The 106,813-nt window shown below is 51.4% G+C and overlaps 3 protein-coding genes across 7 annotated transcripts; 2 read left to right on the top strand and 1 right to left on the bottom strand.

Annotated features, from left to right (window-relative positions):
* Positions 1-2,476: 2,476 nt before the first annotated feature.
* Cdc6 (cell division cycle 6) lies at positions 2,477-23,538 on the top strand. Its single transcript, XM_045158632.1, has 12 exons — positions 2,477-2,591; positions 3,186-3,382; positions 7,038-7,313; positions 7,452-7,651; positions 8,620-8,795; positions 9,278-9,384; positions 11,124-11,263; positions 14,667-14,767; positions 16,846-16,910; positions 21,030-21,232; positions 21,642-21,782; positions 23,112-23,538. Exons 2-12 carry the CDS (start codon positions 3,199-3,201, stop codon positions 23,199-23,201), a joined length of 1,683 nt encoding a protein of 560 aa, XP_045014567.1. The 5' UTR covers positions 2,477-2,591; positions 3,186-3,198; the 3' UTR covers positions 23,202-23,538.
* A 7,526-nt stretch (positions 23,539-31,064) lies between these two features.
* Rara (retinoic acid receptor alpha) lies at positions 31,065-93,244 on the top strand. 4 transcript variants are annotated; one of them, XM_045158283.1, is made up of 10 exons: positions 31,078-31,191; positions 34,613-34,756; positions 61,734-62,290; positions 81,707-81,855; positions 83,267-83,408; positions 85,370-85,530; positions 85,709-85,885; positions 87,036-87,240; positions 89,247-89,405; positions 91,643-93,244. In XM_045158283.1, exons 3-10 carry the CDS (start codon positions 62,113-62,115, stop codon positions 91,864-91,866), a joined length of 1,395 nt encoding a protein of 464 aa, XP_045014218.1. In that variant the 5' UTR covers positions 31,078-31,191; positions 34,613-34,756; positions 61,734-62,112; the 3' UTR covers positions 91,867-93,244. The 4 variants fall into 4 exon arrangements, with proteins under 4 accessions (XP_004655498.1, XP_045014218.1, XP_004655497.1 ...); XM_004655441.2 differs by lacking the exon at positions 34,613-34,756 and having other exon boundaries at positions 31,065-31,191; XM_004655440.3 differs by lacking the exons at positions 31,078-31,191; positions 34,613-34,756 and adding an exon at positions 43,459-43,612.
* A 3,188-nt stretch (positions 93,245-96,432) lies between these two features.
* Positions 96,433-100,868, bottom strand: Gjd3 (gap junction protein delta 3). Of its 2 annotated transcripts, none has more exons than XM_045158972.1 (2): positions 98,498-100,868; positions 96,433-97,276 (listed from the first exon to the last, which is right to left on the bottom strand). In XM_045158972.1, the coding sequence occupies exon 1, from the start codon at positions 100,866-100,868 to the stop codon at positions 99,963-99,965; it is 906 nt and encodes a 301-aa protein (XP_045014907.1). In that variant the 3' UTR covers positions 96,433-97,276; positions 98,498-99,962. The 2 variants fall into 2 exon arrangements, with proteins under 2 accessions (XP_045014907.1, XP_045014908.1); XM_045158973.1 differs by having other exon boundaries at positions 98,472-100,868.
* Between the last annotated feature and the right edge of the window lie 5,945 nt (positions 100,869-106,813).

The following is a 106,813-nucleotide window of genomic DNA, read 5'->3' on the forward strand; positions in this document are numbered from 1 at the left end:
AATAGAGATACTTAGCATCACGCCTGACATACACACTACCCCTCAAGTAGTAAGTTTTTTTTGTTTTGTTTTGTTTTATTTTGTCATAACTCTGTATTTTTTTTTTTTTAAATCTAACATATTGGGTTGGAGAGATGGCTTAGCAATTAAGGCACTTACCTGCAAAGTATAAGAACCCAGGTTTGATTCTCCATGTTCCATGTAAGCCAGATGCACAAAGTGGAACATGTGTCTGGAGTTTATTTGCAGTGGCTAGAGCCTCTGGCATGCCCATTCTCTCTCTCTCCCTCTCTCTGTCTCAAAATAAAATAAAATCTTAAAAAAAAAAAAAAGATCTAGGGATAGAGAAATGGCTTAGTGATTAAGGCACATGCTTGCGAAGCCTAAGGACCCAGGTTCAGTTCTTCAGGTCCCATGTAAGCCAGATGTACAAGGTGGCACATGTGTCTGGAGTTCATTTGTAGTGGGTAGAGGTCCTGGAGCGCCCATTCTCAATCTCTCTTTTTTTCTCTATGTCTCAAATAAATACATAAAAATAAAATCTAGGGCTGGAGAGATGGCTTAGCGGTTAAGCACTTGCCTGTGAAGCCTAAGGACCCCAGTTCGAGGCTCGGTTCCCCAGGTCCCACGTTAGCCAGATGCACAAGGGGGCGCACGCGTCTGGAGTTCCTTTGCAGAGGCTGGAAGCCCTGGCGTGCCCATTCTCTCTCTCTCCCTCTATCTGTCTTTCTCTCTGTGTGGGTCGCTCTCAAATAAATAAATAAATAATAAAATAAAATCTAAAAAAAAAGAAATCTAGCATGTCATAATAATGAAAATGGGTATGTTTGGCTGGGTGTGGTGGCATATGCCTTTAATTCCAACACTCAGGAGGCAGAGGTAGGAGGACGCCATGAGTTTGAGGACAGCCTGAGACTACATAGCGAATTCCAGGTAAGTCTGGGCTAGAGCGAAACCCTACCTCAAAAAGCCAAAAGGAAAGAAAGAAAGAAAGAGAGAGAGAGAGAGAAGAAGAAGAAGAAGGGGAAAAAAATGAAAAGAAAATGGGTACTTTCGGCAGGCTGGAGATGTCTCAGTGGTTAAAGTACTTGTTTGCAAAGCTTCATGGCCTGAGTTCAATTTTGCAGTACCCACATAAAGCCAGCAGATGCACAAAGTACTATATGTATGTTGAGTTTGTTTGCAGTGGCAAAAGGCCCTGGTGCACCCATTCATTTTTTCTTTCTCTCTCTGCTTGCAAATAAATACAAATATCGAAGCGAAGCGTGGTGGTGCACACCTTCAATCCCAGCACTTGGGAGGCAAAGGTAGAAGGATCACTGTAAGTTCGAGGCCACCCTAAGACTACATAGTTAATTCCAGGTCAGCCTGGACCAGAGTGAGACCTTACCTCGAAAAATCAAAACAAGACAATACTACTACTACTAATAATAATAATAACAACAATAAATAAATACAAATATTGAAAGAAAATGGGTACATAACAAAAAAGAAGAAGCAGCGGGCTGGAGAGATGGCTTAGCGGTCAAGTGCTTGCCTGTGAAGCCTAAGGACCTCGGTTCGTGGCTCAATTCCCCAGGTCCCACGTAAGCCAGATGCCCAAGGGGCGCATGCATCTAGAGTTCGTTTGCAGTGGCTGGAGGCCCCCATGCACCCGTTCTCTATCTGCCTCTTTCTCTGTCTGTGTCGTTCTCAAATAAATCAAAATAAAGAAAAACAAATTAAAAAAAAAATAGCCAGGTATGGTGGTGCACACCACACCTTTAATCCAACACTCCCAGCACTCGGGAGGCAGAGGTAGGAGGATCTCTGAGTTCGAGACCACCTGAAGTTATGTAGTGAATTCCAGATCAGCCTGAGCTACAGTGAAACCCTACCTCGAAAAACCAAAAAAAAAAAGAAAGAAAGAAAAGAGAGAGAGAACGGGTACTTTTGGTACCTTTGACCTTGGGGAGGGGGGAAAAAGGTATCCTGACACTTCCAATAGAAAAAAGAATGCATGAGTGGGGAGAGAGGGGAAAAAAAAACAGCAAAAAGAAGCCAGGCGTAGTAGTGCACGCCTTTAATCCCAGCACTCGGGAGGCAGAGGTGGGAGGATTGCCATGAGTTCAAGGCCACCCTGAGATGACAGAATTAATTCCAGGTCAGCCTGGACCAGAGTGAGACCCTATTTCGAAAAACCAAAAAAAAAAAAAAAAAATAAGTAGAGTTGAGTGCGGCAAAGACTACATCTCCCGTCGGGCTTTGCGGCGCGGTGGGCTTGCCTGACTTAAGAGCCCTGTCGGGCGCTACAGCGCGCCTTTCCCTGGAGGCCCCGGATGAAGATGCCCTTCCTAGCCAGTGGGTGTGGCCTCATGTCGGCCCTGAGACCTGGGGCTGTCTTATTGGCTGTGAGCTCGGGCGGGATTGGACGTGAAGGGAGGGGCTGTGGTGACGACCAATAGAAAGCTTGGCTGGACTTTGGCGCGAGAAGGGAACGCCGGGGCTGTGCAGATTTGGCGCGAGCTGCGGGTCGGGTTTGCTGGTGTGGAGTTTGACGTGGAGTCGTCGCGGTCGTGCGCGGGACGCCAGCCGGAGCCTGTGGCTCTCAGGTGACGCCGCCGGGAAGGGTGGATGGCCGCGGGTCTGAGGTTAGGCAAGGGCATGTGCACTCTGGAAACGGACCGAGCAGTGGTCAGGGTGAAGGAGCTGGGAGCTGTAAGAAGGGACTGTTCCAGGGTGGGTGCTGGAGAGCTGGGTGGGGTGTAGTACGGGGCGGGGGAAGCCCGAGCTGCAGTGTCAGGGCTTGGGGGACACTCTAAACATAAAGCCTGGGGCTGAACCGGTGCTGAAGATGTTCTGAATGTTTGGGGTGAAGGAATTAGAACTTCTATAGAAATCAATGAAGATCAACTTAGGGCATCACCCAAGTGGTTAGGAGCTTGGACTCTGTCGCCAGGATGTCTGGGGTGGTTAAGATAAGGGTGAGACTTAAATGAGTTAATGTGTATAACAGCATCTTACACATACTAAGTAAACAAAAAATGAAACCTACTAACTGTGTAGATATGGATGGTAAGCAGAACTAAAGATCAAAAATATTATTATTAATCAACTAATTTATGAGATAAGGATTGAATATCAGTGTAAATAGATTTCTTATATTTTCACTGGCTGCCCCCCTTTTTTTTTTTTTTTGTATACAGCTGTACTGGCATCATGCCTCGAACTAAATCCCAAGCACAGGCAACAATCAGTTTTCGAAAAAAGAAGCTATCCCAGACATCAACAAAAACGAAGAATTCCAGTAACACTAAAGTAGAACTGACAAATGTCCAGGCTGTGCCCTCTTCTCCATGTATAAACACAAAAGTTCTGCCTCTCAGCCCCAGAAAACGTTTGGGTAAGCTTTCCACTATAGGACTACAACTTTAAAATGAATAATTAACTTATTTTTGGTGTTTTACAAGACAGGGCCACACTCTAGCCCAGGCTGATCTATAACTCATTCTATACCCCAGGCTTGAACCCACAGTGATCCTCCTACTTCAGCCTCCCAAGTGCTGGGACTAAAGATGGACATCATCATTACAACTTTTTCAATAGTAGTTCTTGACATTTTTTTAAAAAGAAGGATTTTTTAAAAATATACTTTATTTATTTATTTGAGAGCTTGTTTGGAGGTTCTGGCAGAGGAATGCAGCTGCTCGTATACCCTTGACCAAAGACCAGTCCTCCTCTAATTGGGAAGGTCGTCCTCTTCCACTGAGCGCACAGCTTCGGTTGGGGGGGGGGGTCGCACATGGAGTGGTGAGGGAGGAAGGGGACACCCACCTAGTCAGCCAGATCACCCTCATATCCTTATTTATTTGAGAGAGAGAAAGAGGCTGAGAGTGCTCAGCACTGCAATATCTCTATCACACCTTCCAAGGCTCAGGATCCGTGGCGGAAAGAATGTAAGAGCCAAGGGAAGGGCAGGACTCCTTACAAGGTGCTCCTCCAGACACAAAATAGCCTGGATATCCATGACCTCACAGTGCCTGACACTAGCTACACAAGACCATCATAATAGGAGGAAAAGATCATGACATCAGAATAAAAGACAAATTGAGAGGGGGAGGGGATATGATGGAGAGTGGCATTTCAAAGGGGAAAGTGTGGGGGGGAATTATGGGATATTGTTTACAATCATAGAAATTGTCAATAAAAAATAATTTTAAACAAAGGCAGAAAGAGAGGCAGATACATAGAGAGAATGGGCATGCCAGGGCCTCCTGTCACTTTAAACAAACTCCAGATGCATGTGCCCCCTTGTACATCTGGCTTACGTGGGTCCTGGAGCGTCGAACCAGGATCTTTTGAATTTGCAGGCAAACTCCTTAACCACTAAACCATCTCTCCAGCCCTCAAAATATATATACATTTTTGAGGTAGGGTCTCACTCTAGCTCAGGCTGACCTGGAGTTTCCTATGTAGTCTCAGGGTGGCCTCGAATTCACGATGATCCTCCTACCTCTACCTCCCAAGTGCTGGGATTAAAGGCATGTGCCCCCACACCTGGTTCAAAATATTTTTTAAAGGATTTTATTTTTATTTATTACAGTCAGAGAAAGAGAGAATGGGCGCGCCAGGGCGTCTGGCTACTGCAAACTTTATTTATTTATTTGGGAGAAAAAAGAGGCAGAGAGAGAATGGGTGTGCCAGGGCCTCCAGCCGCTGGAAATGAACTCCAGACACATGCATCAACTTGTGCATCTGGCTTATATGGGTCCCGGGGAATTGAACTTGGGTCCTTTTAATTTGTAGGCAAGCTCCTTAATCACTAAACCATCTCTCCAGCCCTTAAATTTTCTTTTTTTTTTTTTTTAATTTGTTTTTGTTTATTTATTTATTTGAAAGTGACAGAGAAAGCAGACAGAGAGAGTAAGAGGCAGAGAGAGAGAGAATGAATGTGTGCGCCAGGGCCTCCAGCCACTGGAAACAACTCCAGATGCATGCACCCTCTTGGGCATCTGGTTAATGTGGGTCCTGGGGAATCGAGCCTCGTACCAGGGTCCTTAGGCTTCGCAGGCAAGTGCTTAACCACTAAGCCATCTCTCCAGCCCGAATTTTCTTAATGATAAGATGTTTGTTGGTGAAGCTTCTTTTTTTAAAAGATGTTTATTTTCCTTTACAGTGCATATGCTAGTCTACTGTTCTGCCAGTCCAAGAAAACTTTAAACATTGGGATGGAGCTTTTAAAATATTATTTTTGGTGGGGCTTGGTGGCACACCATCCTTTAATCCTAAAAGGGTTGCTGTGAGCTTGAGGCCAGCCTGGGACTACATAGTAGATTCTAGGTCAGCTTGGGTTAGAGTAAGATTCTACCTCAAAAAATGATTCTGTTTTCAGATTTACCCATCATTCCTTTTTTAAAAAATATATTTTTATTTATTTATTTGAGAGAGAGAAAAAGAGGCAGAGAGAGAGAGAGTGGGTACACCAGGGCATCCAGACACTGCAGACACATGTGCCACCTTGTGCATCTGGCTTATGTGGGTAACCAAACCTGGGTCCTTTGGCTTTGCAGGCAAGCACCTTAACTGCTAAGGCATCCCTTTAGTCCCCCTCCCCTTTTTTAAGTAGGGTCTCACTCTAGCTCAGGCTGACCTGGAATTCTAATTATCTTGAAGTCATATGGTTTAATTTAGCTTTTCTTTTTGTGGTATTGGGTTGAACACAACTTTACGTGCTAGCAGGAACTCTGCCACTGACTTATATATGCTCAGTCCAGGAGTTTGTTTTGTTGTTGTTTTTTCTTTTGCTCAAGCTGACCTGAAATTCAGTATGTAGTCTCAGGGTGGCCTTGAACTCAGCAATCCTACCTCTGCCTCCCAAGGGCTGGAATTAAAGTTGTGTGTCACCATGCCTGGCTTTTTTTTTTTTTTTTCTTTTTCTTTTTCTTTTTCAAGGTAGGGTCTCACTCTAGCCCAGGCTGACCTGGAATTCACTATGTAGTCTTAGGGTGGCCTTAAACTCACGGTAATCCTTCTACCTCTGCCTCCCGAGTGCTGGGATTAAAGGCATGTGTGGTGTGTTTTTTGGTTTTTAAGGTAGGGTCTCACTCTGGCCCAGGCTGACCTGGAATTCACTATGTAGTCTCAGGGTGGTCTAGAACTCATGGCAATCCTACTGCCTCTTCCTTCTGAGTGCTGGGATTAAGTACATATGCCACCATGCCCAGGTTCTCAGCTGAGAGGATGGTGCTGGCAGAATAAGTGAAAGCCAGCTATGCTGCTGAACATCCTGTGATGCACATGGCAGCCTCTTACAACAGGAGTGATTTGTTCCAAAGTTTCAGTGCTCCAGAACCCAGAGCTTCCCTTCCTAAGTACTGTTAGCTCTCAGAGACATTTCAAATTTCAGCAAGGTTGAGAAGTCTTATTTTATTTACTGTGTTTTTTTTTTTTTTTTTTTTTTGAGATAAGGTCTCGCTCTAGCCCATGCTGACCTGGAATTTACTATGTAGTCTCAGGCTGGCCTCGAACTCACAGGGATCCTCCTACCTCTGCCTCCCGTGTGCTGGGATTAAAGACGTGCACCACTATTTCCTGGGAGACTGGAAGAAGTCTTATTTTAAAACAATCCTGAGGGGCTGGAGAGAAAGCTTAGTGGTTAAGGCATTTGCCTGCAAAGCCAAAGGATCCCGGTTCGATTCTCCAGGATCCATGTAATCCAGATGCGCAAGGGGGTGCATGCATCTGGAGTTTGTTTGCAGTGGCTGGAGGCCCTGGTGCACCCATTCTCTCCCTATTTCTCTCTCAAATAAATAAATAAAAGAAAAAGGAAAAAAAAAACATTCCTGAAATTTCACCCCAACCAGAAACCCGTTTGGTTTCTACCAAATGTCAACATTCCGTGCTGCCATCTGGTGGCCATTTTTTGCTTCTAGCTGAGATGTTTTCTTTTGTGGTTTTGAGGTAGCTCTTCACCTCCTTGTGGATGAGGGGAGAGGTCCTTTCAGGTATCTCCCTTTTCCCCTGCTATGCATGACCATATTCTGATGTTCGTGTTTCAGGTGATGAAAATCTGTGCAACACTCCTCATTTATCCCCCTGTTCTCCACCAAAGCAAGGCAAGAAAGAAAATGGGCCCCCTCGTTCACATACCCGGAGGGGACGCAGGCTGGTCTTTGACAGTCAGCTGGTTAAGTCTCCTAGCAAAAGAGAACACGACAGCATCCGCCAAAACAAAGGGCTCTCCTCGCCACCAGGTCAAGAGATCACTGCAAGTTCTGAACAGAAGTGCCCGCTGGAGAAGGAGCCTGCACGTGTGAGGCTGTTCAAGCAAGAAGGTGTGTCCTCACCTGACAGCTGTTAGTGCAGCCATTGTAAACAAAGCGGGTGACTGAATGAAACCAAGTGCATTTGTTCTTTTTTTTTTTTCAAGTCACCTTCTGTTCTGTCTAATTGTCCTTTTCTGTCTGGCACAGGTACTTGCTACCAGCAAGCAAAACTTGTCCTCAATACAGCTGTCCCAGATCGGCTGCCTGCCAGAGAAAAGGAGATGGATGTCATCAGGAATTTCCTGAGGGAACACATCTGTGGGAAAAAAGCTGGAAGTCTTTACCTTTCTGGTGCTCCTGGAACTGGAAAAACTGCCTGCTTAAGCCGAATTCTGGAAGACCTCAAGGTACATTGAGAACACGAATTACGGTGCTCTTGCTAAAATAACATTGGTTATTAAAGGTTTTACAAAAGTGACTTTATGGGACTGGAGAGATGGCTTAGTGGTTAAGGCGCTTGCCTGTGAAACCTAAGAACACAGGTCCGATTCCCTAGTACCTATGTAAACCAGATGCACAAGATGGTGCATGTGTCTGGAGTTCATTTGCAGTGGCTGGAAGCCCTGGTGCACCCATTCTCTCCCTCTCACTTTCCCCAATAAATAATTTTTGTTGTTGTTGGTGGTGGTTTTTCAGGGTAGGGTCTCCCTTTAGCCCAGGCTGACCTGGTAGTCTCAGGGTGGCCTTGAACTCACAATTATCCTCCTACCTCTGCCTCTTGAGTGCTGGGATTAAAGGTGTGCACCACCACGCCCAGCTTTTTTTTTTTTAAACAGTGACTTTAAGCCGGGTGTGGTGTTACATGCCTTTAATCCCAGCATGTAGGAGGCAGAGGTAGGAGGATCACCATGAGTTCGAGGCCACCCTGAGACTACGTAGTAAATTCCAGGTCAGCCTGGGCTAGAATGAGACCCTACCTCAAAAAACAAGTGACTTTAGGAGAGTGAATGTTTCCAAAAAATAAGGCATTTTTTATTTTATATTTCATTGTCTGAATCTTTCAAAATGAAAGTAGAGCTTCTTTTCTTATATCCTGTTAGTGGTTTTTGTTGTTGTTGCTGTTTCTTCAAGGTAGGGTTTCACTCTAGCCCAAGTTGACCTGGAACTCACTATTCACTATGGAGTCTCAGGATGGTCTTGAACTCACAGCAATCCTCTTACCTCTGTCTCCCCAGTGCTGGGGTTAAAGACATGCACCCCCCTCCCCAGCAATCCTGTTAGTTCTTGACGACATTTCAAGTTTCATCAAATCTTTATCTGAAGCCAGAATAACTCCTGGGTTTGATTTTTTTTTTTTTTTTTTTTTTTTTTTTAGAAGGAAGTGAAAGGCTTTAAAGCTCTCGTGCTGAATTGCATGTCCTTGAGGAGTGCCCAGGCTGTATTCCCAGCTATAGCTCAGGAGATTTGTCAGGAAGAAGTATCCAGGCCAGCTGGGAAGGACATGATGAGGAAATTGGAAAAACATATGACTGCAGAGAAGGGGCCCATGATGTAAGTATTTTTCTACTGCATTTTGCTCAGGGAAAATCTGCAAGGTCTCTTGCTCATACATAAATAGAACATTTTGTGTTTGTACTGTGAGAAGTAATTATATAAACTTGAAGGGACAAAGAAAGGAAAAATTATAAATGTTTTTAAATTATTTGCCTGGAGGGGGTGGCTGTTACTTGTTCATGATGAGGGGTAGCTTTTATTCATTCATTTTGGTTTTTCGAGGTAGAGTCTTGCTGTAGCCCAGGCTGACCTGGAATTCATCTGGTAGTTTCAGGGTGGCCTCAAACTCACGGCGATCCTCCTACTTCTGCCTCCCGAGTGCTGGGATGAAAGGCGTGTACTACCGTCAGCTGGGGATACCATTTTAATAGTGGTTATTGGATGATAGAGCTTTAGGAATATGACAGAAAGTCATCCCACGTCAGATTGGAAGGTTAAGAGGCTGGCTATGGATACTAACTGTTTCTCCTTATATGTAGTGTGCTGGTGTTGGATGAGATGGATCAGCTGGACAGCAAAGGGCAGGATGTATTATACACACTGTTTGAGTGGCCGTGGCTAGACAACTCTCGACTGGTGCTAATTGGTTAGTACTTGGTGTTACATGGCAGATATAAAGTCTTGTTTCTGTTAGTTCTGTTCAATTTCTTTGTCAAGTCTGAAGAAATATGACAAAGAAGCCTAATACATGGTGCATCATGCCTGTGGTCCCAGTTGTTGAGCAGACTGGGACAAGAGGAATGTGAATTTGAAATAATGTGGTAAGACTCCCCCCCCCACCCACCCAAGGTAGGCTCTCACTGTAGTGCCAAGCTGGCCTCAAAGTCACAGCAATCCTTCATTCCTACCTCTGCCTCCTGAGTACTGGAATTAAAGGCATGTGCTACCATGCCTGGCTCCGTTTGGTCTTTTTAGATAGGATCTTGCTGTGTAGCCCAGGAAGACTTGGAACTTGCTTTGTAGTTGCTATGCAGTTGGCTGGTATTGAACTTGCAGCAGCCTTCCTGCCTCAGCCTTCCAAGTACTAGAATCACAGGTGTACACCATCACATCTGGCTCCTATTCAGCTTTTGTGTACACATCTTTCATGCTGGGGAACATAGTTCTGTGTATTAGAAAGATCTCTCATTTGCCAGGCATGGTGGGCACACTTTTAATGCCAGCACTTGGGAGGCAGGGGTAGGAGGATCATCATGAGTTCGAGGCTACATAGTGAAGTCTAGGTCAGCATGAGCTAGAGTGAGATTCTACTTCAAAAAACCAAAAAGAAAGATCCCTCATTTAGTTGAAGTTGATATCCCCATATTCTTTTTTGAAGCCACTAAAAACCAGGCTCAGTTTGATGTGGTGGCACATGCCTTTAGTCCCAGCACTCAGGAAGCAGAGGTATCACTGTGAGTTTGAGGCTACCTGGAGACTACACAGTAAATTTCAGGTCAGCCTGGGCTAGAGAGAGACCTTACCTTGAAAAAGAAACAAACAAAGAAATAGGCCCACACAAATCAGAAGCCAAAAGGTAAGAATTAGGTTAGCCCAATAACATGCCAGGAGCTTACACACTCTTAGCAGGGCCACTGACAAATCTACATGTTACCGGTAGAGGAAAAGGGAGGGAATAATCTAAAAAGAAAGTTGAGGGCTGGAGAGATGGCTTAGTGATTAAGGCGTTTGCCTGCAAAGCCGAAGGGTCCAGGATTAATTCCCAGGACCCATGTAAGCCAGATACACAAGGGAGCGTCTGTGTCTGGAGTTCATTTGCAGTGTCTGGATGCCCTGGTGTGCCCATTCTCTTTCTCTCTCACCCTCTCTCTGCCTTTTTCTCTCTGTTAAATTAATAAGTAAATATAAATAAGAGCCGTGGTGGCACATTCCTTTAATCCCAGCACTTGGCAGGCAGAGGTAGAAGGATAACTGAGTTCAAAGACACCCTGAGACTACTTTGTGAATTCCAGGTTAGCCTGGGTTAGAGTGAGACCCTACCTTGAAAAACAAAACAAACAAACAAACAAATTCAGAAAATTTAATAATGACTACATCTTATTTTTTTAAAACTCTTTTTTCACAAAGGATCTCTTTGTTACCCAGGTTGACCTCAAACTCTTGGTCTTCCTGCCTTTGCCTCTCAAGTGCTAGAATTACTGGCATGCATCACCATGGCTTAATGACTATTATACACCTTGCCTAATAGGTACTTCTTACCTATTGGTGTGGGGTGGGGAGCACAAATTGAAATGTTGGACTTTTAACTGGAAATGTTATTTCCAGTTTAATTTTCCTTGTAAGATGAGTTAACTGAGGATGGTTATTGTCTGTTTATCTCCTCAGGTATTGCTAATACTCTTGATCTCACAGACAGGATTCTGCCTAGACTTGAAATTAGAGAAAAATGTAAACCACAGCTATTGAACTTCCCACCTTATACCAGAAATCAGATAGCTACTATTTTGCAAGACCGACTTAGTCAGGTGAGTGCCAATCAAGATTCCAGATACTGTTCTGAGTTGCCTTTATTAAGGAAACCTTATAAGAGGTTTAAATATATTTTATGTATTTATTTGAGAGGGAGAGAGAGAATGGGTATGCCTGGGCCTCCAGCCACTACAAGCAAACTTCAGCTGTCTGTGCCCCCTTGTGCATCTGGCTTATGGCCCAGTGTGAAAGAATTTTTGTGTGCATTTCTGAATTCTTTCACATGATTCCATTTATTGGATACCTGTGTCAAAATAAAAACAGAAATTGGAAGGCTGGGTGTGGTGCCACATGCCTTTAATCCCAGCACTCAGGAGGCGGAGGTAGGAGGATCACTGAGTTCAAGGCCACCCTGAGATTATATAGTGAATTCCAGGTCAGCCTGGGCTACAGCAAGACCCTACCTTGAAAAACCAAACAAAAAGAAAAAGAATTGGAGGAATCACTCAAGCTTCCTCGATGGTCTTTTAGAAAGATTGCTCAGTGGTTACAGGTACTTTCTTGCAAAGCCTGCTGGCTCAGGTTTAATTCCCCAGTACCACATAAGCCAGATGCAAAAAGTGGCACCAGGCACCTGGTAACCATTTGCAGTGGCAAGTGGCTTTAGTATGCCCATACATATAAATACATGCACACATACACAAATAGAGGCTGAACTTTAAAAAAGGAAGCCGGGCATGGGGCCACATGCCTTTAATCCCAGCACTCAAGAGGCAGAGGTAGGAGGATCGCTGTGAGTTCTAGGCCACCCTCAGACTACATAGTGAATTCTATTTCAGCCTGAGCTAGAGTGAGACCCTACCTCAAAAATAAATAAATAAAAAGGGGAACATGAGAGGTGGTTTAGCAGTTATCTGTCTGCCTCTTTTTCTCTCTGCACTCAAATAATTTTTGTAAAATATATTTTATTTCTTTATTTGAGAGAGAGTAAGAGGGAAAGAGAGAATGGGCATGACAGGGCCTCCAGCCACTGCAGACAAACTCCAGATGCATGTACGCCCTTGTGCATCTGGCTTACGTGTGGGTCCTGGAGAGTTGAACCGGGATCCTTTGGCTTTGCAGGTAAACACCTTAACGGCTAAACCATCTCTCCAGCCCCCAGTCATTTTTTTTTTTTTTTTTTTAAAGAAAATAGGGCCAGATAAGCAACAGAGAAGCATCCCTGATTTTTTTCCCTCTAACCTCCATCATATGCACTCACAGTGCATGCATCTGCACGTACGTGCACATATGTCACATGCCCGTTGCATGCCATACTACACATGCTGGAAAGGAAAGATGGTGCCATGCCGGGGAGACAGCCCAGTGCATAAAGTGCTTGCCGCGCACCACAAAATGCCTGCGTTTGGATCCCTGGAACCCACGTAAAGCTGGGTGTTTAGAGTACAGGCTTCTGTAATCCCAGTGTCCTTGCTGTAAAAAGGGAGTAGACACAGGTGAAACTCCTGGAAGCTTGCAAGCCACATAGCTTGGTGCACTGATCATTAAAGAGAGACGCTGTTTAAATAAGGCGCAGCACAAGGGCCCATACTCAGCTGTCCTCTAACCTTCATGTGTGCGCCGTGGGATGCACATGCCCCTACTCACACATCAACTAAATCAACATGTCCTAGCCAGGCATGGTGGCGCACGCCTTTAATCCCAGCACTCAAGAGACAGAGGTAGGAGGATAGCTTGGGTTTGAGGCCAGCCTTAGACTACATAGTGAATTCCATGTCAGCCTGGACTAGAGTGAAACCCTACCTCGAAAAAAAAAAATCTCCATTTATAAGGCTGATGTCTCAGCAGTTAAAGGTGCTTGCTTATAAAGCCTGAAGGCCCAGGTTTGATTCTCCAATGACTATAAATCCTGATAGACAAAGTGGCACCTGCATTTGGAGGTCATTTGCAGTGACAGGAAGTCCTGGCACATCAATACTCTGTCTTTCTGAAATAAATACAGTAAATAAAATATTTTTTTAGGGGGCTGGAGAGAGCAGTTAAGCCACATGCCTGCGAAGCCTAAGGACCCAGGTTCAATTCTCCAGGTCCCATGTAAGCTAGATGCACATGGTGGTGCGTGTGGAGTTCGTTTGCAGTGGCTAGAGGCCCTGGTGCACCCACTTTCTCTTTCCCTCTCTCTGTCGCTAATAAATAAAAAAATAAATCTTAAAAAATATTTTTAGGGTTGGAGAGGTGGCCCAGCAATTAAAGTCACTTGCTTGTAATACCTGACAGCCCAGGGTTAGGTTCTCTGGTATCCATGTAAGGCCAGATGTGCAAAGTGATGAATGCCTGTGGAGTGCATTTGCAGTGGCAAGGGGCCCTGGCATGCCCATTCTCATTCTCCTTGCAAATATTTTTTAAACCCTCTGTTTAAATGTACTTTTTATTTATTTGTTTGCAAACAAAGAGTGAGAATGGGCATGCCAGGACCTAGTGGTATTGCAAATGAACTCGAGAGACATGTGTTACTTTTGTGCATCTGTCTTTATGTGGACACTGAGGAATCAAACCTAGGCTATCAGGCTTTGCCAGCAAGTGCCTTTAACCTCTGAGCCATCTCTCCAGCTCCCAGGTTTAGTTGGAGATTGAACATTTGAGTATGCCAGGCAACTTCTCTTAACACAGAGCTCTAGGTTTAGACTTAGTTGTGAAAATCCCTATATCTAGAACCTAAATTGCTAAGAGAGAATCTTGTAGTCTAAATTGTCTTTCAATATTTTTTTCCAGTACTAAGGTTCATTTAAGGCCTCTCACATGCTAAGCAATTGCACTACTACTGAGTTATATCTCCAGCCTTTTGGTTTTTCTAGGTAGTGTCTTGCTATAGCCCAGGCAAACGTGTATTCACTGTGTCTCAGAGTGGCCCCCAACTCATAACAATCCTCCTATCTCAGCCTCCCAAGTGCTGGGATTAAAGGCATGCGCCACCACACCCAGCTCATATTTTCGAGGCAGAGCCTCACTTTAGCCTAGGCTGACCTGGAACTCGCTCTGTAGTTCCAGGCTGGCCTCGAACTCACAGCAATCACCCTACCTCTGTGTCCCAAAAGATATGTGCCACCACGCCCAGCTTGCCCCAGCCCTTTTTTAACTTTTTTTTTTTTTTTTTTTTTTTGAGGTAGGGGCTCACTCTAGCTCAGTCTGACCTGGAATTCACTATGGAATCTCAGGGTGGCCTTGAACTCACGGAGATCCTCCTATCTCTGCCTCCCGAGTGCTAGGATTAAAGGCATGCACCACCACGCCAGGCTTAACTTTTTTTTTTTTTAAAGCTAAGTCCTCACTAAGTTATCCCACCTGGCCTTGAAGTTGCTCTCTAGACCAGATAGGTTTTGAACCTCCTGCTTCAGACTCCCCACTAGCTAGAGGACCAAGAGGCCCAGGCTCAAATTATCTTTTATGTCTTGTCTGAAGGTGTCTAAAGACCAAGTTCTGGACAACGCTGCAATTCAGTTCTGTGCCCGCAAAGTCTCTGCCGTTTCTGGAGACGTTCGCAAAGCACTGGATGTTTGCAGGTGAATTATAGCACTGTTGACTGCTTTTATTTAAAAAAAAGGCTGTTAATTGTCTCATGTAACTCAAGTAAATGTGGCTTAAGAGGCTCCATTCTGCTACTTTTTATGCCCAGAAAAAGAGGACTTGTATCTCAGTGGGGAGCTGTGGATTTCCACCGTGTTAATGTCTGAAACATTATCAGTCCATTACCTACAGAGGGAGAAACAAATGAGATGTTGCTGGCACTCCCTGTGGTGATTATAGATTGGTTAATTACATTTGTATTAAAAAAAGACTCCAGTTTACTTTTCCATTAGCTGGTCTCAAGCAGGTTTATTTATGGACCTGAACCATCTTTGCCTTTAGACTTTCTTCCCCTTCCTTTCCTTTTGTGGGTGCCCCTTCTCTCCAGTTGGTGGTCCCCCAAGTTGTTCTCTAGACCTCTTTCCCCCTTCCATCCTTCTCTCCCTCCTGCTGGGGAAAGCCTCTGTGCTGACTGATGAAATTTCTTCCCTCCCAGTAGGGACACTGGGTCCATTAAAATGGTACTTGCTGTGTTGGCCCGCTGGTCCAACCTCCCCCCACTACCAGGCAGAAGATCCAGGTCTGGCTTATGGCTTCCTGTGGGCAAAACGCTTTGGAGAGAGCAGTGGGAGAGTTAGCTCTTCCTGTTGCTGAACTCCATGCTCATGAATTTGAAAGTTTCCCCTAGTCAGCAAACTGCTTGAGTAAAGACCACAGCTATGAGCAATAGCCGTGTGGGCTGGCATGATGTAGCCTACAGGTGTACTATATATATCTACCTGAGGACGCCCCTTTTCAGGCTGCTGTGTCGGGATGCTGCTATTAGTTCTCCTTAGTCAGTTACCCGCACTACATATCTTTTCTTCTTCATGACATTTTGCTTCATTGAAAATGTTATTGGCTCAATATATGACAACCTACTTGGCAACTTGAAAAGGAAAGCAATTAGTGTTAAAGTTTCTCAAATTCTTGGCTCATGAATTGTGTTAAGGTAGTTAAGTCCCTTTAGCTAAAACATACCAACTTCATTTAGGGATCTTAACTTTTTAATTTTTTTTAATTAGTTAGTTTATTAATTTATTTTTTTAGGCATTGTTTCACCCTAGCCCAGGCTGACCTAGAATTCACTATGTAGTCTTAGGGTGGCCTTGAACTCAGGGTGATCCTCCTACCTCTGCCTCCCAAATGCTGCAATTAAAGGCGTGTGCTACCATGCCCAGCTAACTTTTTTTTTTTTTTAAGTGTTTTGTTTTTTATTTATTTGCAAGCAGAGAGAGAGAGAGAGAATGGGTGCGCCAGAGCCTCCAGCCACTGCAAACGAACTCCAGATGCTTACATCCCCTTGTGCATCTATGTGCTTATGTGGGTACTGGGGTATTGAACCTGGATCCTTTGGCTTTGTAAGCAAATGCCTTAACCACTAAGCCATCTCTCCAGCTCCCCGGCTAACTTTTTTTTTTTTTTAATATTTTTATTATTTGAGAGAGAGACAGAAAGTGAATGGGCACACCAGGGCCTCTAGCCACTACAAATGAACTTAAGACACATGTGCCACCTTGTTCATCTGGCTTATGTGGGTCCTGGGGAATTGAACATAGGTCCAAGGTTGATATTTTGTTTGTTTGTTTTTTCTTTTTGAAGTAGGGTCTTACTGTAGCCCAGGATGACCTGGAATTCACCATGTAGTCTCAGGGTGGCCTCGAACTCATGACAGTCTTCCTACCTCTGTTCTCCCATGTGCTAGAATTAAAGGCATGTGCCACCATGTCCAACTTGTTTTTGTTTTTTTGAGAGAAGAGAGGCAGATATAGAGAGAGTGGGCACACCAGGGCCTCCAGCCATTGAAAACAAACTCCAGACACATGTTCCACCATTCATATCTGGCTTACATGTGTACTGGGGAATCAAACCTGGGTCCTTGAGCTTCACAGGCAAGTGTCTTAACTGCTAAGCCATCTTTCCAGCCCTACCTAACATCTTGTTTTTTAGTTAATGTGCCTGCTTTTGAGCTTGGTAGGTTAGTGTGCTGTTTGGTTTGGCTCAGACTAAATTAATTTTAGAAATGTTTTTACAGGCGAGCTATTGAAATTGTAGAGTCAGATGTCAAAAGCCAGACTGTCCTCAAACCACCGTCTGAATGTAAGTAGTTTATCTCTTTCCTGTCTTTCTTCTAAGTGAAAACTTAACTTTTCTGAGGAAAAAGAAAAGATAACATGAATATAGTTAAATCCACATTTACACATGTGTATGTTTGTTCAATTTCATCTCTTTTACTTTAGTCTTACCTGCCTGTGACATAGTCCATGCATTACTGGAAAGATGTGTCCCAGGGTGTTATGTAAATGGCTGGAATAAAGTTTTCTTTCAAAGCTCTTGGGATAGATAGAAACCAGACAGTAAGGCTGGATCAGCTTTTCTCTGGGTGCTTAGGACGAGCATCCTTTAGGTCTTACGTAGTTGAAAGCAATGCTTGGTAATAAGGGTGAAAGAACTGTAAGTTCATCTCAGGGTGTCTTAAACCTTTAACTCAATCTAGGAGCGTGGAGCTACAATTATCATGTTGCTGTAGTAAACTGGAGGCTATCTACCATCTACCCAGGCTGGCATTGAACTCACAGTGATCCTCCTACCACTGGCCTCCCGTGTATTGGGATTAAAGACATGCATCACCATGCCTGGTTTACAGATGACAAATTTAATCTTCCTTTTCCTCAGCTGTTCTCTTCACTGTGGCAGATTATGAAATGGCTGTGAGCTACATAATCTGTCAGTGTTTGCTCTTCAGTATTAATATTTGGAGACAAGACGGTGTGGTTTGTTTTTCCTTCATTCCTGCACTGGTTGGAAGTTACTAAAATTGTTTTAACACTATAGTCCTATATAAAGTACTTTCTCTTTCATTATTTATTAAGAGAACATAATTTAAAACATTCCAGATATACCTTCAATTAGTGCTTAGGCTGTAGGTAGGCAATATTTGCCAGTGTGTAGAGTTAGATAACTGCTTTTCTCCTTCTCTTTGACCTTTGGGTTTTTTTTTGGGGGGGGGGGTGTTGTTTCAAGGTAGGGGCTTGCTCTAGACCAGATTGGCCTCAAACTCATGGCAGTCCTCCTGTGTCTGCCTCCCCAGTGCTGGGATTGTAGGTGTGTACCACATGGCCCCAATAAACCTTTTTGTTTTTCGAGGTAGAGTCTCACTCTAGTTCAGGCTGACCTGGAATTCACTATGGAGTCTCAGGGTGGCCTTGAACTCACGGTGATCCCTCTACCTCCTGAGTGCTGGGATTAAAGGTGTGTGCCACCATGCCTGGCAACTTTTTATTTTAGATTATTCCCTCCTTTCCTTCTACTACTAACATGCAAGTTTGTCAGTGGCCCTGCTAAAAGAGGTGGTAAGCTCCTGGCATGTTATTGGGCTATTCTGATTCTTATCTTTTGGTTTCTGATTTGTGTGGACCCAGATTTTAATAGCTTCACAAAAACTATGGGAACACTTAGTTCAACAAAATGAGGAAGCTTTCTAGTACATAGAACTAACTAGGTTCTCCAGCATTAAAGGGATAGACACAGGCTGGGCATGGTGATGCATAATCCCAGCACTTGGGAGGCAGAGGTAGGAAGATCACCCTGAGTTTGAGGCCACCTGAGACTACAGAGTGAATTCCAGATCAGCCTGGGCTAGAGGGAGACCCTGTATACACACAAGCTGAGTAGAAAGCTGGAGTCAGCACTTGGGAGGCAGAGGTAGGAAGATCACCCTGAGTTTGAGGCCACCTGAGACTACAGAGTGAATTCCAGATCAGCCTGGGCTAGAGGGAGACCCTGTATACACACAAGCTGAGTAGAAAGCCGGAGTAATGGCTCAAGCCTTTAATCCCAGCATTGTGGAGGCAGAAGTAAGAGGATTGCCTTGAGTCCAAGGTCAGCCTGGAAGTACAGAGTGAGTTTCAGATCAACCTGGACTAGAATGAGACCCTACCTCACCAAAAAAAAAAAAAAAAAAGTAAAGAAAGAAAGAAAAAAAGTAAAGGTAGATACATGGCCACATATTAGGAGTGTTTTAGAAGGGACCCAGCCGCTGAGTAAGGAGTAAGATTAGACATCTAAATTCCTTTCAGCTTGAGGTTCTGATACTTGATCTATGAGCTCTGGTTTCTCTATTAGTCATCTCCAGCTTCCCCTTGTGGTAAATGAAATAGAGGCAAATTGTTGTGTGGCAACTGCAGATGGTCCCAGGAAGTAACTTCAGGCAAAGGTTGTTAGAGAGCAAAGTCCCTCCTCTGTCTTACGAGTCATGTTCCTCCAGACAATGAGGCCATAGTCCTATCCAGCTTGTTGGCAGTGTCTCAACCTCCAGCTCTTGGGCGGTGCTAGCCGCTCGGATATCCAGCGGCATTTTCTCAAGTGCTGCTGTCCTGCAGATCAGCCTGGGCAAATGAATCCTCGAATGTCACTGGTGGTGGTGGGTGAGCTATCTGGAGACCTGGTGAGGGTTTGACTTTCCTGTCCAGATTGATTCAGTCATGTGGCTCAAAATATGAGATAGGGCTAGAGAGATGGCTTAGTGGTTAAGACACTTGCCTGTGAAACCTAAAGACCCAGGTTCAATTCCCCAATATTCACATAAGCCAGAAGCACAAGGTGGTACATGTGTGTGGTTTGCAGTGGCTGGAGGCACTGGCACACCCATTTTCTCTCTTTCTCTCTCTTGTTTTCATCCCTTTCTCTCTCTCAAATAAGTAAATACATTTTTTTTCCCCCCGAGGTAGGGTCTTACTCTGGTTCAGGCTGACCTGGAATTCACTATGTAGTCTCAGGGTGGCCTTGAACTCATGGTGATCCTCCTACCTCTGCCTCCTGAGTGCTGGAATTAAAGGCGTGCACCGCCACACCCAGCTTACATAATTTTTAAAAAAATAAGTAAATTCTGGCCCAGGACTTTGCAGTTGGAGTAGGCAAGTGCTCTGCCCCTCAACTTCATCCCCAGCCTGTCCCTGTTCTTTACTTCTGAGGTGCTGTTAACTTCCCAGGCAGAGAGCCCTGCGTTGTGGTGCAGACATGTAACCCCTGCACCAAGGAGACTGAGACATGAGGATCATGAGTTCAGGCCATCTTGAGTTAGTTAATATTGATTGAGACCATGTTTCCAAAAACAACAATGAAGGCTGAAGAGATGGCTCAGAGGTTATGGTGCTTGCCTACGATGCTTAATGACCTGAGTTTCATTCCCCAGCGCCCACATAAAGCCAGAAGAACAAAATGGTAGATGGCGTCTGGAGTTCATTTTCAAAGACTGGAGACCCTGGCACACCCATTCTCTTTCTGTCTCTGCTTGCAAATAAATAAAACCTAATGTGGCTGGGGGGATGGTTCAGTGGTTAAAGGTGCTTGCTTACAAAGCATGGTGGCCCAGGTTTGTTTCCCTAAAAGCCAGATACACAAAGTGGTACACGCATCTGGAATTCATTTGCAGTGGCAAGAGGCCTGGGTGTCTCCTCCCCTGCGCTCTCTCTCTCTGCAAATAAATAAATAAATATATGTAGGGTCTCACTCTAGCCCAGGCTGACCTGGAATTCACTTTGTAGTCTCAGGCTGGCCTCGAACTCACAGCGATCCTCCTACCTCTACCTCTCTCTCAAGTGCTGGGATTAAAGGCGTGTGCCACCATGCCCAGCAAATAAAATATTTTAAGTTAAAAAAAAATCTAGCCAGGTGTGGGGGCACACATCTTTATCCCAGCACTCAGAAGGCAGAGGAAGTAAGATCACTGTGAGTTCAAGGCCACCCTGAGAATACAGAGTGAATTCCAGGTCAGCCTGGGCTACAGTGAGACTCTATCTCAAAACCATCACCCCCCCCCCAAAAAAAAAAAATCTAAGGGCTGGAGATCTCTCCAAGCTTAGCGCTTGCCTGAGAAACCCAAGAACACACATTCAAATCTCCAGGTCCCATGTAGCCAGACAGTGATGCAAGGGCACAATGCTGCACATGTGCACAAGGGGGCATATGTGTCTGGACCTTGCTCATAGCGGCTGAAAGGCCCTGGGGTACCCATTCTCTCTCTGCCTCTCTCTCTCAAAGATAAATAATAATAATAAAAATCTAAGCTAAGTGGTACACTTCTCTAATCTCAACACTAGGGAGGTGAGGTAGGAGGATTGCTATGAGTTTGAGGCCAGCCTGGGACTATAGACCCTACCTTGAAAGAACAACAACAAAAAAAAATTTGGTTTTAATGACCCTTGACTTGCTTTACAGGTAAATCACCCTCTGAGTCTCTGGTTCCCAAGCGTGTTGGTCTTACTCACATATCCCAAGTCATTTCAGAAGTTGATGGGAACAGAATGGCTTTGAGCCAAGAAAGAACACAGGATTCCCTCCCTCTTCAGCAGCAGATCTTGGTTTGCTCTTTACTGCTGTTGTCCCGACATTTGAAAACCAAAGAGGTCACTCTGGGGAAGGTAAGTTGGGAATCTCAGCAGATGAAAATCAGCTTTGGAATGCAAATATTTACCAAAAGACAACAGTTAACCATTAGCCAGGGGTAGTGCCACACACCTGTAATCCTAGTACTTGGGAGGATCACTGTGAGTTTGTGGCCAGCCAAACAAACAAATGAAAGCCATTAGATGTCTCTCCATCCTTCTATTCATTTCTGTGTCTCCTTATGAAATTATGAAGCCCCTTTCCTATATTCTACATTAAAGTATAGGTGGATGGTATATGTCCAGAATGCTGGTCAAGGGTTTTATTGAAAAGATGAAAAACAGGATGTTCAGATAGCTCCTCTAATTTTAGACTCCCAGATACGTAGACTATAATGCTATGAGATGCAACGTGGGTAACATTTGTTCTTTTGTTTCCTCCCAGTTGTATGAGGCCTACAGTAAAGTCTGTCGAAAACAGCAGGTGACAGCTGTGGACCAGTCAGAATGTTTGTCACTTTCTGGACTCCTGGAGTCTAGAGGCATTTTAGGATTAAAGAAAAACAAGGACACCCGCTTCACAAAGGTACAACTAACTGTGTTTTGTTTTGTTTTGTTTGTTTGTGGCATTGGTGTGTGTGTTGCATGTCCGGGCCAGGGGACAACCTCCAAATGTTTGTCCTCTCCTACTTTCTCTTTTTTAAATCAATTAATTAATTTTATTTATTTATTCATAAGCAGAAAGAGAATGGGGTGGGCCATTCCAGATAGATTCACCACTGCATCTGGCTTTACATGGGTACTGGGGAATCAGAGCCAGGTCTTTTGGCTTTGCAAGCCAAACCACTAAGCCGTCTCCCCAGCCCTACTTTCTTCTTAAGGCAAGGTCTCCTTGTTTTGCATTCACCAGATTAGGTGGCCTGTGAGCTTTACAGATTTTCTTGGTTCCACCTCCCATTGAGATAGGTGTGTTGTATCCAGCTTTTACATGTGTGCTGAGGAATTGCATTCACTCCGGTAGGCTTGCAAGTGAGCACCTTTAATCGCTTGGGCCATCTTTCCAGCCCCCGTGGCAATGTTTTAATTGTCCTGTTTGGAGATCTCGTCCTTTGCCAAAGTAAAGATGTAAAAATGACCACTAAACAATTTGTTTTGTTTTGTTTTTTGTTGGGTAGGGTTTAAGATTTGCAAAGATACATGTGTGATGTGAATGAGATTGTGTGTGTGTGTGTGTGTGTGTGTGTGTGTGTGTGTGTGTGTGTGTCTATGTGTATGGTGTGGTGTATGCCTGGGTTAGAGTGAGACCCTGTCTCCAGAAATAAAATTATATATATTTGTGTGTATGCATACACATGTGCACACATACAGGGTCTCTTGCCACCACAAACTCCTGTCTAGCTTTATGTGGGTGGCTGAGAAATTGAGCCCAGGCTGGCAGACTTGGGGTTTGGTTTTTTTTTTTTTTTTTTTTTTTTTGTTTGTTTGTTTTGGTTTTTCAAGGTAGGGTCTCACTCTAGCTCAGGCTGACCTGGAATTCACTATGTAGTCTCAGGGTGGCCTTGAACTCAGGGCGATCCTCCTACCTCTGCCTCCTGAGTCTGGGATTAAAGGCGTGCACCACCCTGTCCACCTGGCTGGCAGATTATGGAAGCAATCACCTTTAACTGCCAGGCAGTCTCCCTAGCCCCTACACCAGCTTTTTAGGTGAGTGCTAAGGGTTGAACTCGCAGCCAGTGTTCTTGCTTGAAGCTCAGCAGTGCTCCCAGGTCCGGGTTCTTTTTTCAGGCCACTGGAAAAAGCAGTGTTTGATCTGCTTGCCTTCATGAAACAAGTTTAATATGGTAGAAGTTATTGTAATAATAACTTTGCTTTTGTAGATTCTCCATCATGAAATAGCTCCCTTTTTTCTTTCCAGGTGTTTCTGAAGATTGAAGAAAAGGAAGTAGAGCATGCTCTGAAAGACAAAGCTTTAATCGGAAACATCTTAGCTACTGGATTGCCTTAAATTCTTCTCTTGCCCCCAGCTGAAAGAATGCATCTGGCTCTGGCAAACCGGGGAAATTTTGCTTTAGGACTTTTCACTCGGGTCGCTTGAAAACAAATGTGACCTTTTTTTTTTATGCTTGAAACCAATGAATTTTAATGTATAGGATTCATATGTATTATCACAGAATAATATCTGAGTCTTATTATTTTATCCATAAAAATGACCCAGGTCGGGTGTAATGGCACATGCCTTTAATCCCAGCACTCGGGAGGCAGAGGTAGGATTGTCATGAGTTCAAGGCCACCATAGTGACTTCTAGATCAGCCTGAGCTCTAGATCAAGACCCTACCTTGGAGTTGAGGTGTTGGGGGGGACCCAGTAGTTGGGTATGATGGTGCACACCTGTGATCCCAACTCTTGGGGAATAGAGGCAGGAGGATCAGGAATTCAAGGCTGGCCTGGACTCCATGAGACCCTGTCTTCACAACAAAAGACTGAGTCAAACCTTTTTAAATTATTTTCACTACCTCTCCCACAGATGTGTCTAGCCAGTGTGCTTGCAAATCTATGCAGACTTGTATTACAGAATGTGTATGCGTTTACCTTTGTTAAGAACTTGGGGGTTAGGTTACAAAGAATGAAGAATGACCCAGAAAAATGCATACCAACATGAAGATTTGAAGGACATTTGGGTTAAATAATTGATTGCTTTTTGGTGTTTTCTGTGTTCATGTTGCAGATAGTACCGCGTTGTGACATTTTGAAAGACTCATTGAGTCTCTCCTCCAGGCATTGTGGGGATGGTGAGGAGAATATAACTATGGATTGTGAATATATTTATTTTCAAGTTGTGTTTCTTGTCTTTTTAAAATGAAGTTAGTGTGAAATTCCTTCCCATATTGTCCCACAGTCTTAGCTGCCCTTAGATGAAGCTGTTGTCTTCAGTAACTCTCAATTCATCTGAATACATATTTTTCCAGTCTTACTAGATAAATTAATCCATATGGTTATTAAAGACTCCTTTCTTCTGGGTTTGATTTCCAGTAGCATAAGGCAATTGGTGACAGGGACACCAGGGGGCACCATCATAACACTGCTTTGAAAGTGTAGGCTTTGGGGGGTAGGGTAGTTTTGCATGAAGGGGCAGAAACGTACTTAAGTTCAATTTGTTTGTAATATTGCTGTGTTTATTACCTGAGCAAAAAGTGGACGTGGAAACTTACGAATAGCGGAACAGTCTGCTCCCCCCCCCCCACACACACAAGCTCTTCCACCGCCTCTTGCCTTTCTGATACAGTCTTGAGTTTAGGAACTTGATATGTGTACAAAAGATCTGTTGGCCACTGTTTCATTCATTCTGCCCACTGTATCCCTGTAAGGTGATCTGTGTGACAGCAGGTGGTACGGGGTAGGAGGGCAGAGAGCTCTCTGAAACGAACACTCCTCCTCGCCGCTGTGTGTGGCAAAGGTGAGTCTGTAGGCACAAGTTTGAATGTCACACTTAGTCCCCTTGGTTAGAGAGCATTTCATTCCCTCTGAGGGTAACTCGTGAATAAGGAGTCCAGTTGTCCACCAAGAGGCTTGAAAAGTGACCGGGGCTCTAAGGGTTAACAAGCATAATTGCAAAGATTGTCCGAAGGCTGATGGAAAGCAGAGACTGCATGGGATTGAGAACAGATGCGAGGCTTGATTTAAATTACATTTTATTGGATGCTGCAGCCTTAAGAGACGTGACTGCTTTACAGTTTGTTTCCACACTGTGGGCAGCTGCTGTCTGTTCTGCGTCCACAGTAGGATCCTGCCCAGAAAGGAGCGGCCTCCCCACCTCGCTGTGTTTGAGGCTTGGCGCCTTCCTCTTAACTGTAGGGCTGGAGTCAGGAACATGGTTTGACTCTCAGTGGGGCTGCTATGTGCCCTCCCTGGCTTCTAGCCAGGGTCTCATTGGTAGACTCAAAGAGGCCACATTTCTTTCTCCCCCCCCCCCCACCTCCCTAGTATTTGAAAATAAAGCTTCCTATATATACTGGTTTGTTCGTTTCCTTCAGCTCTTCCCCCCACTGTCAATTTCTAGGTCATTGCTGCTCTTAAGACTTCAGCAATTGGAACAGGGTTGGCTCTGTCAATGATGCGTGAAGCAGACTTAGAGTCCCTGCTTGGCTTCCGCTGCCCTTGTGGGAGCAAAAGCTGATGTATGCTTGTCAGTAAAGTCTTAAGTGTAATTCGGACAGTTGGGGCAGAAAGGAGGAGGAAGAGAGTCCTTTACTGGCAGGTTTTTCTCACAAGCTGAGCTATGGGAAGGAGGTGGGAGTTTAAGGAGGATGGGATGGGCCTGTGGTTACTAGTTTTTGCCAGGATCTTAGGCCACACCGCATGGAAGTGGAGGCCAACATGCTGACCTACATTCTTCCTTTTGAAGACGGTGGGGTGTGTGTGTGTCTGTATCCTGGTTTGTCTTTTTTTCTTTTTTTAAGAACCAGATTAAGCTTCCACAAGAGTCTTTGGTATTGCCATAGAACATAGACCCAATCAAGTTGGTGTGTGTTTCAACCCAGACCTGTCACTGACATTGCTGGCTCAAGACAGACTTGCCTGTGGCTTGCTAACTCTTCGAGTGTGTGAGGTCTGGGCTACCCAGCAGCCAGAAAAGTTGGCAGTCCTGTTCCCTCTTTGCTTGCCTATTGCTCCCTGTTTTTTATTTTTTCTTAATGCTGGGAGTGGCCTCACACATGCTAGGCTAGTGTTCTGCCACTGAGCTTTATCCTCAGACCTCCCTGCCTTTAAAGTATCTTTTAATTTTATTTTACTTTTGGTTTTTCAAGGTAGGGTTTCACTCTATCCCAGGCTGACCTGGAATTTCACTATGGAGTCCCAGGCTGGCCTTGAACTCAGTGATCTTCCTACTTCAGCCTTCCAAGTGCTGGGATTAAAGGTATATGACACCATGGCCTGCCCTTTTTAAATTTATTATTTGTAAGAAGAGAGAAAATGGGCATGTTGGGGCCTCCTGCAACTGCAAGCAAACTCCAGATGCATATGCCACTTTGTGCATCTTGCTTTATGTGAATACTGGGGAATTGAACCCAGGCTTTGGCTTTGCACACTTTTTTTTTTTTTTTCCCGAGGTAGCATCTTGCTCTAGCCCAGACTGATCTGGAACTTAGTAGCCCAAGTTGGCCTTGAACTCACAGGGATCCCTCCTACCTCACCCTCTTTGACTATTGGAATGTTATAGGTGTAAGCCACCAAGTCTGGCTTAGGCTACTTTTGTTTTGTTTTGTTTTGTTTTTCAAGGTAAGTCTTACTTTAACCCATGCTGACTTGGAATTTACTGTGTAGTCTCAGGGTGGCCTCAAACTCTTGGTGATCCTCCTACCTCTGCCTCCTGAGTGCTGGGATTAAAGGCATAGGCCACACCATCCCTGGCTAGGCTAAATTATTTTTTTTTTCCTTTTTGAGGTAGGGTCTCACCCTAGCTCAGGCTGACCTGGAATTTACTATGTAGTCTCAGGGTGGCCTTGAACTCACAGCGATCCTCCTACCTCTGCCTCCCAAGTGCTGGGATTAAAGGCATAGGCCACACCATCCCTGGCTAGGCTAAATTATTTTTTTTTCCTTTTTGAGGTAGGGTCTCACCCTAGCTCAGGCTGACCTGGAATTTACTATGTAGTCTCAGGGTGGCCTTGAACTCACAGCGATCCTCCTACCTCTGCCTCCCAAGTGCTGGGATTAAAGGCATAGGCCACACCATCCCTGGCTAGGCTAAATTATTTTTTTTTTCCTTTTTGAGGTAGGGTCTCACCCTAGCTCAGGCTGACCTGGAATTTACTATGTAGTCTCAGGGTGGCCTTGAACTCACAGCGATCCTCCTACCTCTGCCTCCCGAGTGCTGGGATTAAAGGCGTGTGCCACCGTGCCCAGCCTTAGGCTAAAGGATCTGTTCACAGTGGGACGTGGTGAGTTCAAGGCCACCCTGAGACTACGTAGTGAATTCCAGGTTAGCCTTGGATAGAATGAGACCCTATCACAAAAAAAGAAAAATATATATTTGTTCACTATTGTAGGAGAAAAAGAAATAAATCAAAGGTTTCTAATGGTTTCTGGTGTGAGGAATTGAACCCGGGACGTCACTCCTGCTAGGTTACCATTCTACCACAGATCTACACCTCCCATCCCCAATATCAAGATTTTATTTACACTCATATCTGTCCCAGCACTTGCTATATAATGCCCTGAGATATTCATTAACTATTCAATGAACAGAATGGACCAAGGAAGACACTGCCTTTGCCCCACCTTGGGGACAGTTCTCAGCTGGAGGTAAACTGCCAGTGCTTCTGTACTGAGGTGGAATAGGCTTAAAGCCTTTAGTCCCAGCATTTGGGAGGCTGAGCTAGGAGAATCACTGAGTTCAAAGCCAGCCTGGCTAGAGTGAGACCCTGGTTGTAGGGGGCATGGGGGGAGCTTTAATCTACAAAACAGGTCTTGGCACAGTTGTGCAGCATGTCTTGGTCACACAGATGCATCCCAATCACTCCCTCTGGCTGTATTTTGCTTGAAGCAACAACTTCTGGGTCACTTGAGGGAAGTTCTAGCTATGGGGTGAGACTTGCCCACAGGCTAGGAAGAGGGGTGCCTGTCTGGCTGTTACCTCATATCCCTGGCCTGGAAAACTGCCTCTGATGGTTGGTAAGGGATTGGGGAAGACTCACCTTTCATGTTCGACTTTTTAGCTTTGTAGCCTAGTGTCCCCCCAGTACCCCAGATGTGCTCCGAAGCTGTAAACATCGCAGGTCTTTGCTGAGGAAGGTGTTGTAGGGGCAAAGTTGTGCCCTCTGGCCTCCAGCCCCAAGACACTGGCAGTAGAAGTTAATAGGGTCCAAGGGGGTCTGGGTAAAGAAAGGCTAAAGACTGGCAAAAGGAGAGAGCCGGCTCCGTTTTTGAAAAAGCTCTAATTGAGTTCTGAATCAGCCTCACTTGCTTTGATCCCTCCTCCGTTTCCCACACTGCCTGAAAGAGCTGGATCAGCACTTTGTAACAAGGGTGCGCCTGCTCCCCACACCCGCCCCCCCTTCTGACGCTCTCTACTGCCGCCATCCACTGCTTGTCTCCTTCAGTTAAGATAATGAAGATGCTGAGAGATAAAATGTGTATTTAATAAGGGTGGGGGTAGGGAGGCGGAAAGGGGCAGTCAGGGCCTTCCCTATGTTGGGGCCTCGCCAAGACTAGCTGAAAGCAAAGGAGCTAGAGTAAGACTTGGCCTCAGGGTGTGGGGGTTTCTGGGCCTGAAGCCAGCTGACTTCATTGCCTGCTGTTTGCCCTAAATTCCCCCACCTCCACCCTCTCACCCCCACACTCATTGCCTCTCTCCTTGCTCCCAGTGGGAAAGGGGAGACTTGCTTGACTTTCTTTTCAGCTGGTAACTTGGCCTTTGGTGGGGTGCCCCCCGCCCCAGTATCAGCTGCAAGGTCGGGCTGGGGCAGCCCCCTGTAGCCAAGGCCCGGAGAAGCTGCGGGTTCGCAGTGGGGGGTGAAAAAGCTGGAGTTAATGAAGACCAGCTGCCCTGTCTGGGTTCTGCCTACAAGCTAGCTGGAGGCCAGTCTTTGGTGGTGGTGGTGTGTGTGGGGGGGGGGGGTGACCTCCATCCTTGGGTACAAGGATATCCTGTGGCAGCTGGGCCCTTAGCTAGGTTTCATCCTTAGTTTGTAAGAGAGTAGTCTGCTTCCTTAGGTTCCTACTCCTCCCCGCCCCCAAATAACACTCAACCCTTATTGAGCTTTATAACTGTAGTGGTGGCCCAGCTGAGATCTGAGGATCTCCAAGCCCTTTTGTAAACACTCATTAACTGCCTGGGAAGAGCCCAGAGTCCTGTTTAACAGCTGAGAGAGAACTGAGGCACATTAGGGTGAAAGGCTTGACCTAAGCTCACCCCATGAACTCCACCCTGGGACCTCCATCCTTGCCAGTCTAGCTCCTTTTCCCCAGTTCTTCCTGCAAGACAGGGGTGGGGCAGTGTATTGCCCTCTCCCCTTCTAGGAAGAAGCCATGCTCTCTCTTCCCTAAGTTTCCCCTGGTCTTCTCCTGGCCCTTCACCCCATGGCCCTTTCCCTGTTTTGCTGATGGAGGTAGTGTGCAACTCTCCTTGCAAAATATTCTCAGCCCAGCACTCTAGCCCTCACCCACCCTTCTTTTTTTATTTTTTTTTCTGTTTTTAGTTTTTCGAAGTAGGGTCTCAGTCTAGCCCAGGCTGACCTGGAATTCACTATGTAGTCTCAGGCTGCCCTCGAACTCACAGCCATCCTCCTACCCTCCTGAGTGCTGGGATTAAAGGTATGCACCACCTCACCTCACCTGCCTGACAGAGAGAATGGGCACACCAGGGCTTCCAACCACTGCAAATGAACTTCAAATGCATGTGCCACTTTGCATCTGGCTGTTCGTGGGTATTAGGGAATCGAACTCAGGTCCTTATTTGCAGGCAAGTGCCTTAATCGCTGAGCCATCTCTCCAACCCTCACCCACCTTTCCTTTGTTCACCTGCCTCACCAAACCTGAATTCTCCCTTTGGGGATCACCAGAGAAAGAAAAACCATGAAAAAAGCTAGTTATTCTAAACTGAGACAATAACTTTGAAGCTCTATTGCGTTGAGAGAACCCTCTGGCCCACACTTATGCCTGGGAACACACTATATAGCTTATTCATCTTGGTAATAAAGATTCAAGACCCCATTGAGAGCAGGGCAGCTCACTCACTGACTTATAGGTTTGGCATCCTGTTCTTCACTGATAATTGCTCTCCTTCCTCCCTCCCTCCCTCCCTCTCTCTTTCTTTCTTTGTTTCTGTTTTTCAAGGTAGGGTCTCACACTAGCCCAGGATGACCTGAAATTTACTATGTAGTCTCAGGGTGGCCAGGAATTCACAGCCAGCAATCCTCCTATCTCTGCCTCCCATGTGCTGAAATTAAAAGTGTGTGCCACCACACTTGGCTGATAATTGCCCTTTCTAGTTATGGATGTAGCCCAAAGTCCTTTTCTGTTTGTTTGTTTGTTTGTTTGTTTTGTCGTTTTGTTTTGTTGTTTTTCGAGGTAGGGTGTCACTCTAGCTCAGGCTGACCTGGAATTCACTATGTAGTCTCAGGTTGGCCTAGAACTCACAGTGATCCTCCTACCTCTGCCTCCTGAGTGCCGAGATTAGAGGTGTGCGCCACCTTGCCCAGCTCCCTTTCTGGTTTATTCCCTTATTCCCAGCCCCTGCTCAGAATCACTTATACATGTATTTGCACAACACACACACACACACACACACACACACACGCACACCCCTCAGCCTAACAGTACAGATACAAAGGCTGCCGGTCTCTAACTGCCATCTGAGTGATCCTGCCGCCTTGTGACTTGCTGAAGGTCAAGTTTTTCTCTTGGGATGGTTTCTTAGGCACTTTGGGATAGTGGAGACGGGGTAAGGAGACATCTGTAGTCAGAGAGAGACAGCGATGAGAAGTGAGCACCCATCCAAGTGGGGTGTTGGTCACATCTGGAGCTGCTGGGGGCGCCATGTGTCTGCTTCTGTCCTCCAGATATCCTCCAGGAACGGTAGGGAAAGAGGTTTCTCCCACATCCCTAGCACCCAAATCCACTGGCACAGCCTTAGGAAGTGTGTTTTCTCCTGTCCCACGTCACCCCAACTCTCTACTAAAGCCCTTCGTGTAGCGTGTTTGAGAGCCGGTACTGTTCCTGCCCCGGCCCAGCATGGCTCAGATCCCTGCCTTTCTTCCTGTGGTTGCTTTTGCCTTCATCAGCTCAGCTCTGCCCCCGCTGACCCAGTGGGGGCTGGTAGCAGAGGGCGTGGAGAGCCTACGCTCTGGAGAGTGGGCTTTAGGACCCAACGGGAACCCGTGCCTCTTGCAGCAGCCTAACCCAGAAGCTGGGGGGAATCCTGAATCGAGCTGAGAGGGCTTCCCCGGTTCTCCTGGGAACCCCATCACCCCCCTGCCAGCACACACCTGACCAGGTAGGAGCATGCACACCCCTTCCCAATTCTCCCCAGGCCACCGTTCGCCAGGGCCCCTCTGCCTCTGACGGTTGGGCTTCCCTCTCCCCAGTTCAGGCTTCCCCCGTCCCTCCTCCCCCACGGCTCACAGTAGTCCTGGGAGGCAGGAGCCTGGGAACCCTGGGGCGATGGAAAAACCTCGGAACCCCAGACCCTCCAGCGCCCCTCCTGCATTTCCTCGGAGCCATTCTCCATTCCCTGGCTAAGAATGGAAAGTGGGGGGAAGGTCTGCCCAGGCCCCACGCCCTTGCACCCTCCTTTGCAGTATTGCCTCACACTCCTTCCCCCTACCTCACCTAGGCTGGAGAATTAGCAAGTGATGGGTAATTGAAAAAGTAGAGGGAGCCCCTGAGGGGGACCCGAGCCTCCCTGAGAGATTCCTCTCTTGCTTCCTTCTGGCTCCCCAGAGCTCCGGACTTTGCCCTCAAGCCCTACTCACCAGTCAGGGAACCAGTCTCCTTTCAGGTGCGTGGCACACTTGGGTGGCTAAGGGCTTTGCAGAAAGGTGGCGAAGGTTCTGCGCATTTGCTGAGCAAACCCCTAGGGGAATGTTTTTTTTCCGGCTTAGATCCCCCCCCCCCCAATCCCTGCCAACGCCTCAGCACCTTTTGGCAAAGTCCCCTCTCCTGTGTGTGCAGGACATGTGGTAGGAAGATCTAGAAGTTTCGGCTGGAGGTTCCTGCCCTGCATCCAAAGGGAGAGATCCCAGAGTGAGGCCCAGGCCAGAACAGGCTCCGTCCAGATGGCTGGGGAAGGGGGTGTGGACTAGATTGGGGAGGCCAACTAGCCATGCCAGCTCCCTGGGCTCCTTGGCTTTCAGAGACTCGGGCTCCTGGCATTACTCTAGAGCTGGGAGGTCCCCAAGCTTCTGCCCTCCCGCAGGCTCTCAGGGAGTGAGCTGGATGGCACCTACTGTTTATATTGGCTTCTTTTTCCCTCCTGTGGTGGGCTGACAGGCCATGCTTTCTGAAGATCTAGGGCACCTCATTTCTGGCTTTGGTGGGTGTATAGGAAGGGCAGCTGACTTGTCTGAGTAACCCAGTAATAGTGTGTGCATCTTGCCTTTGAGGGTAGCAGACTGGAGAGATGGTGATAGAAGAGACTGGGTCACACTTTGAGGGACCCCCCCCATGGGTTTTAAGGATGTGGTGGTGGCAGGTGGCATATATCTATCTGGTAACTGCCTAGCTGTGGGGTATGTGCTATTCCTCCTTGGCTCCCTGGGTCTCTTGAGGGCTGGTTTTGGAGGAAGGGTGAGTAAATGGAATGGCTGTCTATTCTTTTTTCTGGTTTTTGGATTTTCAAGGTAGGGTCTTGCTTGCTGTAGCCCAGGCTGACTTGGAATTCACTATGTAGTCTCATGGTGGTCTTGAACTCATGGCGATCCTCTTACCACTGCCTTCAGTGTGCAAGGTTAAAGGTGTGTGCCACCACGCAAGACGACTTCTTTTTTTTTTTTTTTAATTTATTTATTCCTTTGAGACAGAGAGAATGGACATGCCAGGGCCTCTAGCCACTGCAAACAAACTCCAGGCACATGTGCCACTTTGTGTATCTTGCTTATGTGGGTCCTGGGGAGTCAAACCTGGGTCCTTAGGCTTCACAAAACAAGCACCTTAACTGCTAAACCATCTCTTCAGTCCTCAAATAAATAAGTATTTTTAAAAAGGAAGCTGGGCGTGGTAGTGCATGGTTTTAGCCCCAGCACTCAGGAGGTAGAGGATTGCCATAGGTTCAAGGCCAGCCTAAGACTACATAGTGAATTCTAGGTCAGCCTGGGCTACAGTGAAACCTTACCTCAATCCCCCCATTCCCCCCCCAAAAAAGGAATAGTTGGCTGGAGAGATGGCTTAGTTGTTAAGGTGTTTGCCTTTGAAGCCTAAGGACCCAGGTTTGATTCCCTAAGACCCACGTAAGGCAGATGCACATGATGGCACACGCATCTGGAGTTCCTTTGCAGTGGTTGGAGGCCCTGGTGCACCCATTCTCTCTGTCTGTCTATCTATCTATCTATCATTCTAAAATAAAGAAGAAAAAATATTTATTTATTCATTTATTTGAGAGAGAAAGAGGCAGATAGAAAACAGGCACATCAGGGCCTCTAGCCACTACAAATGAACTCCAGATGCATGCATTACCCTGTGAATCTGGTTTTATGTAGATACTGGGGAATCGAACCTGGGTCCCTTGACTTTGCTGGCAAGTGCCTTAACTGCTAAGCTATCTCTCCAGCTCCCTTATTTCCATTCTTTTTTGTTCGTTTGTTTGAGGTAGGGTCTCACTCTACACCAGCCTGACCTGGAATTCACTATGTAGTCTCAGGGTGGCCTCAAACTCAGGGTGATCCTCCTACCTCTGCATTCTGAGTGCTGGGATTAAAGGCGTGCACCACCATGCCCAGCCTAGCTCTGATTTTTGATTGAAGAAGTGGGGATTTAAAATTTTTTTTTTTACTTATTTATTTGCAAGTAGTGAGAGAGAAGAGAGACAGAGCAAATGAGAATGGACTTGCCAGGGCCTCCAACCACTACAAACAAACTCTCCAGATGCATGCACCACCTTATGCATCTGGCTTATGTGGGTACTGGAGAATTGAACTTGGGTCCCTAGGCTTCCCAGGCAAGCGCCTCAACTGCTAAGCCAGCTCCAGCCCAGAAAGTGGGGATTCTAAATGTGATCAAGGGACTGGGGATCCGAGGCCTGATTTTGCAACTCTTGTGGATAGATGTGCATTTATATTCTTTTTACTAAGCCTCAGTTCCTTGTTCATTTATTAAAAACTTGTATCAGTAGCAAGCTGGGCTTGTCTAATAGGAGACCTGCCACCCTGTCATAAAGACCCCAAGAGATAATGAATGGTGGAGTCCAGTGCAAACCCTGGTCATGGCTGCTGTGTTCTGGAGTGGAATCCTCTCTCTAAATCTAGGTCAATATCCCTGCCTTCCGTTTCCTTCTCTAACCCTTGTCCCAGGGGACTGAGGAAACTTGGGGGGGGGGCTATTGCCTGAGGGGGCTGCAGAACCGACCCCCCCCCCCAGCTGTGGCTTTGTTACCAGGACGCTTGTGGTCAGAGAATTGATCTCCCCACCTAGGCTTATCTTCCTCTGGAGCCCCAGAGCTTCACCCCAGAACCTTGTCTCCACCTTCCTTTTGCCATCCCTGTTCAGCGTCCTTGTCCCCGTCTCTCCCCTGCCCAGTGGCCTCCTTGTCCGGCTCACTGGGCAGGAGCCCTAATCGGATTCGACAGCTGAGATATGTGTGGCGGCTGGGAGCAGGCGGGAGGGAAGCCAGTAGGAGGATGGTGTGAGGGCTGCCCCTGGCACTGCCCAGGCTCCTGAGCACCACTGTGGGCCCGCTGACTCTGGGCTTGGCTTGGCCCCAGGGAAGGAAAGCCAGAGGAAGCTCAGGAATGGACTAACTGAAGACCAGAGACCAGGGCAGGAGACGCATAACCTGCACCTTGAGGGCCAGGTTGATACTTGCCGGCCTTAATACCAGAGCCTCTGACAAGGACGAGAAACGGCAGGTAGGCATAAATAAAGCTATCTCCCCTTCTTCCCGTGACCTCACTTTCATCTTCTGTTGACAATGACATTCACTGTTCCTATCCAGCCCTTTTGGGTCAGAACCTCCCTATGGGTCCTATCTGCTAGCTGCTGGGGGTGCCATGTGTCTATTTCTATCCTTCTGTTTTCTCCCCTCCGAGGTATTTCTTTCACTCTCGAGGCTGGGTGCCAGGACTCCTGGGTTTCCTGCCTGATTCACAGTACAGGGCATCCTTGCGGGCTTCCAGAGAGCGGCTGAGCTGGTTTCCTATCTCCTGTGTGGGAAGGACCTTTCTCTAGGGCTGGGAGATGACAGAACTTCCAGATGGGACGGGGAGCCCACACTGTAGCCCCTGGCACTGTGGCACACAGGCTTTTCCCTCCTTGCTTCTGACTCAGCTTGGGGACAGTGCATGCCCAGCCTGTTAGGCATAGCCTGGTCTTGCCTCCAGGCTTCTAGCTTTACATGCAAGTAGCAAAGATCTCTTGTTGCTTTTTTAGCAATTTTTTCCCCCACCATGGTGTCTGGGGGTGTCTGTTGAAGCCTCTATGTTTGTATCCACATACTTTAGGATTAGTATAATTGAGGCAGGGGCATTATTTTGTTTTCCTGCCAATTGGGCCAGGATAAAGGAACTGACATAAATTGACACAAACTTCCACATGCCAATTCCCTCTGCCCTCAAAAGACCGGTGGGTGGAGCCAGACTCTGCCCTCTCAGTGCCCACGATGCGGTTGGCACTGATTTGTCAGAAATTGGGAAGGGTTCCCTCTCGATGGATTGTCTTGGTTCTTGTCTTCCTACAGGGCAGGGGCAGCTCTGTGATTGTAGGCACTCATGGGCAGGCCTCCCCCTAGGGAAGGGGTGTGGGATGCCCCCGAGATGGCCAAGTTGGCACTAACCCCAGGCTGGAGTGGACATGGTTCAAGCCGGGAGTTGGTGGGGGAGGACAGGGCATGGGCCTCCCTGCCCCCCTCATTTCCTGCTCTTTGGGCAGCTGTGGGCGAGAAAGGCTGAGGGACTATTTTTAGTTGGTCTGTCCCCTGGCAGGAGGGACGTGCAGAGAAGCACGGGGCAGGCGGAGGGGCTGGCCAAGGTGAGGGTAAGCAGGGAGAGGAGTGAGGCAGGGCCAGGGGGCAACAGAGAGGGTAAGCAGGCGTGTTGGGCAGTGGCAGAAACTTGCAGAGATGGGTTTGGCCCAGGCCAGGTGGGGCAGAGGGGAGCTCTGAGACCCCCAGGGCTCTTTGTCCAAACTCAGAACTGAAGGGACATCAAAGGCTGCAGTGAGCTCCTTCTCACAGAGGGGAACCAGCTATGCCTTGCCCTAGGACCCTCAGCCTGCCAGGCTGTGCTGGGATCTAAGCCAAGGCCACTCACCCCACTCTTCTCTCCCTACCACACACCTTGCGCCTTCCTCTCTGGCTGCAGCAGGGACCTCCCTGGGGCGGGCCAATGTCAAGAGGGCTGGTTCTCTGCTTGTTTGTGCAGGGTCCCTGTAAAGCCCAGCTTGGTTTGTTTACACGTCTCCACCATGTGGAAAGAGTCGTCCACGTCCAGGCTGGAAAAGAGGTTGGGGCTGGGGTTTGTTTGGGTGGCCTGTGGCCACTGGTGTGAATGGAGGTGCTGGACAGCTTCCAACGCATTCCCAGGCTGGTGAGCTGTGGGGCTTGAAGCCACCTTACAGAAGGGACATCCCGTCGTCCAGCTGCCTTAGAGTCCCGGAGAGGGCCAGGGATTTATCCACAATTGCAGAATGTGTTAGGGACGGATGGAGGACAAGGACGCAGGTCTCCAGAGTGCTAGCATCTCTGTGAACCGCCTACTGCTGTGTCCAGGACCCATGGGTGGCCGTAGTTTGCTACGGGCCCCTGACAGGGGAAGGGAGGAGGGCTGATGGGTAGGGCATTAGCGCAGGCTTCAGATCAGAGTGAGCTCTCCTATGGGGCCTGGATGCAGGGGTGGGTGGATGTGGGGGGAGGAATTTCGAATAGAGAATTGCAATCCCTCAGAATGCAGTCTGTCTGTGTTTTGTCTCCCTGGGGGGGGGGGCTCTATGTTGTACAGTTCAGAGGACGTTCTTCTTTGCACTGTGAAGTGAACGGCGCCCCCTAGAGTTGTTCTAAACCCTATCTATGTAGCCAGATGTGATGCATCTGTCGCCACCCTCTTTCTTCAAATGAGCTTCAGATCCAGCTGGGAGGAGGTGTTCCAGACAGGCCTTAATCCAACACCCCCTCCCCTCCCCTGCCTCCTGCCACTCAGCTTCTCCTGTTTCTTGACTGCCCACCCCCCTCCCCACCAAGCAGCCCTCATAGGCCACAAATTATGCTGTGGGAGCCCCTCCCCCATCTCCACTCAGTTTCTCTGTCTCTGGGGGGCTGATTTATCGTGCCACCCCACCAAGCCCACTGCAGAGTGTGTGAGAAATCAATAGTGCAAATGGATTGAGGCTGTTCGCCCTGTCAAGTCCCCTTGGGCCCCACCAACTCCACCGGGACTCACGGGGTTACTTCGTCCCCTTGTGGTTCGACATCTACACAGACACATCCACCTGGTGGTTGTGGCCGCAGCGCTGGGCGCAGGAATGGTTCTGTTTGCATCTCTCTCACGCTGTTTCTCTTGTATGCTGGGCTGGTCTTAGTATGACAAATAGCATTGAACATTTATTTCCTAGTTTGGGTGGAGTGGGGTGGAGGGGCTCAAAGGGCAGCAGGCTGCCAGCCAGAGGTGGGGGGAGGGAGGCAGGTGGGTGAGGGAGATGGAGCTAGAGAAGGGATTGGGTGACAACCCACCCCATGGGCTCTGGTAACTCAATACCTGACCCCACCCTCCTGATTTCCCTCCTGTTCAACGACTTCAGCAGCTCTTGGCAGAAGTGTGTGTGAGTGCGTATGTGTGTACGTGGTTGGGGTGGGAGGGGGGTGAGAGGGGTTGTGGGGGCAGGGGTGCTGCCAGGACATGTTAAAGGAGACTCACAGCCTGGGTACAACTTGGGTGGCAGAAAGAGGTGGGGCAGGTAGGAGAGTGGGTGGTGAGTGACGGGTAGAGGGGCAGGCTGCAAGGGAGCAGGGCAGCCCAGGGCTCCTACAGAACTTTTTGGCACTTGCAGCCGGGCCTGGTGTGATGGTAGTGAGGGGACAGAGGTGACAGGGGTAAGCACCGCCACTAGGGCTCACTCTAGAGTGCTGAGGCCTTCTTTCACCAGGGGGCGCATATTACCATGGAGGGCACAGCCTGTCCCTGTCCCCATCGCTAGGCCGCGCCTGGTGCCTGTCGGGGGGCAGCGCAGTCCGGGTGGTGACTAAGTCACTTCTGTCCTGGGGCTGGCGAGGTGCCAGACTCAGCTCTTCTCGGTAGGTGAGTCACTGCCCTGGCATCTCCCCCGGATGCGGCTGAGTCACTGGGCTATGCCTGCCTGGCAGGTGGGCACCGTGCTAGGGAGGGGGTGGATGGGTATGTGTGTAGCCCCCAGTGCCTTCTCTGATCTCTGTCTCTCTCTGACATGTTCTGGCCCCACCCATAAACCTGCAGAGCCAGGCAGGGATGGCACCTCCCCCATGCGCTGAGTTCCAGAGGGGAAGCAGCAGCAGACCTCAGAGTCGAGCGGGGCTTGCTTGATTTTGGAGGAAATGGAGGTGGTTGAGCGGAGGACTGTGGGCTTGCGTCCCAGGCCGTCATTAACAGACTGTCTAGCCTTGGCAAGCAAGGCTAGTCACTATTTGTTTTGCCTTTTTTTTTTTTTTTTTCGAGGTAGGGTCTCACTCTGGCTCAGGCTGACCTGGAATTCACTCTGTAGTCTCAGGGTGGCCCCGAACCCTCGGCGATCCTCCTACCTCTGCCTCCCAAGTGCTGGGATTAAAGGCGTGCGCCACCACACCGGGCCTCCTTTTTTTTTTTTTTAAGTAGTGTCTCACTCTAGCCCAGGCTGACCTGAAACTCACTTGCAGTCCCAGGCTGGCCTTAAATTTCCAGCAATCTTCCTAACTCAGCCTCCCAAGTGCTGAGATTAAAGGTGTGCACCACCACACCAAGTTTGTTGTTGCTTTTTTAAATTTTAGTATTTTCATTTATTTATTTCTGAAAGAGAGAGAAAGGTAGATGGAGGGAGAGAGAAAATGGGCACCAGGGCTTTCTGCTACTGCAAATGAACTCCAGGTGCATGCGCAACTTTGTGCATCTGGCTTTATATGGGTACTGGGGAATCAAATCTGGGTCATTAGTCTTTGCAGGCAAGTGCCTTAACTGCTGAGCCATCTCTCCAGTGCTCGCCGTGTTTTGAGACAGGGGTTCACTGTGTAGCCCAGGCTGACCTCAAACTCATGGTGATCCTTCTGCCTCAGTCTTCTCAGTGTTAGGGTTACATGGCATTGAGCTTCCATACTCAGCTGTCTGCCAAGTTTTCTTTATTTCCTTTCCTTTTTTAATTTTTTTTTTTTTTTTATGTTTTGGTTTTTCAAGGTCTCAGTCTAGTCCAGGCTGACCTGGAATTCACTCTGTAGTCTCAGGGTGGCCTCGAACTCTCAGCGATCCTCCTACCTCTGCCTCCCCAGTGCTGAGATTAAAGATGTTTTTTTCTTTTTCTTTTTTCCAGGCAGTGTCTCACTTTAGCACAGGCTGGAACTCATTCTGTAGCCCCAAATTGGAGTGAGCCCCTCCTACCTCAGCCTGCCAGCTCAGCCTCCTGAGTGGGGGGCTGAAGGGATGCACCACCCTGCCATGCTCAGCAGGCTCAATTTCTTTTTGAGCCTCCATTTCTTATTCTGTACAATGGAAACGGGAGTTCTGTTCCTTTCAGACTTAGAACCAAATGGGGCGGAGCAAAGGTAACTGGAAGGAGCTCTTTTGGATATAAGCCAGGAGGCTAGTGGGAAGGGTCAGTTGGTTCCAGCAGGTGTCTCCACTTCCTTTGTTTCCAAGGAGTCTTGAAAGCATAATTGTTCCCATCCCTCCCCAGACTCCAGGTATTGCTATTTATTTGTTTGGTTTTTGTTGTTTTGAGGCAGGGTCTCCCTCTACCCCCCCAGGCTGACCTGGAATTCACTACATAGTCTCAGGGTGGCCTCGAACTCATAGCGATCCTCCTACCTCTGCCTCCCAAGGAGTGCTGAGATGAAAAGCATGCGCCACCACGCCTGCCTATTTTTGTCTTTTTAAAAACAAAAACAAAAATGAAACAGGGGCTTGGGCTTGGGCTGGAGAGATGGTTTAGTGGTTAAGACACTTGCCTGCAAGGCCAAAGAACCCAGGTTTGATTCCCCAGGACCCACGTAAGCCAGATGCCCAAGGTGGCGCATGCATGTAGAGTTCATATGCAGCAGCTGAAGGCCCTGGCGCTCCCATTGTTTCTCTCTCTCTGTCTCTTTCTCTCTCTCTCAAATAAATAAGTAAATAAATTAATTTAAAAAAATAGGGTCTCATGGTGCTATGAAGATGGCTCAGTGTGGTTAAAGGTTCTTGCTTGTAACTGTCTCACTCTGTAGCCCTGGCTGGCTTGGACCTCACTACATAGCTCAGACTGGCCTCAAATTGGCAACAATATTTCTGCCTCAGCCTCTCAAGAGCTGAGGCTGCAGGTTACACAAGTTCATTCGCCTCTATGCTGGGCTTAATGCTGTTCTTCAGTTCCCTAGGCTGTGTTTTGCTGTGTGGGCCCTCCTAGGGCTGTCTTGCAACTCCTTTGATGACTGGGAGCTGTTACTGGGCAGCTGTCACTACCTATCTGGTGTCTCTCTCTCTCTCTCTCTCTCTCTCTGGCTTCCTCGAATCTGAAGGGGAACTCTTGTAGTGGGAAACAAGTGGCTTCTACTCATCCTCCCCCAGGCCTTCGCCTGTGCGCAGGGAAAGGGGAGGCCCCAGAATGAGTGACTTTCCTCAAGAGCAAGGCAGTCCTGGGCCTGTGGCTGTTCTGGTGGGAGGGAGTGGGATCCCTGTTTAGAGGCCAGTACAACTGGAATTCAGTTACAGTAGTGGGTTGAAAACTCCTGGCTCTCCAATTAGGGACCTCTCCTGATTCCTGAGGTCACACTTGGGTAGGGCAGGACCTTGGACAGGTGGTAGTGACTGGGTGCCGTGGGCAGGCAGGTAGTGTCCTACAGGGGCTATTTATCCATATATGGGTGCCAATCTTGTATGAGAGTCTGACTTCTGTGAGGAGTGGGTTTTTATGCATGATCTTCTTCCTTCATCTGCACATGGGCTTATTGCTGTCTGTTTAAAACATGCCCCATGGCGCATGCCTTTGATCCCAGCACTTGGGAAGCAGAGGTAGGAGGGTCACCATGAGTTTGAGGCTGCCCTGAGACTACATAGTGAATTCCAGTTCAGCCTGGGCTACAGTGAGACCCTACCTTGAAAAATAAATGAATGAAAACATGCCCTATTCTGTACCTTATGCCCTTGTACATGCACATGCCTGTAGATGCCTTTTCTTTCTCTCTTTCTTTCTTTTTAAATTGGATTTTTGGAGGTAGGGTCTCACTCTAGCCCAGACTGACCTGGAACACATCCTGTAGTCTCAGGCCGGCCTCAAACCCACAGCGATCCTCCCACTTCTGCCTGCCCAGAGTACTGGGATTAAAGGTGTGTGCCACCACACCTGGCTGGTAGATGCCTTTTGAGCTGTTGATGTGTACTTGCCTCTTGAAGGTATACACACCTGTGCCACAAATGAGACTGGAGGTGTGTATTTGTGCTAGCGTGCCTGAATATGTGTGCACTGGCGTATGGGAATCCATGTGCTGGGAGGTGTACGTGTGAAGGCTATAGGTGTGGGGGGCAGTGTGGCTGTGTGCATGCACACTTGCATTTTCCTGTTCACCAACGTTCTCCTCTGGCCTCCGTGGGCTGGTAGGGATCTCAGCTGGAAGAAGCCTGTGCTAGTTGGAGGTGGGCTGGCACTAGGCACCCCCCCCCATCTTGGGCTGGTTCCTCACTTGGGAGGAGGCCCCTGCTATTGGTGGGGCTCTGGCTGGAAGGCCTTTGGGAGGGGGGTCGCTGGGGGAGAAGGGGTTAAGCGTCGGCGTCCACATCTGGGAGCCATTGGCGCATTCCTGCCTGCTGAGCGCATGTTTGCGGATGGATCTGGACGGGACGGGGCGGGAGGGGCCCCGGGCAGGCGGTTCGCACCGGCGGCGGACGGAAATCCAGACGGGAGCGGGAGACTGCTGTGGCCCAGCGGGCGGGAAGGGGTCTGGGGAAGCGCTCCTCCTCGTCCCCGGGGCAGTTTTCCCAGGGCTCTGCGCTGGACCTTTGGGGGCCGAGCGTCCCGCCTTAACGGGCTGTGTGCTTCCTCCCAAAGCCCGAGAAAGACATCCAAAGACCTTGGTTCTAAACCGGGCTCTGCAAGCAATGCGACCTCGGCCAAAGCCCCGTGGCTGTCCCTGGCCTCCCGTTCCGAGTCAGCAGGGCAGGGGCCGTGGGACCCGTGGGTCCAGGAACGCGATGGGTGGGGGGTTATATGTGTCCATAGTGAACCTGTCCCTGTCGCGTCCTCCAGGGGTGTGCTAGCGATAAGGACGTGATCCTCCCCACGCAGCAGCTGTCTGGGGGGGGGGTTGTCACTGTTGAGGATGGGGTCTGCGCTGGAGCGTGCTTCAGATCCTGTCCAGTTGGACCTTGAGTGAGAGCTGCCCACGTGCCCTCAGCCTCGATGGGAGGGCGCTCCTGGCTGATCCAAGAGCTACGTTTTGGGGTGAGGGTACTTCAACGTCCTTGGAGGAGTTGGTTTTGGGCCAGATGTTCTCCGACGTACTGGAGCTAGAGAGGTTTTTGTTTGGGGAAATAGGTGAACCTGCGAGAGACCCATTCTTGTACTGCTTTTTTTTTTCCAAAAAAAATTTTTTTAATGATTTTTATTTATTTATTTGAGACCGAGAGGGAGAAAGGGTGAGAATGGGCGTGCCAGGGCCTCTAGCCACTACAAACGAACTCCAGACGCATGCGCCACCATATGCATCAAAGTTACGTGGGACCTGGAGAATCGAACCTGAGTTCTTAGGTTTGGCAGGCATGCGCCTTAACCGCTAAGCCATATCTCCAGCCCCCTTGTACCGCCTTTTTTTTTTTTTTTTTTTGCAGAAGAGAAAATTAAGGTCCACAGAAGGAAGCGACTTGCTCAAGGTCACATAGTTTTCAGTTCTAGCAGGCCCCTGGCGGGTTATGAGAGACAGCTGGGGCGGGAGTCATTTATTTCCATATTACACCACCGCCCCTCTTCCCAGGTTTAGGGGTGTGTGTGTGTGTGTGTGTGTGTAGCACGTGTGTCCCTGTGCAGGGATGCAGTTGGGGGAAGGGAATGTAGGATACTGCACACTGTATCCCCCTCTCCACCGAGCTCTATTTCCATTCTTTCCGCAGAACTTCACCCCCCTCCTCGCTCTGAATCTTATTCTGGCGTTGACGGAGGGATTCTCCCAGATTCCCACGGTCCAGCCTTCAGCTGCGAGCGGCTCCTTTAAGACTCGCCCTTCCCTGGGTCTATTAAGGAGAGAGGGGCGGGTGCGAGGCTGACAGCCCGCCCCCGGCTTCCGATTGGATACCTGGCAGGCAGGGGGCGGGCCCGAGGGAAGAGGGGGCCTCCCTCCCACCCCAGCTCCATACCCTCCGCCCCCCCACCCCCAGTCTGGGGCTCCGGGTAAAGTTTCAGCCTTTGCACGTGACTCGCCATGGCCGCTGCCGTCGCCCCGCGCCCCTGAGCCGCGGCCCCCCGGACGGCTCCTCTCTGGGGACCCCGCACCCCTGACGCCCGGCAGCGCCCCGGCGGCGCCGCCCGCTCTGGCTCTGGGCAGGCACCGTGCCCCGCGGACACCGGCACGGGTTGCATCCCCGGGCTTCGAGGTAAACCTCCCCGCGGGGGGGGGGGCATCCTGGGGAGCCCTGGGCTCCGGAGCGTACAGGGGGGCCCCCCCGTCTCCCCCGGTGGCTAAGCTCTGGATGGGAGCTGCGGGGCGGGGACGGGGGTGCCGGGCGGTTCCGACGGGAACCCGGGGGTTTCCTGGGCTTCTCAGCCCCGCTCCTGGCGTGTCCGGGGCTGGTGTGGGGAGGCCCGTCTGTGCGTCTGTCGGCTCCGCGTCTTCGCGCGCGCAGCCTGGAGGCGTCTGCGGCTGTCCGCCGCGCGTGTCTCCGGCCGTGGCAGACCCACCGCTGGGAACTCCTGCTCTCCCTCCCTCTCCCTCCCTCCCTCTCTCTCTCCCTCTTTCTCTCTCTCTCTCTCTCTCTGTCTTTTCTCTTCCAACCCAAGCAAAACAAAAAGACTTTCAAACCTGTTTGGGGAGAGATCAGATGCCCAACGGACTAGCCCCCTCCTTCTCTCCCTCCTGTTACCTGAGCTGCCCTGTGGTTTGGGGAGAATCAGCCAGGGGGCCCACCCCCCACCATTGGGAGCAGGCTGGGGGGCGGGGCCCGCTCAGCTGGTGTCCCTGGTGGAGGGTAGCGGGGGAGCCCGTCAGAATTAGGTGCGGGAGCCAGTGCGGTTGGGTGAGATGTCCCTGGGTCTTGCACTTCTTGAGGGGGGTGGTGGTGGTGTCGTGGAAGCATTTTGGGGTGAGGGAAGGACAGAATAGACTGGCCAACCTTGTTTTGCTGACGATGTCTGGGAACCCAGTACCACCCACGAGGCTTGGAAGCTGCTATCCAGATGTGTGTGTGTGTGTGTGTGTGTGTGTGTTGGTGGGTGGGGGGGCTCCGAAAATCAACATGGTTGTGTCCCCTCTCCTGTTTGGGCACAGCCCTGCTGTCATACTGTTTTGTGGGAAGGGGGACAGGCTCCCCCAGTGTGCTAGACCTGGGGTGGGAACCAACTCATATGGAAATCATTCAAAAAAAAAAAAAAAAGCCTTTGGGAAGTTTCTTTACTGTCCATCCTGTCTTGGATAGGGTGCCCAGCATGCTGGCAAGGAGGGGTGCTCCCTGCCCCCACCTGGTGTCAGCTCCTCCTTCAACCAGATTGTCTTCTGCCTCTGTGCACATGTACATGCATGCGTGTACATATGTATGTATGTATTCTCTGGTAGGATTGTACCCCTTCATCCTTCCCCACCCTCTGCTACTTAACCCAGTCTTCACTTCTGCTCCCGACTACCCCACAGCGCAGACACTCAGGGACGTGATCTCTTCCCTCCCGCTACAGTCTTTACAGGGCGAGACTGTTTGGCGACCGGGGGAAGTGGTTCAGGAGGACTCTCCAGGTCTTGCTAGAAAATTGGGACTCGGATCCCCAAACTCCTCCGGGGCTCCCTGGGGAGGCTACACTGGGGAAACCCCAAGTTGTAGTGGGGGTGGCCTGGAGTCTTGAGGCTGCCCCTGGGGGGTGGAGATGAGTCTGGGGGAGGGAACAAAAGAGAAGAAGTGTTTGGAGTTGGATTTGTGGTTCTTCCTCCAGGAGGAAGAAGGGGGTGTGTGGAATCGAGGAGTTTGTGGCTGTAAGAGATGGTGGCTGGGAGGTGCTGGGGCATCACTACTGCCTGGGAGTCTGGGCCATGACACAGAGGTCAGTGGGGTCAGACTGAAGTAGACCCTTGGGAGCTGAAGATGGTGGATTTGCAGACACTTGGAGGGGATGAGCCTGTGAGTGTTTGTGGGCAACAAGGCGGTCGCCGCAGGGGTCTCACCCGTGGAGTCATGCGGCAGCTCCAACCTGAATGGCCGTTCTCAGAAGACCCAGGGTTGGACCTGGCTTTGCCCTGCCATGGTCCTAAATCTCTATCCCTTCACTGTGACCCTAAATGCACCTGCTGCCACCCCAGGACACCTTTCTAGTTTGCCTCCTACTCCTAACCATGTGGCAGCCTGGCAGGAAGCTAGCTGTAGGCAGCCCCATCCTGATGGCCCCTGTGCCTCCTCTGCTGGGCACACTCACCCACACATGCCATGACGTGGTTCCTGCTACCCCATCTTGTGTGGGGGGAGAGGACATGGAACATCCCTCTGGTTTGTTTTAAGGATAATAACCCCGACCCTAATGAGCTCCCCTTCCCCTAACCTAAACCATTTGATTTCTGAAGCTGGCTCTGCCTTAGGAGACCTTTCTCTCCAGGTCTCTCTGCGTTCTGCCTGCTGGGCTGTAGGGTCTTAGGAGGGGTGGTCATCAGAACTGTGAAGTGAGGGTGGGCTCTAACTCGGTACAGGCCTCCAGAGCCACATCCCTGTCCTCTGGGAGGCCTCAGCAGAGCAGAACCTAGTCTCAGCCGGAGCAGTGGGTATGTTGGGGCCTCTGTGGGGTCTGTTTTGGAGCTCTGCCTGGGATCCGGGGTGATGGCATCTGGGGAAGGTAACCCTATCCTTGTGACAAGTAAGGGCAGTAATCTCCACTCCCTACACCCCACGCCCCTATCTGGTGGTGGTGGTGGTTTTGGGAGTGTGGGAAGTTGGCAGGGCCCCTGGCAAGATGACCGGAGTTGTCTTGACTTACTGGGGCTTGGGAAGGAAATGTAGCCACCCTCACTCGCAAGGTTTTGGCTATACACCCTCAGTGACGCCTGCCTGCCGTCTTTCCCCTTGTGTTCCCCTCTCCACCCTCCTGCTGCTGTCTGGAGCCCACACGGTTTCTAGGGGATGGTCTGGGGCAGGGTTTAGATCCCCTTGTGTAGGTGTCCTGGGAATTGGCAGGATTGGCAGAGAGTGTCTGGGTGTCCCTGCAGGGTGGGCGTCATGCGGGCGACCTGGCCCAGAGTGTGAGAATGTGTCAGCGTCAGAGTGTGTGTGTCCCCAGTCTGGCTTGGGTGTGGGTGTCTCTTGCTTCGTCTGGATCTTGTCTGGATCTTGCCTCCTTCTCCAGTCCTTACCCCCCTTCCATCCCCCCCCCCCCAGCTGGGACCGCCTGCTTGCTCTCCTTCTCTCCCCGCAACTGGAGCCTCCCTAGCCTGTTCCTGGAATTTGGAAAGGGGGAGGAGGAAGAGGCAGGCAGGCAGACAGACCTCCCACACTCTAGGCCGCCTGCCTGGCATCACACGGAGAGAGATAGGTGCTGTGGACCTAGGTTCTCCCTGGCTTCCCCAGTCCCTCCAGCACACTGGATGCATCTCCTGGAGAGGGTCCTGAGCTGCCCAACCCTTCCACTTAGTGTCTTGGCCTGAACGGCCCCTGCTGGACCTCCAGGATCCACTGTCGTCAGCCTGAGGAGCTGCTGGGGGGTTAGGCTGCTGCCAGCCTGGCCAGCACCTGTTGCCAACGCCAGCCCTGTAACTGGAGCTGTCCAGTGAGGGGGCTGCAAAGTGACAGGTGGAATTTCTGTAGCCAGGCACCCCCCCATCTCCCCCCACACACACGTCAGGCAGGCAGGCACTCTTCTACCAGATATGCCTTTCCCTTCCTGCCAGATCTAGAAAGCCTGTCCCTTACCTCCCCAAGTGTCCACCTGATCCCAGCCTTAATACCTCTATGTTGCTAGAAGACTCCCCCTCTCCCAATTGCTGGCTGCAGAGCTGGGCTGCCTCCCTCCAAGTCTCAAAGCTCTGCTACCCTAACAGGGGTGTGTGTGTATATATGTGTGTGTGTGTGTGTGTGTGTGTATTGGAGGGGCAGATGGGGGTGGTTCACTGTTAATGTTTTAATTGCCTAAAAACTGGGAGCTCAGCTCTGGGCCAGTGGGGAGTCTGGGTCTGGCTGGCCGCCCGGTTTAGGCTAAATATAGTCTGGGACATCTGCAGAGAAGAGGAGGGGGTGGAGGGAGGTTCCATTCCCCCCCACCTCCGGACAAGGTGCCCTCGTCTGGGCGGGCACCTTGGAGCAGGGAGGGGGATTCCTCAGCACAAAAGGCAGGGGAGAGGCGGTGGGGGCTGGGCTGTTGGGACCTTGCCTGCCGGAAGCCGGCAGGGCCCTAAGGTGGACCCGGAGAGTGAGGCTGGGGCCGGAGCGGGGTGCTGTGGCCCCGCTCCCTCTTCCCTCGGAGTTATGTGAGGTCAGGCAGTCTAGGTGTGTCACTGCGCCCATCCGGCGTGTCACCGTGACCTACTCGCCGCCTGCCGGGAGTACACACCTACCTCTACCTCGGAGCGCCTTCCTCTCGGCCCCTCCTCCTGGCGCCTCTGTCCCCTGGGTCCTACTGCTGCTCCCCCGGCCCGCCTTCCTCGGCCCCTTGCCCCACAGTGAAACCTTCAGCCCAGGAATCGAGACCCGCGAAGGGGAAGCTGCGGTGGGGAGTTCTCTGATCTGCAGTCACGGCAGGAAGCGGGGAGGAGGGGGTTACCGGGAGTGGCAGGTGGAGAAGGGGGGCCCCGCGTGGGCCGGCCGTGCACCCCGTGGCAGGGCTGACCACCTTCTCAGCCAGGCCCTTTTGCCCCTCCAGCTGCAGATGGGGGGGGGTGCTGACTCTCCAGAGGCTGCAGACACTCTTCTTCACCCCCCCCCACCTCACCCCAACAGTGAGGGGGAAAAAAATTATCTTCCTGTCACGTGGCTGTCACTTCCTGTCCCACTGTGGTTCCCTGGGATGTTTGTTGTTGGTTGCCATGGTTATGGCCGCCCTTAGGCACTAGCCCTGATTCTTGTGGGGAGGGACCCGCCCGCCCCTCCTCTCCAGACCCAAGGGAGGAGGGTTGGAGGGCTGACTAGGGGGTCCTTTCAAGCTGAGTGTGTGTGGTCTCTGGTGCCCCAGGTCCCTTAGGGCTCCCCCTCCCCAGACTTCGGTCTGTGGGAAGGAGTCACAGCCACCAAGTCAGACTGAGTGTTGGGGAGGCTGTGACCGCGGGTCTGGCTATGTTTGACCACGGGCTGTGACTGTGACACTGCCTGATTTGGCAGGCCCATTGGGTGCTTGCCCCACAAGATTTCTCTTCACAGCACTCTGACGCTGCCTGTTCCCTCGTGCAGTATTGGGGTCCTGCTCCATTCCGGGTTCTGATGGACACTCCCTTCCCTAGGGAGTCTCTGTGGCTTCTTGGAATCCAGGCTGCCTTGTGGAGGGGCCCTGGGCAGGGTCCCTGTTGTTTAGGGGGGTGGGAAGGTGGGTGGCTCTGCAGCCTGCGGGCTGTCCTCTGTGCCACAGTTTCGCCCAGACCCTGCCGGTTGTGCCCTTGAAGGGAAGGCCCTTGGGGCTCAGTGACCTGATTTCCTCACCCTCTGTGGGCTTCCCTGAGCAGCTCGGAATGAAGAGGGGGAGACAGTCCCCTGCTTCTAACCCCAACTGACGGGTTGGGTGTGGAGTAGGAAGTTCCTGGGGGGGTCCATGGGTGTGGGGCAGGGCACAGTCTGACTCAGGCCTGGTCTGAGGTCAGAGCCAAAAGGATATCCTGAGGTGGTGGGGGGGTGTTCCTGGCTTCTCTGTAGCTCGGGTCCCCAGAGAGGGGATGTTAGGAGGGGGGCTGGCTGGTAGCATCTGGTTCTGTTGGCATTTTACCTTTGCACAGGGCCTGGGCCTGAGCTGAGGCGATGAGCGGAGACTGACGTAGCTTACCCTTACTTGATGCCTTGTCCCCTTCTCTGTGACTACCCCCTCCCCAATTGTGAGTTGAGTTGATGCTTCCTGCATGGTGGAGACAGGGCCGGTGGGCAGCCAAGGTGAGGGTGGGGAAAGCCCGGTGCCAGGCTGGGTGTGAGCAGGGTGGTTTCCAAGGTGTGGGGGGGGTCCCCTTTGTGCCCTTTTGAGTCCTCCACAGATCCACAGACAGAGCTGTCTTTGTATCATCCACACACCCCTGTGGTTTGGTTGTGGCCAGGGCAGGATCATCTCTTCCTCTTCCTGTTTTCTTCCTTCCCTATGGGTTGGTCCCCCCTTCCCGAGGCCTGCTCTGCCCCTTGCCCTTTCACCTACTCTCTGCTTCCATGGAAGACAAGTTGCAGCTCTGGGTGTAGGGGACCCTCCCAACCACCCTGGGCTTAATAGTTGTGATCTGAGCATGTCCCTCAGGGGGTCCCGAGTCCCTGGAGGTGGGGGTGGAATGGAGTCCGGCAGAGCCTTTTTCTCCCTTCCTTCTGGAACCCAGCCTGACCTGAGTTGGGGTGGTCCAGCTGCCCTTCTTGCCCAGTGGGCAGTCACTTGCTGACACTGGCTGCGGAGGGCTGGGCAGCTCTCGGGAGCTGAGGTAGAAAGCCCACGCTGGGGGGACTGGCCGTTATGCTGGGGTAAGGCCTCTGGAGGCGGTGGATGCACTCGGCAGAAGGATGCTGCAAGCCCACCCTTGTAGCCCCTTGGGGACACGCCCGGGGCGTGCACACACGAGGGCATGTTGTCCGTCCCTGCTTGACCGCAGAAAGGCAGGTTGGGTTCTGTAGCGTCACCCGGGAAGAGGTGCCTTCTACCTGTCCCCACCACCTCCCAGAGTCATCTTTCTCAAACCTGCCTCGGTGGTCTCTTCCCTAGTGAGATTGTGCTTGAGGGCCCTGAGGTGGGGGAGAGTTATTTATTGCTCAGGACCCCTGGCGGGTGGTGGTGGGGGAGAAAAAGAGAGGAGTGGACCCAACTATTCCTCAAACCCAGCTGTAGATGGAGTGTGGGGGAGGGGAGAGGTTGTGGCTTTGTGTGTGTGTGTGTGTGTGTGTGTGTGTGTGTGTGTATTTTCCTGGCAAGTTTATAAATAGTTCTAGCCCACTGTTCTGGTTTGAAATTGGCCCTGTCCCGCCCTGCCCCTGCCTGGCTCAGCTAACTCCTGGCAGGGGAGGGGGTCCAAAGGAGGCAGAGCTCTGTCTCTGCCAGGGCTTGAGGCCCTCCCACCCAAGTTGCGTTTGAGTTCTGGGCATCATTTGCATATGATTCATTAACTGTCTAGAATGCTTAGGAAACCCCCTGTCTCCCCTTATTTTAAACTCCCCAATCTTTGCCCCTTCACCCAGAGCCCCGCCAGAGAGAACCGCTTGACTGTGTTCCTGGTGAGCTCCTGGTCCTGAGAGCCACAGGAACAGAGGAGGGAATCTGAGTCCAGCTAGGCTTGGGGACCCCTGGCTCTTCTCCTCCCGCCCCCGCCCCCCGACTCAGGATAGGGGAGGAAATGGTCTATTTCTCTTCCCCTTCTCCCCTCCCCAAATCCAAAGGTTTCCCTTTTTTGGTTTTTGAAATGCAAGAAGGGAATTTGGGAAAGGGTTGTGGTCTGGCCTCCGCCCACACCCCTGATATCTGTCTCCCCACAGCCCTCCCTTCTGTCTGGGGGACAGAAAACCCTGGAAAATGGGTGATGCTCCCTCCCAAGCCTGTCCACAGATGTTGGTCCTAGCTGGGGCATGAGGCAAAGCACCCAGGACCCCCAGGTGCTGGTGAGAAGTGGGGGAGGAGGGAGGCCCATGTACTCAGGCTTCCCTGCACATCAGGTTGCGCCAGCTGCTTTCCAGTTGTGTTATGGAAGGAGACAGTTCACAGATTCACAGACAAGTAAACCTGCTTAGATAGGGTAAGCCACTTGCCTAAGGTTACCCAGAGTGGCAGAGCTGAGATTTGACCCTTCAGATCTCTGTGTTTTTTTTTCTCCTATATGCAGAGGGCTCTGGTGTGTGACGGTGGGGATGTCTGATACTACAAACTGCTCTTGGCACCTTTTAGGGACACAAGGCTCTTGTAGGTAGGAATACATGGCTGGTAACAGCATTCTCACCCCATTCCTTTTTCTTCTGGGTTCAGCAGATTGGAGGTGTGGGACTGTGGTTTTTTTCTCTCTCAGGGGAGGGTGCCTGTGGGCAGTGGAGATTGCTGGCAGAGGGGTGGAGGTTACATGTGGGTAGCCTGTTTTCCCTCTTTGGTACTGGTTTCAATTCTTTGGCAGGGCTTTCTTTATTCCCCTGGTGTAGGAGGCCTGGGCCCGGGTATCGCTGTGAGGGTCACGGCACTTCTCAGGCAGGGCCTGGGCTCTTGTCAGCTCCACCCCGTTCATCCTTGTCCTTGCCCATCCCTGTTCCCTGGTCAGCCTGGCCCTTGGCCCGTTTCTGTGACCTTTGTCCCTGCCCTCAGTGAAGAGTTCTCCCTCCCTCCCCCACCCTCCCTCCCTTAGGGAGCTGAACAGTTTTACACCAAAGTTTGCAGACTGATCAGGGTCAGGCTACCGGAGGTTCTGAGGCCTTCCAGCTACTCTCTCTAGGGTGTGTATCTGAGCTGGGATGGACTAGGGACTTGAAGTCTGATCCAATTTCAGGCTTTTCAGGGAGAGACTTGAGGCATTAGTTCTAAGGTGGTCATTATGTCATTTTTGGGGACAAATCTGAGTTCTAGAAAGTACAAGGCTGGGTGAGCCTCAGAAAGTTTGGACTGTGGGGCTGGAGATATGCCTTAGCAGTTACGGCACTGTGCAGTGCCTAATGATCCTGGTTCCATTCCGTAGGACCCACTTAAAACCAGATGCAGTGGTGCCTACATCTGGAATTCGTTTGCAGTGGCTGGAGTTTCTGGAGCTCCCATTCTCATCCCCCCCTCAGTCCCTCTCCCTCTCTCTCTCTCTCTCCAAATAAATAAGTAAAAAAAAAAAAAAAAAAAAAACAACTTCAGACTGGATGTCCCTTACCTCCCCAAAGCTAGATCAGGATGTCTGGCTGCAGTGAGAGGTTGTCTTGGTTTCAGCCTTAGTTCAGGAGATCTTTCTTTGGGTGCCTGCCTCCTGGGCCTCACCTGTAGGGAGACAGACCTCTGTGTAGACAGGAGCTCACCTGATTGTGTATGTATCCTTGTGTGTGTTGGGGACCACAATATAGCAGCTGACCCACAGGGAGGAACTTCTCCTGTTAGAAGAGGCAGGCAGAGCTGGAAAGATGGCTCAGTGGTTAATAAATGCACTTGCTTGCAAAGCCTGACGTGCCTGGTTCAGTTCTCCGGTACCCATGTAAAGCCAAATGCACAAAGTGGTACATGTGTCTGGAGTTCTTTTGCAGTGGTAGGAAGCCCTGGCATATCTATAGTCACTCTCTTTCTGTCTGCCTCTTTCTCTCCGTCTTGCTCTCAAATAAATAAAAATATTAAAAAAAATAAAGAAGAAGAAGAGCTGGACATGGTGGCATACACCTTTAATCCCAGCACTCAGGAGGCAGAGGTAGGAGGATCGCCATGAGTTCAAGGCCACCCTGAGACTACATAGTGAATTCCAGGTCAGCCAGGGCTAGAGTGAAACCCTGCCTTGAAAAAAAAAAAGAAGAAGAGGAAGAAGAGGAGGAGGAAGCAGACACAGGGGCCAGCCTGTGTGCACATCGGGACACCGTGGACTGTGGTTCTGTGTCAAGTGGGAGGGTGTACAGGGTCCTATGCACACAGGTTCTGAACTGCGCTTATTGTGCGCTGGGGCCCAGGTGTGGAGAGATGCTATCTCCGCGCTCCTCCTCTCACGTGCTTGCCTGCACATACAGGCTGGGGCTGCAAGTGTGCTCTTGCCCACCCAGATGTTTTCTGTAGACCTGTATGCATGTGTGAGTATGTGTGTGTGAGTGTGTGTCCAAGTGTAGATGCTGCTCTTGAGGTTCAGCCAGTCTCTCCTCCCCTTGCCTGGCTCTCTCCAGCTCAAGTTCCTGCTATATGGGGCCTCACAGGGAGGGGGGATAGGGTGGTGGCAGCTGTTCTGGTGGGTGGAGCCCCTGTTTCTCTGACATCAGTTCTTTCTCAGCCTGAGAAGGAAACGGGACACTGCGTTCAGGAGCAAGGAGAGTCCGACCGTTGTCATAACGAGTAGCGGTAAAAGTCATGGTTAGGAACACAGTCCAGATTTCGTTCCAGGGAAGCTGCTTCCTCCCTGGGCCCCTGCCCCATCTCTTTTATAGGACATAAGCTGGCTGGTCCAGCTGGGTCCAGAGTCCTGGCTCTTCCACAGTGGCCTTGGCAGGAACTCCCCCATCCCCAGTCTGGTCCCTAGCCAAATGCTGGCTATATATGTGACTCCTGGTCTCCAAATTTAAGCCTGGAGCTTAGGAGGTAGTATGCTGTAAGTTTAAGAAGTAGGGATGGAGGGAGAGTGTTGGAAAATGACAGTACTTATTTTGAGGTCTCTGTGTGTGGCCGGCCTGCCTGCCTTCCTGCCTGCCTTCCTTTCTTCCTTCCTTCCTCTTGCTTAACTTCTTTCTTCTCTACCTTCCTTCCTTCCTTCCTTCCTTCCTTCCTTCCTTCCTTCCTTCCTTCCTCCCTCCCTCCCTCCCTCCCTCCCTCCCTCCCTCCCTCCCTCCCTCCCTCCCTCTTTCTTTCTTTCTTTCTTTCTTTCTTTCTTTCTTTCTTTCTTTCTTTCTTTCTTTCTTTCTGTCTTTTTTTTTTTTTTGAGGTAGGGTCTCCTCTAGCCCAGGCTAACCTGGAATTCACTATGTAGTCTCAGAGTGGCCTTGAATTCTCTGTGATCCTCCTGCCTCCCGAGTGCTGAGATTAAAGGTGTGCACCACCATGTCTGACCTTTTATTTTTATAAAGGGGCCTGGAGAGATGGCTTAGGGGTTAAGATGGTTTTGGCCTGAAAAGCCAAAGGACCCTGGTTGATCTCCCCAGGAACCATATAAGCTTGATGCACAAGGTGGCACATGCATCTGGAGTTTATTTACAGCAGCTGGAGGTCCTAGTGTACCCATTCTCTCTCTCATCTGCCTCTCTCTCAAATAAGTAAATAAATAAAAATAGAAAAATAGAAAAAGGAAGCCATGCATGGTGGTGCACACCTTTAATTCCAGCACTTGGGAGGCAGAGGGAGGAGGATCACTGAGAGTTCGAGGCCACCCTGAGACTATAGAGTGAATTCCAGGTCAGCCTGGGTCAGAGTGAGATCCTACCTCAAAAAACCAAAAAATTAAAAATTAAAAAAAAATTAAAAGGGCTTGAGAGATGGCTCAGAGGTTAAGGAGCTTGCCTGCAGAGCCTAACGACCTGAGTTCATTTCCCTAGCACTTATGTAAAACCAGCTGCATAGTGTGGTGCATGCATCTGGAGTCTGTTTGCAGTGGTTAGAGGCCCTGGCGCTCCCATTCTCTTTGTCTGACTCTCTCTCTCAATCTGATTGCAAATAAATAAAAAATATTTTTAAAAATTTAAGAAAAAACAGCTTTATGGCTGGAGAGATGGCTCATCAGTTAAGGCTCTTGACTGCAAAGCCTAAGGACCCAGGTTCATTTCCCCAGTGCCCAATAAAGCCAGATGCATGGAGTGGTGCATGCATCTGGAGTTTGTTTGCAGTGGCTAGAGGCTCTGGCATGCCCATTCTGTCTATCTGCCTCTTTCTCTGATAAATAAATAAAAATATTTTTAAAAAAAGCTTGGGCTGGCAAGGTGGTTTAACGATTAAGGCGCTTGTCTGTGAAGCCTAAGGACCCAGGTTTGACTTTCTAGTACTCATGTAAGCCAGATGCACAAGGTGACACATGCGTCTGGAGTTCGATTGCAGTGGCTAGACGCCCTTACGTGCCAATTCTCTCCCTCCCTCTCTCTCTTGCTCTCTCATAAAATAAATCTTTAAAAAACAGCTTTATTGAGATATAATTCACATACTCAAAAGGCACCATAGTGCTGAGAAGAAGTGACAGAGGAGTGCTCAGCACTGAAACATCTCTATTATATTTTCCAAGGCTCAGGGTCCATTGCAGAAGAGGTGGCAGAAAGAATGTAAGAGCTGAGGGAAGGGTAGGACTCCTTATAGTGTGCTCTTCCAGACACAAAATGGCCTGGATATCCATGACCTTGCAGTGCCTGACACTACCTACACAAGACCATCATAATAGGTGGAAACGATGATGACATCAAAATAAAAGACTAACTGAGAGGGGGAGGGGATATGATGGAGAGTGGAGTTGCAAAGGGGAAAGTGAGGGGGAAGGAATTATCATGGTTTATTGTCTATGGAAGTTGTCAATAAAATTTTTTTTTTAAATTCACCCATGAGGGCTGGAGAGATGGATTAGCAGTTAAGTGCTTGCCTATGAAGCCTAAGAACCCAAATTTGAAGCTCAATTCCCCAGTACCCACATAAGCCAGATGCACAAGGTGGTGCATGTACCTGGAGTTCACTCACAGTGGCTGGAAGCCCTGGTGTGCCCGTTCTCTCCCTCACCCTTCTCTCTGTCGTTCTTAAATAAAAATTAAAAAAAAACAAAAACACCCATGAAAGGATACAATTTGCCATGTGTGGTGGCGCATGCCTTTAATCCCAGCACCTGAGAGGCAGAGTAGGAGGATCACTGTGAGTTCAAGACCACCCTGAGACTACACAGTGAATTCCAGGTCAGCCTGGACTAGAATGAAACCCTATGTAGAAAAAAGAAGAAGAAAAAGGAGAAGGAGAAGAAAAGAAAGGATACAATTCAAGCCCAGTGTGGGTGGGTGGCACATGCCTGCATCCCATGCACTTTGAAAGCAAAAGCAGAAAGATTGTAAATAAAAAATATTGCTAGCCTGGGCAACTTAGTGACACCTTGTCTCAAAAAGCCAAAAACAGCCAGGCGTGGTGGTGCACGCCTTTAATCCCAGCACTAGGGAGGCGGAGGTAGGAGGATCCCTATGAATTCAAGGCCACCCTGAGAGTACATAGTGAATTGCAGGTTGGCCTGGGCTAGAGTGAGACCCTACCTTGAAAAAACTAAAAAATAAAACAAAACAAAGCAAAAAAGCCAGAAACAGAGGCTTGAGAGATGGCTTGGCAGTTAAGGTGCTTGCTTACAAAGCCTAACAACGTGAGCTCGATTCCTCAGAACCCATGTAAAGCCAGATGCACAAAGTGGCATATATGTCTGAAGTCTTTGCAGCAGCTGGTGGCCCTGGCACACCCATTTTCTCTGTCTCTTCTCTCTCTCTCTCTGCTTGCAAATAAATGAATAAAAATATTTAAAAAACCAAAAAGATAAAAGCATACCATCAAATGGTTTGCATATAGTCACAGAGTTGTGCAATCTCTACCACAGTCAATTTTAGAACGTTTTTACTCCCCCCAAAGCCCCCATACCCATCACTTCCCATTTCCCTCAAATCCGCACCCCAACTCCTAGTAACCACAATCTACTTTCTGTCTATAGATTTATTTCTTTTGGGCATTCATACAAATGTTATAATATGTGATGTTTTGTAACTATCATATTGTTTTCAAGGCTTTGCTATATTTTCGTATGTATCAATACTATTTTTGAGATAGATGTCTCACTCTGGCCCAGGCTGACCTGGAATTCACTATGTAGTCTCAGGGTGGCCTCGAACTCACAGCGGTCCTCCTACCTCTGCCTCCCGAGTGCTGGGATTAAAGGTGTGCGCCACCACGGCCTTTTTTTTTTTTTTTTCAAAGTGGTGTCTCACTATATGTAGCCCAGGCTGACCTGGAATTCACTATGTAGTTCAGGGTGACTTCAAACTCATGGTGATCCTCCTACCTCTGCCTCCTGAGTACTGGAATTACAGGTGTGTACCATCATGCCCGGCTTACATACAAGTCTTCATGCAGGGTGTATGTTGTTGTATCTCTTGGGTAGGTATCTAATAATGGACTTGCTAAGTCCTATGCCAACCCTCTGAAGAACTGTTCACCGAAGCAGCTATAGTCTTTGTCATTGACATTCACACCAGCATGGTGTGCAGATTCCAGTTTCTCTGTAGCCGCACAGTACTTACTTTTTGGTTGTAACCATTTTAGATCAGTACCTGGCACACGGCAGGGCAGAAGGAAGCAAGACTTGGCAAAGCTTTTTTGGGGGGTATATATGGGGGAGACAGGGTCTCATGTACCATGTTGGCCTGGAACGTGCTGTATAGCTAAAGATAACCTTGAACTCTTGATCCCCCTACTTCCACTTCCTTAGTGCTGGGATTACAGGCATTTACCGTTATGACTGGTTTTTGTGGTGCTGGGACTTGAACTCAGGGCTCTGTATATGTTAGGCAAGCACTCTACCAACTGAACCAAACTAGTCCTTTTCATGGTTTTTCTTTTTTTCTTTTTTGGTTTTTCGAGGTAGGATCTCACTCTAGCCAGGCTGACCTGGATTTTGCTAAGTAATCTCAGGGTGGCTTCAAACTCAGAGCAATCCTCCTACCTCTGCCTTTCAAGTGCTGGGATTAAAGGCGTGTGCCACCACACCTGTCAAAATTTCTTAAAATATTTTATTTAGGTCTGGAGAGATGGTTTAGCGGTGAAGGCACTTGCCTGCAAAGCTTAAGGACCCAGGTTTGATTCCCCAGTTCCCACATAAGCCAAATGTACAAGGTGGAGCATGTGTTTGGAGTTCGTTTGCAGTGGCTAGAGGCCCTGGTGTGCCCATTCTCTCTCTCTATCTGCCTTTCTCTCTCATAAATAAGTAAGTAAATAATTAAATATAGATTTCTCAATGAAAAATTTAAAAATACTTTTATTTATTTATTAGAGAGAGAGAGAGAGATAACAGAAATAGGTAGAGAATGCCAGGCATGGTGGCACATGCCTTTAATGCCAGGGCCTCCATCCACTGCAAATGAACTCCAGATGCCTGCGCTGCCTTGTGCATCTGGTTTACGTAGGTCCTGTGGAGTTGAATCTGGGTCCTTTGGCTTTGCAGGCAAGAAACCACTAAGCCATCTCTCCAGCCCTCAATGAGAAATTTTTTTTTTTTTTTTTTTGGTTTTCGAGGTAGGGTCTCACTGTAGCCCAGGCTGACCTGGAATTCACTATGGAGTCTCAGGGTGGCCTCAAACTCATGGCAATCCTCCTATCTGCCTCCTGAGTGCTGGGCTTAAAGGCGTGAGCCACTATGCCCAGCTGAGGAAAATTTTTAAAAATATATTTTATTTGGGGGCTGGAGAGATGGCTTAGTGGTTAAGCACTTGCCTGTGAAGCCTAAGGACCCCGGTTCAAGGCTTGATTCCCCAAGACCCATGTTAGCCAGATGCACAAGGGGGCACATTCATCTGGAGTTCGTTTGCAGTGGATGGAGGCCCTGGCACGCCCATTCTCTCTCTCTCTCTCTCTCTGTTGATCTCAAATAAATAAATAAAAATGAACAAAATTATATATATATATATATATATATATATATATATATGGTTGTGTTTTTTATTTGGGCTAGAGAGATGGCTTAGCGGTAAAGCACTTGCCTGTGAAGTCAAAGGACCCTGGTTCGAGGCTCGGTTCCCCAGGACCCACGTTAGCCAGATGCACAAGGGGGCGCACGCGTCTGGAGTTCGTTTGCAGTGGCTGGAGGCCCTGGCGTGCCCATTCTCCCTCCCTCCCTCCCTCCCTCCCTCCCTCCCTCCCTCCCTCCCTCCCTCTCTCTCTCTCTCTTTCTGTCTCTCCCTCTTTCTCTTTCTCTGTCACTTTCAAATAAATAAGAATGAACAAAAAAATTTAAAATATATATTTTTTATTTATTTATTTGTAAGTAGAAAGGTAGATAGATAGAGTGAGAGCACACCAGGACCTCTAGCCACTGCAAATGGACTGTAGACACATGCGTATGGCTTTATGTAGGTACTGGAGAATCAAATCCTGGTTGTTAGGCTTTGTAGGAAAGTGCTTTAACCACTGAGGAATCTCTCTAGCCCTCTCTTTGTGGATTTTTGTTTCTTTTTCTTTTCTTTGTTTTTTAGTTTTTCAAGGTAGGGTCTCTCTAGCCCAAACTGACCTGGAATTCACTATGTAATCTCAGAGTGGCCTTAAACTCACAGCCATCCACCTACCTCTGCCTCCCCAGTGCTGAGATTAAAGGTGTGTGCCCAAATGCTGGGAATAAAGGTGTGTGCCAGCGTACCCGGCTTCTTTTTCTTTTTCTTTTTCTTTTGGTTTTTTTAGGTAGGGTCTCACTCTAGCCCAGGCTGACCTGGAATTCACTATGGCGTCTCAGGGTGGCCTCGAATTCACAGCAATCCTCCTATCTCTGCCTCCCAAGTGCTGGGATTAAAGGCATGTGCCACCATGCCTGACTCTTTTCTTTTTTCTTTTTCTTTTCTTTCTTTCTTTTTTTTTCTTTTTCTTTTTTGAAGTAGGGTCTTGATCTAGTCCAGGCTAATCTGGAATTTACTATCTAGTCTCAGGCTGGTCTTGAACTTACAGTGATCCTCCTACCTCAGCCTCCCCAGTGCTGGGATTAAAGGTGTATGCTACCATGCCTGGCTTCTTTGTGGATTAAAAAAAAATTGTTTATTTAGGCTGGAGAGATGGCTTAGCAGTTAAGCGCTTGCCTGTGAAACCTAAGGACCCTGGTTTGAGGCTCGATTCCCCAGGACCCACGTTAGACAGATGCACAAGGGAGCGCACACGTCTGGAGTTCGTTTGCAGTGGCTGGAGGCCCTGGTGGGCCCATTCTCTCTCTCTCTCTTGCTTTCAAATAAATAAATAATATAACCCCCCAATTAGACAGAGAGAGAGAGAAAGAGAGAGAGAGAACAGGTGCACCAGGGCCTCCAGCTACTGAAAACAAACTCCAAACGCATGTGCCACCTTGTGCATCTGGCTTATGTGGGTCCTGGGAAATTGAACCTGGGTCCTTTGGCTCTGCAGGCAAATGCCTTAACCACTAAGCCATCTCTCTATCCCTTTTGAGGATTTTAAAACATGTATTTATTTAAGCTGGGCGTGCATGCCTTTAATCCCAGTACTTGGAAGGCAGAGGTAAGAGGATTGTTGTGAGTTTGAGGCCACCTGAGACTACGTAGTGAATTCCAGGTCAGCCTGAGCTAGAGTGAGACCCTACCTCGAAAAACAAGAAAAATAAAAAGTATTTATTTGAGAAAGAAAGAATGAAAATGTGATTATGGTTGTGCCAGGGCCTCTTGCCTCTGAAAATGAACTCCAGATGCATGCATTACATGTGTGTTAGGCTTTACATGGATACTGGGGAGTTGAACCCAGGCTAGCAGACTTTGCAAGCAAGTGCCTTTAACCGCTGAGCCATCTCCCCAGCCCCTCTTGTGGTTTTGCTTGATCCCCATTGTTTTAGTGTGTGTCCTTTGTCATATATATGTACATATATTTGACACAGGTATGTATATACATATGCATGTATATGCATTTATTTATGTATGTATAATCTGTACTGAAATGGATTTGAAATAATTTTCTCTTGATCTGTTTCTCATTTTCTTTCTTTTTTTTTTTTATCTTATTTTATTTTTTCAAGGTAGGGTCTCACTCTAGCCCGGGCTGACCTGGAATTCACTGTGTAGTCTCTGGGTGGCCTCGAACGCATTGAGATCCACATACCTCAGCTGGGATTAAAGTTGTGTGCCACTACGCTTGGCTTCTGTTTAGTATTTTCTCTCTATGTTGCTGTCTGCCTGGCTACGTGTCTTTACCTCACGTGCATGTCCTCTGGCTGCAGCTGTTTAAGTAGGGTATAGATCTTGCATACACACTGGTGAGGAGGCGTCTGATCTTTAATTTTTGCCCACTTCCCACCCCGTTCCCTGTGTGTTACTTCTGCAGATAGGTGTCTGGTGAACTCTGAACTCAGTCACTCTCGGCCCTTCACTGCTGGGGGTGGGAGACTTCCATTCCGAACAAGCCCTTCTCTCCTCACACTGCCTCCGTGGACAATTCATGCCCTTAAGCATGGGAGGTGATGCCTTGGGAAACCCAGGGGCCCATTGCCCTACTTGAATGTATGGAATTGGGCCTTCTCCCCAGGACTGTGGGACCAACCTATCTCGCGCTCTGATCTTGGATTTAGGGGGGAAGTGGTGTAAGAGGGGCCCTCTGGCTTAGGAGTCATTTTTCTGAGAAGTGCCAATGATTTAGGGAAGCGGCTTTTCCTCCTGCTCCCCCCACAACCCCCGCCCCAGCGCACGTTCTGTGCATCTTGACCTCAGGTAACCCACACTAGGGGAAGGAGAGCCAGTTGCCTGTCTCCCCCGCAGTGATCTTTGAGGTGGCACTGTGGACCCTTTCCTTGAGCGAGCTGGGTGAGAGGCCCTCCCGTGCTCTGGGCTCTGTCCCCGTCTCCCCCAGCCTGGCTGCCCTGCCACCCCCAGCAGTGTCTGGGCCCTGATCCCAGCCTGGCTCTGCCAGCCAGGCGTGGTGCCAGGTGTCTGTTCAGCTGGGTGCCACAGGAAAATCTCAGGCCGCCCAGGTTGGGGAGTACTGTGGGGAATCCCGTGCGCCTGCTCCTTGGTGCCCACTCACCTCTCTTTCCTCTTTTGGCAGCATCACAGGACATGGCCTCCCCCAGCTGCCCGGCTGTGGCCCATCTACGAGTGGCATCCCTTGTGAAGCCCTGAAGACAAACTGGACCATCCTAGCAGAGTTTCAGCTTAGAGGACTACTCAACCAGGGGACTGGCTCTTGGGACGGTCCCCCAACCCACCTGGCTGCCAATTAAGGCGGGGGCTTCAGAAGGCGGAGATCAGCTTACGTAACTTTGGACAACAGTTCCAGGACCAAAGGGGGGGGGTGGGCCAACCACCCAAACCCCCTCTGGACGCAGGCCCCATGCCCCGAGGAGAGGCAGCTTGAGGCCCCTTTGCAACACTTACCACCACCACGCCAGACTGCCTGCTCCCCCTTCTGACTGTGGCCTCTTGGCATGGCCAGCAACAGCAGCTCCTGCCCGACACCTGGGGGCGGGCACCTCAATGGGTACCCAGTTCCCCCCTACGCCTTCTTCTTCCCCCCTATGCTGGGTGGCCTGTCCCCTCCAGGCGCGCTGACCACTCTCCAGCACCAGCTTCCAGTTAGCGGATACAGCACACCATCCCCAGCCAGTAAGTCTGGGTGTAAGGGAGCTTGTGGGAGGGGGTATGGAGGGGTGCTGGGCCATGGGTCTTGGGCTCCAGGCACAACTGTTCTGCTGGGGGAGGGGGAAATGCACAACCAGGTCTTCTCTGTTGGGGGTGGACCGTCGTAGGGGTGGTCTTCGGGACGATCCTGCTGTTTGTTTTAGGATGATCGGAGTGGTTAGGCTTGATGTCGATGATGACAAAGGTGAAGCTGTTTTGTTCCTGCGTCTTCACCCCCTTGTCCCCTGTGCCCCTGTGCTGTGCTATTGAGGGCCTTATAAATAGCTCTGAGAAGGAGGACTGGATGCAGAGGCCAGAGGTGGATAAACAAACCTCTCAGCATTTGGTGGAAATGACAGCTCTCCTCTGGGAGAGTGTGAGCTGCACCCCGCCTCCGCCCCACCCCCTCCTAGTGCTGTGCGACGGAGAAGGGCTTCAAGGAAGAGGCAGCAGTGAGGCATGGCTGGAGCCCCTGGTTTTCCCTGCCAGCTCTGCCCACCCCACGCTTCTCTGTGGAGACCGGGAGGGAGGAGGGACCGGAGTGGGGCCGTTCCGCCTGGGCTCTGGCCTTGGATACTCTCATGGCCTTGGCTGGGCCTGTGTTCTGCCTCCGCCCTCTGCCACGAGGGTCACACGTTGGCTGGGTGGTGGTCTCAGTGCCTTTCCCTGGCTGGCCAAGCCAGGTAGTGGGAGGTGGTGGTGGTTATGGCCAGCTGGCAAAGTCCAGGCTTGGGGCCTGCCAGGCGGCTTACAGTAACTCTGGCCCCCAGGGCCTAGCTGGGCGCCAGGCCAAGGGAGGAGGGAGCCGGGCCTGGCCTGGGGCAGGAGGGGGTGGAAGCAGCAGAACAGGCCATGGACTGCTGGCTGGCTGGTCAGCTGCTGACCTGGGAAACGTGTCCCACCTCTTCTGGCTGGCAGGGACTGAATACCCTTGCTTGGGTACCCACTGCCCCTCCCATAGCCACTGGCAAGCTGCCTGGCACCACTGCCCTGTGTGCCCGGCTGGGCTGGGTCAGTGCCCCCTTCTTGGTGAGGGGGCAGCGCTCTCTCCCCGGAGCCAGGGAGTCTCTTTGTCCCTGGGGCAGGTCCTGGCTGGGCGCCTCACTGCCCGCACTGGCCGTCTGCCCACCGCCACCGCTGCTTCCTGGATCTGCTCCTCCCGCTCCACCACAGCCCCCTCCCTTTCAGCTCCCACCAGCCTCCAGGGGCAGAGCCTTGATGGCTGTGCTCCTTTTAATCTCCTATCTTTATGAGCCCTGGGACTAGGGAGCAGACAGGTGCTGCCTCAGTTTCCCCTGCTATTTCTTCTCAAGATCTTCATCCTTTGTTTCCACCCTCTCTTTTCTCCACCTACAGAAGTCTGGGAGCCCCATGTGTTTTGGTCTTCCAGTCCGTACTGCAGATGCAGAGAGGGCAGCCTCTGGGGCTCAAGGTGTCATAGGACTGGTTGGGTATACCGGTATAGAATACCCCCTTCTTCTGAAGGCAGGAGGATTCATAACTTTTGGGTCCCTGGTAGACTGCTTCTTGGCAAGGTGGGATTGTTTAAAAAAGGATTTCATTAGCATATATTAATTATATACAATAATAGATTTCACTGGGTGTGGTGGCGCACACCTTTGATCCCAGCACTCAGGCACTCAGGAAGATTCCAGGTCAGCCTGGTCTAGAGCAAGACCCTACCTCCAAATCCAAAAAAAAAAGGATTTTATTATGCCATTTTCTTTCTTTTTTGGTTTTTCGGTAAGGTCTCAATCAAGCTCAGGCTGACCTGGAATTCACTATGTAGTCTCAGGGTGGCCTCTCACGGCGATCCTCCTACCTCTGCCTCCCAATGTTCGGATTAAAGGCGTGTGCCACCACACCCGGCTCTATTATGACATTAAAAAGAAAAATTTCTTAGAGCGAGAGAGGGAAAGAGGCAGACAGAGAGAGAGAGACAGACAGACAGACAGAATGGGTGCATTAGGGCCTCCAGTCAGTGCAAACGAACTCCAGATGCATGTGCCACCTTGTGCATCTGGCTTATGTTGGTCCTGGGGAGGCGAACCAAGGTCTTTTGGCTTTGCAGGCAAGCACCTTAACCACTAAGCCATCTCTCCAGCCCCTAACACGACATTTTCATGCATGTTCACGTGTTTTGATCATATTATATCTCCCCTCCCTGCTGCCTTTACTGCTGTCCTGTCCCCTTCCCCTGCCTTCCCCTGCCTGCCAATCCTGTCTTTTTTTTTTCCCCCCCCTGTGAGTTTCATTAGGGTTGCATGCACAAGGATTTATTTACAGGAGCATGGGCACCTTCCTTATCAGGGTGGGAATTTTTGCAAGTTAGTTTGTTTAAGGTAGGGTCTCTGTCTCTCTCTCTCTCTCTCACCCTGGCCCTCGCCCAGGGTGGCCTGGAATTCACTATGTAGTCTCAGGCTGGCCGTGAACTCATAGCAATCCTTCAATCTCTGCCTTCTGAATGCTGGGACTAAAGGTGTGCACTATCACGCCTGGCTAGGGTGCAACTTTTTCTTTTTTCTTTTTCTTTTCTTTTTTGAGGTAGGGTCTCACTGTGGCCCAGGCTGACCTGGAATTCACTATGTAGTCTCAGGGTGGCCTTGAACTCAAGGTGATCCTCCTACCTCTGCCTCCCAGTGCTGGTACTAAAGGTGTGTGCCACCACCCCTGACCAGGGTGGGATTTCTAAGAAGCGGAGGGTCTTGTAAGCTGGTGCCTAAGGACCACTGGTCATTCATTCCCCAGGGGCTACCTGGGGCCTGGACTCACTGGAGATGGGACCTGACCCCTGTCCCTTCAGGTTCTCTGCCAGACAGAGCAAGTGCTGTGCCCTCCCGAGTGTCGCAAGCTCCTTCCTCTTTCTTAGAGGTGGGTGGGGAAGGCTCCCACCCTAGTGGCCTTCTACCCCCAGGGTTGAGGGCCCACATTTCAGGCAAATACAGCCTTTGTCTTTCTCCACCCAGGTTAGGCAATGCCCCTTTCCTGCCCCCTCCTCTGTGAGCTTGTGGTTTCCCCGCCCCTCCTCCTCTCCTAATAAACAACAGCAATCTATGTGGTCACCAGGTTCCCCAGCTTCTGAGCACCTTCTCTGGGAATACAAGCCTGGCCTTGGACCTGAGGGAACCAGGCATCACCCATCTCCTGCAAGGCCCTGGGTACCCAGGAATCAGAGCTCTTCTGTCTGTTCTGACTTAGGGAAGCAGATCAAAATTTTGCAAGGTTAGCCTCCCTCTGGGGCTAGTGCCCTGCTCAGACAGTTCCTAGAGGTAGGAAGTAGTGTCTTTTGTTCCTGCAGAGAGCAAAGAGGTACTCGGGTCCTCTGAGACGAGCTCCTCTATTCCCATCCTGCAAAGATGTTGGGGTAGTTGTCTCCCCCTCCCCCTCAAACTTCTCCCTGGGCTGCACCGTGGGTGTCCTTCCTCTTCAGAGAGCAAGGTGGCTTGTTGGGAAGACAGAGAGGACTCTCCAGATCCCTGTGGGGAGGGCTGGGTATTGTCCTTTAGCAGTCCTCCAGGCATGGGGGGGGGGGCAGAGAGCGCAAGAATGTCCCTTTGGTGCTCAGCTGAGGCCTGGTGTTTACTGTGGGGGTTTGGGATTCATTGTGCAGTGTGTGTGTGTGAGGGGGGGTCAGGGTTGTGTGTTTTAGGGGAGCGTGGGTCAAGGCTGAGTGTGTTGAGGGGGATTAATGTTGGCTTGTGTATTGAGTAAGAGGGTTCCGGAGTTGAGTGTTTGGAGAGAATCAGATCCAGAGTTGGGGAGGGGGAGGGTCAGTTTGTTTGTAAGCTGAGGCCAGTGTGGATGTGATTTAGGGCGGAAGTGTCCTGCTTGAAGCGTTTCAGGGCCATGGCTTCAGATTGTGTCTTTAGTGTTTTCTTTTTTTTTTTTTTTCTTGCTCACTCTGGGAAGTCCATGGACACATGGGTAACCAGGTGGGGGCTGTGGAGTGGGCACTGGAGCTTTGAGGTAACAACTTGGGCATCAGTGCCACTTATTGTGAGCTGATATATCTGAGCATGTGTCCTCGTTTGTAAAACAGGGATATTACCAGAACCTAGCCTGGAGGGCTGGGTGAGGCAAGACCATGGAGGTAATGTACTTGGTGTGTGCCCAGCCCATAACCCTGTGGAAGGGGAGGCTGCTGAGCACCTGCTGTGGGCTGGGATTTGATCTGCAGCTCACAAATCTTCATCCCTGTTACAGTCCCCTGGAGAGAGACCTTGTGCCCATTTAAAGAGGACATAGAGCAGAGGTTAAGCAGGGAGCAGGGAGTTCACACCTTCAATCCTAGCATCTGAGAGGCTGAAGTAGGATGGTTTCCCATTGGAGGACAGCTTGGACTACTACCTACTACATGGAGTGAGTTACAGGCCAGTCTGGGCTAGAGCGAGACCCCTGCCTTAAAAAAAAAAAAAAAAAAAAGCTGGGCATAGTAGCATGTATTTGGTTTTTTTTGTTTTTTGTTTTTTTGAGACAGGGTTTCACTCTAGCCCAGGCTGACCTGGAATTCACTCTATTTTAAGGGTGGCCTTGAACTCATGGCGGTCCTCCTACCAAGTGCTGGGATTAAAGGCGTGTGCCCAACAGTTGGGAGGCAGAGGTAGGAGGATCTTTGTGAATTTGAAGGCAGCCTTTGCTATTGTGAGACCCTGCCTCTTTAAAAAACAAAATAAAACAAAACAAAAGAGCCGGGTGTGGTGGTGCACGCCTTTGATCCCAGCACTCTGGAGGCAGAGGTAGGAGGATTGCTGTGAGTTCAAGGCCACCCTGAGACTACATAGTGAGTTCCAGGACAGCCTATAGTGAGACCCTACCTTGAAAACAAAACAAAACAAAAAAATAAAACAAAAAAGCTGGGCGTGGTGGCCCACACCTTTAATCCCAGCACTTGGGAGGCAGAGGTAGGAGGATCACTATGAGGTGCAAGGCCACCTGTGAGACTGCATTGTGAATTCCAGGTCAGTTTGAGCTAGAGTGAGACCCTACCTCTACCTCGAAAAAAAACAAAACAAAACAAAGGCTGTAAAGCTGGTCTGTTTTCACCTTCCAGAGATACTCAGCTTTGGGAGGGTACTGTGGAGGGCAGTGTGGGGTGTTGGGGGGGAGACTCAGGGGTGCAGCTCCTGTGATGAATCCTGTCCCCACTGCTGAGGCCCCTCCTATCTATGCCTTTGGACCTCCAGCCTTCTCCCAGTAGGGGGAGCCGTGAAGGCCCACCCTAAGCCATGCCCCCTCCTCTGTTTTGGATCTCCAGGGCTGGAGGGGAAGAGGTAGGAGGCCCGGTCCTACCTCCACCCTGCCCGGGAAGCCGGTGGATACAATCTGTCCACACCCCTCTACCCCCTGCTCTGTCCATTGCAGCCCACGGGGCTTGCAGCTCTCAGCAGCCGCAGCCTCCCGGTTCCAGACAGACTCTGAAGGAACAGAGTGTAAAAAGCCACAGTTCTTATTCATAATTTGTTTCAATTTGTGGAGTGGGGGGCAGGGAAGTTGGAAACAATCAATAGAGGAGCTGGGACAGGAACCTCAACTGGTGGCTACAATTTTTCCTTCCACATGTGCGCTGCCTGGGGGTGGGGGACCGAATGCCTCCCCTGTGTGGGGGAGCCCCGGCAGGAGGGGGAGAGCAGGGAGTGTGCCTCTTTGCTTTTCCTCTGCCACTTCCTCGGTTTAGCAGTCTGTGCATCCTCCCTCCTGGCTTCCCACTCTTTCCCTGGACAATGGAAGGGACAGCCTAGGGGGAGGGGGTGCTGCCTAGCAATGCCTTTCCTGGGGTCCAAATTGCAGAGTCAGCTAAAAGACCATGTGGGGGGGGGCTGTCTGTGTTTTCATAGAACGTGGGGTCCTCACCTTTTATCTGTCTTCCAGCAGGAATAATACACAGGCCCCCCTCAGGGCAGGATCCCAGCATAGACTGGGGGAGGGGACATAGGGAAGGAAGCCTGTCTTCCTCTTAGGGGCCTGAGGCATTGTGTTTACCTCTTGCCAAGGGGTGTGTGCCATGGGGCTGTGCCAATGTAGGCCCAGGCTGCCCTCTGGAGGATAGGGTCTGTGGAAAGAGGCAGTAGTAACTTCCTTACCCACGATGCTCAGGATGACTGGAGGCCACTTAATTTCGTCTGCATCAGAAATCTCGGTCCTTTCCCTCCAATGTGGAATTCACAGTTGCTGGAAGCATCAGACAGCTTGCCCATGGGTAGAAGGGGTAGGTTTTTTTTTTTCCAACGTAGGGTCTTGTCATAGCCCAGGTTGACCTGGAACTCACTATATAGTCTCAGGGTGGCCTTGAACTCACAGAGACCCTTCTACCTCTGCCTTGCAAGTGTTGGGATTAAAGGCATGCACCACCACACCCTGCTCTTTAAAAAAATATTTTTATTATTTATTTACAAAGAGAGAGAGAATATGAATGAGTGTGCCAGGCCCTCCTCCCACTGTAAACAAAACTCCATGTGCCACTTTGTGCATCTGGCTTTACATGGATACTGGGGAATCAAACCCAGGCCATTAGACTTGACAAACAAGTGCCCTCGCCACTAAGCCATCTCTCTGGCCCTCCTCTTCTTTTTATTTATTAGAAAAAGAGAGAGAGAGATGAGAAAGAATGGGCACCTAGTGCCTCCAGCCTCTGCAAACTCCAGATGCATGAGCCACCTTGTGCATCCTGCTTATGTGAGTCCTGGGGAATGGAACCTGGGTCCTTTGGCTTTGTAGGCAAAAGCGCCTTATCGCTAAGCCATTTCTTCAGCCCTTTATTACTTTTTTTTTTTTTTGGAAGGAGGGTGTAGTACGTGGTGTGTATGAAGGCTATGTTCTCCCTGTGCCTCTGTTGTTGTTCTGCCTTATTTCCTTGGTACAGGATCTCTCACTGAACCTGGAGCTCATGCTGTTTTCAGTTAGACCAGCAAGTCTGAGAGATCATCCTGTGCCTGCCTCCCCCTAGTGTGGGTGCAGAGGACTAAGCTCAGGTTGCACAGTGAGCACTCTTACCCATCAGCCGTCTTTTCCAGATCAGAAGTCTTTTTTTTATTTTATTTTTATTTTTTGGTTTTTCGAGGTAGGGTCTCATTGTAGCTCAGACTGACCTGGAATTCACTCTGTCGTCTCAGGCTGGCCTCGAACTCACGGTGATCCTCCTACCTCTGCCTCCTGAGTGCTGGGATTAAAGGCGTGCACCATAACGCCTGGCTTTTTCCAGCTCAGAAGTCTTTAAGAAACAGTTCTTTCTGTACAGCCTTGGGTAGTTCTCTCAACCACTCCCTGAGTCTCTTCCCCCTTCCCGGCAGGCTGCTTGCAGCGAGGCCACGATGACCTGCTTGCTGGTTATGACCTCGAAGAGCTTCAAGTGCAGGGCGGGGGCGAGGGGGAGGCTCGGTATCATCTTGAGGGCATGGCTGCGTGTATTAGAACCCCAGGTCCACTGGCCCTCAAGGTCTCCTGTTTGCTGTCTCCTCTGAATGACTGGGCATAGGTAGGGGGCTGTTCAGCCCACGCCCGCAGTGGGTTTGCTAAGACCAAAGTCTTCGGGGAGCCGGAACTTGGAGAGGAGACTCAGGCTGAGACAGGTGCCACCCAGCGCCCACCCCCTGCCGCAGGCCAGAGCCGTCCTTCTCTCCCTCTTCTCCCACTGCCCCAGGACGAAGTGTCCTCCTGACCTGCCAGGGCAGGCATCTCCAAAATCCTGCCACTTTCGCTTCTTCCCAGAAACCTTCACAGATGTTCGTTCCTCCCTCTTTTTTCTTTTTTTTTTTTTTTTTTTGAGGTAGAGTCTTGCTTTAGCTCCAGGCTGACCTGGAATTCTCTATTTAGTCTCAGGGTGTCCTAGAACTCACTACAATCCTCCTACCTCTACCTCCAAAGTGCTGGAACTAAAGGCATGCGCCACAATGCACAGCTTGGCCTCCCTCTTAAAAAAAAATCCAAAAAAAAAATTTTTTTTTTTTTGTTTATTTGGGCCGGGGGAGAGAGAGAGAATGGGCATACCAGGACCTCTAGCCACTGCATATGAACTCCAGATGCATATGCCACCTAGAACATCTGGTTTACATGATTACTGGGGATTCGAACCTGGGTCCTTAGGCTTCACGGGCAAGCAGCTTAACTGCTCTAGCTCAGGCTGACCTGGACTTCACTATGTAGTCTCAGGGTGACCTCGAATTTATGGTGATTCTCCTACCTCTACCTCCCAGTGCTGGGATTAAAGAGCATGAACCACCATGCCCGGCCCTTAAAATTTTTTTTATTTATTTGAGAGAGAGAAGCAGATAGAAGGAGGGTGCCCTAGGGCCTCTAGCCACTGCAAACAAACTCCAGATGCATGCACCACCTTGTGCACAGGCAAGCACTTTAACCACTAAAGCCATCTCTCTAGCCCCCTTTCCCTCCTTTGAATGCCTACGGCTCCATGGGTTTTCTTTTTCCTCTCTTTTACAACTCGTCTTTGCACCATGAAGCTATTTCTCCCCTGTTCCTATGGTTTGTGATAGTCATTTGGGAGATCTGTCTGACCATGAAGGGCACAGCTCAATCCCTCACCCAACACATAGCACCTCACTGAGCACAGAGATTAGCATTATCTTCAGTGTCAAGGGCTACTCAAGTGGGTAGAAAGATGTCAAGGGCATAGAAGTCCTCTGCCCTCTTCCCTAGAGGCATCATCCATGTGGGCCTGCACACCTGCCCAAGACCCTGGCATTCCATCTGCAGCTTGTGCCCTAACTTGGTGGGCTCAGAAGGCCTCAGCCCAGGATGATGATTCTACTTTGCTGTCTCAGGGACCTCCCTGATGCGTGAGTTACACACTGTAAGTGTGGTGGAGCATATGAACTCCAGACACATATGCCACCTAGAGCACCTGGTTTACACGAGCACTGGGGAATCAAAACTGGGTCCTTATGAGTGATCCCAGCTCTTGGGAAAGTAAAGCAGGATTGAGGGTTCAGTGCCATCCTGGCTGCATTGGTAGACCCTCCCCCAAGAAAGTCCCCCAAACCAGCGGTACATACCAGACACCAACTTCCTCACCCCTACTGATTTTTACAATTTTATTTATTTGAGAGAGGGAAAGAGGCAGACACACACAGCAGGGGGGGGGGATGGGTACACCAGGGCTTCTAGCCACTGCAAACGAACTCCAGATGCATGGGCTACCTTGTGCATCTGGCTTATATGTGGGTTCTGGGGAATCAAACCAAGGTCCTTTGGCTTTGCAGGCAAATGCCTTAACCACTAAGCCATGTCTCCAGCCCGATTTGATTTATTTTATTGTTTATTTTTATTTATTTGAGAGTGACAGAGAGAGAGAAAGAGGCAAATAGAGAGAGAATGGGCGCGCCAGGGCTTCCAGCCACTGCAAACTCCAGACACGTGCACCCCTTGTGCATTTGGCATCTAATGTGGGTACTGGGGAATCGAGCCTTGAACCAGGGTACTTAGGCTTCATAGGCAAGTGCTTAACTGCTAAGCCATCTCTCCAGCCCGATTTTTTAAATTATATTTTTATTTATCCTTTTTTCCCTATTATTTATTTTATTTTATTTATTTATTTGGCTTTTTTTTTTTCCAAGGTAGGATCTCACTCTAGCCCATGCTGACCTGGAATTCACTATGTAGTCTCAGAGTGGCCTTGACCTCATGGTGATCCTCCTACCTCTGCCTCCTGAGTGCTGGGATTAAAGGCTTGTGCCACCATGCCTGGCTATTTATCCATTTTTTAAAATTTATTTATTTATTTTAGAGAAAGAGAGAGAGGGAGGGAGGATGGGTACACTAAGGCCTCTAGAACCACTGCAGATGAACTCCAGACACGTGTCACCATGTGCATCTGGCTTTCTTGGGTACTGGGAAATTGAACCTCAGTTCTTAGGCTTCACAGGCAAGAGCCTTAAACACCAACACATCTCTCTAGCCCCTTTTTTTCCATTTTTGAGAGATAGGCAGAGAATGGACATGCCAGGGCATCCAGCCATTGCACATGAACTCCTGATGCATGTACTCCTTTGTGTGTTTGCTGTGGGTACTGGGGAATTGAACCTGGGTCCTTAGGATTCATAGGCAAGTGCCTTAACCACTAAGCCATCTCTCTAGCCCCCCGTAGTGATTTTTCATTTGAAACACTTTGTAAATCCACCATCCTTTGTCTGCTTCCTGAACTGTAGTAGTTTTTGATGGGACATTCTTGCCATCTCATTCGGCACACAGCCGCCATAAAGGTCGTTTTATACTGCAAGTCAGATCTTGCCTTTCCTTTTCTTTTCTTTTTTTTTTTTTTTAATTTTTTATTTATTTATTTGAGAGCGACAGACACAGGGAGAAAGACAGATAGAAGGAGAGAGAATGGGCGCGCCAGCCTCTGCAAATGAGCTCCAGACACATGCGCCCCCTTGTGCATCTGGCTAACATGGGACCTGGGGAACCGAGCCTCGAACCGGGGTCCTTAGGCTTCACAGGCAAGCGCTTAACCGCTAAGCCATCTCTCCAGTCCTTGCCTTTCCTTTTCTTAGAACCTTTCCGTAGTTGTATTGAGGATAAAATCCATACTAAAGCTTACAAACCCACCTGGTCCGGTCTTAGCTCACCCTTCAACCATTTAAAAATATTTTATTGGAAGCCAGGCGTGGTGGTGCACGCCTTTAATCCCAGCACTCAGGAGGCAGAGGTAGGAGGATCACCATGAGTTCAAGGCAACCTTGAGACTGCATAGTGAATTCCAGGTCAGCCTGGGCTACAGTGAGACGTTACCTTGAAAAACCAAATATATATATATGTGTGTGTGTGTGTGTGTGTGTGTGTGTGTGTGTGTATTATTGGAAAAAAATAAAAATATTTTATTGGGCTGGAAAGATGGCTCAGAGGTTAAGGCACTTGCCTGCAAAGCCTAATGACTTGGGTTTGATTCTCCAGTCACCCACATTAAAGCCAGATGCACTAAGTGGTACATGCGTCTGGAGTTCATTTGCAGTGGCGGGAGGCCTGGGTGTGCCCATACTCATTCTCTCAAATGAATAATGAATAAAACACACAAAAATAAAAATTATTATAAATTATTGTTTATTTGCAAATGGGGGGGGAGAAAAAGGGAAGGAGAGAAAGAATGACTGAGTATCTGGGCATGCTAGGGCCTCTTGCCTCTCCGAGTGAACTCCAGGTGCACTGCTTTGTGCGTCTGGCTTCATGTGTGGACTAGGGCATTAAATCTGGGCCAACAGGCTTTGCAAGTAAGTGCTTTTAACTGCATCTCACCAGCCCCCTCCCGGGCTGCTTTTTTCCTTTTTCAAGGTAGGATCTCGCTCTAGTCCACGCTCTAGTCCACGCTGCCCTTGAATTTACATCCTCCTCAAGTGCTGGAGCACCACGCCCAACCAGGCTGCTCTTTACAAACAAAAAGAACACACAACTTTTAAGCCAGGTGTGGTGGCACGTGCCACATGCCTTTAATGGCAGCATTTGGGAGGCAGAGGTAGGAGGATCACCACGAGCTCAAGGCCACCTTGAGACTACAGAATGAATTCCAGGTCATCCTAGGCTACAGTAAGTACCTACCTTGAAAAAACAAAAAAAATAAATAAAACTTTTAAGGGCTGGAGAAATAAATTAGCAGTTAAGGCACTTGCCTGCAAAACTTACAGATCCTGGTTCAATTCCCCAGACCCAAGTAAGCCAGATGCACATGGTGGCATGTACATTTATTTTTTTATTTTTTTTTAATTTTTACTAACATTTTCCATGATTATAAAATATATCCCATGGTAATTCCCTCCCTCCCCACCCCACACTTTCCCATTTGAAATTCCATTCTCCATCATATTACCTCCCCATTACAATCATTGTAATTACATATATACAATATCAACCTATTAAGTATCCTCCTCCCTTCCTTTCTCCACCCTTGGCGCGTACATTTTTGGGGCTTTGTTTGCAGTGGCTAGATGCCCTAGTGCATCCATTCACTCTCTGTCTGCTGCTTTCTTTCCCAAATAAATAACTTTTAAAATTTGCTCGTGGGTGGGTAGGCATGAGTGTCACTGCAGGTGGGGTCTGTGTTCCACCTTCTTTGAGGCAGGGTGACTTACTCAGACTGCAAAGGAAACTAACTGGCCCTGTCAGCTGGTGTTGCTGGATCACATGCACATGCCTGTAAGTATCACGCTTTACATAGTTGCTGGGAGAACTGAACCCCGTCTGGCATGCTGTGCAGGCAAGTGCCTTTAACTGCTGAGCTATATTCTCAGGCCCCAGGCTGCTGAGAAATCCACTCCGTAGCCCTCGCTGGCCTTGAACTTGTGATCCTCTTGACTCAGATTCCCGAGCAGTTGGCATAGCAAGCCTGCACCTCCAGGCTTGGCTGTAAAGCTTCTTGGAGTTGCTGTGCAAATTAACGTACGTAAAGAACCTGGCTTCTGAGTTGTGCTTGGTTATCATGTAGATTCTCATCCCTTCTTTTTAGAGAGCCGGGTAACAAGGATAAGTGCGTGTCCCTTCTTTCAAGGGATTTACCTAAGGTAGGCCTTTCTCTCCTTGAAACGGGGTTCGCAGGCAGGAAGTGGTTAGGTAGAAGGCACCAACCCCTTCTTTTATCTCTCCGGGGCTGGCCGATTCGGCTGGCCACGGATCCAGGTTCCCCTGGCTGGGAGACACCCTGGGCGGGGCTTTGCTCGCCGGAAGAACGCAGTGCGTGGGGAGGAGAGCCCCCCCCTCCGCTCGTGTCTGTGCCAGCAGCACCGCGCTGCCGCGTCGGGTTCCGGCGGGCAAGCCGGCAGCCAGAGTCACACATGATGTCACAGACAGTGACACAAGCCGGGCGTCTCGTTCCAACACAGCTCCCAAGCTGCACAATGTCACACCCGGGACATCCAGCGCGCCGCGTTCGTGGCTCTAACGCTTGGCCACCTGCACCCGAGCCCTGCGCGCACCGTCCGCGTGTTCGGAGGAGCTGGCCGGGCCGGGCTGGGCAGGGAGCCGGTGGACGAGCCCCGCGGACGGGTTGGCGAGCCGGTGATGTCACGGGCAGCGGTGGGTGGGTCACCCGGAGGTGAGGTGCCGCCGGGCGAGTTCAGCGAGAGTTCAGCCGCATTGCATTAGGCAAATGAGGCCGAGGCTGGTGTGCGTGTGTGTGTGTGTGTGTGTGTGTGTGTGGTTGGGGGAAAGGACACCGGGGACCACCACACCTCACCACGGCATCGCCCGGCCCGGGGATGGACCAAAAGAAAGCAATGGGGGAGGCTGGGAGCCGGAACTGGGGAGACGCCCGTCCCTCTTCCGTCCTTGCCTCCGCGCGCATCCCTTTCCCCGTACCATGCCTCCGGCTGTGTTCGGCGCCTTTTCCTCTTCCTCCTCCTCCTCTCCTCCGCTCCTCCCGAGGGGTCCTCCCCAAAACACTGTCCGCACGCCGCCTCTCGCTCTCGCCTCCTTGCGTTTGGCCCGGCGGGGAAAGGGTTAAGCCAGGGGCGGTGCCTGGCCGGGGCGGGGCGAAAGGGAGGGGGGTGGGACCCCGGGGTGGGGGGGGGACGGCGGGCTGGAGTGGGGGGGACGGGGGCGGCGTGCAAACCGAAGGCCCGGAGAACCGCCCGCCGCCGGGGTCCCCCCGTACACACACACCTGCCCCCGGAATCCTCGCCGCGGAGAAGCCCGGGAACCCCCGGCCGGCAGGAGGAAGTGCTCTCCCCCCTTCTTCTCCACGCCCGCCCCGTACCGATCCCGCCCTGGGCCAGCGGACTTGGGGAGTGTGGGGGGTCAGACGCTGGACTCTGCCTCGGACACCGGAGCGCCGGGACCGTGAAGCGTCGAGTTCCCCCGAACCTCCGCCGGGCGTTCCCTGCCCGCGCCGAGGGACCTCCTCCTCCTCCCCCCGGCACGCGCAACTTCCCGCTTTTCACCTGGGACTGGCCGACCGAGCGACCGACCGAACCGAGGACTTAGACGCGGGCCTTTCAGGGCACGGGAACCCCGTTCCCCTCCCGGGGTCGGGGGACCGCGGATCACGGCGGGACGACCCGTCCCCTCGCCCGCCGTGCGCTCTGCTCGGATGGCGCCGCTGGCCCGGTGAGGGGGGCGGCGCGCTGCACTTCCCCGCCTGGACCGCTCGCTGGCGCGGGGCGAGATGTACGAGAGTGTGGAAGTAGGGGGACTCGCCCCTGCCCCGAATCCCTTCCTAGTGGTGGATTTTTATAACCAGAACCGGGCCTGTTTGCTCCCGGAGAAAGGGCTTCCCGCCCCTGCTGGTCCCTATTCCACTCCGCTCAGGACTCCGCTTTGGAATGGCTCAAACCACTGTACGTACCGGCCTCTGCTGTGCTGTGTCTTGTAGGAGCTGGGGGCGAGGGTTGGCGGCGGGGCTTCCACTCCGACCCCAGCCGGGGCTGCGCCTGGGCGCCGTGGGGAGCCTTTCTACCCCGCGTTTGCCCCTGGTGTGCCATGCTGCAACCCGGATGCCCATGCTGGACAATCACTGTGCACCCGGTGACCCCTGGGACTAATGTTTGGGCTAGTGAACTTTGAGGGGTTCCTCCTTCAGGAAATACTCGTTTTTCTCTTCTTGGGGCTATGGAGCCCCAGCCTCGTCTTCCTAATTTGTCTTCTTAGCTCCATAGCTCCACAGCAGGATGGAGAGTGGGGTTAACCTGGAAGGGGCTGGGGGGCTTGCCCCCTGCTCTGAGGAGGAGGGGAGTCACCTCCCTGCCAGATCCTGAGGAGAACCCTTTCCTTCCTTCCTGGTCCTGTGCGACAGCTGCCGCCCCCCCAAGCCGAGCCCCCTGCTGTTGCCTCAAGAGTGGGTGGCAGGGGAGTGGTCGCTGCCTTTGGTGTTCACAGTGGGGTGTGGCAGAAAGGGGCAGCTTCACCAGACACTTGCTGTCCTGCCCCAACCCTTACATCTTTGAGGGGTACCTGGTCCATCTGTGGGATGTCCTGGCTCCACACACACGGAGGCTTCTATGCTGGGGAGTGACACTGCTCCTCATCTGGTTTGTTCTCTGGTGGATGTTTGTTGTTTTAAAGGTCTGGGGTGTTTCTAGAAATGTCGAGTGCATCCTCTCCTCTCCCCCCTGCCACCCTTGAGTCCTTTTGTTACCCTGTCTGGGGGGCAGGGTTAGGCCTTCTGCTGTCAGTTCTAAGAGTGACGTCGGTGAGAACCCTGATGTCCTGGTAGCTGAGCACCCTCCTCTCCAGCCGGGTTCAGACTCCTCTGGAGAGTTCTGTACACACCCGGGACCTATGCTCAGGTGCTGGGTGGGGGTTGCACACCTGGGCGGGCTGTGTGCCCGGCTGTGTGGTAGTGAGGTGTGGGAGTTGGGGCCAGGGTGTTATTGTTATGTGGCTCAGGTTTCTTCCTCTCTCGCCTGCTCTGGGTTCAGTTCTTCCCAGGAGCTTTCCCCGCCTACCCAGACCTGCCACCCTCTTGTGTGCAGGAGAGCAGAGGAGGAGGTCTTTGGGGACCTGACAGATGGGTTAAGGCTAGAGTGGACAGGACTTGCCTACCCACAGCCCCTCTTGTAGACAAGTAGAGACCCGAGGTGGGCCCGACCGAGCTCACCTCTGCCCTTCTAGACACCTCAGCCCCCGCCTTTCCTATTGTCCTGCCCCCCTGACCTTTGCCTCCGGGGCATAAACAGCTGGGAGGTTGCAGACTGGGAGTGGTGAGTGATTGCTGGCTTTGGAAAAAGTGAGAGATGAAAGGTGGCACCAGGACCCTTCCCAGTACCCCTGCACTGGAGGAAGGAGCCCCCTCACCCCGTGGGATCCCTGGGGCAGGGCTGCCAGGCCTGTCCTCCCCACTGCCTTCTACATAGCGGGGGGGGGGGGGGTGAGCTGGGATCGGAGCCCATGGCTTTCGGCTCTGGTCTTTTCCCTCAGGACAGCTCAGCTCTTCCTGGCCCCGGACTAGAAGGGAGGAGGGTAAGAGAAAGCTGGGCAGGAAGCCCATGTGGGGAGCCCCACTTCCCCCAAGCACTGGACATGAGAAGTGAAGACCTGCCTGCACACTGGCCTCTGTTTGGGTGGAGCAGGAGGCCCCACTTCCAGTTACCCCAGTGGGTTGGAGGCCCAGTCTAGATCTACCTGGTATTCACCCCGGATGGAGGCAGTGGGGTTGCTCTGAAGGAGCCGGGAGGACCCGGAGGGAGTCAGCGTGGCCACTGGACCCCTGCCAGTGTCATCACCTTGGAAGGAACCCCTTGGTTTGTGGAGACCCTCTGGTGACAGGAGTGGCTTTCCAGCACGGTCTCGGAGAATTCTATGCCCTTGCCTCCACCAAGGGTGGAAGGAGCAAGTAGCCTGTGCGAAAGAGACGTGCTGCCTCCAGCCAGGTCCTGGGGAACCTTGCCTCCCTTCTCACAGCCCATTTCAGTGCACTAGAGGACAAGGGGTGCACAGGATGTGGCTCCCCATCTGTCCCCCGCCAATCTCCACTGCTACGCCTCCGTCCGCTCCCAGACGTCCAAGAATGTGAAGCACGTGGATGCCCATGGTGGGGGAAGGGAGAGATGCTTATCGGCGGCCGCAGGGCTCGGGCTTTCCGCCCGCCCGCCCGTCCGCCGGCCGGCCCGTGGTGCTGCGCCCACCCTCTCTCCCCGGGAGGAGGAAGGGTACTAGAGGAGGCTCTGCGCCCCCTCCCCAGGGGCTGCGAGGGGAGCTGCGGAGGAGAGGGCGCCAGCTGGATCGGGAGGGGAGCCGCTGGCCAGGGGCCCGGCCGATTTCCTGCTGATCTCCTCCAGGAAACTGGCCCCTAGCGCGAGCCTGCGAGCGGCTCTGGGGCGTGGGGACTCCGGAGCGCGGTGCGCGGCCGCCCAGGAGGGAAGCGGGGGAGGGGTGCCCGAGCGGCGGCGGCGGCGGGAGGGGACGCCCGGCTTCCTGGGCCCGTTCCAGCTCGCGGTTGGGCGCTGGAACTCGGAGCTGAGAAGGTCTGGTCCTTCTCCAGTCTCAGTCTCTCTGCAGGAAGAGGAGAGATTAGTGGGCTGGGGCCTCTGGGGAAGGGGCAGGGCCCCGGCCGGGGTAGTCCAGTCCCTTCACCTGCGTGCGATGCGCTACAGCAGTGGCCTAATTATTGCAGACTGAGTACCCTCGAGCCCCTTACACTTCTAGCTTGGTCTAACATTGGCTTCTTGGGGCTGATGGCTGGAGGCCCAGAGAGGTGGGGATTGGGCCCTAGGTTCTGGGTTCAAAGGGCAGAGCTGGAAACCTTTGAGCTGGGGGGGGGTATATGCTGGGGAAGGGGTGCAGGCTGAGGTACAACTTCAGAGGTAGGCAGAAGAAAGGCTTCACAAACCAGCCCAAAGTAGCCCCCATCCCCTTGGGCCATGTCTCCCATCTCGCCAAAAAACAGTTTTGAAAAGCACATTCTTTCAGCTCCATAAACACCCTTTGGACTTTGCCTTAGCTCCAGGTTTCTCCGGGCTTTTGCCACTCTGGTCGAGTCTGTCCTTGGCTTTAGGGCTGCCTGCGGGTCTGTCTGGGACCCTCTTGTCTCCTGTGCCTCACCTTCCCCCCCTCAGCTCTGCGCCCTGCTCCAGGTGCAGGAGCTGGGCCAGTGGACCCAGGGCAAAGGGTGGGTTAGGAGAGGAGGGGAGGTCAATGCCTCCTTCCTCTGCTTGTTGGAATGCTGGCCAGGATTTGAGGCCAGGACCCCCTCGGGGACGCCCCCCTCCCCAGCCGGGATTGTCTATTGTTACTGCGTTTACGTCTTGGAAAAAGTTAGCACAACAAAGGGTTCCTTTGTCGCTCACCCCTCGGCCTCCTGGCCTCACCCAGGCCCCCCCCAGCCCCGCCCCCCAGCAGCTGTTTTCAGGCCTCCTTGCCTGTCTGATGTGCTCGTCTGGCCTGAGGAGAATGAAGGGCCGGAGGAGAACCCGGCCCAGGGCAGTTTGGTGTTGGGGTGAGGAGCAGAGAGCTAGGGCAGGCCGGGAAGGCAGTGTTGGACCCGTTGGGGACGAAGGGCTTGCAGGCATGAAGTGTCCCCTTCTGGTAGGATGGTCTCTGAGCAGGGAAGGAGGGGGCATGGACTACATCAGTGCTGGTCAGTTGGGCAGACTTAAGAGAAGTGAGATCCAGGTCTGACTATAATCCAGGAAGGTCTTGCCAAGGTTGTTGGCCTGATTCCCCGTCACCAGTGGCCTGGCAGCCCCTGGTGTGTTTGCAGGGAAGAGAGGAAGGTGGTAGTACTCAGCGAGCCCCCAGTGCTCCTGAGTGACCTGCGTCTGCTTGGGCTTCGCAGCCATACAGTTCACCATACAGCAAGGTGCTTGGACCAGGAGCTGAGTCCATGCCAGCTCCTCTTGTACTGGGGTGTGGGTGGAGCTAGGTGGCACTCTGGAATGCATGGGGCAACAGGAATCCTCACCAATCCTCCTTGGCCTCAGGAAGATGGGGGGGGGGATCATGGTGTGGGAATCTGTGCTTGCCCCTGCTATAGTTATCTTTTACAAGTAAGTGCCTTTAACCTCTGAGCCGTCTCTCCAGCCTCTGTAACTTATCTTTCCATGCCTTACCCTCAACTGTCCTTGATGTAGGTGTAGCCATCTCCCACCCAGGTAGCCTTTTTCTGTCTAGGGTGATGGGCTTGGCAGGGGAGAAGGGGCTGCCCCTTGTTGGCTAGGTCACCCCTCCTAGCTGCTCTCTTGGAGCTGGATAACAGGAGGGGAGGTAGTAACCCGGATGTAGTACTGAGGCCAGACAGATAGCGCATTGATGGGAACAGACCCCCCTTTGTCATGCTGCTTCCCCCAGACATGGGGCACCCAGAGTGGTGGGCTTCTGGGGACTTTTCTCCACTTCAGGGGATCTGATCTTCCTACTCCCCCTTACATTACTCCAGCATTTATGATTCTTCTCTGTATTATTGCCTTGGACTCCGCCTTGACCAGAGGATTGTTTGGGTGGAGGAGGGGCTGTGGTTGCTGGCAGAGGGGATGGGGTGGGGGCAGCGGAAGCAGAGGGGGCAAGGGAGTGGCCAGCTTTGAATATCCTGTTGACCCCAGTTTCCTCTGCCCCCCCCCCAACAGCCTATATCCTTCTCTCCCTCCTCAATTAAGACTTAACTCCTTCCAAACTTGGGGGAGTCCTGGCCCATCGTGCCCAGGGTCTAAGTCTTTAAACCAGACCCCTCTCCCTTCCCTTCTGGCATAGCCGCCTGTTTGCATGCAAGCATGCATATATACTCAAATCACACACACATATCTGCGATTGAAGGTGAGTCCTGGGGGTGTGGACTGGAGTGATGGGTAAAGAAGGTTTCCCTGACAACCTCATTCCCGAGTCTGGCTGGAGGGTGCCAGCTTTTCCCTGGACTGCTCCTGTCTAGACTTTGAATCTCGCCTGCAGTGGTAAAGGCCAGGACTGTTGCAGGAAGAGTGGGCAAAGCATTGAGGATGGTGACCTCGGTCTTTTAACAGCTTTTCCCGTCTCTCCTAGCCATTGAGACACAGAGCAGCAGTTCAGAGGAGATAGTACCCAGCCCTCCCTCCCCGCCGCCCCTGCCCCGCATCTACAAGCCCTGCTTTGTCTGTCAAGACAAATCCTCGGGCTACCACTATGGGGTCAGCGCCTGTGAAGGCTGCAAGGTGAGTGGATCAGGTCATTGGGAAGGGCAGTCTGGTTAGAGAAATAGGATGTCCCCACCGCCATAGCCTGAGCTGGCAGTTGGCAGAGATGTCCCTGCAGCTGCTGCTGTGTAAGCCAGCAGCAGCCGTGCATGGAGGAGGAGGGATGCCAGCAGTATGAGCCTACTCCAGAGATGAGCAGAGCCCCCCCACCACCAGAGGTCCCCTGCTGAGCCCTCCCTGTCTCCATCCTCAGGCTGGCAGAGTAGATGCTGGCTTTGCCACCGCTGCCCAGGTTGCCATGGTGAGCTGGCTGCTGCCTGGCTCTTGGCTGGGGACCCAGGAGGCCTGCCCCCAGTGGACCCCCTGCCTGAAGCTCTCCATGGCAGCCTGGCAGGAGGTGGCAGGAGCAGGCACCTTGCCTTGGCCTCCCCTTCAGGTGACTGCCGAGTTTCCCGCCTTCACACTGGGCTCTGGGTGCAGGTGTGGCTGTCCCCTCCCTGCCTGGAAGTTCCTCCTCTGCCTGGGGCCTTGGCCGCAGCTCCTCCATCCTCCCCAGAAGCTGTGCCGCTTCAGCGCGTGGTGCCCCGGGTTCCCCCTCAGTCTGCAGTGGCCATCCCCAGGTGTGAGACCAAGGTCAAGGGTGTGGGGGGGGTGTCCTGGTCCTGGCACACTGCTGCCCTAGTCAGTCAGTCCTGTCTCTGTGTTAACCCGCGTACAGAGCTCCCGACAGGCAGCCTGGCTGTCTCTGGATGTCCGTCTCATCTGTCTCCTTGGCAAATGTCTTGCTCCCGAGTGTGTGTGACTGAGCTAGCTCTGTCTTCCTGGCCTTACCCTGCTTTGTGTTCTGAGTCTCCAACTGTGGGTTCCAGATCTCTGCCTCTGCCGTCCTCCTCTGGTGTTTCTGTTCCCAACGCAGCCCCAAACTCTTTTCTGTAAAAGGGAAGAGGCGGGGTATGGGATGAGTCCGTACATTGGAGATGACACCTAGCCACCCTGAGGAGGGAGATACAAGCAGGCTGGGGGGGGGGGTCTCCCGAGGAGTGACCCTTGAGAAGAGTCATCAACTCAGCTGGGCGTGGGGCACACACCTTTAATCCCAGCACTCGGGAGACAGAGGTAGGAGGATTGCCATGAGTTTGAGGCCGTTCTGAGACTACAGAGTGAATTCCAGGTCAGCCTGGGCTAGAGTGAGACCCCTACCAAAAAAAAAAAAAAAAAAAAAAAAAAAAAAGAGGGAATTACCATGGGATATATTTTATAATCATGGAAAATGTTAATAAAAATTAAAAAAAAAAATCACCTCTCACTGCTGAGGAAGAAGCGGCAAAAGTGTGAGGGCAGCAGCTGCTGCTCCCCATCCTGAGGCTCTGGACCAGGGCTGCTCCCACCATAGAACAGAACAACCTGACTCCCTGTCCTCCGTCTCTAGGGTTTCTTCCGCCGTAGCATCCAGAAGAACATGGTGTACACGTGTCACCGGGACAAGAACTGCATCATCAACAAGGTGACCCGGAACCGCTGTCAGTACTGCCGGCTGCAGAAGTGCTTCGAAGTGGGCATGTCCAAGGAGTGTGAGTGGCATGGGACCAAGGGCCAAGCCCTGCCCCCTGGGGGGGCTTGCTGCGCTACTGAAGGCCAGGCTGTGGCCGTGTGCACGCGTGTGCACATGCATGGTGGTTAAGGATGGTTTGGACATAACTGCACGAACTTCGCTGTATGTCTGTCTGTGTGTTAGTGGTCCAGTCCAGTGTGCATATAGCAGTCTGTTTGCACATCTGGCTGTGTGTGCTTGCACGTGTGTGTGTGTGTGTATGTATATGTGTGTGTAGGCATTGTCTGTCCCAGGATGGCTTCATGGCTCTGCTTGGCTTTAGGGAGTGGCCCAGTGGTATACCTAGAGGTTCCTTCTGATTGTGTATTTTAGGGGAGGGGTCTGAACTCCGGGCCGGGGGGGGGGGGATGTGAGGTTAGTATGTAAGTATTTTGGTGGGGACTGACACAGGACCCCCCAGAGCCATTGTCTGGGTAGGCCTGGAACTTGGAAGAGAAGTGAGCCTCTGGAATCCCAGAGGAACGGGGGTTTCTAGTTTGGGTCCAGCTGAGGCTCTGATGGAGAGAGGGGCTGAGGGAGGGACAGGCTGGACAGGGAGACCCTCTTGTGTTGAATCATGGGTGTTGCTGTGGTGACCGGTGATTGATGATGTCAGAGATAAATGACGCTGACAGACGCCTCCTTGTCTGCGTGGCCGTTGCCATGGAGTCTGAGCCTTGGGGGATGGGGTGGGGGAGGGGGCTGCAGGACCCCCCCCCCCAGCCCTTTGTGGGGAGGATAGTGAAGAGGGAAGTGGGGAGGGCTGTGGGGAGAGATGATTGTGACTCATGCGCCAAGAGCCCCAGCCAGGAATGAAGGGACCTGGAGTGTCCTGTTACCTCCTGTCCTGAGCTCTGGAAGTGGTGGCTCTGTGCTACCTGGCTCGTGACAACTGGGGACCTGACGATTGGGACCTTTTGCTAAAGGGTTGTCCCTTCTCTCTCTGTGGGCCACCTTCCCTCCTTTTCCTGCAGAAGGACAGGATGAGGGTGGGGATCCCTCTCCTTCCCACCAACAACTCCCCCTTTTTCTCCCTCATTCCCCTCTCCCGGCTGCTCTGTGCCCCGGAGCTGAGCAGCTGCCATTTCAATAGAATTAAAGCTTCCGAATGATAAACGCCTTGTCACAGCTGCAATTTTCTCTTCCCAAATTATCCCCCCACTCTGCCTCTCCCTCTCCCTTCTCTCCCCTGCACTTTATTGAATTTGCAGAATCGACATGAGTGATCTCCAAATTATGCTGGCTCCCCCCCACCCGCTGCCCCCTTCCCGGGCCCCCACCCCCACCCTTCCTTCCTCCCCATCAGCAGCCAGCACTGAGGCCCTGTGAGTGATTGTGTGTCTGCGATAATCGGCTGGTAACGACCCCATCGCTTCTTTAAAGCCGAGTGGTGTGTGCGGCTCAGCGCCCCTGGTGATTTGTCAGCTCCCCGGCTAATGGGCCAAGAGATTCTCCTGCTGGCCCCCCACACTTGGGCTGGGGGAGCCCTATTCCCCGCCTGCTCACGGAACTGCTCTGAGCCATTCCCCGGGTCCCCACAGGGAGAGGGCTGCTAGGGTGCCAAGGCTACAGCAGGTCCCTCCCTAGGGGGCAAGGAGTCAGTCTGCATGGCTGCCAGTCCCCAGCACACACTCTTGGAGAGTGGCCTGGAGTGCATGCTTGGGAGGACAGAGGACTGCAGGCTGGGCACGCGTGCGCCTGTCCGCGAGGGGGCGGTCACGGGACCCCCGGGGTGGGCATGGGACTGTGGGTCAGGTGGACACGGAGGGCTGGGGTGTGTGGTGACACCTTGCCTGCTGTGTGTGTGTGTGTGTGTCGGCGTCTGCATCCGAGTGCCCACCTCCCCTCGGTGCCTGGGCGCTGTGGCCTGGTGGGCAGCGTGGACTGGGTCAGGGTCAGGGCTGCAACAGCCCTGCTCTGACCCGCCTGTGCCCTCCACAGCCGTGCGGAACGACCGCAACAAGAAGAAGAAGGAGGCGCCCAAGCCCGAGTGCTCCGAGAGCTACGCGCTGACCGCAGAGGTGGGGGAGCTCATTGAGAAGGTGCGCAAAGCTCACCAGGAGACCTTCCCTGCCCTCTGCCAGCTGGGCAAGTACACTACGGTACGTGGGCCAGCGGAGTGCCGCACGCCCGGCGCCTCCTTCTGCCACCCCTTCCTCTGCCTCTTCCGGCCCCCTCCTCCTAGCAGCTGTCCGGAAGTGAGGACGGGCGGAGGGCAGGCAGGGGGCCTGAACCAGAACTCTTGCGTGGAGGAGGCCCTGACTTTGTCCCCTCCCCCAGAACAACAGCTCAGAACAGCGCGTCTCTCTGGACATTGACCTCTGGGACAAGTTCAGTGAACTCTCCACCAAGTGCATCATTAAGACCGTCGAGTTTGCCAAGCAGCTGCCCGGCTTCACCACCCTGACCATTGCTGACCAGATCACCCTTCTCAAGGCTGCCTGCCTGGACATCCTGGTGAGGGTCTGCCCTTGCCCCTCAGCCACTGCCCTTGACCTTGTAACACCTCTCAGCCAAACAGCAACTCTCCTGAATGTCCACCTGGAATCGACCCATCCAGACGCCCACCACCAAAATGGCCACGTTCTTCCTCCCCATGTCTACCTCACTCAACCTCTGAGCACCCAAATGTGCTCAGGCTCCTCGATGCGCCCACCCTTCCACCCACCCACCCTCTGTCCACGTAGCCCATGGGAGGATCTATCTACCTGGGCCTCTCCAGCCAGACCCTGAGCATAGTGGTTCACTGTATGATATACCATCCCCCCTTGCCCAGGGGAGGATGGGTTAGCAGATGTTGCTGAAATGGCAGCACTGGCTGAGCCTGCTGGAGAGGGGCACAATTGTTGGAGCCCCAGCAAAGACGTTCCTCAGGGAGTGGTTGATAGAGGAAGATGAAAAGGTGTCCCTTCCTGCAACAGGAGGCCCACTGCGGGGCTTGTGGCCCTTGGTGGTCTGGGCTGTGGGCGGGATACTAGGGTGGCGGCAGATGCCCAGGGCAAGGCTAGGAGGAAGGTTGGAAGATTCTTCCTGACATTCCTAACAAGAATTTGGCCCACCTGTTCTTTTGGGGACGTGTTCAGGTTGGGAAACCCTGGATTTCATGAGGTTGATGAGCTGGGAGGTAAAACTCCTGCTGTTGTCCCAGGACAGCTGTGGGTCCCATTGCATAAATGTAAGAGATACACCTGGGTTCATGTGGTTCAGGCTGATACACCTCCTTAGGGTTCACCTGGGGAGCATCCACACAGCTCCCCTCATTCCTTGTCTGCCAGGCGCGCTCGTTTACTTGTGGCCTTGATCTGCACTGCCCACTGCAGTAGCCCTCAGTGCTGCACGTGCAGCTGTTTAAATTTAAATTAATTACAATTAGACCCAGTTCAATTCCTCAGTTGCATTAGCCACATCTCAAGTACTCAGTAGCCACATGGGGCTGGTGGCTACTGTGTTGAATGGTGCAGACAGAACCTCTCCATCATTGTAGAAAATTCTGTCAGACAGCCGTGCTCTGGCTGCCTGCCAGGTGGGCCTCTAGGGATGCTGGTGCGGGAGTGCCAGGGGTTGATGGAGCTCTGGTCCGTGAACCCCATGCATCCTGTGCACACAGATCCTGCGGATCTGCACGCGGTACACACCCGAGCAGGACACAATGACCTTCTCAGATGGGCTGACTCTGAACCGGACCCAGATGCACAACGCCGGCTTCGGTCCCCTCACCGACCTGGTCTTTGCCTTCGCCAACCAGCTGCTGCCCCTGGAGATGGACGATGCAGAGACTGGGCTGCTCAGCGCCATCTGCCTCATCTGTGGAGGTGGGCAGGGCCTAAGTCCTTGGTGGGAGTCAGGTCCAGAGTGAGGGGCAGGACTCCAGTCCTCTTCCTGAGGGAAACAGGCATCATCTGTCAGGTCCCTCATGGGAAGGAAGGGGTTACTAAAGCTTGCATGGGCGGGGTCTTATCTCTGGGCATACCGATCAGTGCTGGTGAAAGTCTAAACTCTAGCTGTGTCTTTTTCTTTTTCTTTTTCTTTTTCTTTTTTTTTCCTTTTTAATATTTTACTTTTTTACTTATTAGAGAGAGAGAGAATGGACCTCCAGCCATTATAAAGGAACTCCAGCTGCATGCACCACCTTGTGCATATGGCTTAAGTGGGTCCTGGGGAAGCTTGAACCTGGGTCCTTGGGCTTTGCAGGCAAGCACCTTAACCACTAAGCCATCTCTCCAGCCCCCCTTTTTAAAAATACTTCATTTTGGTTTGTTTTTGGTTTTTTGAGGTAGGGTCTCACTGTAGCTCAGGCTGATCTCAAATTCACTATGTAGTCTTAGGGTGGCCTCGAACTCATGATGATCCACCTACCTCTTGTCTCCCAAGAGCTGGGATTAAAGGTGTGCATCACCACACCCACCTTATTTTATTTATTATTTGAGAGAGAGGGTGGAGAATATGGGTGTGCCATGGCCTCCAGTCATTGCAAATGAACTCCAGATGCATGCACCACCTTGTGCATCTGGCTGGAGGCCCTGGCACACCCATTCGCGCGTTCTCTCTCTCTCTCTCTCTCTCTCTCTTTCTCTCCCTCTTTGTCTGCTGCTCTCAAATAAATAAATAACTTTTTTTTTTTAAAAAAAGACACATTAGGGCTGTTGAGATGGCTTAGAGATTAGGGTACTTGCCTGCAAAGCTAAAGGATCCAGGTTCGAGTTCCCAGAACCTATGTGTAAGCCAGATGCACAAGGTGACACATGCATCTGGAGTTCACTTACAGTGGCTAGAGGCCCTGGTGTTCCCTTTCTCTCTTCTTTGCCCCTTTTTCTTTCCCTCAAATAAACAAGGGCTGGAGAGATGGCTTAGCGGTTAGAGCACCTGCCTACGAAGCCTAAGGCCTTAGGCGCGAATGGGTGTGCCAGGGCCTCCAGCCACTGCAAATGAACTCCAGACGCGTGCGCCCCCTTGTGCATCTGGCTAACGTGGGTCCTGGGGAATCGAGCCTCGAACCGGGGTCCTTAGGCTTCACAGGCAAGTGCTTAACCGCTAAGCCATCTCTCCAGCCCCAGTGTGTTTTTCTTGATAACAAGAGTAGAGCTGGAGGGTCAGACCATCCTGGTTGAAGTTCTGGCCAGCCGTGTGACCTGAAGCATGTTGCTGAACTTCTGAGCCTTTGTTTATGTCAAATGGGGACAATAATTGCCTCTGTAAAGTTAAGGGGAGGATTAAGGTTGTAATAAATGAGGTGTGTGTACCCAAAGCAAGACACAGTGAGTTAATGTTGATGGTTATTATTTTATTTTATTTTAATTTATTTATTTGGCAGAGAGAAAGAGGGGGAGAGAGAGAGAATGGGTGCGCCAGGGCTCCAGCCACTGCAAACGAACTCCAGACACGTGCGCCCTGTTATGCATCTGCTTTACATGGGTCCTGGGGAATCGAACCTGGGTCCCTTGGCTTTGCAGACAAACGCCTTAACTGCTAAGCCGTCCCTCCAGCCCTTATTTTAATTTTTGCCATGTCTCACTGGTTTCCCAAGTAATTATGGCAAAGAGTGCAGACTGGCTGGGCAAAACCTTGTCGTGAGGATGTGGCTCCATGTATTGGAGAGGGCTTTGAGCAACTTCCGTCCCACTCCTTTGCTTATGGTTAAGACCCTCTGCCCCTCCTTCCCGTCCAGAAACTCCCTGGCCTGTAGGGAGGTCCCTGGGAGCAGCTGGCTGTCCTCGGTGGCATGGGCACACGCGCCTCTTAGCGGCCGCCTCTGGGAATGCAGTTGGATTCCTGGGCAGCTGCTCTAGGGGCAGCTGCTGAGGAGCCGCTCTGGGTTCAGACCGGCAGGACCTGGAGCAGCCGGACAGGGTGGACATGCTACAGGAGCCACTGCTTGAGGCGTTGAAGGTCTACGTTCGGAAACGAAGGCCCAGCCGCCCCCACATGTTCCCCAAGATGCTGATGAAGATCACCGACCTGCGGAGCATCAGTGCCAAGGGTGAGTCTCCCCAGGACCCGGAGGGAGGCTACCAGATACCGGGCCTGGAACCTGCTGCCGCAGCCTGGCTAGGCCCCCCACATCGTGTCTTATTATCCAGATGGGGCCCTCCTCCCCTGGAGCCAGGCTGTCCCCATCTGTGTCCCGCCTGGCCCCTCCCCCCTGAGGTCCCTTGCTGTCACCTTTCCATGGCAGCTCGGGTCATGCCCTGTGGGTGTTGTCTGTGAGAAGTCACTTGTCAATTCTGAGCCTCAGTCCCCCCCCCCTCTCTCTCACACACGTGTTTACAAGCAGAAAAACAATGAGAGGGAGACTCCATGCACTAGGGCTTCTTGCCACTGCAAACAGGCCAGATGCATGTGCTACTTTGTGCATCTGGGAGCAAGTGCCTTTGACCACTGAGCTGTCTCCCCAGCCCCAGTTTCCTGTCTTTCAAGGAGGATGTCATGATAGTGTTGGTAGTGTTTGGAGAGGTCATTAGGATAATCCAAGGCCCTCAACCAAGTAGACCACCAAAGGCCAAGCCCAGGCAGACAGTGTGATCCTGGAACCTGAGCTCAGATCTGCCGTGTTCCGCTGCCACACACCTCTGGCCTTGGGAGCTAAAGAAAGCCAGACCAGTGTCAAGTCGTTGAGCCCTAAGTGTAATGCATGGCTCAGTGGTAGAGCACTTACTTTGGATGTGCACAGCAGGGCCTTACATTTGATCCCCAACGCCACCAACAATCCCAAAACAGGGCTGGCTGGGAAGATGGCTGTGTAAGACAGTTGCACAAGTGTAAGAATGTGAGCTGGGATCTCCAGGACCCATGTGAAGCCCAACATGGTAGTGTGCGTGCGTGTGTGTGTGTGTGTGTGTGCATGTGTGAGAGAGAGAGAGAGAGAGAGAGAGAGAGAGAGAGAGAGAGCCCATTGTTCTGGAGGCGAAGACAGAAAGCAACAAAGGGTGCTGGGCGTGGTGGCGCACGCCGTTAATCCCAGCACTTGGGAGGCAGAGGTAGGAGGATCGCTGTGAGTTCGAGGCCACCCTGAGACTACATAGTGAAGTCCAGGTCAGCCTGGGCTATACTGAGACCCTACCTCAAAAAATAAACAAAAAGAAAGAAAGGAAGGAAGGGAGAAAGAAAGAAAGAAAGAAAGAAAGCAACAAGGGGACTGTTGCAGTCAGGTTCGCACTGCTGGTAGAAATCACCCAACCAAGAGCAGCTTCTGGGAAAAAGATTTATTTTGGCTTACAGACTCAAGGGGAAGCTCCATGATGGGGGGAAAGCAATGGCATGAGCAGAGGGTGGACATCACCCCCTGGCCAATATAAGATGGACAGTAGCAATAGAGTGTGCCAAACACTGGCATGGGGAAACTGGCTATAACACCCATAAGCCCGCCCCCAACAACACACTGCCTCCAGGAGGCATTAATCCCCAAATATCCAGCAGCTGGGAACCTAACAGTCAGAACACCTAAGTTTATGGGGGACACCTGGATCAAACCACCACAGAGACCCTGTGTCAAATGTGTTGGAAGGCCAGAGCTGACACCTTAGGTTGCCCTCCCACAACATGGGCATGCCTGCGCACACACAAGATTTAAAAAAATTAAACAAAATAAAAGTGCAAGGGCTGGAGAAACAGCTCTGCCTGTTTAAGGCACTTTCCTGCAAAGCTTGACAGCCTGAGTTTAATTTCCCAGAGCCCATGTAGAGCCAGGTGCACAAAGTGGCACATGTATCTGGAGTTTGTTTGCAGTGGCAGGATGCTGTGGCTATTCTCCCTCTCTCCCTTCCTCTCTCTCTTTCTCTCTCTTAGATATTTCAAACTGTAAATTTGATGTGTGGTAGATGGCCCATATAAGTAGCATCAGTTGGGTGTGGTAGCAAATGCCTTTAAATCCCAGCACCCAGGAGGCAGAGATAGGAGGATCGCTGTGAGTTCGAGGCCAACCTGGGACTACAGAGTGAGTTCCAAGTCAGCCTGGGCTAGAGCGAGACCCTGCCTTGGAAAACAAAACAAAAAAGTTGCATGAAAGCTGGGCGTGGTGGCACACGCCTTTAATCCCAACATTTGGGAGGCAGGGTAGTTCAAGGCCATCCTGACACTACATAGTGAATTCCAGGCCAGCCTGGACTAGAGGAAGACTTTACCTTGAAAAACCTAAAAAACCAACAAGTCCCATCAGCCTCCACCCTGTGACCCTTCTCTTCTGGGTAGGTGCCCTGACCTCTGCCTCCCTCCCTGCAGGGGCTGAGCGAGTGATCACGCTGAAGATGGAGATCCCGGGCTCCATGCCGCCACTCATCCAGGAGATGCTAGAGAATTCGGAGGGCTTGGACACTCTCAGCGGACAATCAGGGGGTGGTACACGGGATGGGGGTGGCCTGAATCCCCCACCGGGCAGCTGTAGCCCCAGCCTCAGCCCCAGTCCCAGCTCCCACAGAAGCAGCCCAGCTACCCAGTCTCCATGATCGTCTCATCCTATGGACACAGCCCTCGCCCCGGTCCTGGCTTTCTCTGCCTTCTACCAACCAACCGTGTGACCTGTAACAGCCCTGCCCCACCCCGTCCTCCCAAACAGAACTGGGGGCCTTCTCAAGGGATGGGAGGAAGGAGGCAGCAGATCTATGGACAGAAGCCTGGGCCTGCGATGGACTGCCCTCCTCTGGCAGCCTGGGCTGTCGTCAGGGACCAGGCAGTGAACCGCGTGAGGACCTGGTCCCGAGCCCCTGCCCACCTTGCCACATCTTCATCACCAGCAAATGCCGGGACCTGGCTCCTTTGTCCTCTAAACTCAAGCCATTGCTCCCCCGTTGTTGGGGAACCTTCCCCCTGCCTTGGTTGGTGACAGAGGGGTGGCCGGGGTAGAGGGGGTCCCCTTGTATATACCCTGCGTACCAACCCCCAGATATTAATTCTCGCTGGTTTTGTTTTTATTTTAAATTTTTTTTTGGTTTTGATTTTTTTTTTAATAAGAATTTTCATTTTAAGCACATTTATACTGAAGGAATTTGTGCTGTGTATTGGGGGGAGCTGGATCTAGAGCTGGAGGGGGGAATCTTGGGGAGGGGTGAGGCTCATAAGGGCTCCTTTCTCCCTCCACATCCCTGTGGGAACCCCCACCCCTTCAGCCTTTTTCTCCTCAGTTTTCTCTAATACTGTGAAATACTAACTCCAAGGCCACCTTCCCCTCACGGCAGTGGGAGCAGCATCCCCTTCTCCTGCCTAACCACTGGGTGTGGGTGTCTCGGGCAGTTGTCCCTGGAAGGAGGGGATCCTGGCCTTTGGCCTCTGCCTCTGCCCACCGAGAAGCAAGGTAGAGGTGAGGCTAGAACCCCTCAGATGTGTGGGGTGAGGGTTGCTCATCACTCTGCCCACCAGGACCCACGTCAAGCCCTAGCCCCACTGTGAAGGGGCTGGCCAGGGGCTTCAAGCTGCCCCATCCCCAGCCCCACAGCCACCAGCACCCCAACGGGGCCCTCCAGCACGCGTGCGCACACCCACATACACCTACACCTACCCACCCACACGTGTACACACCACACACACACACACACACACACACACACACAATGTGGACAGTAGATGGCCACACACACTTGGCCTGAGTTCTCTATTTCTCCCGCCTGCTCCCTGACCCTTCTGCCCCTCATCATGCCCCCTCCCTGCCCCGCAGGACGGGCCTCCAGGGGGGTCCTCTCCCTTCCCTGCACCCTAGGCTTGGGGAGCAGGCTCTGCCCTGCCCTCCTGCCTGGGTAGGGTCTCCCCCTCGGAACCCACTAGTGTACCTGTTACTGTTGGGTTCCCACTGAGATCTACTGGAGAAAGAATAAAGTTCTATTTATTCTATAGCGTCTCTGCCTCACTGCCTGCACTGTCCTCCGTGTCTGGGCAGGGGCATCAAGATGGGGGACTTCCCCACAAGCTCCAGACCCCAACAGTCAAGTATGAATGCTAAGAGCCAAGGCTTGGTTCATGCTGCTCCGAGCTGCCCTCCTTCAGGGCCTGGTTCTTGGAAATCCTGAGGGCAGGCAGGCTGCTAGCCATTCAGGGAAGCCCAGACTGGGAGTCATGGGTGGGTCAAAGAGATGCCTTCAGGAATCCCCAGACTGAGGGCAAAAGTCAACCAGATGCTGAGCTTGGGATCACTTAGTGACAGACAAGTGACCATAAACCTGATCTTCACATGGCCCTGGAATTGGGTTCATGACAACCTAAGACCAGAAAAGGGAATATTATCTGCTTAAGCCACCCATCCCTCTGCCTCCAGGAAGGACTGTCTTGACTCAGGCTACATCACACATCAAGCATGAGGGACAAGTGCAGGCGAGTCGGCCTGGAGTATATGAGAGGCCCCACGAGCTCTCAGACCAGTTCTGCCCGTTCCAGAGAGGAGAGTGTCCTTGCCCGAGGTCATGCAGTAAGTGGGTGATATATTGGGGAATCAGAGTCCAGAGTCCCCACTGCTCAGCCAAGGACTCTTGTAACCCTGTGTTGCAGTCAGGTTCGCGTTGCTGGTAGAAAGCACTCGACCAAGAGCAGCTTGTGGGAAAAAAAGCTTATTTTTGGCTTACAGGCTCCATGATGGCAGGGAAAAATGAAGGAAAAATGAAGGCCTGAGCAGAGGGTGGACATCACCTCCTGACCAACATAAGATAGACAACATCAACAGGAGAATGTGCCAAACATTGGCAAGGGGAAGCTGGCTGCCTGCCCCCAAGAATACACTGCCTCCAGGAGGATCCAACTCCCAAATTGCTACCAGCTGCAGACAACATTCGGAGCACATATAAGTGTATGAGGGACACATGAATCAAACCACCACACCCTGAAAGAAGCATTGCACACTGGGGTGCTAGTTGGAGGAAGTTCTGCCTTTGGCAAGGAGAACCAGTTCTTTTCCCTAGAGGCTCCAGCCATTTCTGTCAGCCACTAGGTGGCAGTCTCTCCTCACAACTCAGAGCGTTGGAAGGCTCTAGTAACATTGTCTAGCATTGTTATGAAACAGATATACCTGTACACAATGCTCTTAAGAACTGACAGTGGAGGCCACGTGTGGTGGTGCACGCCTTTAATCCCAGCACTCAGGAGGCAGAGGTAGGAGGATCGCCAGGGGTTTGAGGCCACCCTGAGACTACATAGTGAGACCCTACCTCCAAAAACAAAACAAAACAAAAACTGATAGTGGGCTGGAGAGCTTGGTGGTTAAGAGCTTGCCTGTGAAGCCTAAGGACCCCGGTTCGAGGCTCGATTCCCCAGGACTCACGTAAACTAGATGCACAAGGGGGTGCACTTGTCAGGAGTTTGCAGTGGCTGGAGGCCCTGGCACACCCATTCTTTCTATCTGCCTCTTTCTCTCTGTGTCCATCACTCTCAAATAAATAAGTAAAAATTTAAAAAAAAAAAAGAACTGATAGTGGATAGGAAGGTTGCTTAGTGTTTAAGGCATTTGCCTATGAAGCCAAAGAACCCAGGTTCAATTCCCCAGGACCCATGTAAACCAGATGCACATGGTGGTGCATGCATCTGGAGTTTGTTTGCAGTGGCTGGAGGCCCTGGCTCTCCCATTCTCTATCTGCATCTCCTCTCTCTCAAGTAAAAAAAAAATAAATAAATAAATAAAAAAATTTTTTTTTTTTGTTTTTCGAGATAGGGTCTCACTCTGGCCCAGGCTGACCATGAGTACACTATGTAGTCTCAGAGTGCCTCAAACTCACAGCGATCCTTCTATCTATCTCTGCCTCCCAAGTGCCACCATGCCCTGTTCGTTTTTTTTTTTTTTTTCTTTAGTTAAAATTTTTTTAAGCAGGGCGTGGTGGCACATGCCTTTAATCCCAGCACTCGGGATAGTGTACTCATGGTCAGTCTGGGCCAGAGTGAGACCCTATCTCGAAAAACCAAAAAAAAAAAAAACAAATTACAAAAGCATTATTTGTAAAGAAGAAGAGGGGAAGGAGGAGGAGGGGAAAGAAGGAGGAAGAAGAGAAGGAAGAAGAATTATTGATAGGCATGCAGGAGTTGGAGGCAGGAGGGTTGCCACAAGGTCAAGGTTGGCCTGGTCTACACAGCAACTTTCAGGGCAGCCTGGGCTATACAGTGATATCCAGCCTCAAAACAAAACAAAACATGGTTGAAGAGATGGCTTAGTGGATAAAGGCACTTGCTTGCAAAGCCTAATGGCCTGGGTTCAATTTCCCAGTACCTGCATAAAGCCAGATGCACAAAGTGGTACGTGCTTCTGGAGTTCATTTTCAGTGGCAAGAGATCCTGGTGTGCCCAACACTACCCCCTGCCCCTCCCCCAATCTGCTTGCAAATCAATAAGCAAGTAAAGTATTTATTTAGTTTTAATTTTTAAATTTTTTTTAAATTTATTTATTCGAAAGTGACAGAGAGATAAACAGGCAGACAGAGAGAGAGAGAGAATGGGCACACCAGGGCCTCCAGCCACTGCAAACGAACTCCAGACGTGTGCGCCCCCTTGTGCATCTGGCTAACGTGGGTCCTGGGGAATCGAGGCTTGAACCGGGGTCCTTAGGCTTCACAGGCAAGTGCTTAACCACTAAGCCATCTCTCCAGCCCTTATTTTTAATTTTTTTGTTTTATTTTTATTTATTTATTTGAAAGTGACAAAGAGGCAGAGAGAGAGAGAGAGAGAGAGAGAGAGAGAGAGAGAGAGAGAGAGAATGGGCGCGTCAGAGCCTCCAGCCATTGCAAAAGAACTCCAGACACATGTGCCCCCTTGTGCATCTGGCTAACATGGGTCCTGGGTAATTGAGCCTCGAACTGGGGTCCTTAGGCTTCACAGGCAAGCACTTAACCGCTAAACCATCGCTCCAGCCCAAGTAAAGTATTTAAAAAAAAAAAAAAGGCTGGGCATGATGGTGGTGCACACCTCTAATTCCAGCACTTTGGAGGCACAAGTAAGAGGATCACTGTGAGTTCAAGGCCAGACTGCACCTAAAGGAGGGTTTATTTTTTTGTTGTTGTTTTGTTTTGTTTTTCGGTTTTTTGAGGTAAGGTCTCACTCTGGCCCAGGCTGACCTGGAATTCACTATGTAATTTTAGGGTGGCCTCGAATTAACAAGGATCCTCCTCCCTCTGCCTCCTGAGTGCTGGGATTAAAAACGTGCGCCACCATGCCCAGCTTCTCTCTCATCTTGAGACAGGGTGACGGGTATCCCAGGTTGGCTTCTGCCTGGGATTACAGGTATGCTGCACCACGCCCAAGTTTGGGATGTAATTCAAGGCCACATGCACACTAACCAGGCTCTCACTACACCCCCAGCTGCCAAGCTGTAACAAACAAAGGTCTTTCCAGACTTTGCCAACGTCCCCTGGGGGGGTGAGTGTCGCCGCCAGTTGAGGAGCACTGCTGCAGAATCACAAGGTCTGTGTTGCACCCGAGCACACCCTCCACAGGGAGATGAACCCAGAGGATGGTGACGAGTGCAGGGCAGAGGCGTCTGCTCAGACCCGAGGCTCAAGGGTCTTTCTGATTGAGGCAGTCCCTCTTGACCAGCTCTGGGGGCAAAAGCTGGGCAGGGAACAAGGCTGCCAGGCAGCTTGCAATAATCAGTTTGTCAGCATTTCTGCGTTTTCACCACTTCTGGTTCTTAGGGTGATGGTGCTAGAGGTGAGGCTGTGGAGGCTAGGACAGGAGGAGCAAGAACAGGACTCTGTTCTTGAGGAGAGATTTAAGTCAGCAAGCCAGGCATCCAGGTGGAGCTTAGCGGGATGGGGAAAGAGGCTGTGAGGACCTCAATGACCTTGGACAGCCTCTGCAGGGGTGAAGAGCAGACACTGGCGGTGGTGAGATGAAGGGCTCAGAGGAATCGCGGAAGGTGAGCTGAAGGTGGACAGGAGAGCAGGTAGACAGGTCCTAGGGGAGGAGGAGACAGCCACAGAAAAGAATAAGGAAGTCAGGGCTGCTTTGCTGGTGGTGGCCACCTCCCCCTTATTGCTAACACCCCTCCAGCCACACCAGTCTCATTGCCTTCCTCAGCACATCTCCACCTCAGGGTTTTCTTGTTGTTTGTTTTTGTTTTTTCGAGGTAGGGTCTCACTCTGGCCCAGGCTGACCTGGAATTAATGATGTAGTCTCAGGGTGGCCTCAAACTCACAGTGATCCTCCTACCTCTGCCTCCCAAGTGTTGTTGGGATTAAAGGTGTGCGCCACCACACCTGGCCTCCTCAGGGTTTTCAAACTTGCTATTCCTGTCATTTACATGATCTTCCTGGAGACAACTTCATGACTTAGCTCCTAAGCATCACCTCCTTGGGGATGGCATTCCTCCCGTTATCGTGACCACAGCCTGATATAGCCTGTATCTATTTACTATCTTCTTTATCACCATGAGGTGAGTTCCCTGAGCACAGGTGGCATTTGCCACGCTAGGCGTCTGACCAGAGCCTGAAAGCAGTGAATTGAGATGTGCTCTACATGTGAAACCCACACCAGATTAGGAAGACATATGGGGAAAATAATGGGAATTCCTTAATACTTTTGAATACTGATGATGATTGAAATGGTTCCGTTTTGGATATAGTGGGTTGAAGGAAATACACTACTCACATTAATCTCACCTGTTTCCTTTTTTTTTCAAAAAAATATTTGAGAGAGAGAGGAAGAGGCAGATAGAGAAAGGGTGTGCCAAGGCCTCCATCCACTGTAAACAAACTGCAGATGCATGCACCACCTTGTGCATCTGGCTTCCGTGGGCACTGGGGAATCAAACCTGGGTCCTTGACTTTTGCAGGCAAGTCCCTTAACCATTAAGCCATGTCTCCAGGGTGGCCTTGAACTCACACTGATCCTCCTACCTCTGACTCCCAAGTGCTGGGATTAAAAGCATGTGCCACCACACCTGGCTTCCTTTTTCTTTTTTTAAATGTGGTTAATGGAAAACTTGAAATTACATCTGTGCCACACATGTAATTGTGCTGAATGATGCCAATGTTGAACACGTTTGTTGAGGCTATCTGGGAAACAGATGGATGGAACTCCACTCTACATTTGTGTGGAGGGGTCCATGTTGCAAATACAGAACTGCCCTTCATCAGAGAACTGGACGTACCCATTGAGGTTTCTCACTCAACACACCTGCCATGTACCACGCCCAGGGGACAGAGTGGTCATCCAGCAGAAGGGCTGTCCCGGAAAGACTTCATCGACTCCAACTTAGGACACGGGAGGCCCCTTCTGGAGGCCTTTGTTTTCCAAGGGAGGCTAAAAGGTGAGCAGGTAGCAGTAGGTGGTGAGAGGAGAGGGCTGCAGAGTCAGGCTGCCCCTGCAAGGAACAGTGTGTCCAAACTCTGCAGCAGATGTCGCCACTGCACTTGTTAGAAACGAAAGCTTCTGCCTGCTTTAGCCAGTGTGATGGCTGGAGGCCTGACCAAGTGGGTTCGATGTGCAGGAGCCCTGAGGCAAAGGCCTGGCTGTACCCTCAAGGGCAGGGGAGAACCCAGAAGACCAAGTAGGCTATTCAGAAGGCCCTCAGGAGATGTGCTCGAAAGGCCAGAGTGGAAATTCGGTAAGATCTTGCGTGGGGTGTGGTGGCTGAAGGCAGGGCCTGGGTAGCTGGGTCTGATGGCGCCCCAGCTGGCAGAAGATAGTGGTCCCCAGATTAGTCAGGATTTGTCACGTGGTCCTGTGCCCTTAGGGAGAGTGACATCATGGAGGTGATGGAGAAGGAAGAGACTTTTAAAGTCTGGGGTAGGAGAGGGGGGCCAGGAGCAAGCATCTGGTTCCGAAGTGTTTCCTTGAGGAGGGGGCTCGATCCTGTTTATAGACTCGGGGAATGACAATGGTCAGGAAGGCGAAGAGGGAAGACAGGAGCCATCCTGGTATGTCCTGCTCTCCAGCCCACATCCACCCTGCCTGGCAGCTGGGCGGAGAGCAAAGATGTGCTCACACACCTGCAGGACAGAGGGAGGAGTATCCACCCTCCCTGCTCCTTCCTGCGAGAAGACACCTTCCTGGGATGTCCTCCTGGGTGGCTGCATTAGGGACATAGGAAAGAAGCAACTGTGGCTGTTTCGGGCATCGGATCCTAGCCATCCATGCTTATCAGTTCACAGACAGGCCGTGCAGGATGCACGTGTGCTCATATGCAAGCACACAGCTCATGTAACACACACATATATGCCTGTGCACACATGAATGCAGAAGTGCACAACTGACCCAAGAGGTATGTATCTGTGTGTACACATGTGCGCGCACCAGTGTGTTCAGGTGTGCATGTGTGCACACACACAGCCACTCCTCTGAACAAGGGAGGGGATCGGGGGAAGCTGGCATCACAGTTGATTTTCGTCCTCGGTACAATAACCAGGTCCCCGGCTGTCCTCCGGTTCCCTTCCTCCCAGGCCCACTGTCGGCCTGGATCCCCGGCACGGAAGAAAGGCCCTGGGAATTGCGATGTTTACTGATCACAGTGCACGCGTCTTCGGCTCGGGCAAGGGTCCCAGGACAGTCCATGAGGACTCAATTCTGCGGCCAGGAGCCCCCATCCGAGGGCCTGGGACCCCCACCATCCATGCGCCCCGGGGCAGGACACGGCACGTTACTAGATGGCCAAGTCCTGACGTGCGACGGTAGCTAACGACGTCTTGCTGCGGGCGCTGCCGCCCTCGCCCTCGCTGTCTCCCGCCGGCGTGCCGTGCGCGTAGGCGGGCGGGCCGAAGGGGTCTGGGTCCGGGCGTCGCGAGGGCAGCGCGGGCGGCGGCGGCGGGAGCAGCTTCCGCGCCTCCTCGTGCGCGCGGTTGCAGCGGTTGTCGCACTCCCCGGCGGCGCTGCCGGCGGCGCGCGGGCGGCGCCGGTCCTTCCAGAGCAGGTGGCCCAGCTCGGCCACGCTGAGCAGCGCCGACAGCAGCCCGACGGCGAAGTAGAAGACCACGAAGACGGTCTTCTCGGTGGGGCGGCTCACGAAGCAGTCGACCGTGTGCGGGCAGGGCGGCCCGGTGCACGCGAAGTGCGGGGCCACGCGGAAGCCGTAGAGCAGCGTCTGGCCGCCCAGGAAGGCGAGCTCGGCCAGCAGGCGCAGCGCCACGCTGAGCACGTAGCAGCGGCGCGCGCGGCGGGCGCGCACGACGCACGGCGCGCACGGGCTCTCGGGCAGGCTGCGCGCGCACGGGCTCTCGGGCAGGCTGCGCGCGCCGCCCCCCTCCTTGCTGGCCTGGTGCATGGAGTAGATGACGAACAGCACCGGCGGCGCCGACAGCAGCAGGATGTGGAAGAGCCAGAAGCGGTAATGGGAGACCGGGAAGGCGCGGTCGTAGCAGGTCTGACGACAGCCCGGCTGCAGCGTGTTGCACACGAACTCCTCCTGCTCGTCCTCGAACACGGCGCCGCCCACCGTGGCCAGCACCAGGATGCGGAAGATCAACATGATCACCAGCCAGAGGCGACCCACGAGCGGCGACTGCAGCTGCACGGCGTCCAGCAGCGAGCCGAGGAACGCCCACTCCCCCATGGCGCTGAGGACGCGGGGATGGGGATGGGGATGGCGGGGTGGGGGTGGGGGAAGAGGACCGTCAGAGGCCGAGACTCACGGCGGTCTCTGCCCCTCTCCACTGAGCCTAACTTAAGGGGAGTCAGGGACCAAAGGTTTTGCCGGGACCAGTTAACTTTGGGATGGGAGTGTAGTAGATTCTCTGGTGGTCAGCTATGGGCTTCCTTCTCTTTGGGGCGGAGGGGTACTGGGAAGGACCCCGCCAGATCCCAGTGGGCTTGCTTGGCTAGACCCCGGTGGTCCTCCAGATTCCAGGCTCTTCCAAAGGGCCTATCCAGCCCCTGCTCTTTGTGCCAAGGTGCTTTCAGGGACGAGAGCCAGGTCTGGGACCCCAGACTCCACTTGAGACCCCTGGGGGCACGAGGGAGGGCACACTCGGTGACACCTACTGCCTTCTTTCTCTCCCAACCATTTCATTTTTGTCCTTTTCACTGCAGTGAGTTCCTATCAGGGTTGGAGGCTGACTCAAAAGTAGCTCCCGTTTCCCCAACTTCAGGATCCCTCACCCTCCAGGCACCTTCCCACTCTTACCCCAGCCAGGGGGGATGAGGACAGCCCGCTCCACCTATGCCCTGCCCTGGCTTCTGCCTTCCAGCATTTCTTGCAACCCTCCCCTGACACAGGGTCCTCACAGGCCTTTGATGCCCCCTCCCCCCCCACGCGACCCCACTCACCCTTGGGGCTGGGACGTTAATGGCGAGCGCAGGACCTTGGGAGACAGCTGGGACCTGTTCCTCTTGGTCCCTCTTTCATTTTCCCTTTTGGATTTGGCTGGGATGGATGACAGGACAGGGATGGCTGAGAGGGGCTAGCTCTCCCCCTTCTCTTAAAGGGACAGGGTGACCATGCTGGATGGCTCCACCCTGGGAACAGACCGGGAGCCACGCCCCTTACTGGGTCCTGCCAGCCCTTCCTTTCCATTCCTCAACCCCCCAAGCGCATCCCATAGTCATGTCTCCATTAAGATGCATTGGGGTTAACCACAGCCACATCCTTTATTGAAGGAGTTCACGACAGAACCCTTCTATGACAGACTCCCCAAACTAAGGCCTAGGTGTGCTCTAAATAAGTGCCCCCTTTGAAGGTGGTCTTCAGACCAGCGGGAAATTCCTTTTGGTGATTTAGGAGACAGAAACATCTAATGGCTTCTGGCTTCAGCTCTGCCAGTTTTTGACCTTGTACACGTCATTCAGATCTTTTGGGCCAACATCTCCTAAACTGTCACCTGAGAAGACTGGGCCAGCTGAGCTCCAAGATTCATGTATCCCACTTTTTATGTTTGTTTTGAAACAGGGCTGTTCTGTTTAGCCCAGGCTGGCCTTCAACTCTTGATCATTCTGCCTCAACCTCCCAAGTTCTGGGATTATATGTGTGCACCACCACACACAGTTTAGTTCTCCATCTTTTATCTATCTATCTATCTATTTATTTTAAGGTAGGGTCTCACGATAGCCCAGGCTAACCTGGAATTCACTATGTAGTCTCAGTGTGGCTTCAAACTCATGGCAATCCTCCTACCTCTGCCTCTCAAGTGCTGGGGTTAAAGGCATGCACCACCATGCCTAGCTAGCTACCTGGCTAGTTCTCTATTGTTTCTTTCTTTTTAAAAAATTGTTTTAAATTTATTTTTATTTGAGACAGAGAGAGGGAGAAAGAGAGAGAGAGAGAGAGAGAGAGAGAGAGAGAGAGAGAGAGAATGGGCATTCCAGGGCCATTAGCCACTGCAAACGAACTCCAGATGCATGTGCCACCATGTACATCTGGTTTACATGAGACCTGGAGAATCAAATCTGGGTCCTTAGGCTTAGCAGGCAAGTGCCTTAACCGTTAAACCATCTCTCCAGCCCTCTACTGTTTCTTTTTATTTATTTATTAGTGAAAGAAAGAATGGGCAGGCCAGAGCCTCTAGCCACTGTAAATGAACTCTAGATGCATGTGCCACCATGTACATCTGGTTTACATGGGACCTGGAGAATCAAACCTGAGTCCATAGGTTTCACAGTCAAGTGCCTTAACCACTAAGCCATCTCTCCAGCCTGTTCTCCATCTTTTAAAAAGTTTTATTTATTTGAGAGAGAGAGAGGGAGGAAGAGGCAGAGAGAAAGACGGAATGGGTGCACCAGGGCCTCCAGCCACTGCAAACGAACACCAGACGCATACGCCCCCTTGTGCATCTGGCTTATGTGGGTCCTGGAGAATCCAACCCGGGTCCTTAGGCTTTACAGGAAAACACCTTAACTGCTAAGCCATTTCCCCAGTTCCTCTGTCTTTAACTTTAATTTTTTTGTGTGTGTGTGTGGTTTTTCAAGGTAGGGTCTCACTCTAGCTCAGGCTGACCTAGAATTCATTATGTAGTCTCAGGGTAGCCTCGAACTCACAGCGATCCTCCTACCTCTGCCTCCTGAGTACTGGTATTTAAGGCATGCACCACCACACCTGGCTCTGTTCTCCATCGTTTAAACAAAGGCCCTGGGTTCTTTATTTTCTGTAATTTTCAGTTTACTATGAGAAGCATGGTGCTTTGCAAGATAAACAGCAAGTAGCTGGGGCGTGGTGGCAGATGCCTTTAATCCCAGCACTCGGGAGGCAGAGATAGGAGGATTACTGTGAGTTCGAGGCCACCCTCAGACTACATAGTGAATTTCAGGTCAGCCTGGACTGGAACAAGACCCTACCTCAGGAAAAAAAAAAAAAAAAAAAAAAGATAAACAGCAAGTGGAAAGTCTTCTAGTTCCTCCTGCTGGAGGCTCTGAATTGAGGGTCTTCTATCTCTAGGTGGTAGGAGAGGCGCTGTCCTATAGGAGAGGGGAGTTAGGAGGGCTCATGAGGACCTGAGTGGCCAGGATGGGAATACTCTGGGATGAGATGTTTTGTTTCTCCCTTCTGCCTGGTACACCCATTCAATCCTCCATGGTCCAGGTAGGAGAGCACTATTTACAACTGGGGAAACTGAGGCTCAGCGGTTCACCAGCATAGTGCAGCCAGTGAATGGCAGATCCTAGCCTCGCAGCTGTCAGGGAACAGTCCTCCACACGACCTGGCTGGGCTTCCCACGTGATGGTTTGGGGCCTTTGTGTGGGGCTGGAGGGTACAGGTCCTGGAAGTGAGCTCTGCCTGTCCCTGTGAGGGGGAAGGGCACTGGGCCCCGCTTCCTCTTGGACAATTCCTCCCCTAGTGAGCCACAGGGCCCTGCATGGTTTTCCATCTCCTAATCAGGACTGCCCCCCACCACACGTGTATAACACACCAGCTTTCAGGAAGGGGTGGGGAATGTTCCCTTTACACCCACTGGCTCAGGGGTCTAGCCCAGCCTGGAAAAAACTCTAGGTTAACCCCTGCTTGGGTGTGCCTGGAGCCTCCCTACCCTCCTGCAAGATCCCCTGGGAATGAGCCTGGGTGGGGGGCATGGCTCTGGATAAAGTCCAAGGGAATAGCACATATTGGAGCCCCACATTCTGAAAACAGGATGCAGGGTGGAGAACTGCTGACCTCTGCCACCTGTTCCTGTCAGAACTGCTGCCCGTCCCCTACCCTCAGACGTGGAGGCTCAGGTCACTCCTCATCTCTCCTGACTGTCCTAGCCCCCATCCCCTTGGCCTCTGGTGGCCAGCCTGGAAAACCCCCACCAGACCCTGTGTGCCTGTAGAGGGCAAAAGTGGTAGCTAGGGTTGAGGCAGGAGTGGGAAGCCCACAGTGTCCCTCCATTATCCCCCCCCTCCGCCCCGATGCTACAGGAGACTCTACAATCACCAGGGCTCAGTCGCCTTCCCAGATAGCGCCTGGCAGCCTAGGAGGTGTCACTGATGCTGCCCAGAGCTGGTGGCACTGTCCCTTCTTGAAGAAGGGCCAGGCTGAGAGGCTGTTGCCCTGCTTGTCTCTGTTCCAGACACCTCACTCACACTGGCCTGCCTGGGAACCATGCCCTGTGTCAGTCACACGTGAGCACACACACGGCAGCATCTTCTGTCTCCTGAGCTCCTCTAACATTTAACAAAAGGCTTTATAGAACTGTTCCTATTTAGTAAGGCCTTTGCATGGTCCCTACTTGAACTTAATCCCTACTTCCTTCCCATCCCTCTGCACTGATCATTCCACTCTTTCTTTGGCCTGTTCAGCATTAGCTTATAAGCTCCAGCAGGGACGGGCTTGGGGAACTTCCTTCCATGCTTGCACCAGCACCTACAACGCCTGGGGCCACAGTGGACACTATGGGCAGGTGAGGGACAGTGGGTGGGAGGCTCCGCACTGCTCTCCTTCGGGTCTCTCACCCTTGCTGATCCTGGTCTCCAGGGCTTGTGCCTACTCTGTGTGGTCAGCACCCCGAATGCACAGGTCTGGGCAGAAGGGTGAATTCTCCAGTGGGGGGTCAGGGCCTTTGGGTCCCTGAGTGAGGAAGGGACAGGGTACAGGTGTTCTTCGCGGGTCCTTTTACAGCCCCTTCTAACCTGGCTGTGTAGCTCTTGACCTGTGGCCCGGAGCCTTGCAGATCCAACATCCCTCCTGCACACCCCACCCTTGGCTGTGGCCTCCAGCGGCTCCTTGGCCCTGCGCTTCTCCCTTTGATCAGGCCTGCCTTGCTTTCTTGCTTTGGTGTCTTCTTTAGCTCTGGTACTATCAACTATTACGTTTAGCTGTAGCAACAAAAATACCAAACCGTGTGCTGGAGAGATGGGTTAGTGGTTAAGGCATTTGCCTGTGAAGCCTAAGTACCCAGGTTTGATTCCCTGGGACCCACGTAAGCCAGATGCACAGTGGCGCATGTGTCTGAGTTTGCAGTGGCTAGAAAACCTGATATGCCTATTCTCTCCTTCTCTGTCTCTGTTTCTCTCAAATAAATAATAAATAAAAATACCAAACACTCGCTTAGCCAACAGAGAAGCTAGGGTCCCCATCAACCAGTAAGGGTCTGTCCTGCCTTGTGGTTGGTGCCATGGCTCCCACAACCACACCCATAAGCAAATGGGTGGCTGGGAAATGTAGTCTTTATTTTAGGGGGTGTTGAGTTCAGAGATGGTCTCAAGGTCACAGATCTTCTCTGATTGTCTCTGTACACCTGAAGCAAAGCGAGCCTGGGACACTCAGTTCCCCTACATCTCTGTCCCCAGCAGCCATTCTGCCCCAAGAAGCCGCCCCCGGCCTGCTATGGCTTATCACCTTGTTTCAGGCTTGCTTCATGTTCCCTGTCAAGGCCATTCCTTGTCTTCCTTTCCCTGCAAGTGGAGGCTCCCACCTCTTTTCTCTCCATTTCAGCCCATTGTTTAAGCAATCTTACTCCACTGACAAGTGACAGGCCCTGAAGGCTTGGGGAAAATGGTGGGGTGAGTGCTCTGAAGTTAGTGTGGGAAAAGGGCACGATTTTTTCTTCCTTTGAGGTAGGGTCTCATTCTAGCCCAGGCTAACCTGGAATTCACTATGTACTCTCAGGGTGGCCTCGAACTCATGGCGATCCTCCTACCTCTGTCTCTCAAGTGCTGGAATTAAAGGTGTGTGCCATCACACCTGGCTTTTTCCAGAATTTCTCAAGGAAGAGGATGCAGGGCAGAACTGGTCAGTTAGTGATGACCAACAGTCTGGCAGACCATAGCAACTCCTTTCCTGAAAGTGTTCTTCTGTAATCAAAGGTATGTATTTGGCACACGCCCTCAAGTTACTGGAGTCAGAAGACAAGGTCACCTGTAGATTGGGCCTCCTTCCTTTTAAATTTTTATTAACACCTTCCATGATTATAAAAAATATCCCATGGTAATAACATCCCTCTCTCCATTTCCCCCTTTGAAACTCCATTCTCCATTGTATCCCCTCCCCATGGGCCTCCTTCCTTCCTTCCAGCTAAAGTAACTTTTACTGATATTTCATTTTTTGACCCTCACCAGGGTCACCCTGAGGCCAGTGAACATACTATCTTA

Source organism: Jaculus jaculus, chromosome 9 (assembly GCF_020740685.1).
Source record: "Jaculus jaculus isolate mJacJac1 chromosome 9, mJacJac1.mat.Y.cur, whole genome shotgun sequence".
NCBI classification, from domain to species: Eukaryota; Metazoa; Chordata; class Mammalia; order Rodentia; family Dipodidae; genus Jaculus; species Jaculus jaculus.

Bases quoted from the DNA above. Each gene is read 5' to 3' on its own strand.
- Cdc6 (XM_045158632.1), top strand. From the start codon at position 3,199: ATGCCTCGAACTAAATCCCAAGCACAGGCAACAATCAGTTTTCGAAAA. The intron at 7,314-7,451 runs GTGTGTCCTCAC...TGTCTGGCACAG, and splicing joins GAGGCTGTTCAAGCAAGAAG to GTACTTGCTACCAGCAAGCA. The intron at 21,783-23,111 runs GTACAACTAACT...TTTTCTTTCCAG, and splicing joins AGGACACCCGCTTCACAAAG to GTGTTTCTGAAGATTGAAGA.
- Gjd3 (XM_045158972.1), bottom strand. From the start codon at position 100,868: ATGGGGGAGTGGGCGTTCCTCGGCTCGCTGCTGGACGCCGTGCAGCTG.
- Rara (XM_004655441.2), top strand. From the start codon at position 62,113: ATGGCCAGCAACAGCAGCTCCTGCCCGACACCTGGGGGCGGGCACCTC. The intron at 81,856-83,266 runs GTGAGTGGATCA...CTCCGTCTCTAG, and splicing joins GCGCCTGTGAAGGCTGCAAG to GGTTTCTTCCGCCGTAGCAT. The intron at 83,409-85,369 runs GTGAGTGGCATG...TGCCCTCCACAG, and splicing joins AGTGGGCATGTCCAAGGAGT to CCGTGCGGAACGACCGCAAC.